General features: G+C 36.8%; 9 protein-coding genes and 1 long non-coding RNA gene across 16 annotated transcripts in view; 3 read left to right on the forward strand and 7 right to left on the reverse strand.

The window, feature by feature from the left end:
* Positions 1-115, reverse strand: part of hsd17b12b (hydroxysteroid (17-beta) dehydrogenase 12b) — a 20153-nt gene extending 20038 nt beyond the window's left edge. Inside the window, exon 1 of the mRNA XM_051900052.1 lies at positions 1-115. This exon is cut by the window's left edge and continues 251 nt beyond it. The gene's annotated coding sequence lies outside the window, so the exon portion shown is untranslated.
* A 5444-nt stretch (positions 116-5559) lies between these two features.
* On the reverse strand, positions 5560-9695 carry LOC127515899 (uncharacterized). Its single transcript, XR_007930880.1, has 2 exons — positions 8628-9695; positions 5560-8319 (listed from the first exon to the last, which is right to left on the reverse strand). It is a non-coding gene; the product is annotated as an uncharacterized LOC127515899 (long non-coding RNA).
* A 3774-nt stretch (positions 9696-13469) lies between these two features.
* On the reverse strand, positions 13470-33807 carry ttc17 (tetratricopeptide repeat domain 17). The gene is made up of 25 exons (XM_051900374.1): positions 33576-33807; positions 33134-33223; positions 32826-32995; positions 32603-32714; positions 32368-32499; positions 30693-30802; positions 30391-30538; positions 30061-30200; positions 26996-27156; positions 26668-26780; positions 26192-26338; positions 24515-24630; positions 24082-24232; positions 23852-23923; positions 22432-22656; positions 21250-21436; positions 20444-20575; positions 18836-19098; positions 18603-18753; positions 17348-17468; positions 17084-17243; positions 16899-16982; positions 15926-16045; positions 14980-15123; positions 13470-14879 (listed from the first exon to the last, which is right to left on the reverse strand). Exons 1-25 carry the CDS (start codon positions 33783-33785, stop codon positions 14748-14750), a joined length of 3591 nt encoding a protein of 1196 aa, XP_051756334.1. The 5' UTR covers positions 33786-33807; the 3' UTR covers positions 13470-14747.
* Positions 33808-34552: 745 nt separating this feature from the next.
* On the reverse strand, positions 34553-40590 carry prc1b (protein regulator of cytokinesis 1b). Of its 3 annotated transcripts, none has more exons than XM_051900503.1 (14): positions 39830-40586; positions 39162-39294; positions 38960-39082; positions 38519-38755; positions 38229-38399; positions 38002-38151; positions 37687-37834; positions 37455-37591; positions 37288-37383; positions 36935-37081; positions 36655-36765; positions 36297-36404; positions 35991-36170; positions 34553-35047 (listed from the first exon to the last, which is right to left on the reverse strand). In XM_051900503.1, exons 1-14 carry the CDS (start codon positions 39838-39840, stop codon positions 34976-34978), a joined length of 1824 nt encoding a protein of 607 aa, XP_051756463.1. In that variant the 5' UTR covers positions 39841-40586; the 3' UTR covers positions 34553-34975. The 3 variants fall into 3 exon arrangements, with proteins under 3 accessions (XP_051756463.1, XP_051756464.1, XP_051756465.1); XM_051900504.1 differs by having other exon boundaries at positions 35991-36167; positions 39830-40456; XM_051900505.1 differs by lacking the exon at positions 36297-36404 and having other exon boundaries at positions 35991-36167; positions 39830-40590.
* A 114-nt stretch (positions 40591-40704) lies between these two features.
* Positions 40705-47441, reverse strand: vps33b (VPS33B late endosome and lysosome associated). Of its 3 annotated transcripts, none has more exons than XM_051900501.1 (24): positions 47374-47441; positions 46971-47105; positions 46811-46891; positions 46594-46655; positions 46448-46497; positions 46292-46359; positions 46149-46194; positions 45974-46068; positions 45404-45508; positions 45216-45306; positions 45008-45085; positions 44822-44895; positions 44650-44736; positions 44441-44531; positions 43475-43549; positions 43302-43366; positions 43158-43212; positions 43019-43065; positions 42714-42846; positions 42526-42599; positions 42334-42435; positions 42169-42244; positions 41824-41946; positions 40710-41303 (listed from the first exon to the last, which is right to left on the reverse strand). In XM_051900501.1, the coding sequence occupies exons 2-24, from the start codon at positions 47064-47066 to the stop codon at positions 41224-41226; spliced, it is 1854 nt and encodes a 617-aa protein (XP_051756461.1). In that variant the 5' UTR covers positions 47067-47105; positions 47374-47441; the 3' UTR covers positions 40710-41223. The 3 variants fall into 3 exon arrangements, with proteins under 3 accessions (XP_051756459.1, XP_051756461.1, XP_051756460.1); XM_051900500.1 differs by having other exon boundaries at positions 46971-47118; positions 47374-47398; XM_051900499.1 differs by lacking the exon at positions 47374-47441 and having other exon boundaries at positions 40705-41303; positions 46971-47356.
* A 397-nt stretch (positions 47442-47838) lies between these two features.
* On the forward strand, positions 47839-49451 carry hddc3 (HD domain containing 3). Of its 3 annotated transcripts, none has more exons than XM_051900366.1 (5): positions 47839-47976; positions 48080-48199; positions 48283-48338; positions 48520-48760; positions 48871-49451. In XM_051900366.1, exons 2-5 carry the CDS (start codon positions 48085-48087, stop codon positions 48999-49001), a joined length of 543 nt encoding a protein of 180 aa, XP_051756326.1. In that variant the 5' UTR covers positions 47839-47976; positions 48080-48084; the 3' UTR covers positions 49002-49451. The 3 variants fall into 3 exon arrangements, with proteins under 3 accessions (XP_051756326.1, XP_051756324.1, XP_051756325.1); XM_051900364.1 differs by having other exon boundaries at positions 47848-48001; XM_051900365.1 differs by having other exon boundaries at positions 47912-48199.
* Positions 49452-49963: 512 nt separating this feature from the next.
* On the forward strand, positions 49964-56229 carry mfap1 (microfibril associated protein 1). The gene is made up of 8 exons (XM_051900363.1): positions 49964-50180; positions 50514-50730; positions 50818-50950; positions 51043-51230; positions 54588-54857; positions 54943-55102; positions 55183-55272; positions 55795-56229. Exons 1-8 carry the CDS (start codon positions 50099-50101, stop codon positions 55972-55974), a joined length of 1320 nt encoding a protein of 439 aa, XP_051756323.1. The 5' UTR covers positions 49964-50098; the 3' UTR covers positions 55975-56229.
* Positions 56230-56298: 69 nt separating this feature from the next.
* Positions 56299-57414, reverse strand: hypk (huntingtin interacting protein K). Its single transcript, XM_051900367.1, has 4 exons — positions 57182-57414; positions 56760-56815; positions 56604-56655; positions 56299-56511 (listed from the first exon to the last, which is right to left on the reverse strand). Exons 1-4 carry the CDS (start codon positions 57341-57343, stop codon positions 56416-56418), a joined length of 366 nt encoding a protein of 121 aa, XP_051756327.1. The 5' UTR covers positions 57344-57414; the 3' UTR covers positions 56299-56415.
* Positions 57415-62416: 5002 nt separating this feature from the next.
* On the forward strand, positions 62417-74599 carry serinc4 (serine incorporator 4). Its single transcript, XM_051900508.1, has 12 exons — positions 62417-62774; positions 65419-65586; positions 65813-65991; positions 66258-66337; positions 67095-67188; positions 67576-67787; positions 67997-68092; positions 71192-71318; positions 71404-71476; positions 71574-71613; positions 72034-72181; positions 73689-74599. The coding sequence occupies exons 1-12, from the start codon at positions 62706-62708 to the stop codon at positions 73897-73899; spliced, it is 1497 nt and encodes a 498-aa protein (XP_051756468.1). The 5' UTR covers positions 62417-62705; the 3' UTR covers positions 73900-74599.
* A 220-nt stretch (positions 74600-74819) lies between these two features.
* Positions 74820-94618, reverse strand: adamtsl5 (ADAMTS like 5). The gene is made up of 14 exons (XM_051900506.1): positions 94414-94618; positions 93430-94036; positions 91842-91914; positions 86114-86265; positions 85667-85727; positions 85136-85241; positions 84899-85026; positions 81282-81405; positions 79542-79625; positions 79080-79243; positions 78808-79009; positions 77388-77495; positions 75762-75833; positions 74820-75658 (listed from the first exon to the last, which is right to left on the reverse strand). The coding sequence occupies exons 2-14, from the start codon at positions 93447-93449 to the stop codon at positions 75330-75332; spliced, it is 1623 nt and encodes a 540-aa protein (XP_051756466.1). The 5' UTR covers positions 93450-94036; positions 94414-94618; the 3' UTR covers positions 74820-75329.
* Positions 94619-104094: the final 9476 nt, after the last annotated feature.

Genomic DNA, 104094 nt, shown 5'->3' on the forward strand with positions numbered 1-104094 from the left:
CTGTCGGCTCGTTAATGTGCAGGATTCAAGCAGCACATCCGCTTCCGTGTTGATTACGTTAATCTGCCGACTGCTTTCTGATTGGATAGAAGTTCTGTTCGTCCACTCATCGGTGCGTCACCGCCCACTACCTCATGCCTATCCGGAGAGAAAGGCTGAAGGGTCAAGGTATGAATAAAACATCGTTAGAACATTTTAAATTATTTAATTATTATATTAAAATAATTTAAATTGTTTTGTCGGAATCATACGTTGCCGCGGGAAAGATTAAATACATAGTTATACGTAGATAAATACAAAGATAAATACTGTGAGAATTCGTGTCAAGAGTCAGTCACTTGTTGTTCAGGAAAATAAAAATAAAAAAACACTAACAAATAATTATGGAAGCAGGCTTAACAAAAGTTTTAATACATTATTTAGTCAGTGCTTTTTATTATAGCCTATTTTATTGTGCAAAACATGACATCTAAACTGAAAATATACCAGTGCCCTTTGATTAACTGCATGATTCAAATATAAGTGTAAATCTTGGTCCTGCAAGGGATGAAGACTATATTATGTACTAAAGCTGCAGTATATCAAATGCATAAAGCAAGCTATTGTGAGTTTGAGTTTAAGGCTAACAACAATTAGGGTAGAACTTTATTTTACAGTCCTGTTTCCCATGTACATACTATGTAAATATTATAGTAATTACAACAACTAGGTACTAACCCTGAACCTATCCTTAAACCTAACCTTAACCTTAAGTACACTGTAAGTACACATAAGTGCACGTGCTGTAAAATAAAGTGCATACACAATTAGCTTCAAAGCAACTGCCAAAGTAACATATATGTTTAATGGAAGAAACAAACAAAAAAAAGCTAATATGTTTTTAATGTGATATTTAACACAATTACCGTACCACTTTATTTCGATGGTTCACTTTAGACATTCTACTAACTGTAAGTAACTTTTCAACTACGTGTCAACTAACTCTGATTAGTAGACTAACCCGAACCCTAACACCTAACCCCAACCTAAGTCTACTAACAGTCTACTAATATTCTAATGAGAGTTCATTGACAATGTAGTTGAAAAGTTATTTATAGTTAGTAGAATGTCTAAACTGGACCATCGAAATAAAGTGTAACCCAGATTACATATTTCATGCAAATATTATAAACATCTTCTAAGCTATAGAAGATATAAGTGCTCAACTGTTCTCTGTTGTTATTTTTAATATGCTTATTTGCTTAAATTTAACATATGCTTTATCTACTATACGTACTTGTACTTCTATATATAATTTCTGTCTGTTTCTCACTTGTTTTGTCTTGGTTTTTATTTTCTCAGCCACAATGTCTAAAATAAACTTTTTTTTTTTTTCAGAATGCTTAATGCGAAGCATACGTGAGTTCAAAGTATTTACGTTTTTCTTTTCACAATGCATCTTGATTTTCACATTACTGCCAGATTTGTTTTTGATGTAGCTATTACTCATCATTCAGCACAAAAAAAAAAAAAAAAAAATTGTAAAATGTATAAAAAGTAAGTGCAAACAATAAAAGACAATAAGAAAACTGATTAAGATGTAATGAGTGGGCAGGTTAAGGCACTGGACAACCAGAGAGTTATAACAAAAGACATTGATAAATGTTTGACTCTTTATATCTAAAAGGAAAGACAATAGAAAATTAATCTCAGATCCTTGAAAGTGGACACACACACCTAAAACACACATTTAAATCGGAACACATTATAGACATTTATTAAATGAAATTAAAGACAATTATTATTACTACAGACTAAGCTTAACCCAAGCACTAAACATTTTTTAAATAAAAGAAAACATTGATTGCTTTATTTTTGAACAACTGTAAATCTTTTAGGGCATACACACCATGTTTAGCAAACTTCAGGGATTTTCAGCAATTTTGTCCTTAGGGTTTAGGTACAAAATTCACACACAGACTGTGCAGATGGTTTCTACAATGCTTTTGGGAAACGCAGGCCAAATCAATGTGAAGTTTGAACATTTTGATGATCCGAAATCAGCATATAATGGGAAAAAATGTTTCTCATGTGTCTGATATTTAGGTGCTTATATAGGACAACTTGTTTGACATTTTATAAATGCCTGCATTGAATGTTCTGGTTAAGCCTTAATTTTCAATACGCCACAGTCAAAACTGGGTCATATAAATGAGTCTGGCTATTATTAAAAAAAATGTTTGGTTTGTATTGGCAAACCTGACTCCATATATTGCATGCCAGACAGAAAGGCACATTTATGACCACATTTAGTCTGTTAACATTGTTCTATGACTTTTAAGAGCCTTAATTTAAACATACAGACATTAAAATGATGAGTAAAAGTATATTCACAGTATTACACACAAAATGGAGAGTAATTATTTATAAGCAAAACGTTGGAAGCCTGACATTTCCATTTTTTCAGATTATTTGATTTGGATTGTCTGGTGGGAATGACAGCCAAAATATTTTTTTATACATAAAGATCAGTTAGTCTCAGTGTGTGTGTGTGTGTGTGTGTGTGTGTGCTTGTTTATATGATTTATGAGGACACAAATTTGTATAATGACATGGGTACACTGGTATTACAATGTAAACATGGTTTATGAGGACATTTCCTGAGTCCACGTAATTAAATAATGGTTTAAATAACATAGTAAACAATGTTTTATTAAAAATAAGAATGCATGAAGTTTTCTGTGATGGGTAGGTTTAGGGTAAGGGGATAGAATATACAGTTTGTACAGTATAAAAACCATTACGCCTATGGAATGTCCTCATAATGATATGGTGCACCATCGTGTGTATGTGTGTTTAATCTGTCAAATTCCCTACAACCTCACAGATTTTGTTTGCTTTACAGCAATTTTTATAGAGGAGTGATATCAACAAATCTATATAATTTTAAATTATTTTAATAGTAAAAAAAAAAGGATAATGAAATAACAAGCATAAATGATCAAGCCCTTTAAGAAACTTTAAATTGAAAACAGACATAGCAAATGTTTTCAGAATCTGTAACTTTTTTCTTTATTATTTTTTCTTCGAGTCCTCAGATGTCTATATACAATATTGTAAGGTGCATAATGCTGCAGTTGTTTAATGCAACTACATCCAAGGGTGGTATTTTGAATGTTATGTCATGTGGAACCAGGGATATTAGATAACGAAATACGAAATATCGAAATAGCTTTAACATCAAACTATAAAGTGGCAAGGGAAGATTTAGATTTTTAGATTTAGATTTCAGTGCCTCCTTAAAAGAAGCTACAGGTAAAATTTAATTTTAAAGACCCCAAATCTCTTCATTACCAGGTTACAACCATTCAAGATCAGTATTATTTGTAAGTGCAGTAGCTCTGAAAATATTTGATTTATAATTTAGAATATCAAAATCTATAAAATGCCAGACAGAAACAACTGTTGTGTCCTTTTGCTCCCATTTAGGATTGAAACTGCAACCACAGTGTTTGATTGTGCAAATGAGATTTAAATATTTGCAATATAGTGTGATATTTTTGTATGCTTATCATTGTTTAGTATGTATAGGTCCGATTTAGGAAGAGTTACAGGTTTACTGAGGAGTTTAGTGTACAGCCTGCATATTTCAAGCATGCAGTGAACAAAAAAAAATCTAATGTAAGATCTGTATTTCACATATATGAAGAAATCATTAAGGAGATCTCTAAGTGGCACATGAGAAAAGAATGCAGCCAGTCTTATTATTGTTGGCAGGTGCATTCAGAATTTATTAATCCTAAAAAATGCTTAATTTTAAAACACTTGAACTGTTTAATGTAAGTTTGCAATATCTTAAATGACCATGATGTGTAACAGTGAACTTGTCACGATGTCAAGAGCAAAGAAAAAGGCACTGTATAAGGTGATGTCTGGTCTAGAAAAATTGTCATCTTCATCCTATATTTAAATATTATTAAAAATTTGTTAAAGATTTTGTAAGCATATTGCGTAGTTGTGCTTGGACTCAGTTGTTTTATTTGTGATGACGCATGAAACATGCCAAATTGTGCGGACATATTTTTTGGCCTGGCTGTCATACAAAGAAATTATAAACACATGCAAAAACAAGAGAGAACCAATGAAATTTTAATAACTGATTATGTTGTATAGTCAGTGTATGCTTTTTCCTGTGAGCTTTTTGTTTTTCTATGCATTTTTTTGCATATATATATATATGTGTGTGTGTGTGTGTGTGTGTGTGTGTGTGTGTGTACAAACTTTTATGTTAGAAGCGATTAATCGCGATTAATCACAATTAATCGATTGCCAGCACTAATTAAAATGTAATATAAAATATTTTCCTCATATTTTTCTGGTTTAATTGAGCTTGTACGGTCATTAAAAACAAATATCCCCTCCAGACATTACTTTTAGCCACTACTGTATATCAAGCATGTCCATTAAAATGTAACAAAATGTGTACTCAAGTCATTTTATTTTGAGAATTCATATCTTTTTTTTTTTTTTTGTTTTTTTTTTAATAAATCCAGCTTAATCTGAATCACACTTTAAGGCAAATAGTGGGAAAAATCACATTGTGGTTTGATATGCAATACTATATGCAACAATAATCTTCTTTGTATATGTTTTGGGGGTAAAAAAAGTATCTCTTGTTTAAACAAGATCAAATATCTTCAAAATCATCTTACAATGATGTAGTCTGACACACACATATTTTCCAGGAATCAGGATTGCTCAACACCCTGATTCATCAGTAACATCCACACCTCAGCCTGCTTAAAATAATGAAACTGCAAGATTAAACAATGTGTTAAGCCATACAAAAAATGTTCGAGGCAGTCTGTACCTATAGGAGATGAGTGTACAGATGCTGGGTTACGTCAACCTACGGTTAAGCAAGCTTTCAGAACAAGGTATTCGCTTCGCTTTTGACTGAAATGCTTGATGCAAAGACTATAGCTGGAATAGAAAATAAAAACACAAATGAAAACATGAAAATAAACAAACTACTGTCTAAATAGCATCTACCATATTAGAAAATGTTTATGTAGTTTTTTAAATAAATTATTTATGTTCCTATGTAAAACAAATATGTGGAAATAAATAGAGCTCAGTATAAAGGCATTATTCACCCAAACATGCGTGTGGTGCAAAAGACTGTAAATTTGTATGGATCAAGGCTTTATACATCGTATTCATTTTAAATATATTGTTTTATTAATATTACATGAATAATAATTTACTTTGCAGATTTTATCATTAGATTTTACAGCTCTAACAATAGAAAGGCAAATGCGATACGCACTGATGCACAGACAACTGAAACGTTGCATCTGAAATTAAAAAAATCTTTTGCAAAACACTCTGAAAGACTTGATCATTTATAGTGGTTCACATCTGTTTAGAGAAATGTGTTTAGCTGGGCTGGATATCACAACATGAGAATCGTCTGGGCTTTTAACCTTATGCGTGGTGTGTTTACCAAAACAAACCAATCAGTTTGACTGTCTAGATATTTTACCACACTGCAAAAATGAATGAGAATGAAAACATCACTTGTAGCTGTAAACATTTATTTTCTCATTGATGAATTAATACAAAATAACAATCCACTGTTTGTACATGTGATTTAGAGTGGTTACGATATGAGCGCATCACCTCTTAAACTGAGTCAGAGGACGGGAGTCAACCTCACGTCATATTTTAGTTAAAAGCATAAAAAGGAACAATTCCAAAAGCTTACAGATCTGTAATTCTGAACATTCAAACTAAATATGCAATCAGTGCACCTGGTTCCAATCTACAGCATTGTAAAAAGAAGACAAACAAAAAAACAATCCATAAATGCTACATAGTTGGTGCAGTAGCTATAAAATCAATGACATAATAACAAGCATTTGAGAAAACACACACAAATGTCATTATTTACGTGCCTGGCATCTGTTATTTAGGCATGGGCTCTCCTGATCTGTTGATTCGGATTCCCATCCCTCTCTCTCTCCCTCTCTCTCTCTGTCTGTGTGTGTGTGTGTGTGTGTGTGTGTGTGTGTGTGTGTCTGTCTGCTTCTCTCTGTTTTAGCTCAGACCTTGGAGCTGGAATAACCTGTACACAAATTAACATGCATTGTTGTTATACATTAGTTTTATTTAAAATGCCTTACTTTACAAGACAACGTGAATTGCTTTAATCGTTTCTGCTTGATTAGAGGACGGGACTAGAAAAAGAAATGGAACAAGAACGTGAGGAAACCTGAACAAAAATTTGTCATAAACTACTCTGGAGTAAAAAACAAACAAACAAAAAAGTTTTTGTTAGGACATTTCTGTTGACTATGACAAGTAGAGACCAGAGAAAAATTAAGGAAAGTGCTGTTTCACCTACACACGCATACACACTTATGACTCATGAATTTGTATATATCAAATAATTCTTTTTATTTTTTGAAAACCACATAATGTTGACACCCAGTCAAATACTCCATTTTACTGTAATCGTAAATCTACACTGTAAAAAAAAAACTGTTGGTTTAACTTAAAAAAGTAAGTTATCTGGTTGCCTTAAAATTTTGAGTTCATTGAAATTAAAAAATTTGAGTTAATACAATGAAGGCGATTGGTTTAATCAACGGTGTCTTTGATCCTTCAAACTAAACAACGTCAAGCATTACATTGCATGTTTTGAAACAATAAAACAAATATTCTCACAAACAATGTCACCTATTATCCAGTATTTTCAAAATGCATAATCATATCTCAAAGAATAATGGAGGAGGACATGCAGCATAAAACTTAAAAACTTCTCTTTAAAACTTAATGATACTGTTGTGGTTAACTGCTTTTTCAGTAATGCATTTACATGCTTACAGCACTGCTACAGCACACCTATTGTTTTGCGTCTTTACAGTAGCACATTATATTATCAGAAACTGTGCTCAAGTCTCATACCATGCCATGATGATGATGATCTTTTTTTTCTTAAAAGTTAATTAAGAGAGTGTATACACTGTGCTGCCTGATGAAGTGTGGATGTTAAGAAGTTTGAGTGGATTATGAAGGCTCCCTTATGAAGATTAGTTTACCTTATCTTGTATGCAATTAATCTGTCTATAACGAGGTAAGTGTGAACAAGCCTTATGTCATTTTTGAGCACAGGTAAGGGCACGTGACACTAGTAGCCTAACGTTTTGATTCTAAGCAAACATTTTAACATATAGTGAGCACCTAACACGTGTTATAGCAAGGAGTTATTCAAGGATCGGTCCGTCCATCCAACGTTCACTGTTGACTAGCCTATATTTCCATGTAAACTCATTGGAGTGCCACGAGTCGTGTTTAGAAATTGTATGGTAACTCTGCAAACACACTTGATGTTCCACGAGCTGTATGCAACAGCACCTGCGCGCGCGTCAGCTGCGTCCCTGCAAAACTCCAAATAAGATGTCACGATCCAGATGTAATATTCTTTTTATTGCATTTGTGCTTTAATTCAGTTGTTTATTCACATGATAAAACCGTCAAGCATCGCATCGTTTATATTAGTTATAGTAGGCATGCAGTCCCCAACCCTTATTTTGTTTTAAATTCAGAATTAAATCACATGTTAAATTGATAAGGCGCGGTTGGAGTCACTTGATACTGAAAGGGTGTGCCAGAAGGAAAATAGTATTTTTTTCCCCCAGTAAAAAATAAATTAATAAATAAAAATCACATAATAACTCATGAGAATTGCAGCGTGTGCCATTCTGGCAATGAGTATGATGATAGTCCAAGAGGAGCAGAAGTAAGAGAGAGCTTTCTTGTATTATTCGCTGTGTGTGCCCTCCGCAAATGCTTTTTGGGGTAAGGGCTTCCCATTAATAGTTGAGAACAGCAAGCCCAGACCGCAAAAAGATTCGTGAAAGACTTTTCCATACGCTTTGAATGTGGCATCTGAGTTGCAGGCTCGGTCCATAATTACTGACAGTCCATGTTGTTGTAGCCAATGGCCGGACCGTGTGCAGTAGACTCCAATTCTACACATTCGCGGAGAAATGCACAGAATCCGCTCTAGTGTACGACTCCCTTTCCATCCGAGCCCGTGCACCGTCATTTTATCCGTGCTCTGATGCCGTTCCTATGGCCATACTGTACATATTCTCCTGTTCGTGATGTGGTTAAGCAAAAAGCTGATCTACTCCTGTCAGTCGATAGATCTGTTGAAGGAGGGGAATTACTGCGCTCCAGCTCACAGTAAATAGAGAGCAGTGAAGGATTTCATTGGAGCATACGAAAACTCGTCATTCGACCAATCCGTGCTCTTCTCACACAGGGACCCCCCTTTTTGAAAAAAGGAAAAATATAGAAAACTAATTCTCCACCGGTGTGCGAAATGCATTTAATAAATTTGCTTCATTGTTGCAAAGCGCGTTTTCTTAATCCGAATGTGTCATCCTGTCGTTCCCATCACAAATCTGATAATAGAAGTGTTATGTTATACAGGTTTCGGTTGTTTACCGGGTGTTAATCTAAGAGTATTAACTCAAAGCATCTGGAATGATCCATTCAAATACAAAATGCATCTATCCATATCAAATAATAAGCACCACCACCGCCGAGAAATATCAAAATGATAGCTGGACACTTACCACAAGTTCCTCAAGATCCTTGTGTACTATAGGTCTGTAGTCACCAAAGCTTCCTCCTTTCCTTGTCTCATAAAATAATGAACATCATTCTCTGAGTCTGGCTATATTTGGATACCCCACACATCTCACGCACGCACGCACACACACACACACACAAAACCATAAAATAACCTCATCCTCACAAGCACGAGCACACATGCACACGCACAGTCGCACACATAAACTCTCTAACCAGAGAGCTCAAAGTCGCTTTTCTCTGAATGTGAAGAATTGCCTCCGGATTCCAAGGTCAGGACTGAAAGTGACAGGGGAGAACAGCGAGATCCTAACATTTAAGTCCAGTCTTAACAGATAGCGCTATCGTGGAGACATGATGAGGTTGTGGTTTCATTTGTGGAAGTTTCCAGTCAGTCACGATTCCCTCCATCTGTCTCCGGCACCCAGCGCTTTGCCCCTACTGACGCAGCCGACGCGCATTACTCACTTTAGCAGTCACGACTCGCCAATCTGTGCTGTTTCCGATTAAACCGCACGCCAAAAATGAATTACCATGGAGCGCTGGGCTCTTACCCACTTCATACGTTTGGCAAATGTAAAGAATTGGTTGGGCTTTGATGAACATAAACCATGTTTACATGTTTACTCTGACGAGCTGGATTTACAAAGACCACGCATTTGGTCTATAAACAAATCGGATTGTTTACAAATCAGCGTTGCTAGATTTGATGCTTTGGCTACTACACAAATCACTGAGGGTTTTTCCTAAAAATAAAATAAAATAAAAAAAAGTGTCACCATTGACGTGATCTTGAGGTGCCATGGTTTATCAGCTTGGTCATACTTAAACCAGCTAAGACCAGCAAACAATTTTAGGCTGGTTTAGGATGGTGTTTTCAGCAGGGTTACCAGACTAACCTCAGGATCCCAGTGCAGGAATGAATTATTAAACGTATGTGAAATTCTGAATTATTGAGGAAATGGTCAGATGCACAAAAGCAGTCTTCAGTGTGTGGAGGCTGTAAAGACCAGAAAACGCACTGCCACATACAACAATTTCCACATGACGGAGGTAATGAAAGATTTTACTCATCGATAAAGGTCTAAAATGAATCGTCTTTCAGACGTTTCTGTAATGACTGGATCTACTGGACACTAGCTGCAGCATTGTGACTGAAATTTCAGCACCACTCGTAGCGGACAGCTCCTATGCGTTATAGAGGCTTCATCATGTGATATCGGCCACGAATGATGATAATAATGAAATTTATTGTTATTCAGAGAGCTCAATCAACCTTTGTTTTGAGTTTTCGTTATTAAAGCAAGCTTCAATGAGATCTCCCTCCATCTCCAAATCTCCAACCTCCATTCAGTGAATGCAGACAGGGTGATTCCCTGACTTCGACATGATGCTGAATTAAGTGACCATATACAGAACCGTCTATATATATATATATATATATATATATATATATATGGAGGTCACCAGGAGAGCGAGAAGTCTCGCCGGTGGAGGGAGCCCTCGATGAGAGAAATACACGTGTCAGTACTGAATGAAACGTTCAATAACACACGGAAATATCTCAAGGACACAACGAGAGTACATAACGTGCCGCCCTGGTGTGTTTTTATGCCTCAAAACGAAGGCTGCATATGAGGGTGATACCCCTGTCTATTTCTGGATCAAGCTGTTACTATTTTTAGAGCACTTGGAGAAAAAAGCACTCACAAATGCTCCTCAGAGGAATTGTACGTGATCACCGTGACATGCGCGTTCACATCTACTCTCTAACGCGGTTTGCGTAAAGGATCGTGACGCTCGGTTATGGAGATATGGCATCCTTTAGAAATGACTAGTCGTGATTTCTGCTTTTATTCGAATTGATGCGGATTCTTTTCTCTTTTTTGACAGAACTGATTTGAGCCACTGTTACGCCCCAATTAACTGCATCAAAACGGTACAATAACAGTACAAGTATAGCTCATAAATACAATTATGTTTGTATATGTATGTATGGAAAATGAGTATTTTCCGTTTCCTCCTCTATTCAAAGCTGCGTCAGTTGCATTGACGTCACGTTCATATTCTCCTCCTTTGGCCGATGCCTTAATGAAAGACATTACTGCTGGATTCAGTGGCTGTTTGGTCGTTTAAGGCGATAGTACGATAAATGTTTGAGGCAAAAATGTAAACATTATTTATACCAGGGGTTTTTACACACGCAAGCTCATCGCACCAACCCCTTTACACGCCAATACTGTCAGGGCACGAGGAAGAATTAAACTCTTTCTTGAAAACAGAAGGACCAAGAAAAAAAACGACTGTTTCTAATCTTAACTCACTCAAAGTCGCGTAGTGCAAACCAGATACGTGCAATAAAACGTGACACAATACGGTTGTGCCAATGGCTGATAGTAATGATGATAATGCAAAGACAAACAGACGTTGCCAGTAAAATCCAGCTCTGGATCTGAGGCCTTATGCAAGTCCTAAACTACGTCCATCTGATCATGATTGTGCCACAAGAAGCCACAATTATCATAAAACGGCATCCATTCAAACACAATCAACTGCAAGTTCTAAAATGGATACCAATTTGTAATAGCTATCAATAGTTGAAGGCTGGTCTGGGTGCACTACTTGCAATATTTGAGGCCGCAGCCCAGAGTTTACTCAGTCCTTGCAAAAACGAACAACGCAACACGCAAAACGATAGTCAGCCCATATATTTAAAAAAATGCAGGGTAATGATTTGCAAGGTGATCACTGGTGACAAAACCTATAAAAATACGTATTCCATAGTTGCATTGTGTTTGCATCAATAGACTTGTTGCTATTTCGTGTCAAATGTAGTCCGACGAACGCGCTCGCACTGTAGTCGTGTAGTCGCTGTCCGTGGTGCTGAACCCGCGGTCCGCTCATTTCAGCTGAGAGAGCAGAGATTCTTACCCTTCTTTGTTCTTACTGGGTGCAGGACAGAGTTGGGGCGGTCTAGACATTCCAGGTTACATATTCAGTGACTTAAGTTGTAGCAGATGAGGAACATGGGAACCATTTTCAATACTGTAGCAAACCAAGGTGAAGGAGTAAAAAATGAACACAACTGACTTGAAAAAAACTTGTTTCATATTGCATCCGTTTGTTTGCTCCTTTTAAAACGTAAGTTCGGACTCTAAAAGAGTACCGGAGATATTAGTGCGATTCATACGTTACAACAGCGCGAATCGTGACCACTCGGCAACAACGAGAACAACACATCGCAGTAGTGAATTTAAAGTTGTGAAAGAGCCGCATAATATCAAGAACGAATAATCTGCTACTATTATAACACTCTGCCAAGTATAACGATGAATAAAAAGTTATTAGAAAGACTGAAGCGTGGGTCTCTAAGTGGCACGGTTATTCTCTGTAATCCTGAACACACTCTCGATCTAGTTTTGATTTGGGCTATTTATACTCCAAATGCCTGTAAAATCCAACCACAAGCAATCAAACTCTGTAGAGTTATCGCCTAGTTCAATTCCTGATCACTTCAAAAACCCATCAGAAGTCAATATAAACCCCGCCAAAGTTCAGAATGAGTTCAGAACTGAAACGGGAAGAAATCAAATATCACTCACCGTATGCATGTTCTCGGTCATCGAGGTGAAAAGTGATGTTCACATAGGGTTCTGAGAGCAATCTAGACTATACAGAGTACACAGAGGTGCGCGTGCATTTGGACCATAGTGCTCACTGCATGAGCTCACGCGCTTTTTTTGAATGAAGAGAAATACCATGAGAAATTATCAGCGTTCCCAGTGTATTTAGGGGTGGGGGTGCTGAACTTGATAATTGAGGAGTTAAAGGAGGGCTGGCATCCCACAAACTTGTTTTGCTTAGACAGAACACGATGTTCTGGGTACATCTTCACATTCAAGGTAAGAATTTACGTAGTTTTGGTAACAAAATATATCGTTTTACCCCGAGTTTGTGTAATAAAGCACATTGTATGTTTTTTTTTAAAACGTGCTTTCTCATTCTTTATATTCAGTTACTTTATATACATACTCTGAATGCTTAATTTAATGGACACCAGGGCTTCTTAGATACAGCAGTGTCATTTCTGTTGGTGGAGAGCACAGCTTTCCCCGCCACCAGCCTATCACTGAGCTATTGACCCGCATTGACGTCATTGCGTCATTAGGTTTCCCTGGGAAACGCAGAAATTCAAAAATAGTATCAAATTAATTCAGCTGACAAAGAGAGGGGGCGGGGCTCTGGGTAAAATGGATTTGATGGGGATAGGTAGGTGGGGGCTCTCCTATAAGTGTGGCACTCAACTAGACTCGGTGTTACTACTGAAGTGTCAAGAAAAATCTATTGAGGGGTAAGTCCAACTGCCAGTGTGAGGCTGGTAGCATTTTTCAGTAGCTTAAATAGTGTGTACATGTATTGGGTATCATGATTAGCCTACATCTTGAGCTAGTATTAAGCACCTATTTATTTGATTACTGAGAAGAGTGTGTATATTACAACCTTTTTACAATTAACTGCTAATTTTAAATTGATATTATTGATATTTTCAATAGCAATTCTTTACCATGGATGAACATAAGATGAATTTTTTTTTTTTAAAGTGGTTAATAGTACATTACACCTTATAGTAAGCAACAAATATAACCTATGTACGTCTGTATGTTTATTGTCATGGCATGTTTTTATGTATTGAATGTCATGAGGCTTCACAGCCACCTCGTGGTCAAACTCAGGATAGCATAAAGTATAGCATCTACCTCTGCAGCCAATGTTAAAATTTGCCTGCACTCATATTAAAAAGTCAAAAAATATTTACAACATATCCATCCTGCATCCTAACTACCACTTTTTTATTCATTTTAAGTTAGAATTTTTCATGGGGGTTGATTTGGTGAAACATATTATAATGTGACCCATTCACGAGGTTGTTGGGGCAAACGCTATACAAGAGACACACTAGCATGAATGATATTCTTTTATGCTTAACAATACTGAACGTGTGATTCAAGTTTAATTTAGTTAAATAATCAGAAAACAATCATAAACATGTCTTTAAAAACCTCATGTCCATTTCCAATTTAATTTCTGAGGAACTTATGCTTTCACATAGACTATGGACATACACAAAAAAAAGTTTATCTTGACTTTATAAGTATTATATAAAGAACAAGATCAAATCTTAAGAGTCAACAGCTTAGCTGTGAAAAGTGATTGGAAGTGTATTTTAGAACTTTGAGCAAAATCCCCTTATTGAAGGTCCCTTTTAAAAAATGTACAATAAATATATTGTTAAAAACACAAACCGCATTGTTATTGATCTTTTGCTTAGTTTAAATATTTGCAGTGGCTCTATCTTCAGCCTGAACGCTAAGGATTTATTTCATGTCAGCTATAACAGTAGTTCGAAAGCAGTACAGTAAACGATTAGGGTAAACTCTCCTCTCCACGTTTGCAGTAGTGAATGTTTTTAGCTAATTAAAAGCAACAGGAGGACATACAAGATGCTTCAGCCTGCTTTGATGGCAGATACAAGGAAATCATCTGAGCATACAAGCCTAGATAACAGCAAAATGGCCTGAACTGTTACCATTAGCAATAACTAAATGGATGTGTAAAAGAAAGGATTATAGTGTTTCTTTTAACAATCTGTATTCTGAAAAACATTTTAAGACACCCTTTATACACCTAGCAGCTATTGCTGAGAGAGGGACATATGGATATGGTGGGACTAAAAGATTCATTGTATTATTGGTGTTATTGCAAAAACAAAAAAACATAAGCATTCAAATACAGTCCGGCACATTCAATGTCAAGCACGCTGAATCTCGACCGCAGCAAAAATATCCCTTTATAGGAATATCAAGATGTTTTATAAAAAATAAACAACCCATAAGCCATAAAACAACATCATAAAATTTTCTTAAAGATCGGGAAAAAAAATAACCGTTTTCATTGCTCAATTGAAAGCCAACCTTATAGACAGTAATGATATGGTTCATATTTATGAAATTAAGACAACAAATAGACAAACACTCTGTTCCTCACCGATAGCTAAGATTAAGGAGCATGTTCAAGTTATATGTGTGTGTGTGCGTGTTGTGTTTTCAGGGAGCTCGCCGGTCCCTCTTGGAGAGGAGGTAGCACTGGATGGTACGCAGACGGTCTTTGGCTGGCCCAAATTCTGGCTGGAGTTTTAGAGTCGACTCATACCAATTCATGGCCTTCTCAAACTCCTCCTATGAAGATATCATTTAAGTATTTATTAAATACAGTCATCATTTAACATCAATAAATAATGATACGTCTCAAAAATAAAAATAAAATAAAATCACTGACCATAGCTATATAGACGTTTGCCAGAGTAAAATGATTAACAACAAAGTGAGGAGCAATTTCCACTGCCATGCGCGCCACAGTCAGGGCGTCCTCCCATAGTCTCGCATTTTGGAAGATGTTGGCAAGGCTGATGAGAGGCACATCCTAACAGAACAGGAATAAATATTTATGTCATACAGTAACGTTTGCTCCTGTACAAGCCAACCAATGAAGAAAAACTTTCTGTGACTGTAAAGGCCCCGATATACTCACGGCAAAGTTCTTTATCGTTTTCACTCGGGTGTAAAAAGAAGTTTGAAATACCTTTGCAGCGATATACTTTTAGCGAACATCCCAACGCCACCCACACTGCTGAGAGTGTTGTTTCGATAAATTTGTAAATATGTGCTGCACGCTTTCCTCTCAATAATAAAATAAACAGAACAAAATAACAGAAGCGAGAAAACGACAGTTAAGAAAGCATCTGATCATAGTGATGTGGATATGCTTGCACAAGCTGCGTAATTCAGCACTCAAGACACGTCATGTTTATTATGTAATACATTATAGATTGCTTAAAATCAAGCTGCTTTACAATATTAAACATGAAAAAACAGTGTCATGGTCTCTCAAGTAAAATTTCTACTTCAATTCCTACTATACAGAAGCTCTCCAGTGTTTTCATGTTTTTACTCACGGTCTGACCTCAACAGACTGAACAGAATATGAACTGGAATGGTTCCACTTCAAAGACGGTGAAGCCACAGAGCACACCAACCTATTACATAATTGCCATGGATCAATGGTAGTTCGAAGGTGTTTACCTGTGGGAGCAAAACTTTCTGGAAAGTTCACTTTGAAGGAACTTCGTTTTGGCCTGATTTTGTTCAAAATTTACGTCACCAGTTCATTCTTCGATTTTGCTTAAAGTATGTCGGGGCCTTAATAGAAAGAGAGTGAGCAGAACCTTCATGTGGTGAGGAGCGTAATTCAGAGCCTGGCGGAGGCAGTCGATGGCTCTCTTTCCCTGACCTTTCACCCTCCAGTACAATGCTGCCATGCTGGACAGAACCCAGGACGTCTGATTCTATTGAATATACAAACACCCAGATTATGAAATATAACAAAATCTATCACTCTTTTTCCACTGATAAACTTTCCATTGAGTTCTTCTTAGTTTGATATAAAAACAGTCATAAAGTATGTTTACATGCACCATTATAATTGAGCAACTGTGGGTTTTTGCCTAGTTGGGCTACAGTCCTGTCTGTCCGTCTTAGTATACACAAAGCCAATTTGTGTCCGATTAAACGGTATACATAATGGATAAAGCCGAGCTACGATCACATTATCTACACTACTGTTCAGAAGTTTGGGGTCAGTAAGATTTTCTTTTTTGAAAGAAATTAATATTTCTAATCAGCAAGGATGCATGAAATTGATCAAAAGTGACAGTAAAGACATTTATAATGTTACAAAACTTTTCTATTTTGAATAAGGACTGTTTCTTGAATCAGCATATTAGAATGATTTCTGAAGCATCATGTGACACTAAAGACTGGAGTAATGATGCTGAAAATTCAGCTTTGCCATCACAGGAATAAATTACATTTTAGAATTTAGAAAAATAGAAAATCATTTTAAATTGTAGTAATAATTCACAATATTACTGATTTTACTGTATTTTTGAACAAATGAATGCAGCCTTGCTGACTTCTTTCAAAAACATTAAACAATCTTACCGACCTCAAACTTTAGGACGACAGGTCTGTTAGTTCGACTTTGCAAAAACCAGACTGGTACAATTTCATTTCAACTAAAGCATTTACATGACATTATAAAAAGACAAATTGTTTTAATCTGACTGCAGGCAACTATTAAGATGCATGTGACTGCACTTGTAGTTACATTCCCACAACAGACAACACACAGTGTCATACCTTTTCCAACACTTTAGCAATACGTGTTCCCACTTGTTCAAAAGACAGTGAGGGAAATTTATCTTTTCCCAGATTCTGCAACACCTGTGATAGATCAACAAAATAAGACAGCCATCCACAAACACCAGAACATTTCAGATCAGCAGAATCAGTCACGGATGTAAATAGGAGGGGGAAAAAAGCACCTCTTTGAGCTGACTCTCTCCAGTGTAGTGAATGCCTCCGCGGTTGGCCACCCCGCTCAGGTGGTCCAGTGTGTGCATACTGGCAGGGAGGTTGGCATTACACACTGGCTCCACCGCAGGTTCCTGAAGTGGAGTGGCAAAGTCTATATGCTCTGTGATACTGTGAGGAGTTCAGAATCATAGGTTAGCAGAAAAAAGCAAAAATATGACAGTATCCCAATTGTGTTTTAAGAGTAGAGAATGATCCTAGGAATGATATCCTACTCTATGTTCTTGGCAGACACAGCCAGCCAGGTACTAGCCACAGTTGTGAGGTCCACACGACGTGTGCGCTGACATTCCTCAGGACCGGGCCAACCCAGACTGCTGTAGTCCTTCCATCGCTCTATAAACACAAAACATCATGTTGTCACAATGACTTTTGCAGCTACAGTAATAGCAGAATCACCTCTGTGTCAGTGTTCCTATCGTTAACTAAAACTACTCAAATCATTTTTGTTAACTCAAATAAAGCTGAATAAAATAAAATATAAATATAAGATGAAAATCTTATAAAGGGTTAGTTCACCCAAAAATGTAATTTCTGTCATTAGGTACTCACTCTCATGTCATCCCACACCCGTAAGACCTTCGTTCAACTTCGGAACAGAAATTAAGATATTTTTGATGAAATTGGAGGGTTTCTAAATCAAACATAGGCAGCAACATCATTGCACCTTTTGAGGTCCAGAAAGGTAATAAAGACATTGTTAAAATAGTCAACGTGACTACAGTGGTTCAACCTTAATGTTATGAAGTGACGAGAATATTTTTTGTGCGCAAAAACAAAACAAAAATAACGACTTTATTCAACGATTTTTTCCCTTCCCTGTCAGTTTCTTACACTGTTTACGTATTGAACACAGTCCAGCATTTCCATGTTCTACGTCCGAATGCTGGCTCAGTATTTGCCGATGCTGTTCAGGTGAGCAGCACAATGCATGCGTGATATGCTGACGCAGGAGCCGGCCAATGATGATTCACCGTTCTGACGTAGAACCCAGAAGCCTGCACTGCGTTCACTGCGTCAACTGCGTATGACAACAGTTCAAATTGTTAAATAAAGTTATTTTTGTTTTGTTTTTGTGCACAAAAAGTATTCTCGTTGCTTCATAACATTAAGGTTGAACCACTGTAGTCACGTAGACTATTTTAACAATGTTTTTACTACCTTTCTGGACCTCAAAAGGTGCAATGACATTGCTGCCTATGTGTGGTTCAGAAACCCTCGGATTTCATCAAAAATATCTTATTTTGTGTTCCGAAGGTGAACGAAGGTCTTATGGGTTTGGGACGACATGAGGGTGAGTAATTAATGACAGAAATTTCATTTTTTAGTGAACTAACCCCCTTAAACTAAAAAAAAAAAAAAAAACAGTATTAATAAATACTATAATAGTATCTAAATAATACTAAAATAGCACTGCTCTTTGTTGATAGACAAAGCACATCCTGTAGGAAGGCAGTTCATTCTCAGCACCTGAGGGTCCAGGTGAGGGGATTGTGGGCCCACTGATCTCAAGGTTGGAGTTGCTTGATGTTGGTTCACTCTGACGAACATCTCCGTCTCCCACCCAGCCCTCTGAGGAGTCAGTTTTTGGCTTTTTCACACGTTTCACCTGGAATGTTATCTGAAGAGGTAGAAGAGAAGAGTTGAATTCCCTTCGATTATGAATGCAAAAATTTCCTGAAATTTTCAACAGATAGACATACCCATTCAGCTCCCTCATCATCCTCACAGTTGCCGAAGCAGGGTCCACCCCCTCTCGCCCCCATGACCCTGTCATTTTTCAGCACGCGGATGCCCCGTAGGTCCCCCGTCTTCCCGTTCATGTCCAGAGCCCCCTCAAATGCTCCTATCAGCTCTTCTCTCAGACGCCAGTCCTGTTCCTCTTCCTCCACCCCCTCAGCCTTTTGCTCTCGGCCCCTCTCCTGCCCACTCGCCTCCCCTGAGCCGTTACTGTCCACCACCACCTCTGCACAAGACAAGAGAGTAACAGAGAGGAAAGGTAAAGAGGAAAGCAGTGAGAGTGTTGCTTGTGTAGAAGCACACTGTATTAGAATCAAAAGTTGAGCAAAAGTCCTTGTTCAGATGATTTAATTAATTTATTTCCATGTAGATTGACACCAGCAATGTGATAATGACTGTTTGAAATAAAATACTACTGTACGCCATGTGTCCTGCCAGCTATTGTTTAAAAATAGTAAGTGAAACAGCATAAAATATTAAAGAGTATAAAATATGCTATCATAAATCTTTAAAATAGTAGTGTGCTATACTGTTGTATCACATGACCTCACTACACTGCATGTTTAATTTAGCAAGGACAGGACAGAGACTTTTTTTATATACTTTTAAATTGAATAAAATTAAAAATGTTTTTAATGTTGAGTAAAATGTTTAAGTCCATAAAGCATAGGGAAAGTGGTTGTAGTACTAAATTTTTACACTGAGTTCCATGTTCGCATTTTCTGTGCGTTTTAATGCAGTTTAAGAAATATATATATCTGATTTTTGTTGTTGTTGTTGTTGAAAATCACATTTAAATATTTTAAATTTACTGATAGCCCCAGTCTCTAGACGTTTGATCAAATAATCAAAATGAGTCATGAAAGACACAAAAATCATAGATTTAGAATGCTTAGTATGGTACTATCCCTTCCTGTACAGACCCAATCTAAGACCCAGAGATGCAGTCACATTCATTTTGTTTGAATTTTAGTAGATTTAGTAGGCATTTCAACAGCAATCCACAAGAGCAAAATATTTCCCCACACAGATTTCGCCATAGGTTCAAGTTGGTTGTGCAATTTTGAACAGAAAGCTGCTTGGTTTGAAAATGACTTTCGTGTGAGTTGTGCTTCTTACATTGCTACGCTACTGACAATAGACAATGGACCTATTTCACCCCCATAATTTTCACAAACATTTCACACATTAATGAGGTCAAATTCTGTCTGACAACTGTCACAACAATTGAAACTCTCAGTGGAGGCATACATTGGAGCCCAAAAGGCCACATTGAAAATACTGGATTAAAAATCTAATTTAAACCTGGAAACAGAGATTAAGGATCTTGAACAATGTCAAAAAGACATGCTATAACATAAGAGATATATGATTCATTGCTATTCATAAGCATATAAAAGCACTTAAACTGTTATGCTAATAACCTAATTTGTCATTTTTTTATCTAAATTACAAAAAAGCAAAATAGAAACATTTTTGCTAGTGGTCTCAGACTGTTGAGAGTCCACTCTATCTTATGTGAACATCAAACACAAACAAAGAAGCCCCATAAGCTCCATTATTAATCTTACTCTCAAAGAGGAGAGAGTCTTCTAAAGCAGACACAGGCATGGTATCAGGGTCCCAGGCCTCCTGCCTGCCGCTGCTGCCCGAGTCCCAGTCCTCCAGCTCAGAGTCTTCCTCTGCCTCACAGCCAGAGCCAGCTACACACACACACACACACACACACATTTCAGCTCACATGTTGCTTAACTTACATTCAAATCAATATAACTGCATTATTTATATACAAAAGTAGCAAAAGGTAGAAAAACAGGCCACTTGGACACATTCATCATTTAGACATAATTTAGTTATATAATCAAGTGTGTTAGTTCAGAAGGGGGTCGCCATCTTAATCCCTAAATCAATAGCTCAGAGTTCCCCCGAACGAGAAGAGGACAATGAGTTCATTTTTGTCTGCAGAGTGCAGCGGCATCTAAATAAAGCCTGTGCTATTTTCAGTGCCCTGAATTATTGAGGACACGATTTCGCTATTTCAAAGTCTCTCTCGCTCAGAAGAGTGCCAGGGGAGAGAGAGCTGAGCTACAGAAGGGGCGCAGCGCAGGATGCTGAGGAGAAGAGAAAAGGGGAGCAGGAGAGGGAATGGAGCAAACCCAGAATAGAAGATGCAACGGTAAAGAGTCTAAAATTGGCTCAAAGATTACAGTGCCTGGGCTATAAAAAGAGCGCCGAGCGCTCTGCCGCTGAGGTTGCAACACCAGGGAGAAGGAAGGAGTGAGTGATGGAAGGAGGTGAAGTGGGGTAGCTGTCCAGGGGGAAAACGCTTGGTTCAGTGTTGGGAGGGTCCTATGAGTTTACATAGGAGGCTACTTACATGGACAGGCCTGGTGCTGGAGATTGTAAAGAAAGGGATAAAACTGGAGACAGCGCATTAGAGGCAGGCTGGCACGACACTGGGGACAGTGAACTGTGAGAGTCAGGGCCCGACGAAACACTGCTAGAGCGCCAGTCAGGTTTCCCTGAGAGAGGTGAACGTTGACCAGACTTAACAGGGTGTGAGGCTGGTGTAAAAGAGAGAAAGAGAGAGAGAAAGACACAGTTATGTCACATAATAAACTTTTTTTTTTCTGTGATTTATAAAGCTTTTGGTGGAGGCATCTACTGAAAGTCACAAGTAAGAAAACATACATCCAAATTTCTTTCATTAAAAATGTTTCATCTATAAAATACATTTATACTAGGGCTGTCAATTAAATACGTCAATTAAATAGGTTAGTGCAAATGATTCTATTGGAAATCGTGAAAAAATGAATGCCCTCTGACCTGTATCAAAATACTATAATTTCAATTCAAGTGTGCCACCTGCATGTTTTCCCATGTCCACAGTAAGCTAACAATCAACTAGCCACACTTACTAAAAGCAGCTAGCACAGTCACTAACATAAGAGTGAGAGAAGCCATTTTAAATTTGAATTTTGGGTCCTAGAAATGCTGTTCTGAAACTGCAGCCTCCGGCAGGAATACCCCATTCACTTTTTTCTAATTGTGCAGACTATGTGCTCACCTCACACATGCACTTTTTTGACAACTTTTTAGTGGCATCAAAGTCCCTTTAAGACAAGTCATTTCACTCAGCGGCCATCTTGGGCAGCTATTTCAAGTATAGCTCCTATCTCTTTGAATGGGGAAACATCAAATTCTCCAAAGCTGTTTACCAGGCTTATGGTGAAATTTCACATTTGAAATCACCACTAAAATCTGATCTGTTTTTTTATGCTCAAATGCTGATTGGTTCCATTATTTAGAAGGCAGGACATATTTTGCAATATTGCGCTTTGCAGTTTTCCTCTAGTCACTGTGATGCGAGTAAAACGTCTTTGTATAGTCTTGTAGCATGTCAAAATAAGTTAATGAACAAGCTGCCTACACTACAAACACTACAATCTTGTTATGTAATCACATAAAGTGTAAAGTGGGTGACTGAAGTCATAAATTCTGCACTATAAAAAGGTGTGGTGTTCAATGGTCTCCATTGTAGGTCAGTGTCAATATGTACCTCTGAGCGGTTGATCTGCAGGGCCTGTTGCAACAGATCATGGGCCTCGTCATGCAGGCCGTAGTGCAGCAGCAGGTTGGCAGTGTTGACCAGAGGCATGTCTCTGTGCTGAGGAGGGGCAGAATGGAGTGCCTGACGCAGACACACCAAAGCTTGTGTGCCATTTCCTTTAGCACGCCAGAAAAGACCTGCCTCATTCTGCATCATCCACCGCGGCCCACTCATCTGAGAGAAAGAGACTTTCTTTCTTTAATGCTCTTGTTTTTCACATTCCTATTTTTATTTTAAAAATGCTGCACACAGACAAAATCTGATGTTATGAAACAACCAATTATGAGCAGATAACAATTTCTAAGATGTGAATCCAATCAAAAATGAAACATCTGTCATTATTTACTCACCTACATTAGTTTCCAATATTTTTTCAGTGAAACAGACATACGCATTTTTTTTTTTTTTTTAAAGAATCTTCACATAGAAATGTTCCCTATCAAGACAGTGATCATAAAACGCCTAAAAGGCCAATTCAGCACTATAAAAGCACCATTGCACCAACGTGTACCATATACACTACCGTTCAAAAGTTTGGGGAAATAAGATTTAAAAAAAAATAAAATTAATACTTTTATTCAGCAAGGATACATTAAAAGTGATCAAAAGTGACAGTAAAGACTTTTACATTGTTACAAAATTTATTTCAAATAAATCCTGTTCTTCTAAACTTTCTATTAATTAAAGAATCCCGAAAAGCAAGCATCACGGTCTTCACAAAAATATTAAGCAGAACTGTTTTCAACACTTCAGACTTCTGAAGGATCATGCGACACTGAAGACTGGAGTAATGCTGAAAATTCAGGTTTGCATCACAGAAATTACATTCTAAAATAGATTTTAAAAGAGATGATGATTACCAGTGAATAATGCCTTAAATTTAGGTCTGTTCCTCGGGCAAAGCTATCATATGGTTTCAGAACACTTTATATTATTTACACTATAGTGACACAAGTCGTTTTTTTATGCTGCATTTATAGTGTTTTTTTTTTTTTTTTTTTTTGTTTTTTGTCCTTTTCTGAGCTTAATAGTCCATAGTATTGATGAACTATCATTGTATAGAAAAAAACTGTAAAAATTCTTAGCAAAATAAACAATTTATGGGTGTGAAAAGACATGAAGGTATATTGCTATCTCTTTTTTACATTTTCATTTTAAATTGATTGATTCTTCAATTCCATCTGTACAGCTCTACACTGTCCATCCTTACACAATTAGTCAAATATATCATCTTTTTTACAATCTTAAAAATTAAAGTCTTTAATTCACAGTTCAGTGGAGTAATTTGGTCTACAATTATCTACACAAAGCAAAATGTGCAACTGCTACTGCACTCAACATGAGTCATATGCAACCTTGATTCTTTTACCTTGTCCAGAGCCTGAGCAATCAGTGCTCCAGTTTGCTCCAAACTCCTCCCACCACTGCGCTTCAGTAGCACCTGAACAAAACACACACACAGAATGACTCAACTAAAAAAACACAACACTCCTACATACCAAACAGCTCCCACTGCTTCATCTACCTGCACAAATAGCTCAGGTAAACTAAGGGTGTGGTACAGAACTCCTTTACAGTGTTGACTAAGCTTGCACATACCTCTGCAGCATGTGGGTCAGGCAGCTCCTTCTCCAAGGCCCAGGCCAGAGAGTCTAGCGGGTCTCTAGCGGTGACAAGACTTTTAAAGCTGCAGTCTGGCATCTTTGCTGATGGTGGAGGACTTTTGCTATCCAAGAGGATATTCAGAGCCCTGGTAACATGATACCGATAACAAGCTCTTTGATTAATACAATTCAAAGAAATAAAAATACATCAGATCGGGTTTCCAGCATCCAAATCCAGCCAAAATTCTCAATCTTTCTAAGCATCATAATAAATAATCAATAGCATCATAATAAATAATCAATCATAATAAATAGCATCATAATAAATAATCAATCATAATAAATGATGTTACATCTTGTAGGGATCTTGTGGTTTATACTGATGAAATATAAAATAAGAGTTCATGTTACAATTGCACACGTCTTACTTGAAGTTGCGGTACTCAGGGGGCAGGTAATAGGTGGGAAGTAGATGCACAGGGGGAATCGTGGGGAATCGCTGTGCACAGTCTGACCTCCTGGGCCACAGCACCGTCTGACTCTCCTGTTCACACACAACAACCAGACACAATGTGACTTCTACTGTACAGGACAATACAGACATATGGTGCCTTCACACCAATTACAGTAATTACTAGATGACACTCATGACTTCCTTGGAATCGTAATTATGCGTTTTTATGGCAACACTATTAATACCAACACTATTAATGCCAAAATGAATTTGCGAAATTTAAGTAATCAATAGGCGAAACCACAAGAAAACAAGGTGTTATACAAACGTATTAATAAAATGTTAACGTTTATTTATCTCATTTAGTAGGAAATTAGTTATTAGTTATCCAACTCTGTGCTAGCTACATTAAATTGTATTGTAGCCTTGTAGTTTTTTATTTATTTTTCAGATTATGCTTGCATTATTAAGTCATTAACAACAGCCAATTATTGGAACTATTAAACAGTAAAATTCTGAGATAACTACTTAACTACATTTTACTGCTGAAGCTGCCACAATTTTGAGTGTTTTCTCATGGCGTTGCAATGGTCCGGTGACATTTTGAAAACTCAAGAAGTTGTAATAGCGAGTTATACGACTATATGACTTTTTACAAGTCAGAATAATGTAATTACAATAATTCCAACATAGTGTGAACACACTTTTATATTGTGTTCAAACATACACTGATCAGCCACAACATTAAAACCACCTGCCTAATATTGTGTAGGTCCCCCATCGTGCTGCCAAAACAGCTCTAATTAATCTAGGCATGTACTCCACCAGACCTCTGAATGTGTCCTGTGGTACCTGGCACCAATACATTAGCAGCAGATCCTTTAAGTCTGGCAAGTTGCGATGTGGGGATTCCATTGATCAGATTTGTCGGTCCAGCACATTGCACAGATGCTCAATTTGATTGAGATCTGGGGAATTTGAAGGCCAAGGCAACACCTTAAACCCTTTGTTATGTTCCCCAAACCATTCCTGAACAATTTTTGGAGTGTGGCAGGGTGCATTATCCTGCTGAAAAGGCCACTTGCACCAGGAAGGCGTGTACATGGTCTGCAACAATGTTTAGGTAGGTGGTGTGTGTTGAATTAACAACCACATGAATGCCAGGCACCCAAAGGTTCCCAGCAGAACATTGCCCAGAGCATCACACATCCTCCGTCATCCTGCTGTCGTATCTTCCCCAGGTAAACAATGCACACTCACCTGGTTATCTACCTGAGCTAAAAGAAAATGTGATTCACCGGACCAGGTAACTTCCTTCCAATGCTCCATGGTCTACTTCTCAGTGGTTTTAATGTTGTGGCTGATATATATATATATATATATATATATACACACACACACATTAAATACACAAAATGCAGATAATGAGGTGCCCATTAAATCTGTGCACACAGAACTTCCCTAAAGTGGAATCATTCATCCATGATTCATAAGATCTACACAACCCTTTCCCATGCATTTGTGTTAATTAAATATTTAGGCTAATTCAGTTGTTTTCAGCTAACCAGAAGAGTGCATATAAGCTCTATTGACCCCATTTAATCCCATTTCACAGAATTTTGCACATTTTTGCACATCAACACTCTCTTACATCAGTGGAGGTGATCTCCTTGTCCCAGTGGGCTGCAGGTTCCCGTCCTAAGGACAGAGTGTAGGACTGCTGAGGACTGTGACTCTCATTCACACTCAACTCGGACACCAGAGCAACACTGTTGGCTATTGACACCTCCTCACCGAACTATAAACACACACACACACACAAGAGAGAAATATAATATTAATAATATTAATATAATAATATTGCACAAGCATCAGAGAAGGAAGGCCAATCCAGAGGGGAAGTACATTTTCAGATTTTGATTAAAGAACGCAAAGACAAAAAATATATAATAATTTGTGGATTAACTTGATGTGCATAAACTTGAATAATTTCTTGATTAACAGATGAATTGTTTACCACAAGACTAGTAATGTGCACTTACAAAATAAATAGGGTCAATTTTGATTTCATGCCGACTTTAACAAAATGCTCACAAAATAATTCAAACATTATGTTTGCAGTCTCACCTGAATGTAGTGGACATTTTCAAACAGTTCACCACGGTGATACCGTACAGGCAAGTCAAAAGGGCAGTGCAGGGTGAACTTCTGCTGGCCCATATGACACATTTGGTGATTTCCTGAAACAAAACATCACAGGCCTGTTATGCGCATTCATGTGAGCAACAAGGACAGACAATAAACGTGGCACAAACAAGATCTGGCAGGCTTGCGAAACTTGTTTATCCAGTATATTGCACAATCTTATTTAGGACCTTGAGTTTGTGTGTCTATGTTACAGAAAATGTATGAATGGAATTCATGAAGACATGAAGTCTAAGATATGCAGTCTAACCAAGTTGTGCTTCTTTAGCCATCTGGGTCTCATGGATGATGTTTCTCAGGATTTGCTCCTCCTGAATGAGCTTGTGCTTGTCCAGCATCTCCTGCTGCCGCAGGTAATGATCGTGTTGCTTCTGGTACTCCTTCAATTCATTCAGGGTACGTTGCAAAGACCTGCACGAAGAGTGAAAGAAAGCGTGTTGATTTCGCACTTGCACAGCGTTTTTTGAGCACAAACTAAAATTAATTTCTTTAATTAATTTCCCCTTACTTGTCATCAACATGAGAACAATTGTAAGCTATTTATTATCACTGAAAATGCTGGCTGAAAATCTGAATATAATAAATGCAGAACAGTGGTCACTTTGCTGTTTATTTGTTGTAACTACCAAAATATTGTCAGAAACAAGAATATTGTGTCAATATTTACATATTGTACATATTTAACATAGTATTTACTACTTCCATGTGAAACAAGCCAAACTTTAAGTTCAATCAAACATCTAGTGTGAAAACATCATTTAATGCCTGTAATAAATCTACTATTTAGTGGTTCCTTTTTTTTCCAAAGTACTCAAATTTTCAGGACCCATTTGTCGATTAAAAAAAAAAAAAAAAGCACATTGTATACAATCGTATTTTTAGCCTTTCCTTTTAATGCATCCTTGCTAAATAAAATTATTAATATCTTTAAAAAAAAAAACTCTTGACACCAAATTTTTAATGGTAGTGTATTTACATACTTTGTTATGATGTTTACATTGCAAAGCCAATAAAATAATCATTATTGGCATTCATTTCATCAGACATTTACTTGTACATTTTATTTTAATTTATTACATTTTATTGTGGGAGGGGCAATGGCACATTTAGCTGGATTTTAGCTTTGGTTTAAGTTAACTAAATGTTGGAATTTTTGTTTAACGCATTTTTCTTCCTTTGCGTAAAATTAGTTTGAGACACTGATTTATATAAATGACTGGATCGCTCGTTGCGTTCTAAACTGCCAGCAGGCAGTGAGGCCACAGGAAGTGTTCGAGCGGCCATCTTACTATTCCCTACTAACAGAGGGCTATATTGACTTACAGCCAAAATATTGACCTAAAATTACCCATTTTGCAGTGTATCAGTCACACATGAATAGTTTTAAGATATCTGTATGTACATTTACTGATTATTCAAACGTTATCTGTAATGATAATGTTTTTTTCGGGCAGGTTAGGTGATATATAGAAATCGTTACTTAAGATGGGTGTGTCTACTGCACACTGCCAACATAGGTAACTGAACTAACACATAATAAATTTCTTTACACTACCAGTCAAAAGTTTGGAAACTGTAAAATGTTTAATGTTTTTAAAAGAAGTTTAGTCTGCTCACCAAGACTGCATTTATTTAATTAAAAATACAGTACAAACAGTGATATTGTGAAATATTATTACAATTTAAAATAACTGTTTTCCATTTGAAAATATTTTAAAATGTAATTTATTCTTGTTGGCAAAGCTGAATTTTCAGAATCATTACTCCTGTCTTCAGTGTCACATAATCCTTCAGAAATCATTCTAATATGCTGATACAATTGTACAAAATATTTGTGTACAATATTTTTTTTCAGGATTCTTTGATGAATATTTGAAATATAATCTTTTGTACCATTATAAATGTCTTTACTGTCACTTTAGATCAATTTAATGCATCCTTGCTGAATAAAAGTATTAATTTCTTTAATTTATTTTCAAAAAAAATAAAAATAAAAAATTCTTACTGACCCCAAACTTTTGAATGGTAGTGTATAATGTTACAAAAGATTTGTATTTCAGATAAATGCTGTTCTTTTGAACTTTCTATTCATCAAGGAATCCTGAAAAAAAGTACACAACTGTTTTCAACATTGATAATAATAATAAATGTTTCTTGAGCAGCAAATCAGCATATTAGAATGATTTCTGAAGGATCATGTGACACTGAAGACTGGAGTAATGATGCTGAAAATTCAGCTTTGCCAACACAAGAATAAATTACATTTTAAAATATTTTCAAATAGAAAACAGTTATTTTAAATTGTAATAATATTTCATAATATCACTGTTTTTACTGTATTTTTAATTAAACAAATGCAGCCTTGGTGAGCAGACGAAACTTCTTTTAAAAACATTAAAAATCTTACCGCTTCCAAACTTTTGACTGGTAGTGTATATATGTAATTATGCAGGAAATATTAAGCATGAACATATCAGCATTAAATATTAGAATACATATAAGCCTCTATTACTACATTACACTATATTATATTAAAATCCAAGGTTTAACATGCATCATTTTGCTCGGAGTGAAAGTAAATACTTGGAAATAAAGCTTCATGTCTTTAAATCCACATGCAGTCCGCATCATTTCTCTGAATAAGTTGTAAAGCATGTATTTTATTTCCCTATTTTTTTTTTTTTTTTTGACCAACATCCACTTCAGACTCTTGGAGATCTTGGAAATCTTTAAAAAGCCACAGGTCAGCTCAAATTCTATGGCTTTTTACTAGCATGACAGCTTGCATATGAATTAAATGTTATTTGTATATACTGTTGAGCAAATTATTCATTTAACCAATGATTATGTCACACTATCTTTACTGCTTTGAAACACATGCTGTTAACAAAAACACTGTTGAATCATTTACAGTGACTGTACGAATAAAAAAAAAAAAACAATATTATACAACACAACAATTACAATTAACCACAGTGAATAACTGTACATGGCAAATTAAGTTGCCTTACAAAGCATAAATCTGTATTCAGATTTCACAAGAATCATTTTGACATTTGTAATACAAATGTTGAGATGTCTTGTCCGTCAGCTGTTCTGATATTCACTACTGTAATGAAGATGAAGGTAACTTTTAACAAGCAGGGGAAATTCCCGACTTTAAACAAATGTACAGAATGTACAGGGAGACTTCAGATATAAAAACGCTGACTCGTTAGTAAATGTTTTCTCATTAAAATCAAAAGATTTCCAATTAATTCAATCGAATGTCCTCACATTCTATGAAATTAATAGGAAACAAATGTTCGGTGTTACCGGTGTTGAGCCTCAAGCCGCTGCTCCAGCTTCTGCTGACAGAGGACAGCATGTTTCCTCCTCAGGGCCTGTTCAAAGCCTGGCTGAGCCTGTAAGGCCTGTTCATAGCACAGCACCGAGTGATTATACTCCCCCAACATCTACCAGAGAGACAGGAGGAAGGGAAGAGATGCAAAATGAACTGAGTGTCATTTGATACAAACAAGGAAATCAGGTACTAAATCAAACTGCCATTCCCTGTCCAGCAGAAAGTGTGTGCACAGAGGATTATGATGAAGTTAAAAAATATCTTAAAGAAACCATCCCTCTTCTTCACAATGCTGCACTCACAGCGTAAATGTTGCCCAGGGTGTAATGACTGGTTAGCAGATCAGTGGTGAGATCCAGAGCCGCGTGGGCAAGGATGGCAGCGTCAGCTGAGAAGTGTGCTCTGTGAAGTACGTTCGCCATATTGACAAGAGCAACGTCTTTGTGCTGCCTGAAAAAAAAGTGGAAATACATGCAAATTTATGCAAAAAATATGGCACACCTTGTGCATGTCTTTGTGCAGGTGATGAGAGACTGATTTCACTGTTGATATGCTATGCACGCGATACATCTGCCATTTGCATCCATGTGTCATTTCCCGTTACCTTGGAGAAAAATGGAGGGCACGGACCACACAGTCCACAGCTCGCCTGGGTTCATTCTTCATCCGCCAGTAGAAAGAGGCCAAGTTATAAAGCACCCATGAAGAGGAATTCTTAGAAAGTGAGAAATAGAAAGATGGACATCATTAATCTTCAGGGATGACAATTTTAGCTGACTTCTGCTGTTATCTGTGAAACTTTAAAGACTGTAATCATAGAGGAAAAACTGAACCATAGAGGAAAAGAAGAGTTTGCACTAATACATTTCAATGACTTTTCCAGTTAATCATGAGTACATTTTACTTTTGCATTTATGACACCAATAAATCAAATAAATTATTTTATAATGTAAAAATGAAACAATATTTTTCTAATTTAATGTATTCAATGAATCAAATAGTAGGCAAATAGCCACATTAAAATATATAAAAAATATATATATATTAAAATTATATACTATTTTGTCAAAATAAATAAAAAAATTAAAGAAAAATCAATCATTTTAAATGCTACAAGTGCATCACATCATTATAATGTACAGTATAAAAATGGGTATCAATTTTGAGAGCTGCTAAAAATTACATTTAACGATTTTAATAAATTATTAGTGCTATTAAAGATGAACTTTATGTAAATTTAAGTCATTTAAATGTAAATAAGGGATATGAGAATGCACAAATATCCAATATTATCCAAAACCAAAATTAAAAAAAATAAAATAAAAACCCAAATACTGTTCATTAAAAAGTATTGTACTGATATTTAATGTGACTTTTTAATTGACTTTTCTAAGCACATAGTAAAGCACTTTGTGTGCTATAAGACAGTGTTCTCAACCGGTGGGTCACAAGACTGTTTTGAGTGGGAGTGTAGTCAAAGAAACAAAAACAACAACAACAAACGTAATTCTAAATGTTTCACTGATGCTAAACTTTTATTTTAAAAGACGAGAATGAAAGCTTTTGACTCTTCTGTCAGGCTATATGTCAGTCATTATTCTAATGTTACTTTCATAATTTGTTACGAAATAAAAAGTCTCTCACCTCAGAAAAACTAACTTTCCTGTCCTGTCATACGTTATACTGTGCTCGCGGAGCGCAATTTTCAATTGTTGTGCTGTATATCACTTCACTCTATATAAAGAGTGAATGAAATTATGAGCATGTAACGTTGTACTTCCGAAATTACCAAAAAGTAACTGGTATGTCGTGTGGTAGCTGGGATTTGCACGTTCATTCTACTCATCAAGATCAGTGTCCATATGTTCTATCAGCAGTTCATGTTAGTATTGCGTATTTACCATGCTAACTGTACTTTCCGTAACCTTAACCAAAAATATCACTTTATTTTCAATTTGTGTTTTTTTTCTATATTTTTGATGACTGTGGTGGCTTACTAAATTTACATACTTACTAACTTTACATAAACTAGTTTGGGACTGCTATTTATTAGCCTGCCTTATTATACTGTTTTGTTCTGTTTTTTTCCCATCAGTGTTAGTGATATTTTAACAACTTATGCGCCTGTTAAGTAAAGTGGGATGGTACTAGTGTGTCAACCATTTTTGAGAAATTTATTTGCTTCATTTAAATTCCTAAAAATCTGGGTCAAGGTTTAATGACCATGGGAAAATGTGGGTCCCATGGCCGGAGTTTACAAATCAAGCAAATCAACTTACTCTTAGTAGGGCCTGGTGTATCTGATGCCCAACCTCATCCACACTCTGCCCCAGCTTAAGAGGCAGGGAGGTAAAGATTGGGTCATCCTTTGAAAGCAAGGGCGATGTTAGGTTTACCTTCTCTTGGACACCCTGAGAGGTAAAAACCAAAGGGACAAAGACAATGAGGGTACATGTGAGAGAATAAGAGAAAGATATATGTAAAGGTGCAGCTTAAAACACTCAAAACACTCACCCTGAGGTGCTGAAATGCATGAATGCTATAAGGAAGGTCGAGAATTTTTGCACAGTCAGGTTTTTCCAGGTCTGGAGGTAGAGGTGACATTTGATCCAAAAAATCCTCCGGACTAGAAAGCCACAATAATAAAAATGGAATGACGTACGTGATAACGACAACTGAAATGTTCATTAAAAAAAACATGAGGAAACATTTCCTTCTTTAAGCAAACAACACTTACTTTATGTCTTTGCTTTCCAGGGATATAAAAGTACCATCATAGAGATCCAAGTCTCCCAGAGGAACTTTAGCTGTGACACAGTCAGCATCTTCTTTATAATGTCGCTGCTCTAAACCAGTATCCCGGTCCTCGTTCTCTTCAATGTGAATCTTCTGAGCAACTAGTTGCTTCTGCAAAATGTACAATGACTCACTGTCAGACTAAGATTATAGGGAAGCGTATGTTTACTTTAGAGCAGTCTTCTTCAAGACACGGCACATTATAAAAGATCCTTTTTAGGTTATGTTGAATGTGAGGCTTAACATCACCTCTAACTTCTTGAGGTAGTTCACACGAGTCTCTTGTTGCATGAAAAGAACTAAATGGTGGGGGTGTTTCAAGTTAAGAGGAGAGTCCACCTGAAAACGAAAGAGCGTGTAAAAGGCAAAGGCAAAATCAATGCGCACACATGCTGAGAGCAAGAGTCACTATATGACAGATATCAGGTTAGAGGTTAGATGACATCAAGAAGCCAAATCAGACTGATGATTTGGACAGTATTATTGAATCAGCACACATGAGAGCGCTGTGATATCATAAGCAGCAGACAACAGCTGTCAACACACGCATCTGCCTGACAGCTGTATAAAGCAGTGTTAGTGGGTAACAATCAGATCTGAAAGTGATTGTTGAGGCTCTCTCGTCTTTTACTTGTCTTGTAAATATGATCTAGAGAGCGATAGAGTGACTAAACACGACACAGCCGCTTACCTGTTGTTGGATTTTGCCGTCCTCCGTCACCACCCAGTGCGTCGTGGCTCGCGCGGGCTCAGTCAACAGTACACAGATAAAAATGAACGCCGGTCCTCGGACGGACGGGCTCCATAAACGTTTATTACTGGAATGATTGCCTATGCTATTGCTCTTGTCATCCGCCATCTTTCTACCGTCTGTCCATTCGACCCTAAAGGTTCGCGTCATTCACCTCAATCTACTTCCGGGTTACAGAATGACCCCGCCTCCCTAACTGATTTTATTTTTTCACAATTACTAATGAAAATATGCCATGATAACGATCAAATAAATAAACATGGCAAATGTTATTTCAGTTATGTAAAACGCTTTTCTCTTTCAAACAACTATAAGCATGCATACTATATTGTATTCTTTTTTTTTTTAGTCAGAGAGTAATATTTTACAACGTACTTAAGACCAAGAATAGAAAACAAGGAAATAACTAATAAACAATTAGATGTGCAAATCAACTGTACACATTATGGAAGTCTCTTTATTTAGAGCCTATAATACAATATACCCACTAATTTCACATATTAGAAAGTTTTATTTGTAAATTTACACACACTAAAACAAGTACAGTAGTTTAAAAGACTGCTCTTTAATCTTATTTTTAATATTTTTTGGATAGTAACCACTTTTTCCCACAACTAATCAGTTTTCTGCTCAAAAAGAAAAATACATAGAATAGAGAAGTCCTTTTGAAAAATACCTTTGTGAAAAATATTATGCATAATTTGAATTTGCAGGGGTTTTTTTTTTATGTAAGTTACTAATAAATCACTAAAGAACAACCGGATGTGAATTTACATGCTTGAGAAATATAATAACTTGCGTCCATAAATTAAATAGCAACTTGTCTGGAATAAAAGAACAGAAATTAAGATTTAAAAATCTTAGATATTGTGAACAGAAGGAATAGTGTGACTAAGATAATTACAGGACTCAGAATGTTCAAATGTGAAATTTTATGTAGTGGAATGTACAATACTATAAAGAATGCAATAAAGGTTTTTTACATTGTGCAAAACATTCAAAATCATACTAGAAAAACACTGTGATTTTGACAAAATAACTAACACTGAGAAAGAACTCTATAGTATTTCATTTTTTAAAAGTCTTAATTTGTTTGAGACAGCTTACTAGTTGTAACATTAAAATGCACATTCATTTGTTAAATTGCAAGTACAAATAAAGCAGTGTTTGTCCTAGTGTTAAAGTGAACATACATGCAAAATCCCTCAGAAATATTTAAATATATATATTACCTTCATTTACATATAAAATGCATAGCTATAGCTATAAAGAACAAGAACCCACAAGCCATCATTTAAAGATCCCAGTCCTAATAGCACAAAGTGTTGCATGCAGTAGAGTTAAAGTTGAATGATGGTTGAGTTCAGGATGTCAGGTACGTGTTTTGATTTCGATGACTTGGAGAGGTCTCGCTGTGACAAGAAAAATTAAGAGATTTTAAATTGTAAATATGTTCTGAACATTGATATAAAAAGTGGTTATTCATAATATATACTGGTTATATTTACAGCCTAGAAAATAATATGAAAACTCGTATACCGCAGCAGAAAGAGCAACAGATAAATGGCAGTTAGGCACTAGACGTATTTGTAAATTACAAAGATAGTTCTGGTTAGAAGTGTGAATTAGGAGAAAACACAGTCCAGTTCAAAGAGAGGACAAGAGGATATAAAACGAGCAAACTAATCAGAGATTACACATGCACCACAGTAGAGACAAATGAATTCATTGCTGTTTTTATTTTATTTACTTATTTATTTTGTTTATATTTACACAATCCCGTCCTGTAATATAACTCATTGGTTACATATGCTGAATTGGTCATTTAGCATATGGCCTGACTCCCAACACAAATGAAAATATTACAAAAGTCAGAGGGAATGTAAATATATTAGATGCAATATTGTGTAATAGATACAATATTAGATACAATTTGGTAAATATTCATTTAACAGTGTACAGTTAGCAAGTCATTATTGCAAAATATCCTTATCATCCCTATCACTCTGTCAGTGTTTATTTTGCAATAATCTTACTCCACAGTATCCCTTACGTAGAGGTGTTAATTGTATTATACAGTACGAAATACAGTTCAAATCTTGTTAGGTTGTTTAAGCGGTGTGTTTTAACCATGCAGTTGTTAGGCTGTTTGGAAATACAGCTCAAACAAACCTTGATTATATGGATTCAGCCTTGACAACTTCCTTTAGAAACAAGTTTTTTTTTTATTAGAATAACATTATGTCAGTAACACCAATATTTATACAACTCCTATCCTAAAAACACATTTAAGTTCAAGCTCTTGCTCTCTTTGACCAGACTGTGAGTTACTGATGAAGAAGATTAGGAGTTTACCTGAAACTCTGAATAGGTGCTTGCCACAGAATTAATGCTGAAGTTACGCTGTGGACTAGATGGTACCTTCATCATCCCAGCCACGCCACCAGTTACATGACAGATATTTTCCTTATTGCGTTCTAGCAAACCTTGATGAGGAGGTTTGCCGCGGCCTGGAGTCTTCACCACATTACCCTGCTTTGAAAGAAGGCATATAAGGGAAGAGGAAATTAAAGACATTACCTCAGTTAATCAGTAAATGATTGCGCAAATTAGTTAATCAAAAGCTCGAGAACAATAGTTTTGTTATAGCCATGCACTGACCTTGCTTGCAGAAATCGGAGGGCGCGATATAGGAGAATGACAGACGGTACCACCAAAGACAGATCGGATAGTGCTGTTAGAAGTGCCAGTACTGGAGGTAGCGTTTAGCTGAGGATAAGTCAAAGAGTTAATACTGCAAATGCCATGCATTCATTTAAAATGTATAGTGCATCACGGAGTCTAATGAGAATATTATTTTAAGTCAGCATGAATACCTATTTTTCAGTACATGTTTTCTATTGCAATACTTTTTTTTCACTCAGAAATTGCACATTACAAAAAGTGGGCTATAAACTAGGTTTCACATGGACTTTAAATATGCCATTTTCGTCAGGAAATAAATACCCATTGTACTTGCCTTTCGAGCTTTGCAAGGTGTTGTGCTGCCCAGAAATCTTCGTTTAGTCGGTGTCCGGACCACAGTGCCATAGACCATGTCCTCCTCTGTCTGCTTGCTCTTCTTTAGTTGCTGCCAAAAAAAAAAATAATAATAATCTACTACTAATTCTCACTCATGGGTTTTAACTGGTCATTCCCTAGTAATGTATAATTCATGAATACAAATGCTTTGGGTTGATGCAGATTCACAGCTCTAGAGTACATGTATATTCTTATGCCCAGTAATGTCAAGTACATACCCGCTCCTGCTTTTCCCGCTCCTTCTCCTGCCGGTACGACTCCCATTGATCAGTAACAAACTGCATGAACTTCTGACCATTCACCAGGAACTCTCTGTTCTGTTCTTGTTCCCATTGTTCAATCTCAGCCTTCAGTTTCTTCTCAAGCTAAATAAGAGAGACTCAGTTAATAAGCTTTATAATGTAATGTACACTACTGTTCAAACAGTATAAACAATATATATATATACACATTCATATACATGTACATGTGTACCAATATTATAATATATATATATATATATATATATATATACACACACACACACACACATACATACATACATACGTACGTATATACACGTCATAATTACCTTGGGGAGACCTTTGACCAGATCAGCCCGTTGTTTCTCCTCCTTCAGAAGGTTTCCTCCTCTGTTGGTGAATCTGGATGGATCTTTGGCCTTTTCCTACCACAAAACATGCAGTGTTAGTTAATGCAAAAACATCTGACAAAGATTTTCAGCAAGTTTAAACTTACTTCAAGCTCTAAGAAAAGCCTCCAGCTCTCCTCCCATTTGTGAACACCTTCAAAGAGTTCCTTATGATCCTCGTAATACTGTTTTAGTCGCACAATTTCTGCATCATGTAAGCTCAGGAGTTCCTCACTAAAATCATCTGAGAGAAAAGGCAACCTTTTAACCTTTATATTTTTAGAAAAGACAGGCAGATTTTGAGTTGTAAACAGTGTAATTTAGAAAATTACAACTCACCATCATAATACGGCACAAAAGCTTGCCGTTGGTCAGCACTATAAAAACACTTATCCCAGAACACTGCAATCTCCTTCCGAATGGCCTCAGTCACATTCTGCATATTTTTAATCTTCAATTCTTCAAGACGCTTGACCTCAGCTTGTAACTGATATTAGAGGACATAAAAAATGAAATCGCCTGTGTTCAATACAATGGTTAGCAATTTAGAAGCCTTAATTAATGCAGAATTGTATAACTGAAGTAAGGAAAAAGAAAAAAAAAATGTGTGAAAGCTGTTTGTTCACAAAAGCAGAAAGTCAAAAGGTTACTAACAGCTTCCATATTCCTTTTCTTTGTCAGGGTCATGTGTTCAAAAACTGCATCACGCTCTTCCTGTGGAATCTGCAACCTTTCCCACAGTTCCTGGATCTTCTCCCGATAAGAGCCACAGACACATTGACACTCAGCCTTTCTGTTCTCCAACTAAAATATTAAAATTATGTATTATACAATTGTTAATGCTAAAGTTTATAGTTTGTCAGACTGAGTTTATGTTGTACCTGGTGAAGAAGGACTTTGAGTGAATCAATGTTTTCTGTCGACAAGCAAAAACTCTCTTCATCTTCACATACAACATCCTTTTCAAAACTAGTCTCAGGCAACTGATCCAGATCATCCATGCAAAGTATTATCTTCTTCTTCAATGTGACAAATTCATTATGTCTCCGCTCCTTGAAAGATAATAAAAAAAAAAAAAAAAAAAGTACTTTAAACTGAATACAATACTTTTTATATATCACCAAGACATTTATAAAAGTCTAGTGTTTAAAACAAAGACTTATTGGCATACTTTCTCAGCAGTGAGACAGGAGATGTGTTGACGGAAATTCTCCAGCTGTTCCAGAGACGGAACAGAATTGGCAGAGATAGAAAATGGCTGTGAGCAGAGAAGGTCACAGAGATCCTGCTCCTGCTCGGTTAAGGTTTTGAGTGCTTGCATTCTCTGATTTTTCTCTTTTAACATCACTTCAACATGGGTCCGGAGGTCTTTTTCCTGCTGGAGCATAGTGCTGCTACTCCTCTCCTCCTAAAATGATTAGGAACCACAAGAAAAGTTGTTTTGAAGACATTTTTGTTTCTTCATTCTGTAGATACCCCATAAAATCAAAATATGGACTTTTGTGGCTTTCAGTCCATGTCTACTAGCTATGAAGTCGTCTACATAACCAGTCAAAAGTTTGGTTTCATAATTTGATTAAAAAAAAATACAGTATCCAGATTAAATACTTGCCTGAAATGGGGGAAGCTGCAGTTCCAAGCACAATTTACTCAACTCTTTGTGACATTTCTCAATACTGGTCATCAGACGTTTCCGCAGACTCTCTTCTTCTGCGATCATCATGTCCAGAAGACCCTAAAGTATGTTTTATTAGTTTATCACTGAAACATATATTTAATAGGATCCATGTTGCACAAGTACACTCAACACTCACTTTGATATGATTCTTAACCACATTTGTTCTTTCTAATCGCTGATCCTCAGGGATGCCAATTTCCTCCCAGATGTCCTTCAGATGGCAGAGAGCTTTATTCAGACATGCCACTGATTCTGCAGCAATTACCTCACTAAAATCATGGAGTGAAACATAAAATACATAGTTGATAAACATCCATTCATTGACAGATATGTATTTTGAGCCACTAGGGATAACTTTCATTAATAGCATTAATTAACAGAGGTTATTACATTATTATATACTTCATAAATCTTTCGTTATGTAAATCCAGGTGGTTATAAAACGTTTTCAAATATTGTCATATATTCATTCTAATACACATGTAACGTTACTGCTCTACTGAGCATTATATATATAGCCTAATGTTTGCTAATGACATTATAAAGACCCACCGATACGAGATAGTCAAATGTGCTGAAAACACCTGCTATCTGTCAATCGTAGTAACGTTACTGTGAAAATCTCAGGAGGCAAATGTAATGTAATGATCGCGTGTGTGAATTAACATACAACGCCAAAGCTAATGTCATCTTCAAAACAAGCTAACGTACTGCTCAAACTTCATATTGATAAAATGACACAAATTCTTAAATCTGTCTCCGTATTAGATAAACACTCCAAAGTTATAAAGTAACAGTACTCACCTCTTCCTCATCCTAGAACCCCAATACAAAGTTTTTCGCTTGTTTATTTGTATTTTATAACAGAATATTAGACTGTACAGTCCTCGCACTCGTACGGGCAACCGTTTCTGTCGGATTCAAAATATGCATCAAAATAGCGCGGCTCGTCTGATTGGCTGGTTAGAGCATCGCTGCGCATGCGTGAGGATGTGTCAAACAGATGGATTGTTCCACCATGACATCAGAAACATTTTCAAATGACCACTCCTGATTTTTCCCCATGCAAAAAAACAAACAGTACATCATTTGTCCAATTTATACCATTCATTCCCTACATCGTATTAGAAATATGTTGTATAGACTATCTGTTTATGCACTATTTGTGTTTAATTTCTATATTCGTTTTCTGTTATTCTTCCACACCGACATTTGCCCCCAGTTCAGGGAGAAGGCTTAAACCTAGTCCTGGACTAAAATGCATGTTTTAACTGAAAGCAACTTGCACTGACATATCTTAAAATATGTATATAGTGCCATGTCTCAAGATTCACACCAGTAATGTTTTTTTCTAAGGCACGTTTATAAAAGCTACTTAAAAGTCCTATTCGAACTAAAGCCTGATCCTGGCTTAATCTAAGCCCTGTCTGTGAAACCAGGCCTTGGTGTTTAAAACTTTTCATGTTAGTACATTTTGTGAAATAATAGATAATATTAAACATAGCATATCTATTAGGTCTCACAACAAAGTGTGTCATTAGTACCATTCATATTTGTAAAATATGCAAATTACTGTTGTATGCCATATTTTTGTGTTCATTTTGACTTAAAAATATACACACAGCTAAACAGGGCCACTTCACTCTGTACTTAATAATAGTTAACTGGAGATCAAAGACTCACCTGACACCAGTAACTCTTTATTGTTCAGTCTTGAATCAGTTAATATAGTTCTTGCCACACTCTGAAGGTTGTTTTTTTTTTTCCAAAAAAAAAAAAAAAATGATAAAGTGCAATTTTGTATCCCATGTTTGCCACTTGTCCATTCATAAATTCAGATGGCACCTGCACAGACGATTAAAGGGATAGTGGGGGGCATACAACGCAAGTCAATGTTAACCAAAGCTGTCCAAAGCTGTTTGGTTACTAACAATCTTCAAAATATCTTCTATTATGTTCTGCAGAAAAATGGAAGTCATATAGATTTAAAACAACATGAGAATGAGTGAATGATGACTGAGTTTTCCTTTTTAGGTGAACTATCCCTTTAAGACTGAACACATATTTTTGTCATCCCCTCTAACAATCCATTTGTTTTTGGGAGATGTAGATGTCCAGGATGATTAGTACATATTCTGTCCTTTTTGCTTTCTTAGGATTGGTCATAAAGTGTCCTCTTGTGGAATGCTGTGACAGACTCAAGGATGGCTATCCAGTAATGCTTCCAGAAGCCGGGCACTGTTTGTGATGGCTGTAGTGATCACTATGAATCTGCAACCTTTCAAAAAGACAATTTTATATTAATCAAATATTCAATGTGTTTGTTTCCTTACTAATATATTTTATTATATATAATATATTAATACTAATATATTAAAGCATACTACTATAATAACTTATATACACACACACAAAAAAACATATTTACCAAAAAATAAAAAAGTCACTGTTTGGATTTAAATAGGCAAATGCTTAAGAGTCTATGATTGGATCATTATTGCAGTGATTATTATGTTTCTAGCTTGTTATATGTTTGGCAACAGTTCTTCTAACAGTGTGTAGTTTTTTATTTCTTAAACAACCATGTAGGAAGACACATCATGGCCATATTCCAGGATGACAATGTCAAGATTCATCAAGCTCAAATTGTAAAAGAATTGCTGGGAGGGAGCATGAAGAGCATTTGCCTATTTAAATCCAAACAGCAAAAAATTTTTGGGCCGGGCAGTGAATAATATTACTTATAATACTAATAAGTAACTATAAAAACACAAAAAATACATTCTGGAATATTTCACCTCTTTCTTTGCCAAGGAACCGGAGCGCAGAGATCTCAGAGAAGGTGCAGCCACCAAGGAACATCACTAGAACGATCCTTTGAGCATCAGTTTTGTTTCTGGCTTCTGAACTACTACTGCCACCTGAATCAAATACAGTGGGGGTAAAAGGAAGACTTGAGTTAATAGGAACAAAAAAGTAATTTTGTAATAAAAAACACTAAAAATAATGATAACCATTAAACTGATATATTTTAATAGATGTACATATCAGCCTAAAAAGTTGGGCCTTTGACTATTAGCCTTGAACTCAAAAAGGTTGAGAACCACTGCTTTACACAAATAATATCTTCAGTTTGTTCAAACCTGTTACAGCAAATTCCTGTCCATTTAGCATGCGGGTGACTTCCTCCAGACCTGTCCAACCATCTCTCTCCAACACCTGCGGCAAGCACAGGCCAGAAGCAAACACTTTAAAATGTTGTTCAGCAAGAGAGAGAAAAAAATAATGGCTAACCAGTCAAGGCTAACCTGTTCAATAAGTTTGCAGCTCAGAGGAATATAAGCACCACTAAAAACATATGCCATGTCTCGTGGAACGCGAAGATCATATTCCTCTCCGGACTTTGGTACCTGTACATGTAGTTTGGATGATTATGAAAATTTTATATATACTTATTGGTTCTTTTTAGTAATTAAAAAAAACTGTACATATTTGCTAACCAGAGCCAGTTTTTTACTCAGAGCTCGAAAATTGCTCTTCTTAGCCAGTGAGGAGAAAGCATCGGTCAGCTTCCCTGGACAGAAAACATAAGTAACTACCCAGTGCATGTACAGTATGTGCACATTATAGTCAGTAATAAATATGAGAGCAAGGGAAAAAAAGAGACTGCACTTGTCAAGATTCTCACCTGCAGTCTTGTCATTGACAAGTTTCCCTACTTTACTCTCCATGACTGTCAGTGTTTCTCCGGTTTGCTGTTCTTGCAGCAGACCCAGCTGCTTCAGGTTTGCAAACGTCAGCAGGTGCTGTATACCATAACTCTGAAACAAGAGACAACAACATACATTAACAATAAATAGAACATAACCTCAAAAACATCTTCAGTAATTTCAGATGATTCACTTAAACACTTACTTAGGAGACATTCTTACAATATGGCTTTATGGAAGGTTATGTAAATGAGCAGTTCATAAATGTAAACTGTCAACATACCTGAAGGTACTGAGCTTTAAGAGATCGATAATCTTTGGACAGAAGACCTGTTGGACAATTAAATGCAATATTTAACAGAAATTGTTGAAATAAACAACTTGACACAAAGAACTTGCATACAAGAGTAAATCAATCTCACCATTTTCTGTGATGGACAACAGGCAAAGGAGTCTAAGGCTGTCAATCATTGACACCTGATGGACAGAGTTTTCTCATTCTTTAAATCATAAAAATTTAAATTATACCAGTGTCTTATAAAAATAATAGTCTTCATTTTTCATACCTGTCTGTTGATATGTTCTTCAATGCAGGTGATACATTCACGGATCTCAAAGCCTTCAAGTAAAGCTAGATTTTTATAAAGGGGAGGAAATATAGAAATGGGTATGGTTACAGTGTCATGGTATAGATTTTATATAGAAATAGCCTGAGCGCACATTTATCAAGACAACTTACAATGTTCAGTCTTCAACAATTCCTGAAAGTCTTGCTTTGTTTTCTTCTTCATCATGGATTCACTTGCACCAATATCTAGTGGAAAAACACAGAAAGCATGTTCTTTTATTTATCCCTAAGCAACTGTTTTTAAGCAAAACACTAACTAATAGGATTTGCTCTATTAATGAGGAAATATTTCACTTTGATAAAAAAATAATGCAGTAAAAACAGTAATATTGTGAAATAATATTACAATTTAAAATAACTGCTTCTATTTTTATATAAGTGTCTTCATCCACATCCATCCATCATAAACGTGTACTCCACACAGCTCTGGGGGTTAATAAAGGCCTTCTGAAGTGAAGCAATGCGTTTTGTAAAAAAAATATCCATATTTTACAAGTTATTGAAGTAAAATATCTAGCTTCCGCCAGACCACCTTCCATATTCAACTTACGAAGAAAGTGTAAACTGACGTTGCGTCAGTTAAGCTTTTTCCGTAAGCTGAACAGGGAAGGCACAGGACGTAGCGTAAGCTTTTTTGAACTGCGAGAGTTTTACACTTTCTTTGTAAGTTGAATACGGAAGGAAAGATATTTTACTTCATAACTTGTTAAATATGGATATTTTATACACAAACACATCGCTTTGCTTCAGAAGGCCTTTATTAACCCCCCGGAGCCGTGTGGAGAAAGTTTATGATGGACGGATGTGGATGGAAGCGCTTTCTTCAGCTCATACTCATGGATCCCACTCACTGCCATTATAAAGCTCGGATGCGTCAGGATACTTATTAACATATCTCTGATTGTGCTCATCAGAAAGAAGAAAGTCATATACAGCAAAGGTTGGCTTGAGGGTGAGTAAAGCTTGGGCTAATTTTCATATGTAAGTGAACTAATCCTTCAATGCATCCTTGCTGGAATAAATACTCATTTCTATCAAAACAAAAAACTTTTGAGCAGTAGTGTATACAAAACTTACGAAGACTGAGAAGACGATGTTCCTGTTTCAGGCCTTTCAGTTCATCTGCAACAAATGCCTTCATCTGCTGGATGTCCATCCCACGCCGTTTCTGTTACCAATTCACACATATTTTTTGATTATTGTCACATTAGAATATGCTAAAATGTGTCCTGATGTCTTTACACTAATGTGCTTTGAAGCACACGGCATCTGTAGTAGATACTCACATCATACGCTGTTTGAAGATTTTTGGCCTTCTGACTTAAAAAGCCAAACACATTAGAGAAATGCTCGTTCCTTATTTCATTGAACACCTGATGAATTAAAACAAGCAGGGTCATTTTTTAAAATAGCCCTCTCTAACAACTGTCAATTTAATAAAATCTATGCCATTCTTACTTTATCTTGAGAGTTAAGCATCACTTTGATACTCTTGTCAGAGGAAGTGACTTCAGGCCCAAACTCCACACTGCCTAGTATCAAAATCAAAAATGATGTGACAAAGGATAAAATTGAAGATGTCAGAATTAACTTAAACATGTTTTGAGACACAAAGACCCTGCAATAAAAAGAATGGTTACTTACCACATTTTATTCTAAAAATGTCATCAACCAATCCCTCATAAACAACTTGAGAGCAGAGAGGAGTAACAAAATCCACATCTAAAATAGTAAAATCCAGAGATCAGGATATAAGCTGCCATTGCATGTATAATAAAATTATGCAAGCTCGGTTTCCAAAAACTGTAAGAGTACATAAAATAGTAAATGTATTTCATTTTAAATAACTGACCTCTGTCAATAAGAAAGACTTTAGCGAACTCAGGTTGCCTTGTTCTCTGTTCACCCTCCTCCATTAGCTCTCTCCAGGATTCATACACCATCTACATAAAGAGACATATGACACGAAAGACTGCCTTGATTTTCATCCACCAAAATCTGTTAATCTATGAGGTTAAGGGTTTTGTTGCAAATCCTCACCTTGGCACATCTACCAATCCCATAAAACTTTGAGAAGGAACCATAGACAGACTGTAAAAGATGTAGAGCACTTCCTCCAGTGGTCACCCAGCGTTGGTCTCCCTCCTGACAAATCACATAATTATCAATTCTAACTTCTCAAAAATTACACTATTCTGGGTTAATTATTATTATTTTTAAAAGGAATTAATACTTTTATTCTGCAAGGACACGTTAAAGTGACAGTGAAGAAATTTATAATGTTACAAAATATGATGTCGATTTCAAATAAATACTCTTCTTTTGAATTTTCTATTCGTTAAAGAAACAGCACAGCACTGATAATAATAAGAAATGTTTCTTGAGCAGCAAATCAGCATATTAGAATGATTTCTGAAGGATCATGTGACACTGAAGATTGGAGTCAGCTTTGCCATTACAGGAATAAATTAATTTTAATTAGAATTTGAAGAATACTCGTCATACAATCATCAAAATCGGTAAAAATCTCACTAAAACTACGCAAACATTACAAGTCAAAAGCTTTTCTTAGCTCTACAGATATGTACATAGCATGCAGAACAGCATTACCAGAAAGTTATCTCTGAAGAATTCAGGCAGCTCTAAACTCAGGATATCATCATCCAGAGGAAGAATGTAGAAATTCCACTCATCGGTTGTAACATCTATGAAGGAACATCATAGTTAATGTCTGTATTAGGAGATGAATTAACAAAGCTAGAAAAAATAATCACACTTAACCCACCTCCGTAGACTCCCTGCTCCTCCAAAACTGTCTCACAGGCATAAAACTGTAAAAAAAAAAAAAAAAAAAGTCATAACATTACAATCGGACAACAAAATAAAACTATTTGCATATTTTAACAGAATTCTCAGATCACTAGTTACCTTTTGTGGAGTAAATATAATCTTATATCTTCTAAATCTCCCAGCCGTCTTATCTGAATTGACTAACTCTGTAAACATTAAGACAAACTATCAAACTATATTTCCTCATGCTTTTTTTGCATAGATTATCACCACATAACAGCAAACAGTGCCAACCTGAAATCCACTTCACTGTTTGTATTCGAGGACGTATCAGGAAGCACAGCCTGTGAAAAATATTGAATATGTGTATTTCAGAGAAGAAGCCATTATGTATGTAACAAAAACTTGTTTTCATTTGTTAAGAACTGAAGTTTACTTACTGGTCTGAATTGCTGACAATTGGCTTGAACTCAACCTTGTACAATTTGTCGACTTCATGTTGCTAAAAGACGAAATCAAGTATAGACTTGTTCGAATTATTAGGGTGTGACTACATATTTGTATATCAATATTATTTCAAGAAGATATAAATTGCTAGTTGTTAAGAAAAACAGTATGGCAAAACTTTATCCTAAAATATCATACATGTTATCATACCTTCAAGATTGTGACATTTGCTATTCGATCAAGTGGGCTCATTAAATCTGCATCAATAAATAAATCCTTCTTCCCTGGCAACTGCAAAACACACAATAGAAATATAAAATGAAAAGTACTTCTTTGCATTTAACGAAACGGTGGATGGTAGTCGTGTCACCTGTTCTAGCAGGAAGATGAGCTGGTCTCTGGCCAGTCTTTTGAGCAGAGAGAAATCGGGCAGCTCAGGAGCATCTCTCCTCTCTGTCTGTGCCATATGGAGAGATCCTACCACACTATACGCAGCTGGATAAACCTGTAAAACATTTCTGTATAACATTAATGTCACTCAGATCTGTGGAGGCTGCATGTGCAGATGACAAATATCACTCGGTTAGTGTTTCTGCTGTCTAAATTTTGAAGCTGGTTTTCATCCAGCAGCTCAAACTGTCTTTTACTTTTTAACAGTAACAGACGGAACGTCCAACCCCACATCCCAAGTTAGCCACAGTAATAACATTAATGTAGTTATCCGAATTCGTTTGATTAGCTTGTACACAAAAGGCAGAGAATTCGTATAATACCTCGTCCACCTTTTTCCGGAAGTGGTTTTGTTATCTGACGTTTGACAAATGTCCGAATCATTTTCGCAAATCGATTCTTTCGAACAGCAAAACCAATTCAGTGAATCAGTGTGGCATTACTGAGATGACACTTTCCAATAAAACCATACATATAAGCACATTTACTACGTTTTTCGATTAGGGTTTTTAAATTACGGTGTTTATTGTAATTACATTCGATCCGGTTCAGTTGCAGCAAGTCATTTACAACCTTAATTTGTTTTTACAATAAACAATACTAATCCATCACTTGGCTAAAATGTTTTTGCATGTTTTAATAAATAAATAAAAATATTGTTGATAAAACGTAGAATAGCATGATAACATTTCTGATATTGGTTTTAAAATAACTTATTTTTTGCTTTACCTGTCAAATTTTTGATACCCAGAAATCAACGAATCTATTTTGTAAACTGGTGAACTGATTCTTTGAACAGATCTGACTCAATCGAACAATTCTTTCACGAATCGAATTATCGTGACGCTTGTTTCAGTACGGACACTTTAGACTTGCGAACACAATACACCAGGATTCAATTCACTAACATCATAGATATATATAATGTAATGTTACCCACGATTTTAATATGTAAGTTACCTGTATATTCTGACCAAACTATTTATAGACAAAATTATCAGACTGTGCACTTTCTTATTCTTCTTTAAGTAATTATGAGTTCATCGTCGACTGCAGTGCTGCTGGAAACGATCAACTTCGCAGCAGAGAAACATCGTAATCAGCGCCGTAAGGATCCTGATGCCACACCATATATCAATCACCCCATAGGTACTACACTAAAGCACTTAACTACAAATGATATATAATCCGAATCACTCCAGAAAATAAAACTGCTTTTCTTATATTTACAGGGGTGGCAAGGATTTTAAGTCATGAGGGTGGAATCACAGATACAGAAGTTTTACAAGTGAGTCAGAGATATGTTTGTGGGTGACTTTTAAGGTACAATTTGTGCTTCATCTATAAATATTATAATTTATGAAGAAATAGCAAGGGATTTTTTAATGAGCCATGCAGTGATTTATTACAGGGGCTAATGGGATTTTGCAAATGTATTTATGTGATTGAACTATGCCCTTGTGATACAGGCAGCATTGCTTCATGACACAGTAGAGGACACTGACACAACTATTGATGAGCTGGAGTCTGTGTTTGGACCAACAGTGGCAAGAATTGTCCAGGAGGTGACAGATGACAAGTCGCTGCCAAAAGAGGAAAGAAAACGCCTGCAAGTGGAGCATGCACCACATTGCAGCCATCAGGCCAAGCTAGTTAAACTAGCTGACAAGTTGTATAATTTACGGGACCTCAATCGTTGCACTCCCACAGGTGAGATATTGAAATAGCTGCTCAGGAGATTTGTGTGTGCATGAATATATATTTACAATCAGTAATTTTACTGTTTGTGTAAGAATTCTGTCTTGTATCTATGTTGACAGGTTGGACGGCAGAAAGGGTTCAAGAATACTTTGTATGGGCATCTCGGGTGACAAAAGGGCTTCGTGGCACTAATGCAGCACTCGAGGAGAAACTGCAGCAGCTGTTTTTGGAGAGAGGAGTGGAGTTCTGATGTCACAAGCCACTGGTTAAAATGATGGTGCTTTTTTATTTAACTGATCATCATGGAATTTTCTTTAACCTAAAGGGACAGTTCAGCCAAAAATTACAATTCTGTCATCATTTACCTACCCTGATGTTGCTCCAAACCTGTATGACATTCTTCTGTGAAAAACAAAAGGAGATGTTAGGAAGAATGACATTTCCTTTTGTGTTCTGCTTAATAAAGTCATACAGATTTAGAACAACATCAGGGTAGGTAAAGGATGACTGAATTTGAATTTTTAAGATAACTATCCCTTTAATATAAAGAGTGTTAGATTTTTTTTTTTTTTTTTCCAATTAGATAATTTTGTTATTTAATAATAATAAGTGTATAATACATGCACAAATATGAAATTCCATTAAAGTTTTGTTAAATGTAATAAATGTTGTGTATTATTATTTCATAAGTGGATCTATATTAATAATAAAAATGTAAAATATACTCCCTTTTTTTTTACCAAGATATATATTGGTAAACATAGTTTAGTTTTCACACAGTTACTGTTATATAGTTACTGTTATTGTTTCTACAGTAAAACTGTTCAGGAGTCTTTTAGACTTGGTACCTTTGGAATAAACCACCACAGTGGTTGTTAAATGACAAAAAATAAAATGAAATTTAAAACAATAATACAATGACCAAACAATCCTAAAAGCTTCTAACACTGTTTGAAGGAGATACCATATTAATTTGAGCGAGAGGAGAGCATTACTGTATGATTTTAGAGTAGAAAACTATATCTATAAAATGTAATTGGTTTCCATAGTAATTGTTCGTTAAAAATATATAAAAGTTAATATTAATAAGAATATGTATTTAAAAAAGTATCGCTTTTACCTGATTACTATTATACAGCTGATAAATTATCTTCACCAAAAGAAAAGGACAGGAGAATTGAAGGTAGGAACTACTAAAAAGGTCAGTGTTTCCAGGGGAGACTTTTACGTGCAGCAGTTCCGGAACGTCCATGTTAGTGGATGAAGAACTGTAAACAGGATTTTTACGCAGACTTTCGCCGATTGTGTATTTTTCTTTTGTAAAGGGACCCGTGTGAACTGTCCAAAATGTCAGGACCAAACGCATTAAATTCCAAGCAGCCGCCGATTCAGTCGACTGCTGGAGCTGTGCCGATCCGCAATGAAAAAGGTATTTGTCGGAAAAACAGTTAGCTTTGACTATTAGCATGTGTTAATATCATGCACGAATCATAATAGAGAAAACGTTTGAAATTCTTTGTCTTAAACATAGTAAAACCATTGTAGTTAAACTGATTTGGAAATTCTTGGTCTTAAACATAACAAAACCGTTGTAATTAAACTGATTTGGATCTTGTCCCGTATTCTGAGTATATTCGTATATTGAGACTGGTGGTGGTTGTCTGAGAAAACGTGAAAAGAAAAGCAAATTTTGCCATCTTTTAATAACCGTACACACAGCTTTTGACAGTATCATCATTGTTTTGTTTTTATTTAATTTCAGGTGAACTTTCTATGGAGAAGGTGAAGGTGAAGCGATATGTGTCAGGTAAGCGTCCAGATTATGCCCCAATGGAGTCCTCAGATGAAGAAGAGGAGGATTTCCAGTTTGTTAAGAAGGGTAAAGAGGCTGAACCAGAGATGGAAGTTGAAGAGGAGGAAAAATCGGATCCTCGTCTTCGACGTCTCATGAACCGCGTCTCTGAAGATGTTGAAGAAAGGTAAAGCTTAATCAATCTAAGCAAATAAATTATTCTTGTACTGGGGATCTGTTGGTGTTAATGTGAAATGCATTATGTCTTCCACAGGATTGCTAGACACAGGCAGATAGCAGAGCCAGAGCTGATTGCTCAAAGCAGTGAGGACTCGGATGAAGGAACCTGGCACCCTGAGCGAGAGGAGAGCAGCGAAGATGAAGAGGAGGAGGAAGTTGATGATGAAGTGGGTCACTTGACAAGATATTTAGAAAAAGCGAAGACTTGTTTATGTATTAAATGAGTTTACATAAAAGTGGTGTTATTTCTTCTGTATAGGAAATTGAGAGGAGGAGAGCAATGATGCGTCAGCGTGCACAAGAGAGGAAGAACGAGGAAATGGAGATCATGGAGGTGGAGGAGGAGGGGAAGTCCGGTGAGGAGTCTGAATCAGAGTCAGAGTATGAGGAATACACAGACAGCGAGGATGAAGCTGAGCCTCGGTTGAAACCAGTGTTCATTCGCAAGTGAGTTTCTTAATATAAATTAATCTTAAAAAGCACCTATTTTTCTTTTTCTTTTTCTTTTCTTTTTTAACATATTCAACATTTCTTTAGTGTTTAATGTTGCTGTTTGAGCATGAAAAATTTCAACAAAGTTACAAAGCACAAAGTCCACTCCAAAGGGAGTTATTTTCTATATCAGTAAGTACTATGGATGTGCGCAACGACTAATTTAATTAACGTATAAAGAAATTTTGCAGCCGACTAGTCTAATCACCCTGAGCATTCACTTAAGCAACGTTAATAGACCATAATAGACATATTTATTCAAATCAACTGAATCAATAGGCAGTGCAGGACCAATAAGTTCAAACCCAATAGTCTATTATGAACAGATTTTCTCAAATAAAAGTTAGTCCGTAGCATGTTAAAGGGCATATTGCAGGTTGAGTCAATTGTATAGAAAAATAATGTAGGGACTAGATTTTCTTTAAAATATACTTGTAAATGCGCTATTGAGGCTTCTGGAGTCGTTTTTGTGAGAGAATTTTACTTCCGCATCTGAAAATCCCAAATTGGGAGTGCGGTCAGTCTCTGATTGATCTGTAACCATCATGTCTCCCGCCGGCGGACGAACCACAGACAGTATAGTGTTATTGTATGTGTTTCATGTTATCCTTTATTCATAAATTCTGTGTTATAAGTTTATTCCGTGCCTATTCACTGATAGTGTGAGGGTGTATATGACGTCATGTGTATGTAGTTGAGTGAACTTGAATGTACATACATGGCATGAATGAAATTGGAGTATTACCAGCACATAATTCAAAACTCTTTTGAAAAGTGTGAGACTGTATGCTTTTGTGTTAATGTACATATTTGTATTCATCAATGTTGAAACTGATTCACGTAAAAATTACAGTGAAGAAACATTGCGTGTGGAAGTTTATTTATTTAATATCATCCTTTACAGGAGTATTACAATGTTGAACTCCATCATATTGCCGGGATGATAATCCTCCGGTCTAAAGTGAAAGCTAAACACCACCACATTTTTCGAAGCAGATGCAGAAGTGAAGTCAAAGTATAGTCTTTGGTGAAGTCCCGTCTCTTCACCTGCACAAACGCACCCAAGAACGGAAGATAGCACCGTCTTTTTTCTTGTTACCTGTGGACTTTATGTCCTGACAGGCTGGAGTTTGTGCAACCTCCACAAACACAATAATTCCATTAACGGTGATAAATTAAAATACTAAAACTACAGAAAACACACTGAATCACGACCGCTCCTACTGAATACTGCAACGCAGTCAACACGGAGCCCGGCAAACAACTCCCTCTCATGACCTAAAATGACGCGATGTAAAACAGAAAAGAAAAAAGCGTTTTTACAAACGGTCAAAGAAACGGTCACTTTACCTACTAAATTTGTGCCCTTGTGTCCTTCTCGTGTATGAAAAGTATCTGTACACATGAATGGGGGCAAAGTCACAAGAAAAGCTTGACATGTACTGACAACCATACATTTAAGCGTATTCTCTTAGTTAGGATGTTGATATAGCAACTGTTCAAGTGTCAAGAAAGTTTCAAGCAAGCTTAATATAAGCAAGCTTAATTGTTATATACTAGCTTGACATGACATAGAAGAAAACGCAGTGGACATTGTCATAGAGTGGACATTGGAACCCACCATGAGTGCCACAGAGAACAAAATGAAAATTATTAAAATTTAAAATGAAATTATTTTGTTTTCCGCCTGCAGATATAAACTTTTCAAAATAATACATTAATTTAATTTTTAAGATGTTACATTAACATGTTGATAATTTAAACATAGCCAATTTAATTATAAAGCAAAACACTAAATGTGCACAAAAAAAGTAAACAACTAGTATTTCAAAGTCGACTAGCAGCAGCAGTACCGTTTAATCGACTAGTCGGCTAGTCTTGCACATCCCTAGTAAGAACTGTTTCTGAACTCCCTGAAACGCTTCGATTATAGTCTTGAGTTTTTTCCCGTGAACGAACACATCACAATATTCCTCATTTACATAATTCCTGCCCAATTAGTTAGTAGTAGTTAGTATTAATTAGTAGTGTGACTTTTCTAAAATGCTTAAAGTGGTTGACTAATCACAACACACTGATCCAGCTGACCAATCAGAGCAGGGGCTTCATAGAGACAGGAACTAAACAGAGCGTTACTGACAGACTGGGATAAGAGGTGCTGCAAAAATGTGAAAGATAATTTGTTTTTTAATGTTCAAGCATAAAAACCTATGAAAGTTTGTGAACCACTTGCAGAATCTGTGAAAATGTGAATAATTTTAACAAAATTTAAAATTTTAACCATTTCCAGCAGTGACTGTATGATTCTCAGATCCATCTTTTCACACTGAGGACAATTGAGGGACTCAAACACAATTATTAAAAAAAGTTTCAAACATTCACTGATGCTCCAGAAGGAAACACGATGCATTAAGAGCCGGGGGGTGAAAACCTTTTAATTTGAAGATCAAGGAATATTGTACTTAATTTGTCTTCTGGCAAACATTTAAGTGTCTTCTGTTGCTTCTGAAGGGCAGTACTAAATAAAAAATAAAAAAAATCATATTTAAACAAAATAAGAAAAGTTTGGACATCTTTATCCTGTGCAAAGGTTTTCACCCCTGACTCTTAATGCATCGTGTTTCCTTCTGGAGCATCAGTGAATGTTTGAACCTTTTTTAATAGTTGTGTTTGAGTCCCTCAGTTGTCCTCAGTGTGAAAAGATGGATCTCAGAATCATTCAGTCACTGCTGGAAATGGTTCAAATACGCAAAAGATGCTGGAAATCTGAAGAATTTTCGGGGCCTGGAGGATTTTTCTGAAGAAAATTGGGCAGTTTAACTGCTCAGGACAAACTAGGGACTCATGAACAACCATCACAAAACAAAAAAACGGTCGTAGTTCATCCAGGTAACCACACACAGTATTAACAATCAAGGGTTCACGAACTTTTGAGTGGGTCGTTTTTATAAATTCAGCAATTTTTTTTTGTCTTGTGGACCATATGTAAACATTTTTTATGTAAAATATCTTACTCAGGACAGTACTAAATAAAAAATAAATGGATATTGTATGTTACTTCCTATTTTGTTAAAATTATTCACATTTTCACAGATTCTACAAGGGGTTCACAAACTTTCAAGCAGCACTGTATACTGTGCTAATACTGAAATAAAAATGAATGAAACCTAAAATTAAACTTTAACTTGAAATGAAAACTGAAAATATAATAAAAGCTAATTCAAAATATTAAGCAAAACTATAATAGTATTTAAATAACACTATTAAATACAGTAATTTATTCATCAATTTCTCATCAATATGACATTTCAGAAAGGACAGGGTGACAGTCGCAGAACGAGAAGCAGAGGAGCAGAAACAGAAAGAACTGGAAGTCGAAGCCAAAAAACAAGCTGAAGAGCGGCGCCGCTACACACTAAAGATTGTAGAGGAAGAGGCCAAGAAAGAACATGAGGAGAACAAACGTACTCTGGTTGCTCTTGAAGCTCTGGACACAGATGGGGAAAATGAGGAGGAGGAGTATGAGGCCTGGAAAGTGAGAGAACTGAAGCGCATTAAGAGGGACAGAGAATCCAGAGAAGCGTGAGTACTCATTTTCACAAAAAAACATTACCTTATTCTAGAAAGTGTCATTAGAAATCTGACATGGCATTTCTTTAAATTACAGAATGGAGAAAGAGAAAGCAGAAATCGAAAGGTTTCACAGCCTTACAGAGGAAGAGCGCAGAGCAGAAATGCGCACAAATGGAAAACTCATCACCAACAAAGCAACAAAGGGCAAATATAAGTTTCTGCAGAAGTATTATCACAGGGGAGCTTTCTTCATGGTGAGTGATGAGCAGATCATCATTACCAGATTACCATAATTTGTTGTTTTTGTCTGATATACATTTCATCTTCTCTGCAGGATGAAGAGCAAGATGTCTTCAGGAGAGACTTTAGTTCTCCAACTCTTGAGGACCATTTCAACAAAACAATCTTACCCAAAGTCATGCAGGTCAGTGCCATATATTTGAATCCAGAAATTAGAAATAAATTCCATTTTATAGCTGTATAGTTTATTCTTCAGATCAGTTTATTTTGAGTGTTGGGTTAGTTTTCCAAAGGTAGCCATGTTAAACACTTAAAATCAGATTTTGGAAATCCATTGCCAATTAGATTTTGGATTTTGAGATCTGAAGTTGCGATGAGACGGAAATAGCGGCAGAACTTTTCTAATGTATTGTGACATACATCTGAGTGAAAAGGATTATCGTAAAGGAAAAAAATGCTTCATTCCCTTGGTTGTTGGATGGAGGCAGATCAGAATGCGAATGTGTGGTCAATTGTATTTAAAGGGGGGGGGTTAAGCAGACTTAATAATTTGGGATATTGTCTGTTTCATTAAGTAGTTTGTAGCAGCTAAATGTAGTAACTACCTTATAGCAAATCTACTTTAATGTCACATTTTGGGCGCGTAACTTTAGTAGTCTAGCATCCATGTTAAACACTAATATAACTGATTCAATGTGTTTTGTAGGTCAAAAACTTTGGACGTTCTGGACGTACAAAATACACACATCTGGTGGATCAGGACACCACTTCATTTGATTCTGCCTGGGCTCAGGAGAGCGCTCAGAACAGCAAGTTCTTCAAACAGAAGGCAGGGGGTGTCAGAGATGTGTTTGACCGGCCTACAGTGCATAAGAGGAAGACATAATCCTGTTATTTATGCTAGAAGAGCAAATTCAGCTCAAACAAGGACACTTTTAAAATCCCCTGCCCCACATCACCCTTGTTTTACATGCTAGTGTTGGAGAAATCTTATAAAGCCATCAAATCTTTATTGCATTTGGATCGTGTACATCTAGATAATGTTTCATGTGTACAGGATTCTGACTATTTAGTTTCATTATTTCTAATGTGGAAAAAAATTTACTTTTTGTTTTGTGGTAATAAATTACTATGATACTGATATCATTGGTTCATTTGGAATGCATTACCAAAAAGAAGGCGGGTGCTTTTAAGGAATGAAAAAGGTGAGTTGTACTGTTAAAAATGTTGCTTTATTAGAGACTAAATACAGTGTGAAAAAGGTTTTATCATGAGCAGGGAGAAGGCAGTCCAATGTGTCCATACATCTCAAAGCAGTCACATCCACTCAGTTGGTCAGTGCGATCAACGCCTCCACCACATTTCCCATGTGTTCTCTCAGACTGCGCTCCGCCACTGCTCGAGGAATCTCCATCTCTCCCATCTGTGAGGAAGACATTATCATGTTTATTCATTTCCATGTTAAATTAAACAGGTTCACGAATCTGGCATATAAAGACACTCCTATATACTTACAATGAGCTCCACATCTTCTTTCTTTATCGTTACTTTGGCCAGCTCTTTTTCTCTGCGGAAGCGATAGAAAGGAGTATTGTCATTGTGGCCATTAACCATTACTTCTAAAGTATTTGTTTTATTGTTAAAACAAGACGAGGGATCAAAAGTTCCAACCTTTCCTGTTTCGCTTTTTGTTCTCTGGATCGTCTGTCTCCAATCACGGACATTGCCTTTAAAAACACCCGTCAAATACGCATGAAGATTAATAAAGTCACTCATTTATTTATATTGCTTAAGATTATGGGGCATCTCTTTTTTAAGGTTGATTGGCGACGTAATCGAACACATTAATTCTGTTTTGAGTGAGGTTAAGTCTCACTTCTCTCTTCAGTGCTCACTTAGTAGCAAACTTAACTAAGCCGGCTGAGCAATCCACAACTGAAACATGACAATACTAAAACTCTATCACAATTTGTGTGATTACAGGGGGTGCACCATAGTTATATGAGTGTTAATTCAGAAATCTACTGTCGCACATGGTTAACGTACTCAGCTAGCCAAGCTATCTTCATTCGCTTCTGATACATCTAACTCACCGTTTCCAAATTCGAGCTAGATATTTCTTTTTCCTCCGCATAGTCGGTAACCTTTTCCAAATCAGCAGCTCCACTATCATGTTTTCGGGGTTTTTCTGTTGGTTTTCCCGTGCAGTTCTCATCAGCCTCCAGGTCCAAATCCACATCTCCCTCAGCCGCCATGTTTGCTTCTACACGCAGCCGGAACGCAAATCAGTGATGAATACACCCGGACGGAGATTCATGTAACACACTATGAAGTTCACGCGACACCGAAATTATATTAACAAAATAGAAATATAATACTCTGTAAACTATAAATCTCTACATGGGTCAATAACAAATAAGGAGAAATCTTTTTAAAATCTACTTTAAAACACAAATCAATGGTGTGAAATCATTGCTCAAGCTGTCCATTCAGCAAATCTGAAAAATAAAAAAATGTTCTGGCTCTTATATATATTATTAATATATATAAGAGACAGATATATATATATATATATAAAATGAAAGTTCCCAAGTATGCTGGACACTTAATTGTTGACCGTTTTTCCCACACAATCATTTTAAGTCATTATGAAATCAAAACAATTTTTATGGAATATTGCAGTATTTATTATAAACGATTTATACATGCACAATCTTTAATCAAAATAACTTCCCTCCCGCTTTTTCTTTACTTCCCCTTCCGCTTGCAACAGCAATGCTTCTCTGATGACGTGTTTACCGGCGCGAGGGCGGGGCCTGTCAGTCTCACAAGCAATAGCAAATCAATCAATTCCTGATGAAAAAAAAAGTCCTGCCCTACATTTTTTTTTTCTTGCTCGGGAAGCCGTTTCTCGGACGTTTTTTGCCGACTTTAACCATGAGCATATATTTTTTTTTTTTTTTTTTTGAGAGAGAGAGAGAGAGAGAGAGAGAGAGAGAGAGAGAGAGAGAAAATTACAGTTTTTGTTAGGCCTATCTCTGAAAAAAAAAAAAAAAAAAAATGTAATGTTGATAGAACTGAAGTCCGGATGCTTACAATTTGCAATGTAATAAAATCAACATTTCAGACAATGTAGGCCTATTTCATTTAATAAAAGCATGCACACAATTAAACTGCCTCACTTATAAACAGACAGATGTTGTTTATATGTTCCAAAGCTTTCACCTCACTATTTTTGTCCCTTAATAGGTTTACCATTGACAAATACTTAAAGCAACACTGTTACTACGTGCCTTTCTCTTCCTCCTGGGTTTTCCACCTCCTCAACTTATAATCTGCTTAACAAAAAGGACGCCTTTTCAGAGAACACCTGAAATGCAGCACCTGCTCTCCTCTTCTGCTGTTCTCTGTTGAATATGTTTACAATCTTTGAGGAATGTTACAAAGTTTTCATAGGAAGCCTTTCCCCAGCATTACCAGTCTATTTATTCTACTGTACGACTGATCTCTGACAGACACTGGACTTGGAGATTTCCTCTGGTAGCCGGATCAGTGTGGGAAGTGATGCGTTGTCGCTGTTGCTGGGCACAAGTAAGCTTTCCTGCATGTGATGGTAGCACTGTGTGAGCTTTAGCATTTAGAGATTGACCTAAAATGTAGTTTGATTTTCTAATTTAGTAGGGCAGCACACTTCAGTGAGGATGGGATTGAGCTATGGCTGTCAAATTAGTGAGTAGATGAAGAGGTCATGTTTTTGGAAAGTATTGGCTCTGCTACAGTATGTCTATGATGACAAAATTTGGAAGGGAAAAATCAATCGTTCCTTCATGCTTTGATTATTTTTTTACTGGGCATTAATGAGCTTTAATAATGTTCTCAAAATGTTAGCATAAAAACATTATTTATACATCGTCCATGGAATGTTTTGTTTTTTTTCTGTAATGCTGTAGTTAGATTTTCATCTAACATTTTTAAATACCTATTACTACTTGTTTCAGAATGTTGTTAGAACATTCAAAATTAACATTCCCAAAATGATAAAATGGAATGTTCATGTTCCTTTAACATTCGCATAACCAAGAAAAAGGATTTAAAACACTAAAAAAAAAAATGGATGTTTGGAATATTCAAACATCCATTGTTGGTCATTACATGAACGTAAATGTTGTTTTTCAGATGTGATGAAACAAAGATAGTAGCGACATTAACCCTGCAAACAGGGAACATTCTCAGAATCTTGGCCAACGTTCAGGCAAGGTTCTATCAAACTTGTGAACAAATGTTCTTACAGTAACGTTGATTCTCATAATGGCCAGATTGTAGAAAGCCTCCTGTGTGTGTATCTGTGGATGACTGTTTTCCATCATTTCTTCTAAAGCCCATTAAATAACATAGATCAGATGTTTCTCATGGAGCTAGCTGAGTGATTTGCATTGTACGTTGTGCTTTTGTTCGAACAGTGTGCTAGTGTCCCTCTCTCACACAAGGCCCCCAATTATCAAGTGAAAAGACCTCCAGTCATTCTGGGTGTTTCACTCTGAGGGAGAGATTAGAGGTTCATTGAATATACTCTGTATACTTTAAAAGACACTAATTGGTTTAGAAAAGTTCATGCCTGTGTGATGTAGCTAACCAAGGATTAAAGCTGCTAAATTAAACGGTCAGTTCCTAGTAACACATTTGTTGTTATGCACCTATTTACAGAACAAATAACAGAAAAAAAACAAACAATAAAGCAGAATGTTAGTTACAAAAATACATTATTTGATTCTCTCTAAACATATTTCTTTTTTTTTATAGGCCCTATAACTTTTCAGAACTAAGACAAACAGTAACAAATAGTCAAAACAGCTTCATGGGTATTTACATGGAAATTCATTCAAAATGTAACAGGTTATCATGTAACTATGCGCTTATAGACACACGTTAGTCATACATACATACATACACAAATATACTCATGTCCATATACATGTCCACTTCTTAAGAGAGATGAATACAATGCCATGCTGTAATTTGCTGCCACTCTGATAGCTGCATTCTATGAACAGTGTTACGTAATGATATTGTGCCCGACAAAGGTTTTAACCACATGACTCTGTGTGACTGTCAATACTTTGAAAAGTTCTTTCCAGACTGGAATAGTATACAGAGTCTGTACTGAGAAGTACTCACACAACAATAAACTCAAACACTCCCTCAATAAACTCAAATACTCACTCAAAAGCAGTCTGCTTTAAATTCACATCCTGCTATTAATTTTCCTGCCAGATTTTCATGGCCAAACTACTGCACGAGACCTACAGAGCATTAGTTGACTGGAACATTTTCTTACAGTTAATGCAACGCAATCAAAAGTTTTTTTGTTGTTGTTTGTTTTTGAATTTTATTGTAGTGCTTTTTAATAGAGTGGTGAAGGTATGACGTCAGAACCCGGAAGACTAATTTGCACCGTTTATTTTAATTATGAGTCAAATAAGGTCTGTGGTAATTATAACTTGACGATATGTTGAAGTTTTCTTCTACAATGTAAACTGAACACACTCACAAACGGTCTTATCTAGTTACTTATTAGAAACATACGTTTTTAAAAATAAACAACTGCTTCAAATTTCGCGTTTTCGATATGGGTGTGTGCAATTTACATTGTAGAACAGAACGTCAATATATCGTCAAGTTATGTTTACCACAGATCTTATTTTACTCATTAATTGCAAACCCCTATTATAAAACCCCATAGGAAAATCTCAAAGGAACCAGCGGAGAATCTTCCAGGTTCTGACATCATACCTGCACCACTGGGTCGTCTTTGACAGTTGCACCATGCCTTGCGCGTTTCTCCGTTTTTCAGTGGTTAGTGCTGCGTTTTAAGTCAAGATGTCCGAAAAAAAAAAATGCTCCAGAAAAAAACGTTTCATGAACCATCTACAAATAACGCTTTTGCTAAGCTAACGTTTTGAGAACATTATTATAGACCAGATAACTATGAATGAACATTGTATTAACATTACTGGAAGAATATTAATTTGTTCATAACTTTGAGGGAACCTTAAAGCCAAAGAGCGAGAATGTTAGCCAGAGTTCCTTGTTAGCTGGGTTGCCAATCGCAGCACATTTGAAGATAATGTATATCAAGAAAAATAGTTTTCAAGTTAAAGAACATGTTCATTGTGAATGGCAGCGGAAAGGGATTGTTCACTCTAAAATAGAAATTTTGTCTTCATTTACTCACCCTCATGTCATTCCACATCTGTAAGACATTCTTTTAACTGCAGGACACACATTAAGCTATTCTGAAAAAAGAAAATTGTCCATACAGTTGGGTCCAATGTCATTTGGATCGCAACGTTCTTCTTTTGTGTTCCACAGAAAAAGTAATGCCATGCCATGGAATGTCATGAGGGTGAGTAAATGGTGACAGACTTTATATTTTTGGGTGAACTAGCCTATTCCTTCAAGCATGATTTCTGAATCAACACCACAAGTTTTTTTTTTTACCGTATGTACAATGTCATCATGTTTGTAAATGATGCTGAAGGATGGTGAAGAGTTCAAGTGGGACTGTGTTTGTCAGACCCTGCTGTCTGGATTAGTGTGTCACTCTACCGGAGAGAGAAGGTCATCCAGGCTGAGGACTAAAAACTCCAGGATAATCCCAGCACACATCCTCACACACACACTGACCCAAATATAGAGCTACAGGGCGCCCTGCATGCTACAAACTCATAACACAGCCCGTGACACTAAAGAGACATGACACACATTTACATATATGATGATGTCCACTTCACTATAATCGTTATCTTCAACTGAAACAATTTGTTCCATATTGTGCAGACTTATTATGTGAAGTTTGCTAGTGTTTGTTGAAGTGTACCCCCATTTTACATTGAGACTGTGGGCAATGTATGCAAAAGAATGCGGAATTGGACCTGTGCCGCTCTTCCTGTGCATTCCTCCAAACACCCGCTTCATTCGCTTCCCTGTTTCTGGGTCAAAGCATAATGACCAGATTACATATGTGCCCTCTATAATATCAGACAAGTGAGCAGTTGCTGAGGTGCCACTTCACCAGAAAAGGGGGTTCCAAAGTCATGTCTAATTTGCGAGAGAAATCACAAAATCACAAGTAATTACATTATTCTGCCCTAAACCGATTAGGACCCTGGAGAAATCCTATTGTGCGTGAGGGTGCTCTGGAGTCGGTGCATTGGAGCGAGGGCCTGGGGGAAGGGAGGGACAGATGGAACCTGCCCCCTCCTCCTGCTGCTCTTGTTGACTAATCTCACTGCGTGAGTACAACTGGGCATCCACCCTTGCTCACAAACTCTCCTGGCACCATTCGATGCCACTGGCAGCTCGTATAGGATATGGGAATACTGTTCGGATGTTCCAACGAGAGGAACATGAGGGTGGGCAGTTGGACATCTGTGGAAACACACCTGCAGAGGAAACTAGCTGAGGACCATTTCATGTAAAGCTGAGGGACTTCTACAGTTAATAACGTGTCCTGATTCACTGGTTATAGTATATACTTTTTTAAATTAGATTTTTTTCTCCAATAATTTTTTTTCTGGAGGTCTTGTTTTAATAAGCATCCTTGACAAATAAGAAGCCATGTCGACTGCTCAAGCTTTACAACACAGCGGTGTCTACAACTATTTCCTCAACATGGTGGCTTATCAGGTGAGAGAGAGAGACAGAAAGAGAGAGAGAGAGAGAGAGAGAAAGATGGATATTATTTTATAGTGATGAGAGATGTGTCAATGACATATCAGGTGTTTTCAGATGATACTTCTTTATCATAGATCTAATTATTCTAACACAAGAAAAGCTTTACACAGGCATCAGTTCTTCTCTTACCAAATCTAATCTGGCTTTGTAGAACTTAGAACTCAAAAACGATTTATGATGAATGTTGAACATAAGGAACCTTCCAATTTCTAATACCTCTTATCTTACTATGATATTTTCAGTATGACTATGACTGGATTTCACACTTTTTGGCTTTTCTTTTTGTCCTAAAATATGAGTGAAGTTGCCACAGAATGACATTGACGTTGTGTAATAGATAATAGAGCTCATTATATGATACAATTTTTATTAGTGGAGCACCATGTGGAATATATACTCTTAAAAGTATGTTTTAAGGCAATAGACTTTTGCTTAAATACTTTAGAACCTTCAAGCTTGCAAAGTGATGCAGTTTGTCTACAGGTTGTTGCATAACTTGTCATAATGCTCTGTGATAGTCCTCAATTCATGAGCTCCATATTTCTATTTTATTGTTTTAACTAATTATCCCTGCATCAGTGCATTTTCATTTAAAAAACTAAATTTAAGTGACTAAAGGTTGAGTTCAATCAGTGTTGTTTGCATTAGGATGAACAGAAGAGAATAATCCACAATTAAATGATTTAAATAATAATTGCTATTATTGTTGCACTATTAAAATTATCGGTCAGTTGTTGTTGTTTGGTATAAAACTCCTCTCTCAACAGAAACACACAGGCATCATGGAAAGTGCTTTCTGTCAAATGAAATTAAGAGGATGAATGACTCATTCTATCATCATAAGCTTTAAGAGTCAGTGTGTTTTCACCCTCCTTACTTCTGAGATGTGAGAATCAATGATAAAACGTTTGTAAACTTATTTAAATAAAGGATCAAATGTCGTCACTCCTCATATTCTTATTTCTAATCCAATTTCAGAACAAAAATATTCTGCTGTCACAAATTGTCTTTAAAATCATTTTGCTCCATTTACACTCTAAAAAGTCATTCATGGGACCTATTACCACATCTTAAATAAATGCAAGGTTGCAAGTTTGAAAATCAATTATTTAATTATAACTTTTAAGTTGTAAACATTATTTTGTTGAGTTCTGTTGACATAATGTTGATTATTACATAAACATAATATGGTGTGTAAATTAAACACAAATTTCTGCTTTAAGTGATTTTTTTTTTTTTAATTAAGTTGTAGTAACTTAATGAAATTGTCTTGATAATTAGGTAGTGGATTTCTAAATCCCAGCATGCTTTGCATAAGACTGGATAAGGAGAATAAATGTTGAAATTAAGTGTTATTATTTGTCTTTAGTGAAGGGAAAGACCTGTTAATATTTGACATTTAAACGAGTTTCAGTTATTGTGAAGTTTTTGTGGTTACTGAAATAGATCAAATTAATTGGTTCCAGGGCTACAAATTAGTAGTTGGACCAACTTCATTTTTTTTACTTTTTACTGTGTTTATGTTACAAATTATGAAGTTCATATAACTCAGTCTAGTTGCTTCGTTGAATATAATTTCATTCGAAGTTGTGATAATTAAAATAAATTGATGCAAACTTGTTATTTTTATTATTTTATTTTTTTTGTGCCAACACATATTTTTCGGAGTGCAACAATTACGACATTCTCCCATGCACCTGAGGGTTTTGCCTCTAAACAGTGAAGTCAAATGTAATGTAATGATCATTTACTCATCATATAGTCACCTTCATGGCATTATAAAAACCTGTAAGACTTTCTTTCTTCTGTGGAACATAAAAGAGGATATTTTCAAGAATGTTTCAACTGTTCTTGTCCAAAATGAAAGTTAATGAGGTCCAAAACATCACTGGTCCCCATTGACTTTCATTGTATGGTCAAATAAACCCTGAGACATATTACAAAATATCTTGTATGGAAGCTTGTTTCTGCCATGGAAAAATTATTTTGTCTTATAATTTCACAGAAGTCACAGAGTTATGGAATATAGACTCACAATTTCAAGAGAAAAAGTAAGAATTGCGACTTTATATCTTACAATTCTGACTTTTTTTTCTAAGAATTATGAGATATAAACATTTGTGAGTAAAAAAGTTGGAATTGTGAGATAAAAAGTTTACCTTTATTTTTTTAATCATGGCAGAAACAAGTTTCTATAGAAACAATTATGAGTTAATTATCACTTTAAAGACTACTACAAAAGGGTTAGACTTGTATATCTTGACATTTCAACCGGGAATTACTCTATATTTTGACGGCTTTTAGTGAATAACTGTGACAGGATATCAGATTGAAGCACAGTTACACATTACTGGAAGATTGTGTTTTTCATTATAACACGTGCTGCTATCATTTAAGAAACAGTATAATGAAAAATGGACTGTTAATCTGCCAGTGGGAACCGAGTTTCAACCCAATCTCTGCTTCTGGGTTTAACTGAGGATAAAGGATGTTTGGACCCCATCCAGGCAACCAGCCCTGATCTATCACGAAAAATCCAGATGCTTTGAGCAATCTCGATTAATCCCAAACCCTGGTCTGCTTTTCTTTCTGCCAGATATGCTGCTGCTGTGGCCCTGCACCATGTTCCCTGTGCTGCTCCTTCTGTCCGCCCGTCAAATCATCATCCAGCACGCGGGTCATGTACACGTTATTCCACATCCTGGCCTGCACTGTCTCATGCCTCATGCTGTCTAAGACCGTGTCCGAGGCGGTGAGGGAGAATGTAAGTTTCTTACAAGTCGCACAGGCTCCAGTTGGTCTTCATTCGCCTAACCTACTTTTATTTGTGCTGTTGCTGTAAACAGCCAAACTCTGCTTTATTTGTATCAAGCCTCATCCCATCAAATCTTGTCTAATCTGCGTGGCAGGACATACACCAGCTACACATGCCAGCAGTCTGTACCCTATACAGGCTGTGGCACACAATAACAGACATCACTCTTCCTCAGGTGCCTTTCTTTAATGTGGTGTGTGATGAGGCTCATGGTGGAGGAGACTGTCAGATGTTGGTGGGCTACTCTGCAGTCTACAGGGTGTGTTTCGGCACAGCTTGTTTCTACTTGATGATGGCCATCTTCCTCATCGATGTGAAGTCCAGCCAGGATTTCCGAGCCCTCATCCATAACGGGTTGGTGACTGCATTATTCCCTATATTTTGTTTGCTCTGTAACACAACAGAAAGTTGCTTCGACTAATTGCTCTACAAAATAAATACTACATAGCGGTTGTGGAGACATTAGGTTAAGTTCTTAAGAGGAAGAACATGATATGTACAAGGGTCAACCAGTTCCTCGGACTATAAATGTGGTGTAAATGCTGCCTCATCCATGTTTATCAGCAGGTTTAGTGACTTCATATAAATAACACGCACTTATTCTCCTCATTCTCGATTAGGTTCTGGTTTCTGAAGTTCATCACCATGCTTGGAATGATCGCTGCTGCCTTCTTGATTCCCACAGAATCTTTTTTGCATGGTAAGCTAATCATCTGTGAAACAAATCAAGCGTAGCGTTAGTCATGGCAGGTCAGGTTAGTCAAGCTCGCATCAGCTGACTCTTAGCTGATCCACGTCTACATAGGAATATGACGCCTATGATTTCTGAAGGATCATGTGATGCTGAATTTTGCTAAACATTGCTTTTAACAGTGTAATTAAATTGTTACATTTAATGATTAACTTTAAATGACCGTTACATGATGGCAACTGTAATATAAATGTAAAAATAGAGCAAATGGGAATGCACAATTAAATATTCAACATCAACAAATTAATATCTAATATTGGCAGATAAATAATATCAATATATTGTGCATCCTGATATGGGAAAGGAGGTGTATTGATCAAAACAAGGTGATTAGTGAATAGACTATCTGAAGTGATTATGTGCTTAAAGTGATTACGATACAGTCTTGGCTCACGGCTCTGGTGATCATGTGATCATGTGAATTGCACTTCTAATTAAATCCTCCAGGTGGCCCTATAGACACATTGAATGTTTTACATTTGCACACTATAGTGGGGATTCAGTCAGTGGGCCTCATTTATAAAACTCAAAACTAACAAATGTAATTAGAAAACGTTCCACTGTTGCGTTCAATTCAGTGGGACATTTTGGTTTAACAAATAATTTACAAAATAATTTGTTCTGATTCATAAATTAATCTCTCATTTCACTGTATTTCACTGTCTTATATTAATTGTTTTCTCCTCTTTTTCCTTTTTCCATGTAGCCTGGCATTACGTTGGAGTGGTGGGAGGCTTTTCTTTTATCCTAATTCAACTCATTCTCATCACAGCTTTTGCTCATACCTGGAATAAAAACTGGTAAGTGAGGAAACACTAACAGTACAGGTATGTCCTTTTAAAGCAAACCTGCACTAACCCACAATAATCTACTGTAGGAAGGCACTCATTACCAGACTATGAAGAACCACATCTGGTTCATGTCTGAGTCACATCTTGCTCAAGAATGATAAAATATCACCCTCCACAGTTGTAGAGTTTTAGATAATCTCTGTCCTTCACTCCCATCCTGTTTCTCGCTCTGGTATCTCACTTATTCATATACACACACATTCTGTTCATCCTCTGACATCCAGCTCTTCCCAGATGTTTGTGAAGCCTACCTCAAGCCATTTTGAGTCAGTAATGTCATCTTAACACAACGGACATAATAGGATTTCTTGTCTCTTCCCTGCCTCTCATTGCCAGGTTAACCGGTGCAGCTGAGAATAAAAGGTGGTACGTGGCAGTCATGTGTGCTACCCTCTTTTTCTACACCATCGCCACCATGGCCTTCACTTTCATGTACAAATACTACACTCACCCAGCGGGATGCCACCTGAATAAAGCCCTGCTTTGGACTAACCTGGCCCTCTGCACCTTCATGTCTTTTATTGCAGTCACTCCCTGTGTGCAGCAAAGTTAGTGCTTCATTTTTCAACTGTTTCTGTTCTCTCACCTAAACAATACTTTAATAGTTTATATCAGTACTTTAGATATAAACACACCAGGAAGGAGATAAAGGGTTTGTGGAAATATTCTTGCAACAATTTAACCATGAAGGAAAAAAAGTATAAATGTAGTATAATTAGTCATTTAAGTTAACAGTTTGTTTTTCTCTCCCTCTCAGAGCAGCCTCGCTCAGGACTGCTGCAGGCTTCCATCATTTGCTGCTATGTCATGTACCTGACCTTCTCTGCTCTGTCCAGCCGCCCACCAGAAAAAGGTACGTAACATTTGCTTGTTCCATGCGGAACATTTTCAGAATATTTAAATTTTTTCATGCCCTGGCCAATTTTGAAATTTTGGGCTAATTGGCTTCCATAACATGTCTCCTTTCAGAGTAGAAAGAAAACATTTAAAATACACATTTATCAAAAATACAAGATATCAGTTCAGTTCTGCTGTTGTTCATGAATACCAGTAGTGATTTTGTACAATGAGGACCTTGCCATGTCGCCGGAAATATAGTCATCAGTGTCCCAATGTGTAGTGAGCCAGGCAGGGTCCTTACTGCCCTTACCAGTGCCCAAATTAGTGCACACCATGATATACTGATTCACGACCTAGGAAGTTAGGAAGCTGATCGAGACGCACCCGTAGTGATAACAATAGCACAGGACAAAAATATGACGTCAAATTGCTGTAGATACGCATTAAGTAATGTAAATGCAGACATAAGATTAATAGAAAAAATATTCATGTCAAAATAGTTTTGAAATTCACATTTCAGAAGCACCCTCAGTAATTTGATTCTTAATTGTCAATCTCAAAGTAAAATTAAAAGTTCACGTAAATATTTAATTGTCCATCTGAAAATAAAATTAAAATGTGTTTTTTTTTAGTAAACTTGAAGCTAAAGTTCAGGTTAATGTTTAATCTTACAGTAAAATTAAAATGTAATTAATGAATTGTGATTTTACTGCAACATGTATGTTTGTTACGATGCATAAATCTCATTTTTAACAATGAATAGTAGTAGAGGATGCATGTGCACGCTAAATGACGCTAACACGCTGAGCGTAATGATTTGACCAATCAATGGGCACATATTTACATACAACACCTCCAGAGTTACTATTTATTAACTAAATAACGAAGCAACAATTATCTAACAAATAAATTCGGTCGAAGTAAAATATTTATATTCATATTAATGTTTTTTTCCAGTATATATATATATATATATTTTTTTTTGTCTCACCATTAACGCAAAGTATTTACAGTCAGGAAGGGTATAAAGCCACTCCAAAGCGGCGAAATCTGACAGAGTGGGGGAAAGCTTACTTTAGAGGTCACGAGCAGAGTGTTCATCACTCGACTAATCGCCACAGGGAAGGTCTGAGACAAGAGCCAATCGCTGTCCTCACAGGACATCATCTGGTCAGATGAGCGAGCGCACAGTAAACACTGGTTACAACCTATGGTTACAACGCGGCGTTCTAAGACAATTTAGAACACCAGCTGATGCGACCCGGCGCGTTGAGTTCGATGCGTGAGCTACTCTCCCTCCGCTCTTTTCTTCTTCCAAATCTCATACTGAGTACTCGCATATTGATATGAAATAATGTAGGCCAATTCACTTATTAAAACCAGGAGATATAGTTGTAATGGCAATATTACAGGCCATTAGAAACTACAAGAATAACTTAGCATATGATGAACAAACTTGATGTGCAGCATCATAACCAGTGTTGTTAATTAAAACTATTATAATCGTTTTTCGTCAATTGAAGTGAAGCTGAAATAAAATAAAATAAAGTAAATTGGAAAACGAAAATTAGAAATGTTGACTTAATTGGCAAATAACTGAAAACAAGTTGAAGTAGGACTACTAAAATTACTAATACTGAAATAAAATAAAGCTAAATAGAAATATATTTAAAAAAATAAAAATGACTAAAGCACTTAATGAAATTACTAAAAAACTACAATAAACTAAAAAAAATGAAAATTGAAAATATAAAAAAGACAATTCAAAATATTAATAAATACTATAATATAAATAATTCTAAAATAAAACTGATCATAACTTACATTGCTGATGAATCAAGCAATACTTTAATGCCACAGTTACCCATTTGCAAGATCATTAGACACTTAACACTTATTGTTATGGTGGCTAATCCTGGATCCAGCATGTGTGATCCTGTCTCTGCCTGTCAACACAAAGCCAAGTAACTAAACAGCCAGTCACCGTAATGACGAGGGGCAATTGAAGAGTGATTGGTGACCTATTTGAATACTTTTAACTCTTTATGAAACACCAAAATGCTTTATAGAGAGCAATGCAGAATCACAGACTGATCTGTTGTTTAAGGTCAGAGTGCGGCCTCCATGCAGTGATGCATGCAAACCTCTATCGGAGTAATTTAATCGATTCATCTCTCAGCAAAATTAATCAAACTGGCTGTAATCACATAGTCATTAACAAAAGGTCATCAGTGGAGCCCGCAAAACTCTTCCTGGTTCGCCATCTCATCTCACATCATTTCATCCATTAGTGGTGCATTTCAGAGGAAATTTGTGGCACACCACAAAGGTGATGAATGGTGCATGCTCAATATATGACAGAGATGAATGAGATTTCCAGAAAGAAAAGCTTTGGTCACTGAGGTCATAGAAAAGCTCTCAAGCATGTAACACACAGATGTAGCTGAGGGTGTTTCACGTGGATATTTGAAATACAAATGTTGATGGTAAAGTTCAGAGAAGAATTACAGCTGTTGCAGAATAATTCTTATATTTGCCAGGTTTTGATTTAGGATGATTTACATAATGTCTGATGAAGAGCTTTTGGGTTGAAATATCACGTATGTGATTTAATATTGTAGTGTTGTTGTTGTCTGGAGAAACAGTGTACTAGCGACTTGCACTTTTTTTCCTTTCATTTTGGTGAATGGCGCTGTGTGTGTATGTGTATTTGTTGTGTCCTGTCTTGTTCCCTAACTATCAGCGGGTTTATAGCCTCTGTCTGCTGCATGACTTCATAAAGGACTGAAGTGCACCCTGGGGCATGCTGGGAGTTTAATCCCATCTCAGAGGAATTCTCTCAGACACACAACACACAATATCCACAGACCTCTACAGCATCTCTGAACCCAGCAGCAATGGGCTCTAGAATTCCTAAATGGAGCATGTAAATGTGACACTAAATGCAATTAGTCGTTGTTTTTAAACAGCTGAGCACTTGCTTTTAATGCAACAGGAATTTGCAGGGCATGATTCTGAAACCCAAAATGATGGGTCTTAATTCAGAAAAGGGGGAAATATGTGATAAATAACACCATCTCTCTGTCTCTCTTTCTGTTTTTGTGTTTTTCAGTGGAGTATCAGGGGGTCAACATGACGGTGTGTTACCCCAAAGTCAGCAGGGATGAGATTCAAAATGAAGGCAATGCCGTGGCCATTATTGGGGCTGCAATCATGTACTGCTGTGTTCTCTTTGCATGGTAGGCAAAAAAAAAAGTATCGAGTAGAGATATTAATAAAGTGTTTACTTTGGATAATAAAACTAATGCTGATTTTCTTTCTCAGCAATGAGGCTTCATACTTAGCTGAGGTCTTTGGACCTTTCTGGATGATAAAAGTTTACCGCTATGAGTTCCAAGTATGTGACTTTCAGAATTTTTTTTTTTTTTTTTGTGGTTTGAGCTTTTTAACTCCTAATGTCTCTGACGATCTCTGTGGCTCTCTGTCCTAAACAGAAAGCCTCCTGTTGCTTTTGCTGCCCAGAGGCAGAAGATGGTGAGAAGAATATCATAAATTCCAATATCCATAAATTTCACAAATATATTAAAGGCATAGTTCACCCAAAAATGAAAATTCTGTCATCATTTACTCACCTTCATGTTGTTTCAAAACATTCTTCTGCAGAACACAAAAAAGATATTATGAAAAATGTTGGTAAGCAAACAGTTTCGGTTCCCATTAACTTGGACAAAAAATACAATGGAAGTCAATGAGAACCAAAACTGTTTGCTTACCAACATTTTTCACACTATATATTTTTTCTGTGTTCTGCAGAAGAAAGTCATACAGGCTTGGAACAACATGAGGTAAGTAAATGATGACAGAATTTCCATTTTTGGGTGAACTATGCCTTAAATATCATTAAACACAATAAAGTATGAGAAGGTGTTAACATCTTTGTTTCTGTCTTGTCAGAGGAGGAGTTTGTCATTGATGAGAACAAAGGCTGTCAGAAAGTCATCCACAATGAGACCCAGCGCGTTGCCTACAGCTACTTTTTCTTCCATTTTGTTTTCTTTCTGGCCTCCCTCTACGTAATGATGACCCTCACTAATTGGTTCAGGTCAGTTGTTAAAGAGCTCGTCTGAGCTGTTCTGGAGATCAGAGCAGAAATCCCTGGAGCAAAAGTAAACACACAGAAGAGTTTTCGTGGATAGAACCAATATTTACATACAAGCACAGAAACACATCTATAAAGAGCTCATTTCCAGGGTTTTCAGGTGTGTGTGAGGACTCTGCAAGTGGATATATATATATAAACTGTTGAAAAGTTTGGGGCCAGTAAGATTTTTAAAAAGAGATTTTTGAATGTTTTTTACGTTTCTTTTTGCTCACCAAGGCTGCATTTATTTGATCAAAAATACAGTAGGAACAGTAATATTGTAAATATTACAATTTAACCCTTTCATGCATGAATTATTAAATCACGAAGTAATATTTTTTTAATGTTGTTTTTACTTTTAAACAAGTGAACAATCATGCCAATAACTATTTTTTCCCAATATATTATATTTTATTATATATTTATTTTATTTTGAGGGTGCATATCTGTGCATATGTGCATATATAGTGGACACCATGCATGAAAGGGTTAAAATAACTGATTTCTATTTGAATATATTATAAAATGTTATTTTATTCCTGTGATGACAGCTGAATTTTCAGCAGTCATCATTACTCCAGTCTCACATAAGTGTTACATGATACTTCAAAAAAAAAAAAAAAAAAAAATTCATTCTAATGCTCTAATGCTAAATGCTGATTTGCTACTCAAGAAACATTTATTATTATTATTATTATTAGTGTTGAAAGTTGTGCTGCTTAATATTTTCATGGAAACTGTGATACATTTTATTTTTCTGGATTATTTGAAGAATAGAAAGTTCAAAAGAACAGCTTTTATTTGAAATAGAAATCTTATTGACCCCAATAAGTTTCAACATTTTGAAACGTGGTGTATTATTGCTCTTTTAAATATTATAAAAGGTGTTAATATTTGTCATCAATTAATGCTATAAAGTTTAACAGAGAAAAAAAAATTATATCGGGATCCCTGAGTTAGCTGCGAGTCTGAAAAGTTTAAGAGACTAGATACTAGCCTATAGACTAGCCACTGAAATAAAATGTTGTCAGTTTTAGAAGTAAATAAATGAAGTTCATGATGCAAGTTCAGGAGGAGCTTGTTCATCTAATCACGTCCTTAGGGGTATATAAGCAGCATCTTACCTTACCTTCTTCCGATGACGCTGCTCAAGCATCCCTCCTCCTCCCCTTTTCCACCTTAGGCCTACATTCATCTGTCTATATGTATTCAAAAAACGGGAGGGGGGGATAGTCTAAACTCTCCTTCTCAATTTAAGAACAAACTTTACCAATGGACAGCATACCAAACCTGTTTTCCCTATGATTATATTTTCTCATATATATATATAGTTTTTGCAGAATTAGTTAACATCTGGGGATTTTTATGCTGTTTTTTGCCAAAAGTTTAACACATGTACACGTACTCTGAAAGTGTACACAGATCACAATTTTGACCAATTTTTATAATGCCATTCTGTCTCCCCCAGTTATGAGACTGCTGTGCTGGAGACAACCTTCACCCACGGGAGTTACTCCACGTTCTGGGTCAAGCTCTCTTCCTGCTGGGCGTGTGTTGTTCTGTATCTGTGGCTCCTCCTGGGTCCCCTGTGCCACTGCCAGTCTGATCACAAACGGCCTCGCCGCGCCCGCATCAAGAGACGGACCACCTCCCACCGCCACGTTAGCGTCAGCGTGTGAATCACACAAAACAGACTGTTCAACAGTGTCAAAGACAGTGGGGATGAATGCAGGTTACTGGGGATTTCCACCGCAAAGGAAATGGGTCATGCCAGATCTCTGAACGTTGAAGAGTAGACTCCATTAAATGAGCACTGATCCTCCTGATAATCATGTTAGGATTAAAATCGCCAGCACTATGAATGCAATTCAACATGGGAACAGAAAATGTTAACCATGTTTAAGACTCTACAAGCATATCTGTAGGGGATGTGCTAAAATTGCCAAAAGGAATATGACATTAACATTTTCTGGACAAGCTGGATGTCTGTATATTTAGTGAGTTTTTTTTTTCTTTTTGGTAAAATGTAGAAGAATTTTGCATTGGCTTACAGTGTAGACATGGAAAAACATGAAAAATACTTTTTCCTAATTAATTTAACCTTTTGATACATTTATGCTTATCAAGTTGTATAGATTATGTGAGCAATGCTATATTTCAGTGATCTGTGGCTTGTGTGTGTATAGGGGCTTGCTCCACCAATTCTCTCAGCCAATCAGAGGCCACAGGGAGAAAAAGCTGTTATCTGTAGTAAAATTACTTTAATAGCCTGGCGACAGCCAGCCTGTTTAGCTCTAATTGCATGTTTATGTTAGAAAGTTTTATGTCACTGTCATAAAAGATAAGTTATTTTTGTAAATATATTTTTAACAAAACACATTCTAGAGTTTGTGTGTTTTGCCTAAAGGCTTGACTATAATTTAACAACCACATCAAGGTAATAGGATAATCTTAGTTAGTCTACTAATGATTAAAGGGAAAAACAGCTGCCAAAAATAGAGGAAAACAACTGTTCATTGGCAAAAGCGCTCTGCCATAGTTATATGTATATGCTGCTTATCTTGAATGTGTAAATGTGACTCATAAACACTCATTATCATTTCACTTTTCAAAGGACTTTATAACCGTTGATAAAAGCAAATATATTGATAGTAAACATTTAAAATTATAAGGCAATATATAAATCAAGGTTTCCTCTAGAAATACTGTCAACATATAAATATATATATAAAAAACATCAAAAAGCACATGATAAAGATATACATGCTGTCAAGTGATTTTATGCCATTAACAAACACGGGGTGCTAGAAAGGGCATCATGTTGTGTATATTATTTACTTTGGTGTATATGCTTTAAAAGAAGGTGATTGTCCACCTAAAGTGCTTCATTTAGTGACTTTCTTTGCTTTGATTCGCCTCATGCCCCCATTGACATAATTCATCCCGACAAAGTGTCCATTATCCTTGTTGCGGAGTGCGAAATGCTTCAGTAAAATCATCATTGATTTCAAGTCAGCATCAGAGCGTGGTTTCTGTCTGTGCCTTGTTTTTTGGCATAAAAGCTGAGCTTCAGAATAATTGTGCAGTAAACATGTGATAGTTCATGTGTTTACTCCCTAAACTGAGTCCTGCTACCTCTGTTACCGCAGAGCTCCTCTAGGGGGCGCAGCAGGCCATCTTCACGTGCTCGATAAGGCTGAGAGTAGCTGTCCTCCTCTAACAGGATGCGATTGAGAGTGCGTTCGTAATTTATATGCCGTCGGAGCATCAACACGTACTGGTGCCCTTCCTCTAGAAGGGGACAGTCACATTTGTTTGGGGCCCACAGGAACTCACGGTGCTCCAAACGATAACGGTTGCGGTATGTGTGGATGATTTGGACGTCATAGCGGGTCTCCTCACCATGATAGACTTTTTCCAGCACTTTTGCTCGAAATACTGTCACAGCAGAAAAATGTATTGACATAATCCAATATATTATGTACATTAAACCAAAACTTTGTTGGGATCATATGTTGGGAGACATACTGATTGAACTCACCAAAATCTTTTTGGCAATACTGTCTCTGGCGCTCACCTTTCCCTCGCACCCGGCGGCATTTCCCACAGTTGCCTACAAAAGGATGAAATGTTTTCATGACATAACAAAAAAAGCCCAGACTTTGTCATCCGCGCAAACAACAATTAACAATGGGAACGAACAAGGAACATTAATGGAAAATTATGTGTTTGGCATTGTATGAAGATTTTACATGGCAGTTAGTGTTGTCATTAATACCGGTACTTCGGTACCAAGTCGATACTGAAATTTTAAAAATATAACGTTGCCAGGCTTCCTGACTGCTTTGTGTTCTGTGAAAAGCTTCAGAGGTTTCTATTTACAACGTGTTTTATGAAGCGCTGAGAATTATAGCCAATCACAGACATCTGTTTAGCACATATATGCAATGGCCAATCAGAGGCATTCAAGTTGCATAATCTTAATCTGCTCAATGCAATTCAAAACATCAGAGTTTGGTTCAGCATGAGCTCTCTGTTCTGTACTGCGCTGAATTGAAGTGATTGACAGCTTCAGTGATTATAAAGAGAGCGCTCTTTACTCGCTTTCTGTATATAACCCATTTACAATTTGAATAATAGTTTTATTTTTCATGCTGAGACAACCGTATGTAACTGCGGGACTGAATTCAGAATTGTGACAATATAAATAATGATAACCAGAGCAATGTACGGGACAAAAAAGTCTGTCTAATTAATATATTAATATTTAATGTATTAATGTAAAATTTTACTTATTATTACTATGAATAATAATTAAAGGTGCAATAGGTGATTGTCCACAGAAATATTTTTTGTTATACTGATTGAAATTCTCCTCATATCCTGATAACAATCACTATGTTAAACGGTCTAAATGTATTTTTATAAATATATATATCGTCTGTGGAAGGCGTAGAACATTAAAATGTTCATTCAGTCATATTTGGTCCGAATGAAATAACACCTGCCTGTCAATGTATGTTTTTTCTACATACCCTCACACACCCTGTTCGCGCAGACATAATCAGTGCGTTTCATGCTATGCAGAGTTTGTGTAGACAGACGTCAGTCACAGAGCACCACAAACAAACAGAAGCCACATTTTACCCTTCTTTGCGAATCAAAACAACGAGCTTATGCTGCGTTCACGCCATAACTTTTGTAATTAAGAGGTGGCAACCCGTGACGTTCTAACCGGAGCTGTTCAGTCAGACTCGGATTTATGCGTATCCATGTCAACGGAATCAACACTGAAATAATTCTGCAGCAGTCAGGTACAAGCTCTCTAAGTTGTTTACATTCATTATTATTGGAATGTTATGTGCTTTGAGACATGAGGTAGTTTAACGCTGTCTCTTGTGACGCTTTGCCGAGAGCAGCTGTGTGTGTGTGCCTTCAGGTATTTTGGAGGAGGCGTGGCTTTGGAGACGCACTGAAGAGAGGGTGGGATGTTATGATTTGAAAGCTAGCTTTAATGCTAGCCTCTCCAAAAATGTCCTTTTGCACCTTTAACTAATTTAATTAGTTAAATAATTCTGTGAAATACTGTGAAATTTTACTGGTATTGGTATGGACTACTAAAATGTTGGTATCGCAGCAACACTAATGGCAATGATAAAGCGCTGACCTCTACGATGTATTTCGGGCAGTCGGTTCCTGCGGTTTTCATCTCTTTCCAAACGTGGGACTGGCTGCTGTTGATAGGGGGGTTGAAGGGGCCAGCGTGCAGCAGGACCTGAGAGCATGACCTTGTTAGTTGTATTTACTAGGGCTGGGTATTGACACAATTTTCATGATTCGATTCGATTTCTATTCACATGCTTGCGATTTGATTTGATTCGATATCGATTATTTTGGATGTAGTATATCAGATACAGTACATGGCAAATTTTCTAGAGGAAAAAAATCTCTCAACTAATGCTGTAAACTACACATGGGAGTCAGTTGGTACTACATTACTATAATATTATTAAAATTAAATTAGGCTATTTATAATTAACTTATTTATATACAAACACTTAAATTACACTAAATTTTGTTTTTTTATAATAACTAAAGTTTAGAATTACATAATCATATTTCTACTTCAATTCGTTTTTTTGAAATATAAACATTTAAACTGTGGCCGTCATAACTGATTTAGGCTATTCAAACATGCATTAAATATTGAAGAACATTAAAAAATTATAATGAATATGTAACGGTGCATAGCTATATTTATCAGAATGCTGATCTCTATAGTTCATTTTTCTAGCTGACTAAGGAGTTTATGGTCACTGAATATGGTTTTTCTGAGGTAAATGTGACGTTGCGTGACATTGTTTACAAGCTGTTTTATTGACATCTTTCCGAAGTTGAAACACTGATTGAGCTGTTACACGAGACATGATACGGATTTCGGTAAGTTGTACTGTATATTTTAAAATACCTTCAGATGTTTAGTCATGTTTATTTCGCGCTGTAACTAGTATTAAAGCGGAGGAGAGGATGTTCACATGCGCTCCGTGCTGCCGCTTCTGTTTAAGGCGCTACAGCAATCCGTCACCCCACATTAAACAGCGCCAAAACGGTATTTATTTTTTGAATCTCATAATAAGATGGACGTCATTTGAAATCTGAGACTTTGCTTCATATCATCAAAAGTAACAAAGCACAAATATTACTGCGATTTATTGGATGGGAGGCGCGCTACATGTTCTGTTCATTCATCAACTGAAAACAGACTAGACTAATTGTTTCTTGGGATTTATGAATCGAAATCGGTTCGTAAAAGTGAGAATCGATTAAAATCGAGAAATCAATATTTTTACCCAGCCCTAGTATTTACAAAAGCCTCCTAACATTTTACTTCAAGCAATTGAGACATTTCTGCCAAATACTTACCAACACATATACTTCAAATGGACTCAACATTAAATCTATACCTATATCTAAAGATCTTATCACAGCACAGAAAATACTTCTAAATACCATATAACAGCTAGTGTAATTTAAACAAAAGAATGATAGATTTTTATTCCTAAATACCAGGAATGAAAGGTTTTTACCCCAGAAAAGAGGTTTTGTGACTGGCTGTGTTGTAGTAGTAGTTGTGGTGGTAGTAGTCATAGTGGTTGGAGGTTCAAAGGGCAAGTGGTTTGCTGTGTGGTGAGATTGCCGAAGTTGACTTCTCCCATGATACAGGGCATAACGGTCTGGAGGGAGCCAGTACTCATATTCTATCCCAGAGTTCTTATCAGTTGACAAGACCTACAATCAGATCAGTACAAATTAACACAAATCGGCTGCTAGGCATTAAGAATCATGAACTGAAACTTACCATGATGTGCAGGTCCTCCTGAGTAGGTCCTGGAACTTCAAAACTCTCCCAGGTATCAGCAGAGCGGCGATACAGCAGTTTGGTTCCTGCCACATTGTACTCCCCAGGAATATTGATCTTCCAGTTCCCATTGATCACAAACTGAGAGCGCCCATTCTGGAGTGCTTTTAAAAATGTTTACAAAAGGTGATTTTCCTTAAAAACATTGGACTACCACAACACAGCATTATTGTAATTTTCCCATACAGCAATGGGACAAAGTGCACAAAAGTTTTGTGACTGCCAAAAAAAATTACTGCAAGTTGTCCGATACATTATTTTATTGTGCTAATAAATGCGAAGTAAATGCTTTTGTCTGTAGTCATCTACAATTTTATCTCACTCTGCACTTTGGCACTTTTGCTTTGAGAAGCACATGTTGAACCTCCAGTGGAGAGATCACACACAAGGCTGTTCTCTAACCTAGATAGTTTCTGCTGTTATCAGTCACTCTGATGTGTGTTGCTCCGGCAGGGATCATAGTGACCTCATTATACCCAAACAGTCCTGCAGGGAAACACAGATGAGAGAGTAATGCGCCTCAGCCCATTTAAAAAAAAAAAAAAAACACAGTTATTTCCAACAGGTGCGCAATCCTGCACGTAACAAGACTGTATATTTCCATGCTGTGTCTTGCTGCAGCCATAACATGGACTTGGTTTAGCCGCAAGGCTGTGACCTGCAGAATTACGACCCAGGCTTTTGTCTTCTCCTTTGACTTTTGACCCTCTTTATAAAGCCCTGTGCTGGCAGCCTTGAATCTGTTATACTACTTTCAGAAATCCACGTGCAAGAAAAGGGGAAACGGAGTAGTTTTCAGATGGCTTAACAATGACAGTATTATCGCTGAGTTTTCCCTGATGTAAACGCTCTGTATTTTCAGTTGGCCAGCGTAAAGAAAGCTTTTAAAAGAGGTTCTGTTTCATGCGGAGAAGTTCAAAGAGGTGTCAGTGTTCTAAGTGTGTAGATATGTGTGAGGGAGAGAGAAACGACGAGATAAAGAAGAGAAAGTGAGGTCACTGTCCCTAAGAAACCACTTACTCGACCGTTCAAAAGTTTGAGTAAGACTTTCGTTCATCTTTGGAACACAAATGAAGATATTTTTAATGAAATCCGAGAGCTTTCTGCCCCTCCATAAAGATCCAACGCAGCTACCACTTTCAAGGTCCAGAAAGGTAGTAAAGACATCATTAAAGTACTCCATGTGACTCCAGTGGTTTAACCTCAATTTTATGAAGTGGCACAAGTGCTTTGTTTGCGCAAAAAAAAAAAAAAAATTTACCATTTTATTTATAAAACAATATTATCCAAAGCGTGTTCACGCAAAAATGTCAGCTCTCGCGTGAACACAACATGCATGCATTGTGATGCCCTCGTGAACGTGCATTGCAGATCAATATTTTCATAAATAAAGTGGTAAATTAAATTACTTTTTTTTTGCACAAACAAAGCACTCACATCGCTTCATAAAATTAAGGTTAAACCACTGGAGTCACATGGAGTACTTTAATGATGTCTTTACTACCTTTCTGGACCTTAAAAGTAGTAGTTGCATTGGATCTTTATGGAGGGACAGAAAGCTCTCAGATTTCATTAAAAATATCTTCATTTGTGTTCTGAAGATGAACGAAGGTCTTATGGATGTGGAAATACATGAGGGTGAGTCATTAATGTCAGAATTTTCATTTTTGAGTGAACTAACCCTTTAAAAAATGCATCAAACTGACAGTAAAGTGGCAGTGAAGACTCTTAAATTGTTATAAAAAAAACTTTCTCTCTTTTAAACTTTCTATTCATCATAGAATCTTGAAAAAAAAAAAAAAGTATCACAATTTCCACAAAAATATTAAGCAGCACAACTGTTTTTAACATTGATAATAGTAAAAAATGTTTCTTTAGCACCAAATCAGCATATTAGAATGATTTCTGACGGATCATGTGACACTGAAGACTGGAGTAAAAGCCAGATTTTACAGTTTGGGGGCCATTGTGTTCTGAATAACAAGATTCACACAAGAGTTTATTCACATCTCTTATATTAATGCCTAAACAAAACTATTGATTTCAAAGTTGTGAAAATAAGACTGAACATATCTATAGAATTCTGAGCTTATTTTCCTGTACTACTGAGTCAAAGTGAGTGTATTTAGATTCATAACTGACCATTGTTCTGCTCGTTGCTTTGAAAAACACTTCTGTGATGAAGGCAGGTTGAGTTGTGGCCTCCACACACCATGCAGGCGTCGTCCTGCTGCTGTGATCCAAAGATCAAATCACATCCTGGCTTCTGCGCACACACACATACACACACACACACACACAATGCGATTAGAAGCCAAAATATCAAGCACTGTCACATTCTGTTTCAACAGTACAAGCCGATCACACAACACTCCTGATGAAAACTGGAACAGCTCATGGCCTACAGAATCTTGGAGATTTTCCAAGAAATAAATTTAGACACTACTAAAGAGTGAAGCATCCCAGATTAAAGATCCTCAAAATAAATGCATTATCTACTACACAAAAAATTTCATCATTTTAATAGCACCATGTTTGTTTTCATTAGTTCATTTCTGCACAATATTTTCTGGCATGTGTATTGATTTTATGAGTTTTCAGAGTTTCAACTTAATTTTTAATCATAAGTATATCAGAGTGGTTGGATTAAGTGTAATGACTTTAACACTGAAAATTGCATCTCATGCTGTAGGCCTACCTCAGTTCCCAACATGTACTGAAGCATACATAATGCAGATTGCTGTTTATTGTTTGCTGCTTTTATTTATGCTGTTGTTTTTGTGTTTATTGTCTTTTTTTTTAGCTATTAAATGTCTAATGATTGTTTTGGAATACATACACTACAGTTTAAAAGTTTGGAGTCGGTAAGATTTAAGAAATGAATACTTTTGTTCTGCAAGGTTGCATTAAGTTGATCAAAAGTGACAGTAAAGACATTTATAATGTCACAAAAGATTTCTATTTTAAATAAATGCTAATGGTTTGAACTTTCAAAAGAACAAGGAAAAGAAAAAAAGGATTCACCAGGGAATCCTGAAAAAATATATCACGGTTTCCTCAAAAACATTAAGCAGCACTGTTTTCAACATTTATAATAATAAGACATATATTTTTTGAACAGCAAATCAGCAAATTAAAATGATTTCTGAAGGATCATGTGACACTGAAGACTGGAGTAATGATGCTAAAAAGATTCAGCTTTGCCATCAGAGGAATAAACTGCATTAATATGTATTAAAATAGAAAAAAAAAATGTAAATTGTACTAATATTACACAATATTATTGTTTTACTGTATTTTTGATTAAATGAATGCAGCTTTAATGAGCATAAGAGACTTCTTTAAAAATCATATCGACCCCAAACCTTTGAATGGTAGTGTATGTAGAAACAACACAGCAAGTCAGAATGCAGAATACTATTTGTATTATAAATATATATTATTTCTGATATCAATACTTTTTAATCAATTTAAACAATGAATAAATCCAAAATCAATCTACTCTTCACTATAGAGATCAAATAAAGAAAAAACAAATACATTTTCAAATTAAAGTGGGTAGAATTCATTAAAAACATGTTGAAGTTTGGTTTTAATGACAAGAAAAGAGATCAAAGACTATCAGTAGTGATCAGTAACCTCCACTACAAGTAAAGCTACACCATCCTGAAAGGTCTGTGTGTATTTGTGTGTTTAGGTCCACAGGTCCAAGCAGAGGCAGGTGAAAACAGATGGGCAGCAGAATGACAGAGATCTCTCTCTGAGCCACCGCACACAAACAAGAGCAGGATCAGGAGGCCCAGGCAGGGTTCAAGACCATTCAGGCAGAAGTTTGGCTTAAGCTCCAGAGTGCATGGTTGGAGGAGGAGACATCAGAGGAGACTGCAGAGGTAGAAGGAGGTATACAGGACTGCACTGTCCTCAACAATTCCTGCAGGATATAATTAAGCCCCTCTTTCTTTATAGACCTCTCATGCACTCCATTTCATGCAGGTGCAACCCTCCTCCTAATGCGTGACCTCCTGTTCTCTCTCACCTTATGTCTTTCCTTGCCTTTCTCTGCCCATCCTTCCTTAATCTTGGTAGTTTGTGAAATAATGATTCTCAATGGCACATTCCCATGATTCAGTGGGCCTCACAGAGGGGCAACCAAACACACACACACACACACACACACACACACACACACACACACACACACACACAAGGTGTGCTTCACACATATGGATTCAATCTGCCACATGGTGCTAATGATTGGGCCCCACTATGCATGTGCTTCTCTTTTCCAGTCCTCATGTGATGGAAACCAAATTCACACATGCATGAGTTTAGGACTAGACAGTCCATTCAGTCAGCCATACATACTATATATATATATACATATATATATGCCTCACTTTTCTTTGCGGACCGGCACTTCTCACATGTAATCGCGTTCCTTGGGTGGGGAATATATATGTACACAGACATTACTTACAAACTTGTGTATCACACTAATTTGAATAGGATAAACTTTTACCATATTGATATATATTATAAATAAATATATTCAGTTCTTTGTTACCAACAGCATGAAGTGCATTAAATATTACATTACATCAGGGTTTCCCAGACTGGACTTCACGATTGAATCGCAGTGGGTTTGTGAGTTTAATGAAAAGCCATTAAGTAATTCAATCATTTACATTTAAAATTAAAATAAATCTTTAAAAAAAATTTTAAAAAAACTATCAAAAAATTAAAAATTTACCTGCATGTCATGTGACCATAAACCGACATCAGAGAACCGTGAACTTAATTTTATTACTTATAATTACTGACTTTTTATTATTTTATTATTGACCTAACTTAGTAACTTCAAATCTCAGGGGGGTAATTCAAGTAAATATATAAGAAATTGTACATTTTAATGTGTTTGAAAGACAAAAGCCTTCCAAAGATAGTAATACATGGTTAAATGACTTACTAAGTGATAATTCAAATAATAATGAATGTGTTTGTCAGTTGATTAGACTTGCATTGTTGCCATGTTGAGAAAACACGTTTTAAAAGTGAAATGATTTCTGTAAATCCAGTGATCAAATGCTGTGTGGGTCTCAGTTTTCAGTGGCTGGTCTATGTGTGCAATTCCACAAACTTGGAAGACCTCCTGAACGTATATAAGCAGTAGGCTTTTTTTTAGAAAGGAAAATTTAAAAGATAAAAAAGAAGTAGTAGGGAAAGTCAATTAATTATGAATAATTTACTGCCATTGTAAAAATAACATGAAATCATGTAATCAATAAAATGAACAGTAGTCTGATTACGAGTATTTTAAAACATAATATAATCTAATTACAAGTACTTAATTTTTGGAATCTGATTATGTAATCAGTTACTATCCAGCATAAATGATACTTGAAACAATCCAAGTCAAAACATTAATGGCATGATTAGTGAACAGGACAAAATTAAAAAATTCTGTTAAATATGTCTATTAGTCAATTTTATTGTTACATTTAAAACAGGAATGAAACATGTTAAAATATAATCATTTGTCTGTTTGAAAATAAATTATATATTTAGATTTGTATGTTTGAATTATTCAAATGATAACTTGTTCCTTCTTTTTATAAGTGACACAAAAGTCCTTTTTTTAATGTCATCAGATTAGGTAGAAATAGCTTTTTAAGGAGCAAAACCTGCACATTTTTGGTGAGGGTGTACATTTTGTGATTATTAGCTGTTATGAAACTGTGTCCTAAGAACCATCTACTCACCAGACACTTTCCATTCACACAGACTGTCCCCTGATCTGACTGGCATGGTGTGCCATCAAGCACCCGTCCAAAGTTGTAATAGAAGTTGTGTCCAATAGCCAGGCAGCTGAGCTCACATGGGTTGGAGCCTGAAAGCAGTATAAATCAGGTTTCAGTCAGTATAAGCACGTAGCAGAAGAAGAAATCCACACAGTAACACAACACATGCTTCAAAGAGGAGAGTCATGCTTCACTGACCTCCATGAAAGGTAGTCCAGTGGTAACTGCTGCCAGCGACCAGAGGTCTGTCATTGAAAGCTTTACACTGCAGTTCTCTGAAGTCCATAGAGTCAGCAGGACACTCCTGATGTTACAGACGCAAAGCTCAGGAGAGAAAACATGCACATCTAAAGCTGCTAAAGCCCTGATTCATTAACACTCTCTAAATCATTAGAACAGCTTTGGAAGACTCAGGATAAACACAACACATGCATCTGTGTGCTGACACAATGACCCCATTTAAACCTGGTATTAACATCTGTCCCGGGTGATGGGATTAGAAGTGGTAAGTGTAAAAAGGATACAAATCATTTTGTGATCTGATCACTTAAACCACAGTCAGAGGTATTCAGGAACACATCACCAAGCAATAAATACAATAAAATACACTGCAGAATTACATAACCAACTGCACATAAACGCTATCGATATTATGCACTGAGGATAAGGTGGGACTTAAATGTGTTTCTCTTTAGACATCCTGTTCAAACTGTAAAGAATTTACTGCACCTTTGTGTTACAAATCTTGTATTGCCTGGTGTCCCCTGGGCATGGCCCTCCTACCAGATTTCTAGAGAGAAAAACAACAACAAAGATGTCAGATGCAACAAATTAGTGTATTTAATGTTTTAAACAAATCACATGAACACGATCAAGCAGAACACCACAAAGGCCGTTCACACAGGATGTGTTTTTGCATTCTTCACTGTCAGATTTTTTTTCTTTCTAAAATTGGACCTTTAGGGCTAAAACAGTTTGTCACTGGAGTACCCTTAAAAGGAACTTTTTCTTTTCCCCGGGGGTCATCTTACCCTATCTTACTCGTTTTTCTGCATAACTTTTCTTGTACACTGATTCTTAGTTTAGCATTTTCTCTTTGCCCACAGAAAACACGTATAATCACTATCTGACAGCAGAAAAGATGGTGTGATGGAATATACAAAGCCTATACTTCACCTGGTGATACAGGTGCGTGTACGGACGGAGGCCCCTCCCCCACAGGAGCGCGAACACACAGACCAACCACCCCATGAGGCCCACTCATTCATGAAATGCATTTGGCTACGGATCTGTGGTCCCTCACCTCCCAGCTCTACTCGTCTGGATGACTGCAAATATATAAACAACAAAGTGCATGAAAGGTTGCAGAACAACAACAAAGAGAGAGAGAGAGCAGAGGTGGCAGATTTGATCAACTAATTTGTGCTATTGTGTTTTTAGCAAGCTCATTCGTTAGAACAACAGTATGTAAAATATATTTATTTGTATAGCTATTAAGCCATTTCATGTATGTTAAACGGTCATGAAACCCTAAAACATTTTTTGAGATGTTAACAGATATGTATAGGCAATGAAAACAACAATAGCACTCATTATGTTTATTATTAAGGAAAAAGTGATTGTTATTTATTTTTATTTTTTTTTACGTTTTTTGGAGCCATTTCGTTCTTACGGTTTCAAAAGCGAAGTTAAAGGGATAATTCACCCAAAAATTTAAATTCAAGATCATTAATTACTCACCCTCATGTCTTTCCAAACCCGTAAGACTTTCATTCATCTTGGTAAAACAAATGAAGATCTTTTTGATGAAATATGAGAGATTTCTGTCTCTCCATTGACAGCTAAGCAACTACCACTTTGACACTTCAAAAAGTTCATAAAGAGACCAGAAAACTAATCCATATGAATTAAGTGGTTTAGTCCAAATTTTCTGAAGAGACACAAATGCTTTATATGATGAACAGATTGAATTTAGGCAACGCACATATCAGTTGTGGTAAACGGAAGCTCAAGCATGTTTGCTTGACGTGCGAGAACCAATGAGGTTCATTCTCATGTATTGTGCAACACATTTGAGCTTCCACAAGAACCAATGAGGTTTGTTCTCAGGTGTCAAGCAGGTTAATTTGAGCTTCTATTTATGTTCGCTGGTCAATGTTTAAATGTGAATAAAAGCCCAAATTCAATCTGTTCATCATATAAAGCGATCAAGTCTCTTCAGAAATTTAAACTAATTTCGGAATTTGGACTTTGCACTCAATTCATATGGATTAGTTTTATAATCTCTTTATGAACTTTTTGAAGCATCAAAGTGTTAGTCACGTAGACTGCCAATGGAGGGACAGAAAGTTCTCAGATTTCATGAAAAAGATCTTCATTTGTGTGAAGATGAACGAAAGTCTTACGGGTCTGGAACGACATGAGGGTGAGTAATTGATGTCAGAATTTTCATTTTTGGGTAAACTAACATGAAAAGTGAAGTACATGCGTTAATTTGGAGTGGTGACTGGCTGCTGTGGCTGAGAGTACACATCTTCATCACCAGTTTCTGCATATAATTCATGAGAATTAACTCTTTTAATCCAATCACTATACTGTATTATGCATGAGATTACATTACATTACATTACAGCAGAGAATTTAAATGTCACAACAGACCATTTCAGCGCTGTTTGTTTACCTCTGCCTGTTCAGCTTTGAGTTCAGACACGTTTTCTCAGTATAACACAGAAGTGTTGTTTACATTTTCCCCACTATGTGGTCAGAGCTGGAGTTTGACTATCAATACATAGAAAATATCACTGTAACATGCATAGCATGCATGAGAGCGGTTTGTGCGACGAACGCCAAGATGAGTTTAACACTTGCAGCACAGCGGATCATTGTTCATACGGACCAGAGCAAGTGTGTTTCATGTTTTTATGGACATATTTATACTTGTGTGCAAATAAGGACACTGATACAGCGGTATGTCTAATCATGAATGATGGCACGATGGATTATTCTGATATACAGAAGACAATGATGTAACTGAAACTTTAAAGAAGAATGGACAAAAAAAGTAACTATGTCTTTATTCTTTCTGTGTTAAACTGATGTGTCATTTGTTCAGACACTGTAGTGCTTGTGTATTTGATTTGTTCATGATAGTTGTTAGTAGTCTCTAATGATAAAATTGTTGGGAGTTTTAAAAATAGGCCTACTTCAAGGTGAGCCCAACTCTGTTGTTTGTTTTTCTTCCTCTGCTTTTAATTTTCATTTGTCTGTATAATGAATGTGTTGCAGGTCTGTGTTTTATTAGTTGTTTTCTCCCCTCTTCCCACCCTCTACACTCCCATTTCTTGAGTCTTTTTCAAATCTGAGGAATGAATGACCAGTGAAAAAACAGGGGAGTTTCATGACACTTTAAGCACTAAAAGGTATCCTGTGCTTACAGCCGAAATTATTGCACACTAGTGCTCAGGACACATGATATAAGAGGCCACCAAAACATTTCCTGCTCATCGGCCATGCTAGACTGCACTTGACATTTGTGGAAGTGTTTGAGTGTTCCCCAGGTGCGCGACTGTGGACGCCACATTAGCTCTATTGCACACAGCCTCCATTACACAAGCGGTATTCCTATCAGACCACCACTAATCGCCCTCAAGGATAACATTACTCTGTCATTCTTAGATCCGCTGCTGGCTTTGATCCGAGACAAACAGGCAGTAACAGTCCGTGAAGAGTGAGGAGCTTCCTTAGGTTGCCTAAAGCCTAACCGTCCCCTGAAGGTGTGTTTGTATTCTTGTAAATGTAATGTAGGTGTGGAGAGCATGCTTTTCTGCTTCTATCATGTTAAACAACCTCATACAAAGCAGCTGTTTTGCCTTCCTAAAATAATATTCATCCATGGTATCACGTAAATCTAATTTTACACCAAGAGTCACATGAGGTGTGTAAACACGTTGCAAGAAAATGAAATTGCAAACAGAGCATTAAACTTGCATTCCAAAGTTTGATCCCTAAAGGGATGTTTTACTGGCATACATATGACTGCTTTTTGGTGCAGAGCTTTGTACCGGTTCCTAAGCATTAACCCTTTCAATGGAAATATTACAAAAAAAGTTGCTTAGTTTGGTTGGTCTCATCTAATAAGGGTATCATGGCAGGAGATCATTGAGTATCGTCAGAATCTCCTGACCTTATTTAGTCTAGAGACCTGTGGTGAATAGAAGTCTGATAATGAGTCAGGATGTCTATCTGTGAGGGTTAAAATGACAGATGACTGCACACACACAGACACAATAGTGCTTTATGGTGGACGTCCATCATCTTCAGTACCAGAATGACCTGGAACTGCCCCCATTACTGTAGCAAAGACTCAAATTAGTGTTGATGACAGTCTGCCATGGGGCCCGTGGGCAAGGCGGATAAATTAAATCGACCTTTCACCTTCAGAACAACAGCTTCCCCCCAAAGGCAAGATTTAAAAAAAAGACATATTGACTTTGAAGTATGTTTCTTGGAAAGAGATTTTGTTTGGAAATGAAATTCTGAAGTAAGCTTGTTGGCTTTCTGTCGATAGGTCCCGTTTGTGTTTTTAATACAGATGGTGAAAGTCATTCCAGTGGAATGAGGATGATAATGACTGGTGGACATGACCTAGCTTGGATCTTGTACTTTGGGAGGGGAACTGGAGAAATGACTGGGTGGAAGTCCAGAAGGTACCAAAGGCAGAGTAGCACATGCAAACAGATCAGTTACCAGTGAAACTTAAAGGGTTGATTCACCCCAAAACTAAAATTCTGTCATCAACTGCAAACCCATAAGACTTTTGACTTTTGAACAGGAGATTTCTGTCCCTCCACTGAAAGTCGATTCCACAAAAATTTTAATACTTCAAAAAGTTCAAAAACATTGTAAATGTTTAAACCAACGGTGCATCCAAAATCGCGTTCTGTCTGAGTAGGTACTACATTTGAATTTGAACTTACTTTGCGACCATTTAAAAAGTATATTCTGTATAGTATGAAGGTGTGTAGTATGAATGTAATCCAGACGAACTACATCCGCCATGTTTCATTATCATGGGACCTACCAGAGTCAGTTGTGTCGCTTCACCTCCATTCATAAATCCTCTCCCGTGACCTCATGGGACAGTAAAGTGCCCATCAAATGCGCATTTCAGAATCTTGACGGAAGTAGTAGGTCATCCAGGGACTTTTCGCCTACTGTTTTTTTAATACAACCCGAATTCTGGAAATGTTGGGACGTTTTTTAAATTTGAATAAAATGAAAACTAAAAGACTTTCAAATCACATGAGCCAATATTTTATTCACAATAGAACATAGATAACATAACAAATGATTAAATTGATAAATTTTACAATTTTATTCACAAAATGAGCTTTGTGAGCTGTGATGCCTGCTACAGGTCTCAAAATAGTTGGGACGGGGGCATGTTTACCATGGTGTAGCATCTCCTCTTCTTTTCAAAATAGTTTCAAAACAAGTCTGGGCATCGAGGTTATGAGTTTCTGGAGTTTTGGTGTTGGAATTTGGTCCCATTCTCCCATTCTCCCATTGACATGTTCACATATGGCTTCCTTTTTGCATGATAGAGCTTTAGTTGGCATCTGCAGATGGCACGGCGGATTGTGTTTACCGACAGTGGTTTCTGGAAGTATTCCTGGGCCCATTTAGTAATGTCATTGACTCAATCATGCCGATGAGTGATGCAGTGTCGTCTGAGGGCCGAAGACCACAGGCATCCAATAAAGGTCTTCGGCTTTGTCCATTACGCACAGAGATTTCTCCAGTTTCTCTGAATCTTTTGATGATGTTATGCACTGTAGATGATGAGATTTGCAATGCCTTTGCAATTTGACGTTGAGGAACATTGTTTTTAAAGTATTCCACAATCTTTTTATGCACTTTTTATGCACTTGCTTTTTCAGCCATTTGTTGCCCCCGTGCCAACTTTTTTGAGACCTGTGGCAGGCATCAAATTTGAAATGAGTTCATTTAGTGGATAAAAGTGTAAAATTTCTCTGTTTAAACATTTGTTATGTTATCTATGTTCCATTGTGAATAAAATATTGGCTCATATGATTTGAAAGTCTTTTAGTTTTCATTTTATTCAAATTTAAAAAACGTCCCAACATTTCCAGAATTCGGGTTGTACTATGTATTCGGAAATACTTATCTGTTGACATACAGTTTTTCGCATACTACTTCAGTAGGGAAGTATTCAATTTTGTATTCAATTCTCTTCTGAAGAGACATGACCACTGATGAACAGATTTAATGTAGGCTATTATTCATATATAAACATTGATCAATGCGCATAGATAGAGCACATCAAATATGGTCATCGGAAGATCAAACATGCTTGCTTGATGTTTTATCATGTCTTTTTTAAATTTCTGAAACAGCAAAGTTTTGGTGGCATGAACTTTCAATGGGGAGAGAAATCTCTCAGGTTTCATAAAAAATATCTTCATTTTTGTTTCAAAGATGAATGAAACTCCTATGGGTTTGTAATGCCATGAGGGTGAGTAAATGTAATGTTTTTAATTTTGTAGTTTTGAATATTTTCTTAACTGCGCATTACTGCACTGTGTGTAAACAGCAATTTGGAAACAATACAGGGTGGCATCCCAGTCACTGAATCCCCCTGGGTGAGCCTGCCCGGATTGCTCTGATTAAGCTCTGCTCTTGGCAATCAACAAGAAAGACAACACTCTAGTTAAAATGAGCAAAACCTTGGCAGAGAACCTTGCCTATCCGAGCATATCCAACTGACTGTTCAAGGTGGTCCTCAAAAATTTTAGTTTAACTGAATGACAGGACTAAAACATTAAAATTACTTTTGCGACTTTTGTCTATAAACTTAAGGATAATGGGACAGGGACCATCTTACAGGCAGAGATGACAGGCAACCTGGAGACAGCAGCAGTGTTATGAGGGTGAGAGCCTGGCACAGAGACAGCTTCCTAGAGACAGAGAAAATAAATCATGTAAATCAATCACCAAATCCACTTACAAACCACCACATTTGACTTTAAAATGGAGCCCGGACAGAGACTTCAGGGCTCACTGTGTAAGTGTTGTTGTGTTACATCAAAGACTTAATGACAACAAATAGTGACAGTGTGTGCTATACATTGAGAAATCACCGCCACTGAGAAAACATGTTTATGTGCATTTTTAGAGGATGAGTCTGACTCCCACCAATGAGGTCAGAATACTAAGAGACCACACAACGATTGACTCGTCAAAGGAGCAGCTTCTCAGAAACTCTTTACAGCTTTGCTAAAGCCCAACTCTCTTCTTTGAATTGTAATAATGACTATGAATTTGAAATGTGAGAAGTTTACAGAGGGAAACTGATATAAACATCCCACAGTATTCCTTTCTCCAGCACAGATTTGTGTACAAACAATAGGCTATTCCTAAAGGGCTTAAAGGTTTATTTTGATGGCAACCTAGAGTGGACACTGGTCAATTATAAACAATACACTCCCATGAAGAACTGTTTCAGAAAAACAATATGATGAAATACACCTTCCTTTGATTACAAGTCCATTTCTAATCATAGACACTGTAAATAAACAAGATGAAAAAAGAGATACAGACTGAAGTAATGCATCATAATTACCTAAATTCAAATCCACAATAGCGCAATCTGCACTCAACAGTCCAGCAAATTAGAGCTTAGTTTATTATCAAGGTCAAGGGGCAATGGGTCTATAGTTAAAAGTCAATAATGATGTTCATTTAGATGGTTTTGACTGCTGTTGTAGCCTGAAGGTAAGAACATAAACCTGAGCCTTCAATGACCATGTGATAAAAACAATATGATTTCACATTAATAATTGTTGCTAAACGTATGTACGTCACAGTTAAACCATATGAAGCCACATAAAAAGAAACCTTATATGGGTCTCTGCAACCATTAGGTTTCTGTCAGACAAACCACAAAAGTGCTAAATCTGAACATAACTGGAGTCATAAATCTGTTTGGGTCATGCCGAAGCACCTCAAGTTTATGTGAACAGTAAACTGTTCTCCTCTTAAAGATTAAATTAAACAGCTGTTTCCTGGAAGCAGGAATAGACCATATTACTCAAGAGGGTTTTTTTCCTCCATAACCAAGAATTCTACTAACAAGACAAATAACCTAAAACTACATCAAGCCACCAACAATACAAAAGCTCATAATGATATTATTTTGATTTATGGTGTTGCAGATATATAACCAATAGTACTGAAAAGCTAATAGTTGAAAATATTATAAAACATTCAAAATAAATTGATTTTCCAGTTAAACTGATCATGTGGAACAAACATTAATTCAATAGCTGTGATCGAAATAAAATTTGGCTTGGTAATTACAACAAATAAAACAGCACTGGGTTACTAAAAATGAGGACGTCTGATATGATAAAAATGTTCTTTAAAAAATATGTTTCCATACACAGTAGAGGAGCATGTGATGATCCACGTACCTGTTGTTTGACTTCTGCATTTTAGGTGTTCGTCAGGTGTCACAACTTAAAAACCTCTTGATATCTGAAACTGGGCTCATCTGATGAAGTAAAGACCACGAGGTGTGTGATCCCAATCGTTTTCATCATCAAAAAAGTCGGGAAACCTAATTGCATCCATGCTTCACACGCGTTTCCTCTGCTGTGTAGGCTACTTCTCCTCAAGTTTTCTCAAACGCAGAACCCAAAAGGATGAGCTGTTTACAGAATCCTACATAATCCTGAACACAAGTGAATACTTGAAAAATATAGGCTGCTTCACAGTGTCTCAGCTTATTTGCATTATTTAAGGTTCTTCTCACGTCTCCAGGATTGCAAAGTGCTGTTTCATAGAGAAAACCTCTAAATCGCTTTCAGTTTCATATCAGTGTCCAGACCTCGCGAGCAGAAGGTCAGACTTCAGATCTTCTGTCTTCAGGTGGGTTTCTGTGAACTCTACCTGAGCCTCTCAGTCACACACAACATCCGTTTTCCTTGAGAGAAAATAACGGCGCTTCGGTCAGGACAGTTGATCCTCCGGTAAATTTCACATTCACTTTCAGATTGACACCTTCAGTCGCTATAGCATCTGAGAAGAGAAAATATTGCGTTTGTCATAATTTGATATTTGCACAAACGTTATAAAAGTTATTACATTCATAACTCAGCGGGGATATAATTTTCTTCTTCTACATTATCGTTAAGTCAAGTTTAAACGGTGTCTTATTTTATCAGTTAAATCAAAGTGACAACCTTTAAATAAAGTAATTGCACATTTATGGTTGATAAAGAAAATCAAGAAGATCACTCAGAAATGCCAGAAATTATTGTGCCATGTTAAATAGATTAAAACATCATAATTAAATCTTTTTACAGTACAAAGTTTCGTTATATGGCTACAGAGCATCTTCTGTGAGAGTAAAAATCATATGAGAACACGCAGATATGCAGCAAGCAGTGAGTTACCCGTCCAACAGTCCGTCACTGTGAGGATCCAGCGTTTGTAAATGAACTAAGTCTGAGTTTGTATTGATGTGAATGTGAGCTCATGATCCGAGCGCAGCATTGCGTGCCGCCGCGTCCACCTGAAGCTCAGCCCAGTGTGCCTACATTCCGATGAAAAACTAGTAAACACGCCCCTCTTAAACGGAATGTTCCCCAATCCAGATTGTAAATGCTCCTCTAGCTGTAGTTAGTGCATTTATACCAAATTGTCCTTGTATTGTGACCCTTACAGAAAGTTCAAATGAGTTGAAGCATGTGCTTACTTCAGAGTATGAATTAGAAAATGACTTCCAAAGGGATTAACTTTTTAAATGGATTTTCTATAGGTAATTCCGAGCTCAGTTTGTTGAGGCTTGTTTTGAGAAAGCCAAATTGTCTTTTGGCACCGATGGATGAACGTCAACTTGTAGGCTTTTAAAACAAAACACGTTTAAAGGGTGCTTTTGATCTATGTAACTAAGTTAAACAAGTATTTATATCCTATTAAATCGATATAGCCTACTGTCAGTTACTGATGAAAGGATATCACTTGGCAGCTCACATTTCTGTTTGTCTGAGTTTGTTTCTTTATTAGGCCTATGTGAATACGAACATTTTAATTACATATTCTAAATCATTTTGAAAGATTGTTTGAAACATTCGTCTTGTAATATATAGCATTAGCCTCTTTGACTTTTGGGTTGTGCTGGGTTGTGTAACAGGCATGATACAAATTATTGGAAATGTGACAAAGTAAAAATACACTGGGTTTATTGAATGCAATTCAATTCAAAGATGCTCAGAGGTTTCAGACATCAGATTTCTTGGAAATTATTAATTGATTTGTTACTGTATTTTATAGTCACTGAAGATGTGTAGAAATACCACAACAATAACAGACCACAGCTCAACAAGTAGCTGTAGTTATATTGAGCTCTCCTGCAGACTCCAACCATGACCATGGAAACAGTCCCTAAAATAACTCCTATCAACTGCCATGGATCATCACATACAAACCACAGACCAGGCGTTGTTATATCTCTTGTCCCTGGGCCCTTTGATTAAAAAAAAAGAAGAAGAAGAAGAAGAAGAAGAAGAAAAGAAAGCAATGCCAACTGCATTTCACCAGAGCATGATGATTGTTAAAGTGCCCCAGAGCCTCAAATGACAAGTTTCAGCTTGCAGAGAATTTTCTTTAGGAAGTGTACCACATCTTTATGCTCCTCAATGAACATAGTCAACCTCTGATTCACAACCACTTAATCTCTATATAGGTAAGGAGATTCCCAGTCAGCATTTCAAATGGATAAACCATGCATTGTATTCAATCATACAGACTTAAACAGTCAAACATAGTCATTCACTAATATGATGAAAGTTTGTGTGGTTGCTTAACATATGTTTCTTGAAAACTGAATGTGTAGTGATATTGAATGAATGCATAGACAAGCTGCTAACAGTCCCAGTGGTGTCTTTAATGGTAGCAGATGCTGCAGTGAATAAACCAGGGCCGTAGCTGGGGCATCCAGGGCCCCGGTGCAGGTTGTTGCTGTGGGTCCCATTGAAATTGCATCCCGGGGGGGTTCCCCTCGGTTAAAATTGCCCCCCATAAGGCTGGGGGCCCCTTAGAATTGTCAGCACCTTTCGCTCCGCTAGCGACGGTCCTGGAACAAACCACAACACATCTTCTGGTTTGTTGACCTTCACTTGTGTTTATTTCATTGTTTATTCCTCCAGGTTAAAAATATATAACCCCACCAACAACCAACTGGTTGTCAGAATGACCACAACAACTTTTAGTAACCATAATACAGGTGATATAAAAAAAAAAAAAAATGGGAATGACAATGTTCCACAGTTCCATGCTTGTGTGACTAACAGGCAGAGAATCAACATGTCTATGACTATAATCCCTTTAAACCTGACACTGACAGCTGTACTCTGTACTCAACTTGTGATTTAGCCAGCAGAATCCTCCATACAGCACATCAACTTCTTCTCATGTCATCTCTATCTCAAGTGCTTAAACATGTATGAGTGGGTTCATATATTCTTTCTGCATGATACATCATTACATCAGTAGGTCTTTATGACTGAGTCATTGAATCGTTTATTTAACCAATTTGTTCAAAACACTAATTCATTCAGAAATGAAACAAGACTATGGCTGAATCTGAATATGCATACTTCCCTACTGTATAGTAAGCGAAAAACAGAATGTGAAAAGAGTAGTAGGCTATATCCTAATTCACAGTATTCATAAAACAGTAGGCATAAAGCAGCCTACCTTGATCCTTCATATTCTGAAGAAATTCTCAAGTGTGTATCCAATGGACAATTTACTATCCCAAGAGACCACGTGAGACTTTTTGTGAATGGCAGTAAAAAGTCACAACTGCTGGTAGGTCACATGACAGAAGCTATGTTTCCATCACCCTGTTTTTATGCGCATTTTGAAGTATCGCATCAGAAACGAGTGATGGAAATGCCAAATTTCGAATAAAAATCCAAAAAAAAGTTTTACGCTTGCTTGAGGTGGTTTTTGACTTTTGACAAATAAATTCTGACGTAGCGAACATTAAACCCACATGACTAATTGGCTGTTTCTGCTGATGGTGTTTTATTTACTGTTGGTTACTAGGTTACCAATACCACCGTCATTCACTCAAACAACTTGATAGAAACGCACCTAATTCGCATTTGTTTTTTTGCGAATTTTGAAAAGATTCGCTGCACTCATTTGGATGGAAACCCAGCTAATGATAACATAACGAATGTAGTACTTCTCGATTACATTAATACTACACACATTCATAATAAAACATGCTTTTTTAACAGTCGCTTAGTAATTATTTTTTCAAAAACAGTATGCCAATATAGTATGTCCGTAGCATTCAACAAAATGTACCCAGATGGCCTACTACTTCCGCCGAGATTCTGAAGTGCACATTCAATGGACACTTTACTCTCCCATGAGGCCAGGGGAAACGAGTTGTGAATGGCGGTGAAGTAACGCAAGTGGGTCACATGACAATGACAACATGGCGGATGTAGTACATCCGAATTTCATTCATACTACTCACAATTATACTATATAGAATTGACTTTTTTAATGTTCGCAAAGTAAGTTTCAAGCCAATTGTAGTACCTAATGTACAGTATGTGATTTTGGACACATGTAAGTCACATGACAATATATGGGGATGTAATATATGTAATATTCATTCATACTACACACATTCAAACTATACAGCATATACTTTTTTGACGGACTTTGGACACAGCTTCATTCATTCAACTGATTGTTCAAACACTGATTAATTCTGTGTGCTGCTCAGAGACGCGCAACACTAAATTTAGCTTCGTTTGGAACTATTTTCAATGGTGGAGCAAAATAAATAAGTAAGCAATATTTTGTCTTATAATAACATTCTTTATTGAATTGCTGTATAAAAACAATCACACTTGCAGCCGTGCTGTTGGTCTGAATATAAGCAGAAGTTTGATTATCTGCTTGTGTGATATTTCTTAAATATATTTTATTAAAAAACTAAAAACTCTCCTCCCGTACAGCCCCTCAACCCAAAGCTCACTTTCAGAACTTGGGGGTTACTAAGTGTACAAGTCCACATAAGAGGCATCTAAACACATAAATCACTCCATATACAAGCATCACATGCAAACATACACATGATTGCTGTGCATTATATACAAACAGCAGCTAGTTTACACATTCTTTCTCGATGAAGATATCTACACACAACTCTTCTGCAAGTGCAAAATTTATTAGTTGCCCTGGCAACCTGACTAGCCTTCAACTCGCATGCTGTTTATTAGTGGCAGTTGTGATGTATCCCACAGTGCAAATGAATCCATTCCCTGTGTGCAGTTACTAGGTATGTGAGAGTGGAATGACTGCATGGTGAGGGCTGTTTTGGGATAGGCCTTGTGAACCAGATAGCACAAATGTTTGAAAGTTTCAGAGATGATAACAGGTCTCTGGAGAGTGATTCTCTTCTGTACACTTCACTTATGATGGCTCTAAATGGTTTAAGCCAGATGTGAATGTTTGACAGGTAACTAATATTATATATATGCAGGTGTTCTCTCCACCAGTCCCTTTTAAAATGTACAATATTTAAGCTTTACAAACAAGGGAAAACAGTAAGAAATGCTTCATTCCTACTAGAGAGGAAAAGAAAACCACTAATTATGTGTTGACAGATAGTTACATGACATCTTTTAGCTCAGAGAGCACTTACCTCAAACAATGTTCTGACTTAAATTGAGTTTAATAGGAAAATTAACAAGCACGTCAACTATTTTGACCCGGGAGGTATTTCATATGAGGCTCTGCTCGTCAAGATGTAAATAGCTGAGTGATTTGGAATGAAATCTCAGAGGATCATCAGCTAAAGGTTAAAATATAGAACAGCTGCTTAGTAGCTGGAATAATCTCACAGTGTGAAAGCCCAGAGGGCAGCAGATGTGTGAGAGTTTTTTCCCCATCTCAGCAAGAAATGTGCACAAACACACCATGACAGAGAAAAAAAAAAACAGTGTGAGGATGAAAGAATAAACTAATTTAATTAAAAATAAAATACTATCAAATGTACTAACAATTACTAAAGAACCTTAAAGGGATAGTTCACCCAAAAATGAAAATTCTGTCATCATTTACTCCCCCTCAAGGTGTTCCAAACCTGTATACATTTCTTTGTTCTTCTGTACACAAAGGACTATATTTGGAAGAATGTTTGTAACCAAGCAGATCTTCTTGGTGATGACAAATGATGACAAAATTTTCATTTTTGGGTGAACTATCCCTTTAAGAGGGAATTTCCCTTGAAGTCATACAAACATATTGCCTTTTCTCAAAGTGACGTTCATTTGTGATGGATAAATATCTAGTTTTGTCATGAAACTCTAGATGGCACAAGCTGATGGATCCTTATCTGTTAGCTTCTACATCATTTACTATATAGCACAACCCTCCACCTCCCCCAGCTCCACCTGTATAATTTCATGCGTGCTATTTTTGCACAGCAGCATCATGGCTACATGCTCACAGCAGCATGGCAGTGCAAACAATCCCAAGAGTTGTCATGATAAATTATAGAGTACCCCTCCCTGATTCTATCACTATATCAGGCCCCTTTGTGCAGAGATTTACTGATAGCACTCTAGGACAAATAAATGCAAGCTAGTCATTCCACCACATTTGCTTTTGTGGAGTCCTTGAGGAGCACAGTAGTTTGACATACAGGAAGGGAAGGGGACCTGAGGAGATAGGGGTGAATAAACCGCTTCAGAGTATTTTTATAAAACACAGCTTTTAAACACAGCTGTGCTCTGACTCAACACAAGATCATGTCCACAATTACCATTACACAGTGTCAGTATGTTTGTGTCTGCAGACACATTTGTACAAGATGTTTCTCTGTTAGCATGTCAGTCAGAGTAGTTGGCTGTATCTTAATCACACTAATGGGTTAAATCTGCTTGTTTTGTCATAACATACAAGACCTCTGTAGGAATGTTAGCCTTTGATGAAATTAAGTGCACTTCCTCCAAACAATCTAATGAAAATGGACACGAATTTAACGAATAAAAAAACTAAAGATTTATTAAGAGACATTAAAGGGATAGTTCACCCAAAAATGAAAATTTTGTCATCATTTACTCACCCTCATGTCGTTCCAAACCTTTATGACTTTCTTTCTTCTATGGAACATAAAAGAAGATATTTTGAAGAATGTTGGTAACAAAACAGTTTTTTGTTTCCTACTGACTTTTATTATTTGGACAAAAATACAATCAATGTCAATGGCAACTGGTTACTAAAATCAGTTTAGGGAAGTAACATCTTTCAATTTAATTTGTTTCCCAAACATATCAGTTCCTAAATAAAGTATTTATAATCAAAAATTGATACTGTCACACATATGTTCAGCTAGTTTCAGTTTTCATGGACTTTTAGTTTGTTTTCATTAGTCATGTATTCCTTTGTTTGAGTTTCCCGCCACTCCTTGTTTCCATGGACATCAGTTTCCATGGACACTAATCTTCATCACAGCTAATCTTCATCACCATGTGTATTTAAGTTCCTCACCTTGACTCAGTGTTTGTACAGTCTTGTTTGTGTTAGTACTACCTTCTGTTATTTGCCTGTTGGATTATTATTAAACTCTGCATTTGAACTTTATCCTGATTTTCATCTGTCTGTCTGCAACCTTGCTAACAGAAGACTGAAATGGATCAAGAAATGGATTTGCTGTGATTGCCCAAAAGGGTGTTGATTTTTTTTTTTAATTACACAGAAAAATTTGTCTTGCCGTCACCTGCCCCTACGATGATGAGATCCTCAAATCGCTGTTCTGGATCAGGGCCAACTACCACCACCCTGTAGATCACCCAGACACCTCAGGACTTGACTGGAAGGAGGCCATCATCAGGTGTCTCGAGAGCATCTGTGCCCGATCCAGGACACAGCTAGACCCTGAGCCCAACCCACCACCACCCTTGACCGTGGAGAATTCGCTAGAGCCCCTCGCAGATGGAGAGTGACCACCCGCCGCGATGAGTGAGCCAGAGCCTGAAGAGGAAGGAACAGCGCCGATCATTCCCCCGGAGCCCCAGAGTGAGTCTGACCAGGGGTGTGACCCAGCAACATCAGTGGCAGAGGGAATTCTGGTGGAATAGGACAACGAGAACTGGCTGATGGATGTGGACACGGAGTTACTGCTTCCCACCCGGTATTATCTGTCTGTTCTGAATCATCGCTGTTTCAAGACAGCACTGAGATGGTTTTGTTGACCTGTTGGGAATTGGAATTGCCGTTATTGATCACGTCAAGCTTACTTTTATCACCTTCACCGGAAAGCTCAGCCAGTCCTTCAGCCCTGCCTCTGCTGGATGCTTGCAGCCCTTCGTCTTCCCTGGGAACGCCTTGCTGTGATGTTAAGCCTCAGGTCGTGCAACCACCAGCCTCACCCGAGTGAGAGGATCCTGTGGCTCAGCCTCTGATCCCTTTGCTCCACCTCGGCCCATTGCCTCTCTGTTCTGCCTTGGCTCCTCCCACCCTTGACTCCGCCAGAGACCCTCAGCCTTGCGGCTTCACTGGGTTACCTCGTCCCACCGGCTCCCCTTTGGTCAGTCGTCAGTCTACTTACGCCACGGACTTACGAGCCTTCCGCTGCGCTCAGTCTCTCCACTCCTTTGGCTACAGCGGGTTCCTCCTTCCCTCCTGCTCTGCTTCTGTCTTATTAAACCAGCTTCGCCTCAGTCCTCGGGCACTCTGGCTCTGCCTCAGATGCTTGTCCCCACGGCTTCGCCTAGGTCTTCAGTGCCTGTGATGTTGCTCCGTACCATCGGCTCTCCGTCTGCGCCCTGGGGTTCATCGGCTCCTTCTCCGTCGGTCGTCCCCCCGACGTTGTTGGCCATAGCAACATCTTGGCTCTTCCCTCCGCCATGGGCTGTCGTCACTGCTGGTCAGCTGCATCAGGCACTCTCCATCATAGCCTGCCCCTACGTTTAGTCGTCTTCCTCCTGTCACCATCCCTCCGCCGCCTTCTATCACCATCCCTTCGCCTGCGCCTCTTGCCATCCCTTCGCCACCTCCTTGCCCACCTCCAGAGCCCTCACCTTCCCTCCCTCGTCTGTTGTTGTGTGCCTTTTCAGAGGGGGGCGTAATGATACACTTATGTTCAGTTAGTTTCAGTTTTCATGGACTTTTAGTTTGTTTTCATTAGTCACGTGTTCCTTTGTTTGAGTTTCCCGCCACTCAGTTTCCATGGACACCAATCTTCATCACAGCTGTTTGTCATTTAGTTCATCACCATGTGTATTTAAGTTCCTCACCTTCACTCAGTGTTTGTCCAGTCTTGTTTGCATTAGCGTTTGTGTTGCTACTACCTTCTGTTATTTGCATGTTGGATTATTAAACCCTGCATTTGAACTTTATCCTGATCTTCATCCGTCTGTCTGCATCCTTACAAATATATACATGTGCAAGCACTTCCAGGCCTTTTTTTTTTTTTTTTTGGTTGTGAGCTGATCCTGAATCAGTGTTGGCTATTTTTGTTACCATTAAGCCAATATATGTAATCCAAGAACCCAGAAGTAGCCGGATGACTGTGAGCTAAATTTAAGCCATTGAGTGTTGCTGTTTGAAATAAATCTCTGGAGAAAGTTATTGATGGACTTGCTGTTCTTACTGTGTGTTTATGTTAAGCTAACAGTCACAAACACAGCAATGAGTATGAAAAAAAAGTTTTAGATACCATTTAGAGTGAAACAGAAGTCTGAAAAAGAGCAGCCGTGTCCAGACAGTTTCTGAATGACCTATGGAAAAAGCTCTCACCCCTTTGTTTATAATACTGGGTGGCAAAAGAATGACGAAACCTGTAGTGTGTCCGGGAATTAGACGTAAATCAGGTCTTGCTTACTTACCTCCCACTACTTCTAATGAAGACAAGACATTCATCAGGAAAAAACAGAAATTTCAGGGGCCCTGCAACAAGTATAAAATTAGCCCTGCCAGACTGAATAATTAGCCATGATCAAACCTTCTCAAAGTCAGTGATGCAGTGAAGTCACCATGAATAACTCCAGGAATGAAACTCAGAGCACATTGATTAACTCAAGTCTGTGAGAAATAAACAATTTGTAAAAGATTTGCTTTGTGTAGGGGTTCTGATCACCTTGTCTGCATTAATTTTGTGATAATGACCAGCTGACTGCACATTATTCTGCTTATTACATGGCTACTCACCAAATAAATAAACATGAGGAAATGAAAGAGAGAAGATTTCAAGTTTAAATAATTTCATAATCATTACTGTATGTTAGAAAAAAATAGTCCATTACAGTGTGCAAAACAGTCAAGCAACAAGACAAAAGCTGCAGCAATATTGTGGTAATATTAATACTCAAGTCCTCTAAGGTCATTTTCAGTACAGTCGATAACTGAGATGCAAGATGGTGCCAGTTGCATTTGTATGAAACGAGAGAGCGAGTTCACAGAGAGATGAAAGTAGCGGCAGTTTCAGTTACCTGGATGACCGGACTGATACACAGCCATTAATGATGGTAGAGATTCCATAAAGTATATAAACCAAGAATCCTTATAAGCAAAATTCAGATATAACTGTGGATATTAATCACTTGACGTTTGACAAACTAAAAAAGTACAGAGAAAGGTGTGGCAGCACAAATTTATCAAGAATTATCAGAGATGACTGTATAAAAGAAACATGGTGCTCTCAAGGGGCTGTTTGAGGACAAAAGTGAGCAGTTAAGTGAAGAACACAATCAACCTTAAAGTTTGAAATGTTGCAGAGAGAATCAAATAAATAAGCAGAGGGCTAAACACAATAGGCAGAATGAGGGAAAGCATTTAGTGAGTCTAAAGTAAGAAAAGCTCCCAAAAGAGCTCAGCTAAATCCCTACAGCACACATCCCAAGGGTTTGACCTGATTTAACAAGCCCAAGTGTGAGCAGTTATCTGCAAAACAAAATATAGTAAGAAATTAAATAGTCTGGTAACTTTGAATGTTTGTTTTAAAGCTGTCTAGATTTCACCATTCAGATCAGAACATGGATCAGTGCACTGAAACACCAAGAGCGGATGTGTTTGTAGTCATCACATTAAGCAGCAGTCAG

The sequence above is a fragment of the Ctenopharyngodon idella genome, chromosome 7, assembly GCF_019924925.1.
Source record: "Ctenopharyngodon idella isolate HZGC_01 chromosome 7, HZGC01, whole genome shotgun sequence".
NCBI lineage: Eukaryota > Metazoa > Chordata > Actinopteri > Cypriniformes > Xenocyprididae > Ctenopharyngodon > Ctenopharyngodon idella.

Bases quoted from the DNA above. Each gene is read 5' to 3' on its own strand.
- ttc17 (XM_051900374.1), bottom strand. From the start codon at position 33,785: ATGACGCGAACCTTTAGGGTCGAATGGACAGACGGTAGAAAGATGGCG. The intron at 27,157-30,060 runs GTAACACCGAAC...CTCTTCGTGCAG, and splicing joins CGGCTTGAGGCTCAACACCG to GTCTTTGCAACGTACCCTGA. The intron at 14,880-14,979 runs GTCAGTGATTTT...ATATCTTCATAG, and splicing joins CAAACGTCTATATAGCTATG to GAGGAGTTTGAGAAGGCCAT.
- mfap1 (XM_051900363.1), top strand. From the start codon at position 50,099: ATGTCAGGACCAAACGCATTAAATTCCAAGCAGCCGCCGATTCAGTCG. The intron at 50,181-50,513 runs GTATTTGTCGGA...ATTTAATTTCAG, and splicing joins GCCGATCCGCAATGAAAAAG to GTGAACTTTCTATGGAGAAG. The intron at 50,731-50,817 runs GTAAAGCTTAAT...TGTCTTCCACAG, and splicing joins TCTGAAGATGTTGAAGAAAG to GATTGCTAGACACAGGCAGA.
- prc1b (XM_051900503.1), bottom strand. The intron at 37,082-37,287 runs GTAATTATGACG...TCTCTTATTTAG, and splicing joins TGGTCAAAGGTCTCCCCAAG to CTTGAGAAGAAACTGAAGGC. The intron at 35,048-35,990 runs GTAAACTCCTAA...TTCTTGTCACAG, and splicing joins GCACCTATTCAGAGTTTCAG to CGAGACCTCTCCAAGTCATC.
- serinc4 (XM_051900508.1), top strand. From the start codon at position 62,706: ATGTCGACTGCTCAAGCTTTACAACACAGCGGTGTCTACAACTATTTC. The intron at 65,587-65,812 runs GTAAGTTTCTTA...ACTCTTCCTCAG, and splicing joins CCGAGGCGGTGAGGGAGAAT to GTGCCTTTCTTTAATGTGGT. The intron at 66,338-67,094 runs GTAAGCTAATCA...TTTTCCATGTAG, and splicing joins CACAGAATCTTTTTTGCATG to CCTGGCATTACGTTGGAGTG.
- hypk (XM_051900367.1), bottom strand. From the start codon at position 57,343: ATGGCGGCTGAGGGAGATGTGGATTTGGACCTGGAGGCTGATGAGAAC. The intron at 56,816-57,181 runs GTGAGTTAGATG...GTGTTTTTAAAG, and splicing joins CTAGCTCGAATTTGGAAACG to GCAATGTCCGTGATTGGAGA. The intron at 56,512-56,603 runs GTAAGTATATAG...TCTTCCTCACAG, and splicing joins AAGAAGATGTGGAGCTCATT to ATGGGAGAGATGGAGATTCC.
- adamtsl5 (XM_051900506.1), bottom strand. From the start codon at position 93,449: ATGCAGAAGTCAAACAACAG. The intron at 91,915-93,429 runs GTACGTGGATCA...CTCTGTCTCTAG, and splicing joins ATGCAGAAGTCAAACAACAG to GAAGCTGTCTCTGTGCCAGG. The intron at 77,496-78,807 runs GTAAAAACCTTT...TCATGCTCTCAG, and splicing joins CACAAAACCTCTTTTCTGGG to GTCCTGCTGCACGCTGGCCC.
- vps33b (XM_051900499.1), bottom strand. From the start codon at position 47,129: ATGTTATACAGAAATGTTTTACAGGTTTATCCAGCTGCGTATAGTGTG. The intron at 46,498-46,593 runs GTAAGTAAACTT...TATTTTTCACAG, and splicing joins ATTGTCAGCAATTCAGACCA to GCTGTGCTTCCTGATACGTC. The intron at 43,367-43,474 runs GTAAGTTGTCTT...ATAAAAATCTAG, and splicing joins ATTGTTGAAGACTGAACATT to CTTTACTTGAAGGCTTTGAG.
- hddc3 (XM_051900364.1), top strand. From the start codon at position 47,980: ATGTTACCCACGATTTTAATAT. The intron at 48,002-48,079 runs GTAAGTTACCTG...TTCTTCTTTAAG, and splicing joins GTTACCCACGATTTTAATAT to TAATTATGAGTTCATCGTCG. The intron at 48,761-48,870 runs GTGAGATATTGA...CTATGTTGACAG, and splicing joins CAATCGTTGCACTCCCACAG to GTTGGACGGCAGAAAGGGTT.